The 105,350-nt window shown below is 40.6% G+C and overlaps 5 protein-coding genes across 15 annotated transcripts in view; 4 read left to right on the top strand and 1 right to left on the bottom strand.

Moving 5' to 3' along the window:
* The first annotated feature begins 824 nt into the window (after positions 1-824).
* On the top strand, positions 825-36,496 carry LOC113007664 (LIM and senescent cell antigen-like-containing domain protein 1). Of its 9 annotated transcripts, none has more exons than XM_026144447.1 (12): positions 23,522-23,648; positions 23,819-23,847; positions 24,693-24,852; positions 26,794-26,860; positions 27,021-27,141; positions 29,229-29,378; positions 29,634-29,784; positions 30,986-31,078; positions 32,581-32,629; positions 32,863-32,938; positions 33,292-33,479; positions 34,868-34,930. In XM_026144447.1, exons 3-11 carry the CDS (start codon positions 24,697-24,699, stop codon positions 33,431-33,433), a joined length of 1,005 nt encoding a protein of 334 aa, XP_026000232.1. In that variant the 5' UTR covers positions 23,522-23,648; positions 23,819-23,847; positions 24,693-24,696; the 3' UTR covers positions 33,434-33,479; positions 34,868-34,930. The 9 variants fall into 9 exon arrangements, with proteins under 9 accessions (XP_026000228.1, XP_026000227.1, XP_026000224.1 ...); XM_026144446.1 differs by having other exon boundaries at positions 23,819-23,843; XM_026144443.1 differs by lacking the exons at positions 23,522-23,648; positions 23,819-23,847 and adding an exon at positions 825-1,030.
* Positions 36,497-38,465: 1,969 nt separating this feature from the next.
* ranbp2 (RAN binding protein 2) lies at positions 38,466-62,636 on the top strand. Of its 3 annotated transcripts, none has more exons than XM_026143967.1 (30): positions 38,466-38,687; positions 41,236-41,303; positions 41,392-41,503; positions 42,782-42,934; positions 43,221-43,451; positions 43,610-43,743; positions 44,217-44,412; positions 44,651-44,791; positions 44,902-45,061; positions 45,181-45,362; positions 45,706-45,902; positions 46,411-46,534; positions 47,112-47,273; positions 47,416-47,553; positions 47,854-47,985; positions 48,136-48,363; positions 48,465-48,548; positions 48,692-48,833; positions 48,965-49,059; positions 49,151-53,630; positions 54,042-54,119; positions 56,034-56,210; positions 57,049-57,135; positions 57,328-57,503; positions 57,689-57,929; positions 60,040-60,126; positions 60,237-60,391; positions 60,488-60,761; positions 60,944-61,299; positions 61,550-62,636. In XM_026143967.1, the coding sequence occupies exons 1-30, from the start codon at positions 38,616-38,618 to the stop codon at positions 61,853-61,855; spliced, it is 9,168 nt and encodes a 3,055-aa protein (XP_025999752.1). In that variant the 5' UTR covers positions 38,466-38,615; the 3' UTR covers positions 61,856-62,636. The 3 variants fall into 3 exon arrangements, with proteins under 3 accessions (XP_025999752.1, XP_025999754.1, XP_025999753.1); XM_026143968.1 differs by lacking the exon at positions 38,466-38,687 and adding an exon at positions 38,698-38,754; XM_026143969.1 differs by lacking the exon at positions 54,042-54,119.
* Positions 62,637-63,813: 1,177 nt separating this feature from the next.
* tpt1 (tumor protein, translationally-controlled 1) lies at positions 63,814-69,346 on the top strand. Its single transcript, XM_026144741.1, has 6 exons — positions 63,814-63,932; positions 64,553-64,626; positions 67,352-67,536; positions 67,626-67,731; positions 68,527-68,643; positions 68,853-69,346. Exons 1-6 carry the CDS (start codon positions 63,905-63,907, stop codon positions 68,853-68,855), a joined length of 513 nt encoding a protein of 170 aa, XP_026000526.1. The 5' UTR covers positions 63,814-63,904; the 3' UTR covers positions 68,856-69,346.
* Positions 69,347-71,049: 1,703 nt separating this feature from the next.
* The window catches only part of LOC113007797 (general transcription factor IIF subunit 2-like), a 64,405-nt gene continuing 30,104 nt past the window's right edge, over positions 71,050-105,350 (bottom strand). The window contains exons 5-8 of the mRNA XM_026144740.1: positions 77,170-77,251; positions 75,381-75,480; positions 73,352-73,495; positions 71,050-71,434 (exon numbers count right to left, since the gene is read on the bottom strand). Of these exons, the coding sequence (XP_026000525.1) occupies positions 71,306-71,434; positions 73,352-73,495; positions 75,381-75,480; positions 77,170-77,251 (455 nt within the window). The 3' untranslated portion in view covers positions 71,050-71,305. The remainder of the gene's footprint in view (positions 71,435-73,351; positions 73,496-75,380; positions 75,481-77,169; positions 77,252-105,350) is intronic.
* On the top strand, positions 99,169-101,135 carry kctd4 (potassium channel tetramerization domain containing 4). Its single transcript, XM_026144739.1, has one exon. It carries the CDS (start codon positions 99,509-99,511, stop codon positions 100,283-100,285), a length of 777 nt encoding a protein of 258 aa, XP_026000524.1. The 5' UTR covers positions 99,169-99,508; the 3' UTR covers positions 100,286-101,135.

The following is a 105,350-nucleotide window of genomic DNA, read 5'->3' on the forward strand; positions in this document are numbered from 1 at the left end:
CAATTGAAATTTTTTGCTTTCTAACAGTTCTGAAATCACAAAGTAGCGAAAGAAAGGAAAATGAATTACAGTATCATCCGTTTTTCTTTGTTTTGTTGTTTTTGTGTTTTTTTTTTTTCTTTACGCAAAGAGCAACAAGTATAAAATCTTTTGGAGTGACCAACAAGCTCTTTGCATCATACACTTAAGAAAAAAAAAAAAAAAAAAAAAACACACTGACTCTGAAAAATTATTTTTTTAAAAACCAAAAGGTAACTCAAAATTATTAACTTAGATCTCGTCTTAATAACCCAATTAATCCAAGTCATTTTCTCAGTTTTGAGTTATTATTGTGATTTATTGACTTAGGTCGGGGATGGGGACCAATGTCAATATATATTTGCAAAAAGGCACATGAATAAAATCTTTAAATTCCATAAATTTCTTAAACATTTTAGCACCAATACTAAATAAAAAAATGTTTAAAAATGTTTTCATTCATTCATTCATTGATATTTTTTCCTGTATATTTTATATTAATGTGCATTAAACTTTGTATAGTAAATGCGAGGCAAACAGAATGCAGTACAAACACACACAAACACATACAGGTTAAAGGTATAAAGGAAAATTGTTTCCTACTGTATTTTAAGGCAGTTTTCCTGACTCCTCATTAGCTTAAATGGAAACTAAATTTGTGTTAATAGTCTCGTGCGATATCGTAGGAGACCCACGTAAGATGATGTGTTGCTCGAGTTTGTGCAAAAAGGGAGGAATTTATTCTTTTTAAACCGATTTTTAGGGTCCTGTTTGAATCTTGCAAGCCTGCTGTTTTACACTGAAAGGTCCCACCTGGAAGTGGCTCATTCACTAGAGTGAGATCGGCCGGACTGAGGCGAGGCCCCTTCTCGCCATTCTACTCCGCTGTGCGAAAACCAACGTTACATCCCGGACTGCACAACATCTGGACAGCTGCAACAGTGATCGGGTGACGCACATCTGGTGGGAGAGAAGGCACAGTGATGCTCGGCATTACAGAAATGACAAACGGGTGAGCGATTTGTTAAAAAGTTTTATTTTTTCTAAAAAGAGAGAAATTGGTCTGAAAAGTTGACAGTCCGCTATCCTCTGTTCTTTTGTGGAGTGAAAAACTGCAGTTTAGTCATTTATAAGTCATCCAAGGCGGTTGGACCTTTTTAAATACACAATATACTCCAGAGGCAATTCTCTAAAATAGACGTAATAGTAAAGATAATTAGTAACACAGTCATATTTATTGTATTGCATCTTTAGAACAACTTAAGCTCCTCTTTAGCGCCTCCTACCTAGTTACTTTCACTGTGGAAAAGGGTAACGTAGTTTTTATAACATATGATTAGAAGTAAAACACGTCCAGCTATCACATGGAAAATGATACGTAATCAGAAGTGGGTTTGGTTTAAGAAACCTCTGTTTAAATAGCTGTTTAATCTGTTTGGTCTGTTGCTCTGTGTGGCCAACGACATGGTCTGGAGGTTTGAAAATGATGTTACCTTATGTTTGAATATTTTTAATAATTGCAACAAATTTTCTAAAGAGCACTACTGTTTTTTTAACGACTTTAATTTTTCAATTTTATCCAAGTTTTGCACTGTTAAAGATGTAGTGTTTATATGACGGTGCAGAATTTAGGCCACAAAATCTGGAGTTTTTAGCCTTGCACCAAATGAAAATCTCCAAGCCTGATTTTTAACAAGCTTTTATTTGAAAATTTGGGTTTATATTTAATACATTTTTGTTGACCTGGTACTCATGTGTGCAAGTCATTGATGCATGCCCTTCTCACACAGAAAACAGACCTGTGGGTTTTTCCAAAAGCACAAAACCTTGAGAATATTTTTCTCTAAAGGAAGGCAATATATATTTTTGTGGATGTTTTCTTTCTTTCTTTTTAAAAAAACAACAACAAAAAAACGGAGGAGGATGTTCCTCTTCTCTGTGACCTCCACCCTGCCCTGGAATGTTCATATAAAGAAACTGGACAGTACTGCTTTCTAAATCACTTCCTGGCTAAACAGTCCCTGTGGGACTGCTGTTCAGAGCAGTAGTTTCTCCAAACAGCATGAATGCTTCTGCAGAATTAATTATGGGTTAGGATGAATATGGCTTTTATAAAGCACTAAAAGCTCTAAGATGACTAGCCCTTCTAAAAGCCTGAGGATTGCTGCATTCCCATTGCATTACATTTTTTATCTGATCCCACATTCTGTTGATACAACCAGAGCTTAGACCAGCGTCTCGGTCTCCAGTGTGGACTTGTCCTTGTTTGGAAGCAGTCAAGTTGTGTGATGGTGGATTTAACTGTGTGGGCGATTATTCATACTGTGCTCAATCACTCTGAAATGCAGGAGTTATTTAAACAATTCAGGTTTTAAAAGAAGAAACATAAGTTTGTTTGTTTTTTCCTCCGACACAGTTCCTTCTTATATATTTGATGATTAATTGTTGGAAAAATCTCCATGCACCATTAAGTAATTTATTGAGTCAGCTTTCTCTAATTGTCTACACTGTTGCCTCACAGTGAGAACCTACCTCTTACTGCTCATTAAAAAGTATTTATAGTCATGGGAAAAAACCAAGTACACCCCATGTTTCAGTAGCTTGTAGAGCCACATTTAGCAGCAATAAGTCAAATGAATTGCTCTCTGTATGACTTTATCTGTCTGTCAGATCATTGTGGAGGAATTTGGCGTTGCTTCAGTTCATTGAGGTTCACGGGCATTTGTTTATGCACAGCTCACTTAAGGTCCCACCACAGGATTTCAACGCCTGGACTGTTGCAGCATGAAGATTCATTTCTTTTTTGGCCATTCTGTCATGGATTCGCTGCTGTGCTCAGGATTCCAGTTTTAGCTGTTGGACAGATGGCCTCACATTTGACTCTAGAATACTTTGGTTTACAGAGGAGTTCTTGGTCGACCCAGGTGCCAGATCACACACCCCTCCCTTCACACTATGCACGACAGTTGGTATGAGGTGTTTGGATTTTGCCAAAGGTGGAGCTGTGCATTATTGTCAAACGTCTTAACTTTGGATTCATGTCTTCCAGAAATCTTGTGGTTTGTGCAGATGCAGCGTTGCAAACCTAAGTTCGTGCCGCCACATTTTGTTTTGTTTGTTTTTCAGAGAGAGGAGGCTTTCTCCTGGAAACCCTTCCTAACAACACATACTTATTCATTCTTTAAATGAGGCCTGTAAAGTCTGAAGTGTAGCTCAGGGGGGGGGTTGCAGTTTGTCTGAGCATTGTGCATTCTGGCATTGGGGTGAATTTGCTGGGACGTTCTTTCCTGGTAAGATTGTAGCATTGCCTTAACACACACCCGAATCCTCCAGAACAGCAAACTGACAAAACTTAAATGGAGCTTTTCTACTCAACTTGAGGACTGAAAACATGCCTCATCCATACAACTAATTTTTTTCTACAACTGATTGCTTTCTGTTTAACATTCACACTCCAATGTGAATGTTACTCTATTTAGTTTACTCTATTTAATTTGTAAAATATGTGTACACACACACACACACACACACACACACACACACACACACACACACACACACACACACACACACACACACACACACACACACACACACGTAGAAAAATATTTAGTATACACATCCAGAAATGCATATACTATTATATATTGTACATATATTTATTAGTTTCAGATGTAGCCATTCTTGTATTTTGCTTGTTTACATTATTGTATTTTGCACAACTCTGTTGCTTGTGAAGCTCGCACACAAGAATTTCACTCACATGTGCTGTACCAAAGTACCTGCACATGTGATGTGACAATAAAAGTGATTTGATTTGATTTGATTTCAATGGATGCACCGGAGAGCAGCTTGGGGTTCAGTATGTTGCCTGAGGATGCTTTGGCGCAGACAGGGATCAAACCACCAACCTCCAGATTACTACACCTGCTCTACCTGAGCTATGGCCACCCACTGATGACAAGAAAACAACATAGTGTTAAAAGTGTCTGGACTGCTGTTTTTGATAAATAAAGTCCAAATAAAAAGAAGATGACTTTGTAACTGATGCAGCAGTTAGCCTGAGTCACAGTAATTAATCAAGGTAACATCGCCACAGCAAGAGTTTTTTCTTGGCTAATGACTAATTGCTACTAAAACATTAAAGGCAATGAGGTTGTGTTATTTTATCTAACAGAAGTCTTTGCATTTTCCTGTTGCTTTTTTAAATTATTATAAATGAGCAAAAATGTATATCACCCCCCCCCCCCCCCCCCAAAAAAAAAAAAAAAAAGAAAAAACAATTGTTTTGTTGTTTTTTTTCCTTTTGGGGGCGCCAAAGTTCTTTCCTACAGGTAGAAACCATTCACGCCACAGTGCTGCTCTAAAGCACTATGGTTCCTCTTTGTAAGTACGCTGAAGGATTGTCTGCGGCTTTTATGAAACCCTGTTGATGTTTTTAGCCTCTGGTTTGCAACTAATTAAAGTGTTTGACAGGAAAAAGCACAGACTTCTGCCTTTAACTCTTTCCCTCATGAAGATCTGCAGAGGCAGAGACCACTCTCACTAACATCTGATGTACACTCAGTCATTTTGTTCTATAAGCAGGCCTGAAATTGGACAGAAGCTGCTCAGTTCAGAAGAGTGCTTGAAAGGTTACTCCTAGAAGGCTTTTAAGAGGTAAAGGGTTAATAAATGCTCCGCTCATGCCTGCTGTCATGTGCAGTCACCTCTCAAAGGCTCATTCAGAGCAAGAAAAACTCTTCTGTTAGTCAGCTGGGAGCCTGACCGATGCATGGGGAAGTATGGACCAACAGGATGTGTAATGATCGTACAGTAATTACAGAAGTTCCTCAGTGTTTGTGTGTGGAAAAGATGGCCTTTAAATCGGGTGAGGCAGATGTAGCTATTATTAATCCTGCAGACAGAAGAAGAAGTAGCTACTTTTGGCTGCTTTGTTGTTTATAGCCCACATGTTTGATTTGGCAGGTTTTTTTTCTCATCCTGACACATCCCCAAAGGGATCTGTGTTTCCTCCTGGGATCAAACCGGGAATCTTTTGCTGCAATTGACTGCGAGCTAAAGATTCCCTACACGCCGTGCATGACTTGAGTTCCTCCTCCTTGATTATTTGTATCAAGATTAGCTTGTAATATGCTGTACTGAACATCAGGACTTTTAAAAATTATTATTTTAATGTGATATGCATTTTTGAAGATGTGAGAAAAATTTTTTTTTCTCTCTCTCTGTATCCTGTGATAATGGTAGTGAATCTTTCCAAAGAATTTATGTATCCAGAGAGTTAATCTAAGTTGAATCAGGGAACTGAAAAACTGAACCAATCATATTGTTGGTAGAGATAAATGGGCGCTTGGTTATTTCAGCAGGGAGATATTTAGCAATCTCTTTTGTCTCATCACAGTGAAACAGCCTGTTGTTAGACATATGAAGGCACACCCATCACTATGATGAATCCCTCACACACACACAATATAACATGAGCTCAGCCTGTGGTTTACCCTCTTGATTAAAACTGAGAGAAACACCAAATTTCGCAGCTCTGTGAGAATTACTTTATTATCAACGCTTCTTCATCAACGGCTCCTCGCGCCACTTCGTTCCTCCATTTTCCCCCTTTTCCATGTGACCTTTTATGGCAAACATTCTGCGAGCCAGTGGCCTGAACAACGCCCCCCCCCATCACTCTCAAACACACACACAGTGCTAACATGTAGACACAAGTGACCACAAACACACACAGCTGTGAACAGGAAGTGATGTGGCCGCGTTGACTGAGATAACGGTTGTTAGAGTGTTTGCAGTTATAGCAAAGGGGACTTTGCACCAACGGCCGAAATATTCTAGCTGCAGTCTGACAAAATATTGGTAAGATGTTTGTTTTTTTTACATTTCATTATCACTTTTTGTGATTTTAGCAGCTGCGAGGCTTTACTACGTGCACAAGTGAAAGACATGTCAGGGTGTTCGTCTGTTTTAGTTGTCTGTGCTTCCTCATGCAGGTGTCAATCCTGGCAAGAATCAATTTATTATTTTAATTTAACATTATATAGTGTACCTATTTGACCACCTTCAGAAATGACCTAATATTGACATGATTGCATCACACAGTTGTTGCAGATTTGTCAGCTGCACAATCTCCTGTCTTCCACCACATCTCAAAGGTGCGTTATTGGTTTGAAATTTGGTGACTGTGGAGTACAATGAACATATTGTTAGGTGGCCAAAAAAAACCAGGTTGAGCTGTTTGGGCTTTGTGGCTTGGCTGGAAACAGGAAACAGAAAATGAGTACACTGTGGTCATAAAGGGATGGACATGGTCAGCAACAATACTCAGGTAGGCTGTGGCACTTAAATGTTGCACAGTTGATACTTAAGGGCCTGAAGTCTTTGCCTTCTTCTGCTGCTGCTTTTTTGGGGTCGGCACAGCAGATCATCTGCCTCCATCTCATCCTAACCCTGTCATCCTCTGTCACGTCTATGCGTGCATGTCCTCCTTTACTACAGCCACAAATCTCCTCTTGATCCTCCTGTTGTATTGCAGCTTTATCTTTAACATCTTTTGTCCAGTATAGCCACCATCCTTCCTCTGCACATGTCCAAACCATCTTAGTCTTGCGTCTCCCACTATGTCGCTAAAACCCTCAACCTGAGCTGTCCCTCTGATGTACCTTCTGGTTACACATAATGAAAATCTTTACCTCTGCCTCTGATCTTTTTTTCACTGCCACGCCCTGCAAACCATCATTTCATATTTCATAGAAGGGTTCACTGCCATCTTGTACACCTTCTCTTTCACTCTTGCTCCCATCCTTTTCTCACAAATCAGCCCTGACACTCATCTCCACCCAATCCTCCTTACCTGCACTCTCTCCTCCATCTCTCTTGTGCAGTCCGTTGCTTTGGTTGGATGACCCCAGGTATTAAAATTCATCTACCCTCAACCTGTATCCCTCTCATTCACACACATTTATTCTGTTTCTTCTACTGACTTTCATTCCTCTTTTCTGCAGAGAAAAGCTGTAATTCCACTGTCAGCTTATTGTTGTATAACATATTAATCATCATTGTGATGAAGTTTGTTTTCTGGCATGAACGTAAACCACACATAGGCACGCAGAGCTGGCATGCAACACCTTAAATTAAACGAGAAGCAGCATTGTGCTACTGTTAGCACTGTTTCTTAATCCCACTGTGATGGGTTTCATCTCTTACCTGCAGTGGTGCATGTCACACAAACCGAATATGAAAAGCGTAGAATCGAAGTCAGTAAGAGTAGCTGTAATGTCAGCAACGGCCACACAGTGGCAGTGTGTTCATGGTGGAAGGCTTGTTGGGCTTGTGGGAAACGTCTGCTCAGCTTGTGTGTATGTGTGGTGATGACGATGAGTCAGTCTTAACTCAACATATCCCCTTAAATTCCAAATTGCACAAATGTCATTGCACAACATCACTTTTCCTCTTTTCGAAATACAGCTGGCACGCTTTTATTCGTTCCGAGGAAACTTTTAGAAACTGGCTGAAGCATGTGAAGAGTGGGGAAGAAAGAGAACAGTCTGGGATTCATCATGAGTGTTATGGCATACTGAGACATGTCAGCCGGAGCTGCTGTGACCCTGTTCCAGCTGCTCCAGGATGTGAAGCTGACATTAAATTTCAAAATTCACACTCTGTGCATGAGTGTGTGTGTGAGAGCAAGTGTTTGTTAAGGCTACGTGGAATGCTGAACAGGTCAAGGCAGGCTGTTGAAGGTGAATCTGCGGGGTGGAAATGTTGCGTGTAGTTGTCTGTACATACATGATTTTTGTCAGCCGTCAAACAGCTTTCAAACCTGAGCTGTACCTTTGCATCTCTAATGGTCATTTTATTTAATAAAAAGAACTCCTAAGAAAGCAATCAGAATTAACTCATGAGAAGTAGTAGGTTGTTCTATAACCAGCACCTTTATAGCTGAGCTGTTAACTTTCTACAAAATGTGCTAATAAACAATAATATAATAAATGAAATAATTGTTTCAAAGGTGTTTTGACACCTCTCCTCGACCTGTGGTTGCGTTGTGCAGATGTTAACACCAAACCAGCTGCACCAGGACACTTTTAGAGGAGATGAAGTTAAATGAATGAGTCACATGAACTCCAAAGTGGTTCATTTATGGTGACACCATGATCCAACCCAGCTACCTGTTGTGCTCTGCAAGTTTGAACTAAACACCTTCCTGTTGTAGCCAGGTATGCTTTCTGGCATGCAGCGGAGTACCGCAGATGTTTAGAATACACAAACTCTAGGAACTAGCCATAAAATGAGTAAAACTGCCCAGACAAAGATGAATGCTGGTCGGTTCTCTGTCTTATCTACTAGTTCAGAACACAGCACCTTCTTCAAGCCCAGCAGACTGAGTAGGCATGTGCAAGAGTAGCTGCAGATACATAAATAGATCCTTTTAAAATCCTCCAATGAAATAAGAGAACGTAACCTTATATTTGTTTTGTGGGCAGTAAAATATTTAAATTAGGTTTTTTTTACATGTTAAGTGTGATTAAGAGTAACTGCTAATAGTGTGCCCTGCGACCAGTCATTTAAGTATTTAAATTTAGGCGCAGGGCAGAGGTAAACAGGCCATCTGTGCAGTATAGTCTTCTTTTAGCTAAACACAACCTTCCTGCCTTTTTATACAAGATGTAACGTGAGGGACAAAAGACTCGCCTGTGGCAAAGCGCAGCAGGATCAGGGGGCTTCAAGGCCGACAAAGAAATATGCATCTGATCGCTATACTGCACTTTAGCACATATAAGCACGCAGAGCAAGAAGTCGCGCACCCTTCGACTTTATATCTCAGGAAATGCTCTGTGTGAGGGAGCTTCCTTGACAGAGCGTGCATATAGTCAGTTGATGGCTGTGAATGCTGTTTACCGAACCCCGTCCCTTCTCTGATGACATCACAGCTTCATGTTTTGAGAGGTTTGCGCCTGAATATCTGTTGTGGTTTGTGTTCGCTGTAGATTAGCCCTTCCCACATAAGCGCTCCCACATAGTGCTGTGATGAATTATTCATAGAGTGACATTTTGCTTTTTCTCAATAGTTTGTTGTTTGTTGCTGGGAAATAATTTCAGTTTACAAAAGCTGTGAAAATAGTATCCGTGCCGACCCGTGTACCCGTGATCAGATATCAGCGCTGGTCCTTAGTGCGTTCCAAAGTACAAGAAGTTTGAAGTTTGGCTTTATATTCCTGTCATCGATCATAATAAAGTTTCTTTATGAACAAACAAGACATCTACAAATACTTATTGGCAATATTGACATTTTTTTACTTTAAAGCTCCAACATGAATGCCTTCTTAAGGATTATGCAGAAGGCACTCACACTCTGTATGAGTGTATTCTAAGTGTGAGAAAATAAATCTGCTTCTTTTTATCAGCTCTTCATGCCTTTTCTTCTCCAGCTTTTATTTGCTGTACAGAGAGTGCTGAGGCAGAGAGATGTAGGAGGTGAACAGAGACTGCGTTGACAGTGTTGAAAGGTCGAGGACTCTTCTTCTTCTTCTTTTGTCTCCTCCTTCCTGTGATGCATTCCCCCCCTTCTACCTGCTGCAGGAGGGGGAGGGGGAGCATATCTTTTTTGATAGGTGTGTAACCACATAACCACACCTCTGTGTGCTCAAGGGTTTGAGCCCTGGAAGTGTATGTGAGAGACAAGTACTGGAGTGAGACGAGACTCAACAATTCGTACTGGGGACTGAGCGTTTTCAGCCGACGAGAGGTAGGAAGGAAGGAAGGAAGAGAGGGAGGGAGAGAGAGAAAGCAAGGCAAAGGGGAGATGAACTCTTTGAGGCTGAAAGAGTTGTCAAACTCAGACTTATACAGGCGAAGGAAGGAAAAACCAGACAATGGAAATGTCAGCGAGAGTTTGGCTTGGGACAGCTACAGGTGGGTGCAAACTGTCACATTTACGGTGAGAAATAACGATTTATGCACACAATTTTCTTGTGTCATTGTGTGTGTTGTATTGGCCGACATCTCAATGCGATTGTCAGTCTGTAGCACTCAGTTTTTAGGAAGTGTGGTCTACACAGGGCGTTGAGCCCACTTTGGTTTTCACACATGTAAATGGTTTTTAATGGCTCAACAATGACACTTAGCATTTCAAATAAAAAACCATTAAAAGTGTGCGGGTTCTTCAAAGGTCATGTCAAGTACTGCAGTGTGCTTACAGAAGTGTTCGGCGAGATAACAAACGATTAACTTCTTCAAATCTGTTTTTGAAGTCTTTGTTCGATGTTTCTTTTAGGGTTTAATCTCAGTTCACAAACATTGATTTTTAGTGTGGGGTCCAAGTGTTGTCAAACTTATCAGCTTCCTTATCATCAGCACTGACTTGCAGTCTCACATGAAATAGCAAATGTGGTGTGTGGTATATTACAGATACTTATCTTTACTACAGGCTCTTTGAAGAAAACTACTTACCGATGTGTTGCGTATTAGCGTGGATGGATAAGGTGATATTTTCTGTGGTGTTTGAACAGTAAGTATTGTGGTTGATGGTTGAATTCCTGTGAGTTATGTGAGCAGCAGCAGCAACAGATGTGTACATGTACAGAGTTTTGTAATATTGGTTTTTATAATATGATAACATCAGTTTTGGATGTCTGTTGGTTTCTTTTTGTCAGACGCATCTCTCTCTGTCTCTTGCGCTGTCGCTCTCCTCTGATGTGTGTTTCTGCGAGTGTGTGTGAGATGCTGAGTCGTATGTGGCATGCAAAAATGTCAGGAATGCGGACAGAAAGAGGGCTCTCTTCAGAGGTGTGTTGAGCCAAACCAAAAAAAAAAAAAGCTCCGTTCTCGCCCTGTAACCCTGAAAAAGGGTTTGAGGAGCAGGCGGAGCAATTAACATTTAAACAACTAAATTAAAATCAAACCTTTGGTGAGGCAATAACATCGGACTCAGCAGGGCCGCTGTGTTTAACAGGTATTCAAATGCAGTGTCACAGACAGCTTATATGAATATAGTGCATAAAAATAACAAATTAATTAAATATCCCTGTGACAGTTGTGACTGTGCAGTGTTTGTATTTATCTAGAATTACATTTAGGCAGCATCAATAAATGATAAGACTGCTTTAAACTACAGAAGTCAGAAAACGGAGGTGAGAAAGACAGTGGGCATTTATTTACTCTTGTATTTCTGATCCACTCTGTCATGTGAGACACAACTCAACTGTTCCGATACTCCTGACACAGAAAGGATCACTAAGGGTTTTCACTTAGGCAGCGGTTGTCCTTCTCTCCGGCATCGGCTGGAGCTTTCTTTAGGTGCCTTCCCATCTTTAACAAATATCCAGCAGGGATGACTACATTTACCCAGGGCCCTGTTTATGTGATGTTTTTCTGCTTCCCTGGCCGCTCTGTCTGTGGAGATGGTGTTTGCTCTGTGTTGTAGCGACCTGATGACACCCAGTTTGTGATTCAAACATTAAATACTGGTTCGCATGCATTGGTTTATAGTACACATTAGCTTTTAAATGTCCCCCATTACTGATGGAAATCTCACAGGCTAAGAAGGGTAACCTGCGACTTTTCATATACTCCCTGGCGAATTTGATGTGTTAGTCCACCAAGTTAATGTAATCAGTGAACTGTGGTATGTCCTGAGATTTGATTTTCACCCAGGTGTCCTCCACATATCTGAACCAATGAGTTGGTGGTGTTCCAGGGTAGGATAACAAAGTCCTCTTTTCCACTTCTTCCATGTACAAGTTGGCCACAATGGGTGAACCTGGGGAACCCATGGCACACCAATTTTTCTGCCTTTATTACTGAAACAGGTGGAATGAAGACTGGTTGTCGTTTCAGGGGCTCATTAGCATTTTTGTCACCCTTGACTGCCAGAAGGATGATAATGTTGTTGTCATTACTAAGTGATGTGAGTGCCTCCCTCTCCTCCATGTTGATGTTGGATGCTTGGGGCTTTGCGTTGCTGAGACAGGCCGAAACCTTTGTCCGTAGTTGCTCTTCTTCCACGTCTGCAATGTTGTTGTTTTGAATCGCTGTTTCTGTGGCTGTGATCAGTTCCACTAGCAGGATTTGTCTCGGCGTCACAGCAAAGTTCAACCCTTTAGCAAGGATGTTTTTCTCTGCTTGGATGAGTTGTCTGTCAGACAAATTTTTCACCCATTTGTTCACATCCTCAGCGTGGCATCCTTCTAAGCTTACGCACAGCTCATGCATCAGTCATATTCCTCTAGAAGCAGGCTTGAAATATGACACAAACTGCACAGTTCAAGTAAGAGGAACATGGGCTATTCCTAGCAGGCGTCCAAGGGGGAAAGAGATAATATTTATATTTCAGAGAGAAATATAACCAAAGAAACAGTGCTACAGGATTTAACAGTGGCAGGTTATTAGGCTATTTTTGGTGCCAGACATGTCCGATAAATTTTCAGCAGAACCGAAATGAAGCAGATGCTGTAAGTAAAGCTGATAATAGTGAACCTTAACAAGCAAATCAGAAGAGCAAAATGAATCATTAAAAACACAAAGAAGGAAACACTTATCAAACTGATTAAAGGTTTGGGTGGAAACAGTTTTTATTTGATTGCCTAATCATTTTTTTATATAGGTATAAATCCTATGACAATTCATGTACTGTTGACGATCCGTGTGAGGGAATAATAGTTAATATCACAAAAAAGGTTCTGCTTGAAGAACAGTAAATAGTAGTCTAATTTGAGTTTTATGATTGTGTGCATAACCTCTTACTTCACTATTGGTTGTGTGGTTTGGCTACAGGGGTGGCCACATTTTAATCTCTGTTGTCAGTGGCCATGGCCACCCCTTACCTCCGGCCCTGCAGTTAGATCCGCCTACACACTTCCACTTGTCGTCATCAGAATTAGGTGGAGCAGTTGCAATGTTGACAAAGAAAACAAACACCGCAATTTCAAAGATTAGATTACATTTACATTTTCCAAACCAAAAAAACATCCATAACTATGTAAAAATTATTTATTCGTTACATGTAATGATCAGTTGATTCATATTTATTGGGGATGGGGTGATGTTAAATAATCTTTAAACGAAGATGAAGATTGCAACTTGCTAGTAACTCTGCACTAATAACAAAGAGCATGTGACATGTTGCTGTTATGCTTTGTCTTTTTCCTGTCCTGGGCAGTTAAATGGGATTGAACATTTGATAGTGGAGGTCAAAGTGGCCTTCAGGACAAAACGCCCAAAACAAAGGAAATGTTAGTCATGAATTATGTTTGCACACTCATCGAATCACTCAGTTTTACATGTTTGTGTGCACTTCTATGCTTGTGCTGGTGTGTGTACACTTGACTTGGTGCCAAAGGTTTTGCTCAAAGAGACGTCAGGTCTGTGTTTCCATGGCTGCTGTTGACACTGCGAGTATGTTACAGGTGGTGTGTTAGATTAGTTTCTTTGGTCTGAGACTCCTTGTGTTGCATCAGCTGAGAGGAATCAGAACTGCTGCTGATTTCAGTTTTAAAGCGAGCCTGCAGAAAGAGGCCAATTAAGCCTAGAGTAATATACATTTAAACATAAATGTTCTGTATTATATTGTATGAATAAATGACCTGCTTTGTTATTATATATACATAAAAACAACAAAACTGGTTTGGTTCCATCTTAAGTTTAAAAACCAAATAGAATAGAATTGGATGCCCTGTAGGAAGAAGGCAGTGTGGACAATGTTCTGCTGAGAAAACATGGGTCCTGCCATCTATCTGGATGTTAGTTTGACACGTACCACAAACCTAAGCAATGCTACAAATCCAATAGTGGATCCGACCCGTTGGAGTACTCCCTGATGGCTATAGCCTCTTTCAACAGGGTGACACGCCCTACTACAAAGCAGAAATGTTTCAGGAATGGTTTGAGGAGCACAACAATGAGTTTGAGGTTGTTGACTTAGCCTCCAAAGTCTCCAGATCTCAATCCAATCAAGTATTTGTTGACTGTGTAGGTCAAACAAGTCAGATCTATGAAGGCCCTACGTCACTGATCAGTGCTGTTAAAATCTTGGTGCTAGATACCATGGCACACCTTCAGGGGTCTCGTGAACTCCAGGTCAGAGTTCTTTTGGCAGCAAAAGGGGGACCAACACAATATTAAGCAGATCTTCATAATGTTATGCCTGATCGGTGTATGCTCCCGAACTCTGCTGAAGCTCTGCCGTGTTTATTTGCTCATTTGAAAAATAGAGGACCTGTATTTGTGTTTTTAGGATAAGCTAGTCAAAAAAGTGCACATCTAAACATCAGCTCCTTTGTAATCAATGGATGCTTATCATGAGTGCCAAGGGCTCGGACAGTGATAGAGTCTATAAAGGGATCAAATGTTGGTTCAGCACATCTAATGTTCCTTTTGTAAAAAAAAAAAAAGAAAAAAAGAAAGGAAAAGGTCTCAAATATTGCATACAGAAATCATAAAGAAAAAATCTGTTATCCTTTTTCTGTCTAATGTCTAAACATGCTCCACAGTTGGAGACAAGCCCAGGTCATTTGATTGGAACCTGACCTGTGAACCCTCCAGTGATTCCCCCTCTCCAGACTTTTATTAGCACTGGTCATTTATAGCACTCTTTCAAGCTAATGCTGGACACACTATCCCGAGTGTCCCATGTTCTGATTTTGGTTGAGGATTAAGATAAAGTACATGATTTTTTTGTGGCAAACAATTCAAACCACAAAACAATATATAGATGACATAATTCAGAACACTGCAAAACTACTTTTTCGGTGCTTTCGCCCTGGCATGATGATGTTGACACTGTACCACACTCATTGACCCTTAATTTAAGTGAAAGCTGTTGCTAATGTTAGCTTAAAACTAGATTATATAATTATTCACTTTATGTTATGCAGCCGATGCTGACACGGATATTTGTTCAGTTAAAAATCTAATATGATCAACCAATAACATATCTACGAAAAATTTTTTTCTTTCAGATACAAAAAGCACAAACACATTGCCTTAGCATTTGTTTTATTTAGTTATTTATTTACGTGTTTAAACGTAACAAACACAAAAACAGTTTTTTGTGTTTGTTCCAAACACATGTTGCCAACTGGGAACTTGTCAGGAAAAAAAGTCTCAGATTACTTGTTTACGCAGATAACTCTGACTCTGCTCTATCCACTCTGTTTCCATTAGGGATGTTGTGGAGTGCCCTCTGGTGGGCAAACTATGCAACATCGATACTCATAATGTGGTTAAAGGTTGTTTTTTCCATCTTGTCTTTACTTTTTGAATAGATTTTTAAAATCTTTGTTCAATTCTTAAATTAAAACACAGTGCTCACCATTTTTGTGTTTAATATTAAAGAAACAGCAATTCTCTTTCATAGATGCCTTGATTATTTACCTGATTATAACTGCTGGAAGACCAGCTACACTGATCCCTGTATTAGAGTATCTTTTTTTAATCCTCAGTAGTGCTTGACACTATTACGTCAGATTTAACAAGGAGTGAATGAAGCCTAAAAATCCTGTCCTGCTAAAGGAACACACCAGAGACATTTATCCAACTGCTGACAGTTGCTGTAGCCAGTTTTAAGCTCAGGTTGACGTTCATATCAACACTCACATTATCTCTCTCTTTCTCTTTCACTAGTATTGAGAAGCTCTTTGGCTGAGTGCTGGGATCAGACTATACACTTACTGTCCAATCTGAGTTGTAAAAAGCAACAAAACTCTGTCAGTATTGTGTCTTGGATGAATGATCAACAAAAACGAGAGGCACAGTTTGAGCGGTTTCATCTCCTCACATGTCTAAACAGTCATTTTGAGTAATGACAAACTCTGCTCTGGGGTGAAGTCACTTGTTTGGCCTTTAAATAATATCTAGAGAAGAAAAGTTATAACAATTGAATTTTCCAGTTTCAATATTGGCACATTCAATATTTTCAAATTGACACTATGGTTAGAAAATAACCAACTTGTAAAGACAACTATGGTCAGTGTGGGCACCAGAGAACTTGAATAATTGTTTGTTCAAGTCTTTCATTTTTGAGGGTGGAACACTGTGCTGTGACTGTAATCAGGAGGAAAGCTTCCTGTTCAGCACCCACCCTGCGTCCATTGTGCCCCGGTCACTCAATACTGATTCCAAGTGGCTAAGATTCGCCGCACAGACCACGTGACATTATGACAGACAATGCTCTTTTCTGAAAAAGCTCTCGAGGCTTTAAATAGTGCCCGGTGATATGTCTGGCTGATTATGTCATCTATGTATGAATCCAGACTTTGTCTTTTGATGACAACCAGATTGTTCAGACATACCTACCAAGATGTCATCCAAGGGTTAGTATAGTCCTGTTGTGAAGCCTTGAGCTTTTTCACCATATTGATGTTTGGAAAGCAGGCATGACACATGTGGGGTAAATATGAGTAGGAGCCACTTATCAGTACTTTACCCCTCTTTTCTTTACCTGAATCAAGAAAGTTACAGATTAAACACCACATATTATTCAGCAAGCTTAAAACTAGCAACTGAGACCATGAACTCACAAGAAACTCATTGCCTCAGGTTATAAATCAAAGCCTGTACACTTTGATACAATCAGTTGATTTTTGCAACCAGAGGAGTCTCCCATTCCTAGAAAGAAAGAATGCAGGTTTAAGGCATCTGCGTACTGGCAACCTTTTGATTACCCCCCGAGTCTCTACCTCCTGAGTTTACTTTGCTTACTTTCTCACTCGTTTGCATCTTCCTATCACAGATAGGCATCTTCTCCGGTTGCCAGTGGTTTCGTAACATCTTTCAGTCACTGTAAAACTACTATTGTATTTTAATAAAATATGAACAATGTCTTTACACCAGTTAGTATCTCTGGTGTTGCCTAGCAAGAGCACCAGTCAGCTAGTCGCAAGCTTATGCGTTGGTATCGAGAAGAGGCATGAAAAAAAAATCTACAGCTATGATGCTTTTAAAAACAAGCAAGAAAAAAATGTGGGTAATAGACTTTGAATGTGAAGTTATGTAGCCTTCCTCCACTCCGAAGACAGAGTTGGCCTCTATCATGTATACAAATTCTCTCGCACACATACACAGACACAAAACAGCAGCTGCCAGCACCTAGTTTGGAGTCGAGGCTCCACTGGGTGTCTATTTGTAGAATGGAGTCATGTAGTAAGACTTATACTGAAGGACTCCGACATGTTTCAGCTGGACGCACAATGACACATGGGACTTGAACATCGTGGTGCTGACGCTTTACAGGTTTAAGCAATCATCAGCCATCCCTTACTTTGCTGGATTAACACACTGGCTGCTCTCCAGTGTGGAGAGTCAAACATGTTTGCCTCACTGGAGCGTATTTGCGGATATAGCCTGGTGTTGTTTTGATGGTTTGGGAAGTGGTCATTAATTTGAGATGCCAGCTTAGTGTAGCCACATAAAGAGCTATCAAAGAGAATTGTGGCTTTAAAGGAATGCCCTTGGCTTGGACCAATATAGGGTAGAAAGATGATTAACAAATTTATAATTGTAGCCCTAGACAGCTTCTGATGTTTCAGACTGATATTGGAGAAGATTCTTACTATTTTCTCAGTTGAATTCAAGTTTGAATCCTGTGGAGACTTTTAAAGAACAAAAGCAGTTCATAAACGGTGTTTTTGGAGCTGGTGAATATGAAAGTGTTCAGGGATTCTGACTCAGCGAGGCAGCTTGCATTGATACAGACTTTGACATGATACCAAACTTTTTTTTTCTTGTGTGTGAATTTCCTGCTTTGCACAACAACACAACAGCTGGAAAGGGAAGAAACAGGGATGTTTGTGTGTAAAAATAATAATAATAATAATAACAAAGGAAAATGCGTGCAATTAAAGCCACTTCTGTTTTTTCCTGCATGTGTTAGCTACTTACCTCGTATCAGGAGGCTGATTACGCATTCAAGTCTGGCCCCTGCAGGCTTGCCGAACACACTGCTGCTTGGTTTCTTTCACAACTGTGTTTATCCAATGATGTCTTACATGAGATGGAATAAACAGTAATCTGTTACACTGTTATTCTCTCTGTTCCTGGTTTGTACTGGACTCTTTTAGGCTCTTTGCGTCGCTGTCTGACATTCCCGCTTTGCGCAATCCTCAGTTGGAGCCACATTGTTAGATCTCCCAGAAAGCTGAGAGCTCCAGCTGTTTAACACAAACACACACACAGAGATTGATAGCATGAGGAGATATCAGGCGAAGACAGTTTATATATTGGGGATTTCAAAAATTAAAATAATGCTGTGTGTGTGTGTGTGTGTGTGTGTGTGTGTGTAAGTGCGATCTGACACAGTGACCTCTGCCTGGACAGGCGTCAGGGTGGGCCTTTCAATTTCAGCAACCTGCCCAAGAATAGACAGCGAGTTTGGAAAAGTGTGTGTGTGTGCTGAGAGTTGATGGGGGAGTGAGAGAAAGGGGGGGAGTATGTCCATGAGAGAGGGTGTGTGTGTGTGTGTGAGAGAGAGAGAGAGAGAGAGAGAGAGACTACTCCCAGTGTAGTGTGATTGGTGTTTTGCTCTCCTTCTTGCTATGTGGATTACGGCTCTCCCTGCCTACTGCATTCCTGCTGCTGGAAACGAACACTGAAGCATCCCAAAGCATTTTTACTGGAGTGTAAGGACTTTTAATAGCATTTCTCTTGAGCCAGCGGTAGGCGGACTATTGCTGTTAATTCAGATAAGCATGGATATGAACGGACGTGGAATGCCTCCATCGATACCTGAGGATGAAGCTGTACACCACAGTCCTCACAGCGAGATGAACGGCTACCATCAGAGGCTTCAGGGCGGTGGAGGAGATGGAGCGGAGGATGAGGTCCCCGTGTCCAAATCACAGAGGCGGAAGAGTGATGTGAAAGTCTACAAGGAGTTTTGTGATTTTTATGCTCGCTAGTAAGTAGATCAGAAGTAAGATTTTATTGTGACTTGGAGACCTCTAACCACAGATTTCTGTGAGTGTAGTAAGAAAAGATATACCTCAGTGTAGGATGTTGAATGTGCAAATTGTGCCTTGAGGTGTGTAGTAGTCTTCTGCTTTCCCCTTTCAGCTGCCCAACTGCCAAAATATCGACAGGACTTAAAGAGTTGTCTTCTTTGCCTGGCTGTATGATGACTGGTATCATCTCATTCTCAGCTTAAGAATATGCTTTTTGTAACCAACATGCCAATTGAAGTGGTAGCAGTGCACACAAAAAGGGATTATGACAGAGAAATTGTGGGTTAAGGACTTTACTCTGCTCATTTGCTGACGTAGCGTTAGTGTGTTAACCCCGAGCTTACGGCCGTGTTACAGAATGTGAAGAATTCTGATTTATTTACTGGGCTTTATCAGCTTAAGCTTCCTTAGGTGCCATGTTTGTGCAGGGATAGCTCTGAGCGCTACAGGAGGGAGCACACAGGAAGAGTTATTTTTGTGCCAAGGGGGGGAGTTGTTATGCAAAGCAGAATATGCTGGCTGGCATTTGAAGTATGTGTGCCTGAAACACAGGAAGGCTAAATATACATACTTTATTTCTGACTGATCAGGGTACATCATCACATGTGGGAAAGCATGAATGTAGGGTCACCCACAGGTTTCTCTAAAGGACGCTTAGAGGCCTGTCATCGGAAGCAGTCAATAGAGACAGAAGAGACAGAAAATTTTGTTTTGAGGAAAGCAAGAGCCGTGTCAGTCGTGTAAAACATTGAAATGGAACTTTTCAATATAATATTTCTTTTCGTGTGCTAAGACAGTCATTTCATCCACTGATTTTAGCTCTATCTTTGAGCCTGCCCCTCCCTGTAATCCAACTTTTCGCTGACTGGCTGCACCTAGCAAACAAAAGGTTTGAACAGCAGATGGGTGGGGTTTCTGTGCTCGCAGCCTAAAATGGTCATGTTAGGAATATCCGTTCTCAATGACATCATACAGGGGCCGAGTCAGGAAACCGAGCTGTTGGTTCACGGGGATTACTGGCACATGTGCTGACATCATTTTTTAAAAATTTGGCTATTTTTACTGTGAGCCCTCACCAGTGTAATAAGGCAATTCTTATTTGTAAATCTGTGTTGAAATCATTCTAAGAAAAGCTGAAATTTACCATTGCATGGTCAGAACAGTCAGGTTTTTTATATTAAAGATATAAGAAGAATGAGAAAACACTGAAAAATCAAATCAGAAGACCTGAAGATAAATGGAGACCAGAGAAGGCAGAGTAGAGAGAACAGATGGTGCTCATAAAAAACGATTTTCTTTATCCACTCTTATCCACTTTATATTCACTGTGGAGTTTTAAGAAATCTGGACCCATTTTAATTGTATTAGAAATCATTTTGCCTTCTCTTGACTTGTCCATATGAGCAGTTTATGCAGAAGCTGGTGAGACTTTTTTTTCAGCCTACACGGCCTTAAAAAGAGCCGGATTGTCATTGATTGCACCAGGCTTAAAGAAACAACGTATTTTCTCTGAAATCTGCATCTCTGGCTTGTCTTTGGCTCACACAGAGTGCTAGAAGCTGATAGCAGAGTGGAAATGCCTAAAGGATGTATCACTTCCTCCCACCAAGCCTGTGGACAGGGCAGGGCTCTCAGTGTGTTTGATATCAGCCCAGACAGGGCATATAAAACAATATGCGTCTGATAAGCATGTGAGGAGTGGAAACATCTTGTTTCAATGTGTTCATGTTAAAAGAACCTCCACTCACTCTACCCGTTTGATGTAGCGCGCATTCTTAAAGCCATTTGGCAGACATTTGGAATGATGACCAGTTTAGAGTAAAGCCCTAAACAGTGAGTTAAAATGTCTTGAAGTTTATGGAATTCTTGATGATTCCCAAGTTGGTGTGAGTTTAAATGAACAGATGGCATCACTCCATAAACATCCTTCAACGGCCTTGTGTGCGTACTTCTGTTGCTTAGATACACTGTGGTATTGTGACCTTTAAAACAAAGCAGCGAAGCCGGGACAGTCCCGCTATTCCCTTGTCGTTGTTCCTTTATCTCTGCAAATGTCTGCACATTCCCATTCACCTCCAGTTTGTCTTAAGTGTTAGGAGGTGTTGTTATTCTGAGCAGGGGGCATATGCTTTTATTAATTAACAGTGAATGTTGCAGTTTTGGCATTTGATTGCTTTCTGTGCTTGAGGTCGAGATGAAAGTAGTCCAAAGTTCAGCCTGAGTATAATTTGTAACAGAAGTGGGTTTGGAGAGTTATGACAATATAAAGGATCAGATTGGGGAGAATTGTGTAGAGATTGCCATACCGGATTCATTTGGTCAGATCTCTGTGCTCGGTCTAACAAATCCTACCTTTAGGAGTAAATACAGACTGGTCAGATGCACACAGGACCAATCAGCCAAATATTAGATGATAGTATAGCCAAAACTTGTCAACATCTATAAAAACTAGATGCTGTAAATTTGAGCTGACTGTTTGACAGATGTGTTGCACATTTTTCATAATAGATTCATTCAGTTTGAGAGAGAGCGTAGTTTGCCCGTTGCCAGATCAGATTGGCTTGTGTTCCATTTTGTAAATCAAAATCAAAACATCCAGCTGTGTGCCAGCTGTTCATGTGTCAGATTTTCTTTTTATTTAAATGAACTAAACGTTTGGGGGTTTTAACTGTGTGTTGTGACAAATTTTGCAGATGTGATGGTTGACAGAAGAAAAGATTGCAAATAATTCTTTTTGTTTTTTGAGGATGGTTTCATGAATCTCTGTTGCAGGTTTTTGGGTGTGCCTCATAATGTGCTGCTTGTTCTGGCACCGGTTTTTGCAACATAAGGAAATATTAGCCTGGGGCCCACCCCCAGTGATGCATTACAGTTGTGTTTTTAGCAGTACAGCAGTAAAAAAATGTAAGGACTGGTTGTGTGGCTGGCAGAGTTGCACTCAGAATACAGCACATGGAAACAAGAGGATTAAACTAAGCTAAAAATGCTTTTATTAAACTAAAATGAAGTATAAAATAACACAAGCTAAGGAAGGTATAAAAAAAACCCTTTAATAAAGATAATGCAAGGGAGAATACAACCATGAGAGAAGATGTGACAAAAACAAGGGAAGACTGAGGCAATAGATACAAACAAAGGATAACGAGAGAATGGGAAACAGATGAGAACACAGCTGGAGATAACTAGCATAATGCCTAAGGAGGAAGTAAAACTAGACACAAGATACAGGGAGGAACAGACACCAAAATAAAACAGGAAAAGACTGACACACCCAGACTAAGACAACCAGGCTTAACACAGACAGAAGACAAAACATGGAGACCAAAGACAAGGAACAGAGTGGGAATACACAAAGGGGATACACAACCTTCAATTAACTAAATGCACAGATAATTGAACAGTAACCTTAAGATCATAAGAGAAAGCCCGAATGTCAACAAACAGAATACAGAACCATGACACCAAGAGTAATCAAAAATACGAAACCAGAGAAACCCAAAGTTTCTCAAAACAAACAATTCTGATTGTCGAGCAAAACAGCAATAGCTGTTCTGTGTCCTGTGTACTGTTTGTTTGTATATGTGTCTTTTTGGCTGCTGTTACAACCAAATTTCCCCTTGTGGGACAATTAAAGGATTATTCTATTCTATTCTATTCTATTCTAATAGCTGCTGCCTGTCTCAGGTTTTCAAGCTTTTTAAAAAAAAAAATCATTAGACCACATCTGTTCTGTTTTGTTTGGGGTTTTTTGTTCTGTTTTGTCTTCTGTATGAATCCATGTTAGTGCATGCACTCACATTTCTTGGATGGACGAGCATTAACTTTAGTGTGTGTGTGTGTGTGTGTGTGTGTGTGTGTGTGTGTGTGTGTGTGTGTGTGTGTGTGTGTGTGACTGGTCTTTCCCACATTACTTTCTCTTTTGACTCAGTATATCTTTCAGCTGTTATGATGTTGGTGGACGATACTACATCAGGTGTGTCCTGGCATGACCCTTGTTATTATTATTCTTTAGGGAAATATGTTACAGAAAGAAATTCCTTACAGATGTAAAATCAATGGTAGGAAACAATAAAATATTTTTTATAATTAAGTTAGAGAAATAAGGTTGGACTTATTAAATAGGGGGGAAAACCCTGGGTACCCTAAAGAGGAGCCGTCTAGAGGACTACTCATACATTAATAGCAGTTCTTTTGTAAGCCATAGGAGTTGATGCAGATAAGAAAGTAGTTTACTCAGTATGGCAAAAACAATTTGCAGGGAAGTGGCAACCAGAGACCATGGAAATGAATATTTGGTAACCACAGGTGTGTCACTGTTCTGGGTCAGTTTGACCCAGTATTTTGAGTTGTCATGTTTTTGCAGGTTTAGTTTAGTTCCATGTGTCATTTTCTGTCTGTCTCTCTATGTCGAGTCTGCGTCTTAGTGTGATGGTTTCTTGTTCCTGTTTTATTGTGAAGGTCTGCGTCTCATGTGAGTGTGTTCAGTTTTACCTCTGTCTTGTCTTGTTGATTATTCCCAGCTGTGTCCACCATCTGTGTGTAATTCCCCTGTGTTTCTCTGTGTATTTAAGTCGTGTCCTCTGTCATTGTAGTTGCTGGTCCGTCCGTGTATCCACCATGTTTCTTCCGTGTGTTCCCCGCTGTCACCATCTTATGCCGTCGTCCACCTTGCTTCATGTTTGAGTTTCGGTTCGTATTCAGTAGTTTAGTTGTCTCCAGTCTAGTTTATTTCGTGCTCCATTTGCTGTTTGTCTATATTTATTTCGTGTTCAATAAACCACCTTCACTTCTCCACTACTGCCTGCGATTGGATCCTCATTTGTTATTTTCACACGGCTCTTCTCACCCGCCGTGACAAGGTGAAGTAACGGTTGGCAACACAAAGTAGGTAGGAGCTGAGATAAACTTTGTGACTGACTGAAGCAACCATGAGTGAGAGTAAAGAAGAAAAAAAAGAGAGTAAAGAATACTGTTGACTGAGATATGACCTGGTACTTAATACAATAGAGGGCTTACCTTGGATACTAGAGCCTGGGATGGTGGCAAGCAACCAGCAGTCACCTTCAAAGCAATGCACGGAGTGACTTGGTTCCCAGCTTTAGGATTAAGGAAGGCCAATAAACCGGATTATAGAATACACAGTTATGTTTTCTTAGCATTATGAACCACCTTTAAACCACACAATGATGCCTGCAACAGACAAAAGGCAATGCCCTGACTCAGAGTAAAGTATGGTGTCATCTGCATAAAGCTGCATTTTAGCAGTAAATCAATTCTTTTAAATTGTGTTTTTAAAAATAGAAAAAAACGGGTCTAAAATTTAACCGTGGGGGACTGTCCAGGAAACTTGACTTGTATCCATCTGTATAAACACAGTGAGATATATCCGCAAGCTAGCTCCTGAACACAGTCACCCAAACCAACATCACTGAGTCTGCCTAAGAGCAGGGTTTGCTCAAGAGAATCAGATGCCTTGGATAGATCAACAAACATGGTAGCACAATGTGTCTTTCTGTCCAAGTGAATAATAATGTCATTTGTTACTAACATACCTGCTGCTATGGCACTATTTCTTTATTTGAAGCCAATAATATCTTGAGCGACGCGAGTTTTGCTTCAGTTGCAAAAGCTTTTTGTAATGATTATATTTTATTTAAGGTTTATATCAACTAATCTTTTGAGTACAGAAATATACTTTGTCCTTGATTTTAAGTTTGTTTTTCTTCTCCTCAGCAACATGGCCAATGCACTGGCCAATGCCATGTGTGAGCGCTGCAAGAGTGGCTTTGACCCAGTAGAGAAGATAGTGAACAGCAATGGGGAACTTTACCATGAACAGTGCTTCGTGTGTGCCCAGTGTTTCCAGCAGTTCCCAGAGGGGCTCTTCTATGAGGTAACATCTTTTTCTTTACTAATCCCATAAAATATGCATGATGGTACCATGATGGTTTGTGCATTATAATAAACACCTGCTAATTGTGTCAACTTTTTATAGCAGATATGCTTCATTGCCTAACAAAGCTTACAATGCAGCTTAACAATAAATTGGCCTTCTTTATATAGTTAGATCAATGTTTAGTGTGAGGGAACTGTCCAGTTAAAGTAAATAAAGAAGGGTGAGCACAACCTTAAAGGATTATTGGATTATTAGAAGCTCTCTTCCAGTAAACCGTTTGCATACTTGACACAGGGCCAGATGTTTTACCGGCTCCAGAGAACCTGTTAGCTCTGATCAGTAAATAAACATCAAAGCCAAGGATGTTAGATGTCATTCCTCATGCTACATGCTCCTATAAATACTCAGATAAAGATTAGCTGCCACATTGTGTGACAGTAAATACTGGAATGGCTGGTAATGAGTTTTTTGTTTTGCTTTTGAAGTATCAGTATCAGCCTCACAACTTGTGCATCCTTGATGATTGTGCTGTACTTCTTGTCATTTTGTCAGCTTTTGCTCATCACTGCTGTGTCAGTTGATACATATTACCTGTAAAATGTAGATTTAAAAGAAAACCCTCTTGATAAGAATGATAATAAAACTCTTGTTTTAAAGGGAAGACTTAATATATAAAGTTTAAATACAGTTAAATGTATACAAAGAAATATGTACAAAAGCCTGTTTATTCTTTTTATATTCTAAAACTGGGTTACAACAGTGTGGGTTTAATTCCCCCTGCCGAACTGATTGAAACACCCCTTCTGTTATTTGACCCCCACCCCCAAACCCACTTTCTTTTCCTGCATATCCTTTAATCGTTCAAAGGAATTATCATTTTTCGTCATTAGACGGTCCATTTTTCCGACACCCCTGTTACTGGATTGTAGCCTGTAAGTGTCACATTCATGATATAATAAAATATAAACTGTGGCAGTCACTCATCCAGATTAACTTTTAGAAAGCTCTGTCATGACACTGCTGTTACACCCAGACAGTGGGACGAGAGATTACCCAGTGGTGCGTGAAGTCAATTTATGCATTTCAGTTTTCTCCAACTGAGAAACAATGACACTGTGCACTCATAAGGTAGCAACTTGTCAATCAAAATATGTACTTTTTTGTTAAATTTCACTCTAACTGGCACCTTAAATAACCAAATAAACATCACGCTGTGCTGAACACTTGAAACTAGTGATGCATGTGGTTGCAAGTGGATGCTTGAGGTTTATGGCTTTTGCTGGGTAAATAATGTCTAAAACTTACAGACCGGTTAGTGAACCCCTGGAAGCCACATGGAAGTCACTAAGGCAAAATGGCAAAAACCTCCAAACTGATTTTTTTGAGGTATAGCATGTTGCTCCAGTTGTATTTTGAATAGAAGTGATGGACTTGTCTACAAACATTTAACAGCTACTCTCCAGTAGTAAAACTGTGGAAAGGGCAACACAAACCAGAAATGCAAACAGTTTGCCCTCAAAATCATCGATTCGTTGTACTGCTGCTTGGCTGGAAGTTAGCAGGTATAGTTTGTCCAGATAACAATAAAGTACTAACAGTGGCCGTGGCAATCACTAGGAGGTTTTTAGTGCAACACTTTAGTTTAGTTGAAGACCCAGCAACCAGCAACGGCAGACGTCTCTCAAGCAATCTGCAGATGATGTCATGTAAGAAACCCCAATACAGTCCGATCTCTTTTTTTTAAACCAGAATCGCTCCCTGCTGGCCACTACAAAGAACTTCAAGGCTACATCCACCTTTTATTTACAGTCAGTGGTTCACACAGTATAATAATTAGAAGTTTGTGTATATTTTAGCTATTTGAGCTTTTTTTTTTTTTAATGATATTGTTTGTCAGTGTTATGACTGTTCTAATCTATTTATGTGATCTGTTGACAGTTTGAAGGCAGGAAGTACTGTGAGCATGACTTCCAGATGCTGTTTGCACCTTGCTGCCACCAGTGTGGTGAGTACAGGGAATTAATTAAATCCATCCATCTTTTTTACCTGCTACATTTGTTTCAAAGGGAGGATGTGGACTTTGTTTCTCTTGAATTAATTAATGTTTGCGTAACGTTTGCATTATCATGAACACACCTATTTAAACGTATTTTTTTTTCTCCCAGGTGAGTTCATTATTGGCCGTGTGATCAAGGCAATGAACAACAGTTGGCATCCAGACTGTTTCTGCTGTGATATCTGCCAGGCTGTGCTCGCAGATGTTGGATTTGTTAAGAATGCTGGAAGGTCAGTCATCTACATCAACTCACCACAGTTTCGGTTGGGATTCTTTTTAAATGATGTCTTTTAACAGCTATAGAAAGCTACAGTTTTTTTTTTCTGTAATGCTTTTTATCAGGTACTTTATATTAGAGATGGACCGATCCGATATTACGTATCGGTCCGATACTGACCTAAATTACTGGATCGGATATCGGAGAAAAATAAAAAATGTAATCCAATCCATTAAATATCATGAAAGCACCTCACAAAACTTGCAACACCCGTAACTCACCTCAGAACGTTAGCACGTTGGAGCAGTATGCATCATGTGATAGAGCAGCTGTGGCATGCAGGACCTGTTGGTGGTCTGGATAGCATTTGGAGCTTCGCTAGCAACCCGGCATTTAATCTCCGACAAAGTTATCCCCGAGAGAAGTAAAGCAAGTGTGTAAGTCCATCTCTGAATGTTTGTAAAGCATTCCTGCGTTAAGCTTAACAAGCGACTGCCTCTTCTTGATGCTACTTCAATCATGAAACTGCTTAATGATCAGCTGATCGGCTTTTCTGTCACGAGTCCGTCTCTCTTGTTTGTTTTTGGCCCACTTTGCACCAGAAAGAGGAAAAGAGTGGATAAACAACAGCAGCACGTTTAAGCTTGATCAGCTGTTGTTAGAATTTATTTAATATTACTTTCTACTCGAGGATCTTTTTCTACGTAGCTGACGGCTGGTAACTGTGCAGGGGCGGATCTAGCAAAGTTTAGCCAGGGGGGCCGATAGGGCATTAACAGGGAAAAGGGGGCACAAAGACATACTTTTCTTTCTTATTCTCATTTAAAATGTCTAGCTTTTAATAAATAATTATCTGACACCCAAAGTTTTAATTTGATGTAAAATGAATAGAAGTCAATTACTGTATATAGTGACTATTAAGTCTAATATATATACCCTAGTAAGCTATAGTACTTTTTCCTTTGGGAAGGTACCATCTGTGCAGTCTGCAATTTTGTTGAAGAAAGATGTTGAATCTATTTAATATTTCTTGAAAAATAATTGATTTCTGTGCATTTTTTTTTCACACTGCATCAAATTAAGGTTGATTACGTCGATTAAGCATCATGAGGTGGAGCGTGAGGGGTGGTTCCTTATTTTTTATTTATTTATGTTTGTTGTTGCTGGGAGTTGGAACCCTATTAGTTAGGTTGCTTAATATTTACGCTAAGTACTCTTTAAAATACCAGAATAGGGAGGATGGTGTAGGTTTAAGTTTATTAGATTGATCAGTATTGCTGAACTATGAAATATTTTTTTTTGCATACAGGTATAACAGAATAGCTTTAGTGTAGTTGTTGTTTTAAACTTGAGTATGAACTTATACAAAATGCAGCAAGATATTTAAAAAAAAAAAAACAGTTTTGTTGATTAAAAAACACTATATCGGATTCAAATCGGTTTCGGCAGATATCCAAATTTATGATATCGGTATCGGTATCGGACATAAAAAAGTGGTATCGTGCCATCTCTACTTTATATAGAGCCTGTCTTACTCTCCCCTGACTTTTATATTGTCTTGGCTCAGCTCTGAAATCTTACACCAAAGCTCATAGATGTAAAACAGCCCTGAATTTTTCCCAACACCTTCCGACAGCGCTGAATGTGAAAACCAAAATATCTGGCACAGCTGGAACATATTAAACAGTTTTAACTTTGCTAGCCTCGTAATAAATAGTCAATCTATTGTCCAACCAAAATAAATGTGTGGTGGTTTTCACACCAATGAGCAAGCATCATTTGTTCTGCGTCTTGCAAGCTCTGCACAGGCAGCACCTTTGTTTAAGCCAAAATATTTCAAGTAGTTAAAAGTTCTACATATGAGGAAGTCCCAACCTAATTTTCACTGTTAGCCTCAGTTAATGTATAAAAACATGTCATGGACACATCTAACTCCTGTGAGAAGGATTTATGGAGGATACTTGTATCTGTTTGATTCACTTGAATCACAGAAGACAAAACCAGATGTGGAAAGATCTACAAAACTCATAATTAGGTGATAAAGCATCTAAACAAGTATTCTGTCTTTCTATATTTCTCTCCCCCTTGCTGTCCCACCAGGCATCTGTGCCGCCCATGTCACAACAGAGAGAAAGCTCGGGGCCTCGGCAAGTACATCTGCCAGAAGTGCCACGCCATTATTGAGGAGCAGCCTCTGCTTTTCAAGAACGACCCCTACCACCCTGATCACTTCAACTGCAACAACTGCGGGTAAACAGAGACTTTCTATTAAAAAGAAAATCACCGTCAAACATGTTTGAAACAATTGTTAAACAAGGAGCATTTTCAGAAAGGCGTATTATTGCTCTCTGCTGGACAGGTTGTGTTATTGCAGCTGTGTGAAGCTATCTGATCATATTCACATATGCACTATTGTGTTGTGTACGTAAATGACAGCTAAATAAATCTCTTCAATTACAGTAAAATGTACTGGGATTGTTTATTGTGGGTTTTTTACCTTTTCAGTAAGGAGCTGACAGCTGATGCAAGGGAGCTGAAGGGGGAGCTCTACTGTCTACCCTGCCACGACAAGATGGGTGTCCCGATCTGTGGAGCCTGTAGGAGACCCATTGAAGGCCGTGTGGTTAATGCAATGGGCAAGCAGTGGCATGTGGAGGTGTGATAATAAAACAACCGAAAAGCATATGAAAACAGCTTTAGTTACATTAACTTGGCTCAATTTATTCACTGAAAATAGAGTCACCTTGAAGGAGGTAATATTTCAGTGTGTTCATTTATTTAGTATGATTCGTCAGATTGTATGTGGATCTATTTTAAATCTAAATGATGTATTCTTTGGTTATTTTCCTTTTCTGTATTTAGAACAAACACAGTAATTCTCAGCTGGATTTCATAGAGAAAAGAAAATGATTGCTTTCTATTATCTATATTTTATCCTAGTGAAAAATGTGCCATACTTTTTATCCATATTTTTTACCTCCACAGTTACGTTTATTGGCTTTATTTTTCCTATTTACATCTCTATTCTTACATATTTCCTTGCATATTTTCCTGTCTTCCCTCCTCCACATGTAGCATCATGTGTGCACTGTGTGCGAGCGCCCGTTTCAGGGTCACCCGTTTTATGAGCGAGGCGGTCGTGCCTATTGTGAGAGACACTTTGATATGGTGAGGGGATTAAGCACCGGCCTTACGTTGGTTACCGCCCCGCCTCCCTGCCTGGCTACAGTCACCCGGCCTCCATACAAGGGGTTACACAAGTATAAAAGTTTTCTAATCAGTCTTTCAACTAAAAAGTGGATATCTTGGTAAACTTTTTTTCTTGGGGCCTAATCATACTTCCACCTTAATTTCAAACGAGGTGCTTTTCCTGACTTAACATTTAAGGGTATCTAGAGAGCTTTATTGTCCTGTGACATCTAGAGCTCTGTCCGAGAGTTTATATGTGCTACCAGAAAAAGATAGTGGCTGTATATATAGTATTTATCTTGTAAATGAATGTTAGCATTTAAAAAGTGGATCGTAAAACTATTCACCAAAATCAGCTATTTAAAAAATCCATGCCCTCACATTAATCAAAAATCAAAAATGTTATATCTCGTAGCTGAGATATGATTTTTATTCATTACCATCATAAAAATGTTATATTTTCCCAATATCCTCTAGAGGTCAGTATTCTGACTTCTCAACTCTCTGTATGGATGCAGTAACAAAACCTTTGAAACAACTGATCTATTTATGTTCTGATAATATCTAAGCCGGACTGTGCTGCTACCTTTAACACAGTCTGAGTGTGGGGTACTGTACTGACTGATGGCTGTGCTAACCATGTGTGCCTGGCTTGGGTTTGCTTGCAGCATTTTGTGTGTGCTAAGTGTGAGAAACCTTTCCTGGGACACCGTCACTACGAACGCAAGGGCCTGGCCTACTGCGAAACGCACTACAACCAGGTAACACACACTGGTACTCGAAATATTAATGTGGAACACCAAAATAGAAATTGAAACATGCTGTTATGTTTAGCCTGTTGTGAAACTCGCATTTCTCTGTCTTAGTTTATGGTATGCATGACTCCGTCAGTATCAGTAACAGAGTTTACATTAGCAGTGAACTGGAACTGTGTGTTCGTCCACAGCTGCTGAAGTATAAAATAAAGATGAAAACGTGAAAATTTGCAGTCGAACATCGAAATGGACAATTTTTTTCTTTCATATGCTTACTGGACACTTTATTGGGTACACCTGATCAACAAATTGGTGTAGCTGACATGAAAGCATCGCCCCATCTTGCCCTGTACTAACAGCTCAGGCTCCTGGTGTCATTTGAGAATCATTAAAACACCTACTTCAGTATTGTTCCTGACCATGCCCATCACTTTATGACCACAGTGTACCCATCTACTGATGGCAGCTTCCAGTAGGATAACAGACCATGTCGCAAAGTTCAGATCATCTCAAACAGGTTTCTTCAACATGACGAGTTCACTGTGCTCAAATAGCCTTCAGTCACCAGAGCTAAATCCAATAGAGCACCTTTGGGACATGGTGGAAGATCATGGATGTGCAGCTGACAAATCTGCAGCATTTGTGTAATACTATCATGTCGATATGCACCAAAATCTTTGAGGAATTATTACAGCACTTTGTTGAATTTTTGCCATGAAGAATTAAGGCAGTTAAGTTTCCAAAAGGAGGTTCAACCAGGTACTAACAAAGGTGTACCTAATAAAGTGACCATAAGTGTATGTAAGCATTATGGATCTGTTCCAGATATACACGTATTAGTTTTTGTCCAGTGAGTCTAAACCACTTGCACAGGTAGATATGTGTAACATTGAAAGAGATATTTCTCTTGTCCCAATGCAATTAGCATGATCATGATCATAGATCTATAATATTATATCAAAATGCTTACATTTTTTGGTGGACTTTATCTCTTTATCATCTAAATCATTATTGACTAAAATCTCAATGAGATAAACGCATGTAGAAGCGAGCCGAGCAAAAAGCTCAGGTTTCTCAGTTTCTGATGTTTTTTTTTCTACTAATGAGCTCGGCACAGACTTCCATGATCGTAAGGAGTTTGCTATTATAGGCACTGATTTGGTGGGGAGCAATCAGGAAAGCAGGCTTTCCGAAAATTAATCAGGAGATTTTTTTTTTCCTTCGTAAAGGAGCCTTAAAGCTAGTCTTTCTCATACATCTATATGAGACACGTTACATCAGTGTTCACTTCAGTGGATCTCAAAGATGATTGTCAATGTAACAACTCCACCTAGTGTTCGAAAGCTTTAATGGATCTTTTTTCTTTTTCACTCCAAATGCCTTGTAGCCTGCGCTTGTTTCTGTGCCTTCTGAGCACAGTACTGTGTGTCATGTGAGCCTCAATAAAAACTGATAAGATGTACCAGTGCATTGTTAACCTTTTGTTTCTCTCTCCTCATCACATGCAGCTGTTTGGAGATGTTTGCTACCACTGCAATCGTGTCATTGAAGGCGATGGTGAGGAAGTTAATTTTAATAAATATAATGTATAATGGCTGTTTACATCAGCATTGTTTTTTTTGTTTTTTTTACTTTTACTGCTTCTTTATTATATTGAATTTAACTTGATTTCTTCTCATGGTTTGCCTTGAGAATTATTTGTAGCCTGAACTTCACACCAACATTAGTTTAATTTAAACTATAAGTCTACAATCTGCCTCATGTGGCTGCTCCTTCTGCTTTTTTCCCAGTGGTGTCTGCTCTTAACAAGGCGTGGTGTGTCAACTGTTTTGCCTGCTCTACTTGCAACACCAAGCTCACCCTGAAGTAAGTTTTGAAGACAATTCAAGCTGAATTATGAATCTCTGAAGGCTCTCTGTAGACTTTCACATGTGATATGTTTGACGGTTTCTCTGTGTAGTCTGTCACGTTTCTTTTCACTATCCTCCATATGAGACTGTTTGCTGCTGCTACCAAACTGTTTTTTCTTACCTTTCTCTTATGCTGTGTCTCTGATGGCTTATTTCTTCACCTCACCTTCCTTTCATCGTCCTCCTGTCTTGTCCCACTTTCCCCCTTCCCTCACCTTCATTCCTTTCCCTTCATCTTCTCTCTCTGCCCCTCCTCATGTCTTCCTCCTCTTTCACATTTCCATCTCTGCTTCCTCCCTGCTCTATCAGGGATAAGTTTGTGGAGGTGGATCTGAAGCCGGTGTGCAAACACTGCTATGAGCGCCTCCCTGATGACATGAAACGTCGGCTGGCCAAGCGAGAACGTGACTCAAAAGAGAAGAAGAAGAAATTGATACCCATGTGTCTGTGATCCCTCTCTTTCTGCTCTCTCCTTACTTCAGCTGATTTTTCCTTTGGTCAGTTTTTGTCTTCCTTGCTATCTGTTTCAGTTTTTTCCTACTTTCCATGCCACTTTTAACCCTTAGATCACTGATACACTGAGTTCAGTTGGCTTCCAAGGCATGAAACAAAAATACGAGCAGAGAATTGTAGATGACTGAGTATATCTGAGTGACGTAAGACCGGGAACATTTCAGCAAAATGTTCTTTTCCTAGTCGGAAATGCTAGTAAGGATTTAAGCCGGTACTCTTGTAAACTCTGCTGTGCAAACAGGAAAATCAGATCAATCACAGGTTGAAGGGAAAGCTTTGTTTCATGGGTCTCCCAGTCTGTCTGATGTAAGGCGCAAAGCCGTAATCATTTCCGGCAGCTTTCTGGCATCAGCTGTTGAAATTCCGAGGTCCTAACAGTTATGACACGTGCGCCACTCCATACAGCGATTATCTACTTTGGGAGGGAAGGCTGTTCAGGGGCAGCTGGCAGAAATTGGTTAGGGAGCTGGCCAAGTTAGTAGAAGTGAACACAATCAGAAGGCACCCAAAGACCTTCGACATCTCTGTAAATATTTTCTTGTAACTCTGTGTCAGCACACACATTGATTTCTGTCAAGGAAAACACAGCCAAGATTCTGTTCATTCAGGAATTGTTATTCATCAAAAGGCATTAAGAATGCCCATGAATCCCAGCATTAAACAGACATAAATTAGGACTGCTTGAAAAACAATGATCAGAATGACTTCATTTAAAGTTGAGACTGCAATTATTAAAAGAGGGATGCGTGTTTCTGTCATCTTGATCATGTCCCAGCCTTGTAGGGTGTCAGTTTTTGTTATGAAGGGTGGGAAAAGATGAGGTCAAGTTGAAAGAAAGGCAAATGTGAAATGTAAATATTAGGTCAGAAGTCAAATGTGACATGATACTTTGAATGCAGAGTATAATGTGATTTTTAGAATCCCCGTATACCAGTATCAGTATCCAAATTTAAGTCTTAAGTTAAGACAGTTGTCTTCTTCTTGTGTATTGTCTTAAAGATAAAAATATGATTAATTGCAGCACCCTACCAGAAACACACATGGGGAGGTGTGCATCTTTGTCCAGGATTTGGGGTTTTGAAATAAAGGTCTGAAAAATAACATTCAAAATTCAGACGTTGCTACGTCCAATTTTTGCAGGAGTCAGAGTTTTAATGATGGAATTAAAATGTATTCAAAAAATTGGATTTTAAAAGTAATCTCTGAGACTTGTCAGAAACGGGCTTCTGAAGGAATGAGATCATTACAGTGATGCTACACAAATCATATGTTACAAAATAGCAAATAGGTCCTCTCACCTGGAGACAATATCCTCTACTGATCACTGACCAGTCTTCTGAAATACAGCTGTTTCTCTCTCTCTCTCCCACAGGAACAAGTTTGTGGAGTTTGACATGAAGCCGGTGTGTAAGAAGTGCTATGAGAAATTCCCCCTGGAGCTGAAGAAGAGACTGAAAAAGCTGTCTGAAACTGTTGCAAGGAAGTAAAAACACAGTGGAGCAGCTGGAGAGGGAAAGATAGACGAGACCGTGATGTGGCCGTGTACAAGCCCAGAATTAAAATAAAGAATTTGTGTGTTTTGCAACTGCTATGTTGCATTTAGGTTGGTTATAGCTAGAAAGCATTGCGCTTTTCACTCCAATTTCATGTGCCTGCAGCCGGCAGCTCCGCAGTCACATTGTCGGTCTGACAGCTTTAACATTGTGCCTTGTACCATTTTTGCAGAATTGCTCCACTGTGTGTTTTACACATGCCTGCTAATTTCCTATATTTAAAAAAGTGACATGAGTTTTAAGAGTACATGGAAAGCTGGAGGTAATATGATGACTTAAAAGCTTTGCCACCACCTTTATTGAAAAATATTACTGCTTCATTATTATAACAATCAAGTAAGCCCAAAGAAAGAAAATGTCCTAAATGTGTAAATAACCTCAAATATTTCCAACTTGTATCATTTTATGTAATAGTAGTGTTTATTTCCATTAATATTATGCATAATAAGTATTTTGTCTGCCTTTTTTTTTTTTTTTTTTTTTTTTTGGACCTACATTTTAATATACAGCATGCTACAGAGGTGGACTCGACCATCACCTGCAGTATGTTGGATTGCCTTGTTACTGTATGTGCTATGTATCTTTGTGTGGCATGATCTCTGTGCAAATTGGTATTTATTCAGCATTTTTTTTTAAGTTTGCGTTTACAATCTGAATTAATTCAATACAGCCAAAGTGCCGAGGGTGAAATTTTGATTTATTAAATACATGTGAGTGAATAACTGTTACCTGTCAGTGTTCTATAAAACAATCCCTCCCCCGCCTCGATGTGCTGTCAACAAATATTGATCATAACAAGCGTCTGAGCCACAGGATTTATTGAATGGTTACTGCAAACTCACTGTGTGTTACAACATGACGGCTTGTAGCATGTACAGAGACCGGATGTGGGATTGATGTTGAACGTTTCCTCTGTTGTTTGTAATCCAGGGAAAGTGATCCTCTTAGGGAGGTGTACCGACTTCCTCGGGGCTCAGACCCACTTAGGAAAGAAAGCCAAACTGGTCTCATTCTTGCAGAATGCTTCACATGAGCTGCATTTTATCACAAAGCTTTGCTTAAAATACAAGCTCTATAGATAAACACATTCCACTATTTTATCATTATAAAGTGTATGTTACTGCTGTGCATTTCAGTGCAGATGGCACAACTTTCTCTATGTCCTATAGAAGTAAAACTATCCGCTGGGCTGATTGTTGTGAGGCAGAATTTCGGCACCTCGAGCCACAAATAGTTCAGTGCATGGTTTTATTTGATACTTTACTACTCTGATGGACTGAGATGACTCTGTGCAAACAGATACTGCTCTGATACTGGATATCATCATTGCAATGTTTGCGAGCAGATTTATTCATGTTAACACACCAAAGTGCATGTTCTCAACTTGAAATTTGGAAAGTTGTTTATTATATTTAATGGCGTTCTGACACTTCATCAAAATAAACACATATGCCAATGCTACCGGTGTGTGTGTGTGTGTGTAGTGATTTATTTGGTTTACAGCTTCTTACCATTCTTGAAGTGTAATGTGAAACCAGCAGCAGGCTCAGGATTCACAAGTGTTGCGTAATGTTTAATGACACCCCAATTTTCACATACGGTATGTTGCATTCGGGTCCACGTTAAATGGGAACATGCTTGATTTTTATGTTTATCAAGTATATTAGCAGCATCTCCACATTCTCATATACACACACATATGAAATGACTCAGAGGACTACTAATGGACATTATGCACATGTGTGCAACACTAAACAGCCATTAGCATCTGCAGGATAGTCAATATGACAATCATAATCTGAAACAGCATCCATCTAACTTCAGAAGTTATTAAGAGCACAAATCAATAGAGTTCAAGACAAAATTGTTGGCCATATCCAGATGTTAGCTAACTCTCAGTCACATTCAGCTAACAGAAAATAATTAGAAATACAACTGCAACATGTTTGACTATTAAAATACCAGTTCAAAACATAAACTGATAGAATAAATATTTATTACTAGAATTATGCTGTAAGTTTATACAATGACAATCATGCAGAGTATAAAACTTTTGGGAATAAAGTTAAAGATAAAAAAAATACAGGAAGATTAATCAGTGTACAATATCAACTAAAGAAAGGCAACATCCAAGATGATACATACTTACAGACAAAAGAACATCAGTTTTATTAATACATATCTTCAGAGTACACCAGCTGGAGTATTTTCATTTATATTCTACCTCCTTTTGCCTTCAGCACTGCCCTAATTTTCTGTGGCATGAATTCAATAAAGTTCTGGAAACATTTCTGTGAGATTTTGGTTCATGTTGAAATGATGGTTTACATTTTCAATAAATAAGAGATTACTGGTTTGATCGCAGGAGAAAACAAAAAATCTACCAAATCAAATATGTAGAATTACCTGCTGTGGTGGCCTTTTTACAAGCTGCTGAGTAGTACTGGCATGATAGCATCACACAGATCCTGCAGATTTGTTCTCCTGTTCCAACACATCCCAAATGCGCTCTATTAGATTGAGATCTGGTGACTGTGGACGCCATTTGAGTGCAGTGAATTCACTGTCATGTTTGAGAAGGAGACAAGGAGAGTCATGCTACTGAAAGCAACCATCAGAAGAGAGGTGCATGGACATGATTAGCAACAATACTTAAGACTGCTGCATTTCAGCAATACTGAGTTGGTACAAAAGGGCCCCAAGTGTGCCTATAATTACCATTACAGCATCACAAGAATCGGAATCTTTTTTATAGTTGTTGTGCAATGGAACATTGAAGACTTTTCTTTTTCTGACTATTGTTAGTCAATCTTAGATGTGGTTATGTGTAAAAATCCTAGTAGATAATCAGTTTCTGAAATCATACTCAGTTGACTCCATCTGGCACCAACAACCAGTCACCCAAATCACTTCTCCATTCTGATGCTCAGTTCATAATGGGTGATGAATGTGTGTGTAGCTGATAAAGTTCAAATGGGCATTGCATATCACAGCTTTTCCTCGACAACTGCTACTTATTCACATGTGCAGAGGTTTTGATGAGAACACTTTGGAATAAAACAGGTGACTAAAAAGTGTTCTTAAATACAAAATACTTGACTGAAGCTTAACAACAGAAACAGACAGGAAAAATCTGCAAAGGTATCAGCCTATACAAATGGACATGATATAGCATGATTTGTTTAAGTTAATAGTATTGGTTACACATATACATGGTTTAAATATCTGTTTGTTTAATTTAATTTATGTAACAAAAGTTAGCCAAAATATTTAGCAAATTAAGGATTAAGGCTTAATTGTTGGAGAAATGAGGATTTTCAGGTATTTGTAACAGAACCCTTCAAACTGAAATGCGTCAGTCTGCGTCAAACTGAATTCTTGTTCTCATTGGTTAAGAAGTCACGTGACAGCTGCCGTTTGACGGCATTGAGACTGCGCAATACCATCATGGGGAGTTTACGTCAGGCGAGCTGATGTTCGCGTCAGTTTTGTTTTAAATATTTAGTGAATTTCTGGTTTTCTATGTATCACATTCAGCCGCTGTAGAAGCCCCTGACCTTGGAAGCTATGCGGCGAAGTAAGGCTGAAGTGGACCGTTACGTTTCCTCTGTGCAGAGTTCCTCTCCCTCACTCAAAGAGGTAAGTTAAGCCCGCCGAGGCTAACGTTAGCATGCTGCTGCCATCATGTCAGATCAGCCGGTATGAGGTACGACCTGTTCACATGTTCAATGAGCACTCGTTGCTTTTTTGATTATGATGACGGTATTTCGGTTGACTCATATATCGTTCTCTGTATAACCCCCGTCCCCCGGATAGTCTTAAAGACTATAGCTAACCGGCCGGCGTGATGACGCCCCGTCGTGTCCTCCCCTTTATACTCGGGAAAATGCGCGGCATGGGATCCCTTGAACAGCGCCAGCTAATCAGCTATGCTAGTTAGCCACGACAGCAAGACAAAGCTAGTTGGATAGGGTGTGCAAGTTTCATTTCTCTGGAAAAGCGAGGTTTCGGTTCAGACAACAATTAAAAATGCTCGTTGCTTCATTGTATCAGGAGCAGCAAGCCTAACTTTGTTCAAAAACTGGTGGTTTTAGCATAATTGCAAACAGACTTGTCTGTTAATCAGGCACAGTTCCAACGTTTCTTGATTTGTTTTCGTTCTTTTTAAGTATTGTTTATTCGTTTATTTATTTGGATCGGATGTGACGGGGGAAACTGCTGCACCCACAGAAAATCAGAATATTTAATGAGAAATAAATGCAGTGTAAGAAAACATTGAATGCATCAGAATTCGGGCTTATCAACAGTCTGAAAGTGGCTTAACTAATAGTGATTAGTTCGAAAGTGTACTGAAATGACAAAGAATACAGAAATATATGCTAGTGTTATTATGAGATCTTGATCATTTGTTTTGTAGATATCTTTTTAATGTTGCAGCTGAAAATGTTGGTTTAATTGCTTATACATATCTACACCTACACCATGGCAGCATAATATGCTAGTCGATCAGTCAATTACTTGAGTAAATGTGGTGCTATGTGGTCAGTGGTCCTAACCATGCTCTCAAGTTGCTTTACCTAGTCAGGGTTTTGTTTTTGCGTAATTCCAACGATATTTTGGTCTTACATCAAAGTAAAGTCATCAGGATTGTGTTTTTTTTTTTTTTTTTTTTTTTATTGATGTAGTGTGTGTGGTTTAATGTACTCAAGCTTAGAATACACTTTGTGTGCTTAAGATCAAAAGTAATTTAAAAAAATGCACGGACCTCTAGAATAGAATAAACCTTTATTATCCCACGAATGACAAATTTGGGTGTTACAGCTCCTAGAGCAAGGGGAATATAAAGTATAAAAGGAAGACAGTGGTCCTATATACATAAGCAACTGAAGTTCGTGTATATACAGGTAACAATGTATAGAAAAAGTAAAAAGTTAGGCCACCCGTTGTGCTTACATGCATAGTCACCCTCCCAGAGGCTTGTTTTCAGTCAGGAGAAACCTTGGTATTGTAAGATTAACAGTCTAGCCCAATGGTATTTGTAGAGTTGCACCAGTAAAGCCAAAAATGTAGTTTTGTTTGACAATAGATTCGCACTACTACACATACTTGTGCATTTTGTTGTGTACAGTAGTGTGTGTAGTCTGGAGACATTTGCCTGAAGAATTAAATCACAAGATTGGGTGTCATGCTGTTCAGAGCTTAAACCTGTATTCTTATCAGCAAAATGCATTCCTAAACAAACATACAGAAATTAAATGTTTTTGTGATTTGTAAGTAAAATGTAATTATGAAGGACTTTTTAAGACGGGAATCTATTTTTAAAAAGTGCGTTACAGGGAATTTAAAAATACATCAGACAAAAACAACGTATTGCACAAGAGCATTACCCAATTGCCTGTCTAAATAGATGAATTTTCAGCTTTTTATTTTTTATTATAAAGAAGCATCATAGTGCGTAGAGGGAGAGGTAAACTGTTCCACAGTTTTGACGCTAAGGTTTGGATTGCGTGATCCCTCTTTGTTTTGAAATGGGTCTGTGGAATAGCCAGAAGAGCACTATCTACTATCAACTTATTCTACGTTGTTCACCTGACACTGAAAAAGTCAGTGATAATAGTTGTAGTGTGGTGGGTAGGAGAAGCTAGCAGTAAATCTGACAATGGGTAATGCTGTAATCACGATGGCTAAGATGTTACTAACTTTAGCCCCTGGGAGGAATAATTTCCCAAAACTACATTTTAGTTAATTCCTCAGGATAAAAGATGTTTTGGTTTGTTGTTTTTTTTGTTTTTTTTTTCCTTTTTGTGGGGGTGGGGTGTGTAAATACCACAAAGCTGATCACTTGATCAAAACTAGATAATGAACAAAAATATCTTTCACTATTCTGATGTATTCCCACTTCACAAACTACTTGAACCATCTATAAAAAATTATGGATGGGCATGATTTAACTAGGCATTGGCAGCTCCATCTGCAGGATTTTTTTTTTTTTTTTTTTTTGTATGGCTAAAAATGGGCCTTTGAGTTTGGGTATAGTTACTAAGCAGGTACTGAGTACTGGTGAGTATTTAAATCCCAGTAAGCCAGATAACTCTTCAGGACATGTGTAATTGCATCTTCTCACTATCATAACAAGATGAATCCATTTCCTCATCCTGGTCCACATATTTTTTTTTTCTCTCCACAGAAGCCAGTCAAAGGGTTTTTATTTGCTAAATTGTACTTTGAAGCAAAGGAATATGATCTTGCAAAAAGGTAAGCATGTGAGCCTCTCCATTGTTTTGACCCAATGCTTGTGTGTCGCTATATTGTTTGTAATTCCTGTCTTTCATGCTTTTCCTAGGCATGTGTCAGACTATCTCAAGGTCCAGGAGAGGGATCCTAAAGCACACAAGTTCCTTGGACAGCTCTACGAGAGAGAGGGAGACATCAACAAAGCAGTTGGATGTTACAAGGTAAAAAGAACATCTTAGTGGAAGCATTTCTCCCTTTAAAAGTGTGTCAGAATGTGGTTTAAGAAATCATAAGATTCAGGTATGAAATGAGGAAATATTGTTTAAATGACAAAATGATGAACAGCTTCCACAAACCCCGTATTTGCTGTCAGTTGCAAGCTTTGATTTTCAGATTCAGCTTCCTTTTGTTTGAGAAATCAGAAAGATGATTGACCTAAAATTCCTCCAATTGTCTATGTACATAAATGAATATGTGTGTGGGTTTAAAAACTGCTCTGTAAGTGCTGTCGGTGCAACTGCTGATTCATGCTCACACCAATTTAAATGGACCAACCAAACTCGTATATTTACCTGGACACGAAAGGGAAATTACCCACATGCACTTTGAATAAATTTGGTTAGTTGTGATGAATGCATATAAAAAAAAAAAAGTTAAAAATAAGTATCCTCTTTGTTACTATGGGTAATTTCCCACAGCAAACAACAAGGCTTTAGATGTGATTTCTGTCTGCCTTTTGGTGTGTGATTCTTTTCCTTTTTTTTTTTTTTTTTTTTTTTTTTAATATAAAATGCACTGGGTAGTCTATCAAACTGAATGCTAAATGCTCTTTGTTGTTTTACTTTTTAAAAGATGAATCACCAAGCTCTCTCTGACATTCAGGAATCAATAATCAGCTTCCCAAAGGCACTGTTAGGGTTTTATTGCTATAGCATCAAATCTAGAAGATGAATGATGACAGAAAATTGAGAAAAATAAACTGTGATTTATTTGCTCTCCCTTCTTGTAGCAGTAACTTTTAAGAACATTAAACTCACCTTGAGGGAGTTTTTTACTGATTCATTTGCACCTGAACACTAAAACTGATGTGTACTGTAATGAAGCTGGTTCTCAGTTAATGAGCTGAAACAAAGTGATTCAGAGTCGGTGCTGAGACTCATCAAAACACTATCAGCTATATAATTGCTGTACATTTCCAATCTTTTTAAATGCACTCAAGCTGTGCTCTGTCCACCTGTGGGAAGTGAAAATGGCCCACTTAAAACAGTTTTTATTTTATTTTTTATGCACAGTTGGCTGACTGTAGTGCAACCTGTTTCTTGGACGTAAACGGCTCCAGTTGCTGCTGTAATAAAGAAATTAATAATCAGCACAGTGTGAGAAAGAAGAGGAGGTGATGAGTTTTTAATTCGTAAAGCAGGGAGAGAGAAAAAACTGGCAGAGCTTTTGATGCATATGTTCAGCTTCAGACTAAATGTTTTTCTTCGCTTCTATTGCAGCGGTCGGTGGATTTGAATCCAGCCCAGAAAGACCTGGTGCTGAAGGTTGCAGAGCTGCTTGTCAGTAAGCAGGAGTGTGACAGCAGGGCAGAGTTTTGGGTGGAGAAAGCTGCAAAGCTGCTACCAGGAAACCCGGCAGTTTTCAACCTTAAGGTGAAGCTCCTCCTTTCTTCTTTAGCTCCAGTAACATTCACTAAACATTGCCTTTGTCAGCTGTGAAGTCCTTTGATCCCACTATTTTAGGTTGTTTAACAAACTGTTGTCTAGTTCCCAGCCTGATCCGTCCATCACTTTGCTTAATATTCTTAAATTAAAATGAGTGGGAGTTTTAATGTCATTTAGGTTTACAAAAACAGTCGAAGAAGAGGGTACAACTTAATTAAAAGTAGAAAGAATGCCACACTGAATGTCTTCTGTTCATTGCCACTGCTGCTTTTAGGAGCGCCTGTTGAGTCGTCAGGGTCAGCAGGGTTGGAACCAGTTGTTCGACCTCCTTCAGACCGAGCTGGCAGCGCGGCCGGCTGACGCCCACGTGAACGTGAAGTTGGTTCAGCTGTTCCGTCAGGATGGCCGGCTGGAAGAGGCTGTTAAACACTGCCTGGCTGCTGAGAAAAGAGCCATGCTGTGCAACAGTCTGGACTGGTACACTGAGGTGGTGTGCACACTGCAGGTTAGTATGGACTTTGCACTAGTGTCCTGCTAAATTAAAGTGTACCTGAATAGGCGGGACCAGTATGCTTTAAGTACTTCTATTTTGGGCCTTATACTCATCCTCCCACCTTTATAAGTGCATAAACTTTTCTAAAGAATGGATGACCTGTGTTTCAGGAGTACCTGGCTCAGCTCAGCAATGAGAAGATGAGTCGATGTATTCGGAGAGAGCTGTTGTTGGCCCGCTGCAGCCTGCTGAGAATCACACTATCTGAAAGCAGCGTGCAGCCAAGTGTAGATGCACTTAAAGAGTAAGTTGGGTCCTGGATTGTTCAAGAGAACTGGACTAAAATCTGGGGCCTTTTTTTTGTTTTGTTTTTTAAATTAAGGAGTAATTTACAACCTAATCTCTCCCGTGTATTCTGGTGACCACGTGTCCTTGTAGTAAAGTTTTAAAAAAACAAAGTTATATGGTTAAAAGTTAACATTCAGAATCTTTTCCTCAAACATTACTGATGTCAGAAAACCTTGCCAACCTCATAAAATGTAATTGAATCACATTAAGTTCTGGTCTTTAGTAAAAGTTCAGTCTGTTTAGGTGTAACAGGTTGTTTGCACCTGATCTACAGGTAAGAGAAGCAAATAAGTCTCAAGCTTTGACTATTTACAAGTCAAAAAGGCTAATTGTTGCAGCTGTTTCAACAAAGGCTAACATTGTTGTTGTTAGTTGTGTTTTTAGCATTCCAACTTTTTTGTAAACTGTTCATCTGCATTGTGCTTGTAGGTTTGACCAAGCTATGCAGGAAGTGAGCAGCGTTGCAGGCCGCAGTGCAGACGAGCTCCTTGAGGTGTTTGTGGAGATGAGAGGGCACCTCTACCTGCATGCAGGCACGCTGCTGCTTAAGCTGGCTCAGGATCGCCAACAAACCTGGAGGGCTGTTCGTGACCTGGCTGCACTGTGCTACTTACTGGCATATCAGGTAGTGAGACACCAAATGAGCAGATTCATTTACTTATGTTGTTGTTACTTTAAATATATTCCAGTAGTTGTACCATCGTGCAACTGTGCTGTCCCTTTTACCTTTTTTTTGCCTGACTTGCAAAGGGTAAAGGACTTAACAGTTCTATAAACTTGTTCAGGACCTAGTCGTGGTCTTTCAGTGAACGCTTTGCAGTTTTGTTTTTGTTTGTTTTAATTAAAGTTTGTTTTTCCTCCAGGTCCCCAGACCAAAGACAAAAGTGACCAAAAGAGATCAGACCGCCCCACAGTTTCTGGAGCTGCTGGCGAATGACCGACAGAGCCAGGCCGGCCACATGTTGTTCAATCTGAGTACAGATTCATCTGCCTTGATCAGTGAGGTCTGACCTTGGTTATATGTGATTTCACATGATTCTCACTGAAGTGTTCTTATGTCAACATGAACATCAATCATTCGTGCGTCAGTGTTTAATTATTTTTCTCTTGGTAGGTGGTGGAAGCTTTCGGGAACCGGATTGGTCAGGACTCCCTGTTTGACCTCCTGCGGGGTCCGCAGGCCTCTGCTGGATTATCTTTTATCGCCAATGATGACATTCATTCCCTTACTGCCATGGCTCCAGAGCTCTCTCAAATGGCCAAATGGGACACTGGTACGAACCAGTTAGCTACCTGAATACTAAAAAAAACTGTTTTGTTTGTTTGTTTTCCCCTGAAATTAAAGAAGCATTTAGTAGTGAGTAGTATAATAACTTTGCTGCTTTCTCTTTAGGCTCCATCTTGCTCCACAGTGGTCAGTTGCAACATCTGAGCTGGTTGGGACTCCAGTGGAACCTTCTGGACCAAAGACCACCGCTGCGGGAATGGCTACAGCAGCTCTTTCCTCGGCTTACGCTGGAAACCTCTAAACTAGATACCAATGCGCCAGAGTCAATCTGCCTGCTGGACCTAGAGGTAAGGTGGTGCTGCTCCTGCTCTGTGTGTACTGGTCTAACATACTCTGTAAACCTCCTCCTGGCCAAAGCACAGAAAAATGTATGAATAGATAAAAGGTTTTACTTGAGAGAAAATCTGGATCTTGGACTTCTGGAGTTTTTCTGTTGCATTTTGGTTCATTTTCATGAACTTATGTTGGCACTTTATTACAGCAGGCTGTGCAAAAGTCTTAGGAGACAAAATTAAGTAAAATGAAACTTCAACAAGCCAACAGCACTGCTTTTAATTTATAAACACAGTTTTGTTCTGGTATTTCTTTCAGTATTAAAGGTTTTTTTTCTCTTGTGTTTGCTCCATCAAGGTGTTTCTATATGGTGTGGTGTTCTGTAGCCACTGTCAGCTTCAGAGGACGGCAAAGATCAATGCTGGAGTCAATCAGTCACAACAACAGCTCTTTGAGCCTCGTTGCCTCCCTCTTCCTCTCCTCCGCCTCTTGACCACTGACAGACAGAGGGAGTGGTGGGATGCCATCTACAGCCTCATTCACAAGCGAGCAGCGTGAGTTCTAGTGCTGTCGAGAGCCAAATGGAAAAACATCCAGAACTATTGCATAAGCAAAAGGGATATGATTGGTTATGTTGTGTTTACTTAAACTGATTTAAACACTATTTTGAGGATCTCTCCCGATTTGAATCTAGTTTGTTTCAAATTAGTGTTGTCTTGTTCCTGTATGTTTAGCTCTGTGATTTATATAATTGCATAACAACTCTCTATTCTGGTTTTCAAATTGTTTTTTGATGGATTTAGCCATTTATTTTCCTCAGTATTTTCCCAAAATGGTTCAAATCAGTGGTCACTATCTGTAGTCTGTTTTAAATCTTAGAAAACTGTACTTAACAGGGCTAAACTCATTAAAAATACATTTCTAAAACCTCATTTCATTTCAATAAGCGATATGAACCTATCAAAACAGTACATTAACATTTAACTGCAATTAATTTATAGTCCCATTATTGGCTATGTTCATATATTCAGTGTTTTTGATGTGTGGCCTTTTGCTTTGCAGACCTGGTGTGTCAGGAAAGCTACGAATGATTGTGCAGCATGGGCTGAGCACATTGAGAGCTGGAGAAAAACATGGGCTTCAACCAGCACTGGTCATCCACTGGGCTCAGTGTCTTAGCCAGACGGTACAGAAACACACACAGATGCATACACTGTTTGCTTAAACTCAGTGAGTTGCAGGATGGTAAAGTGATTAAAATTCTAATGTATCTCTTTTTGAATGCTTTTTTATAAAATAAGGCATTTAGAAAGTCCCTTGTACCTTTGTACCCCTTGTATTGTAGCTTCTAATGGGAAAACCAGCATATTCTGACTGTGCTGCATTAATGTCATCAACTTCCTTTATTTAATACTTACTTTATTAGTAAGTAAGTCCATATGCTTTAAAAAGACAGCAGTCATCTACCGTCACAAGCTGCACTGACAGTTAAAAGCATGTAGGTAACTCAGAGCTCTCTCGGCTTTCACACCTGCTCCTTTCTGTCACTCAGTCTGCAGCTGCTAAACAGAATTAAGTGCAAGATGTCCAAACAGCCACATGTGCCACTTCTTTGGCTGCGTGTCTGCTGGATTTAAAACCACTAAGAAATGAGTTGTGACAAAAGGCTTCTGTGTACCATTCTGCTCCTGTGCCAGACTCAATTTCTGTGTGTTTTTTTTTTGTTTGTTTGTTTGTTTGTTTGTTTGTTTTTTAATAACCAGGGGGATGGAGTGAACTCCTACTATGACCAGAAGGAGTACATTGGCCGCAGTGTCCACTACTGGAAAGTTGCCCTTCCACTGCTGGAGAAGATCAAAAACAGACGCAGTATACCAGAACCTCTTGACCCTCTCTTTATACACTTTCCCTCCAAAGATATTCAGGTTAATAATGTTCTCATTTCTTTTTGCATCCAAGTAGTTGTCATGTTTAGCCTCAGGTTTAGTCCCTAAAGACCTTGACACTTTCAGCTATACCTGAAAATCAGTCTGAGTTTGCCTCTCTGTTTAATGATCTTCCTTTCAGATTTCTTCTGTGAAAAGTTATGAAGAGGAAGCAAGGATAGCATATGCAGTTCTTCTTGACATTGAAGGGAAAACCGAGGAGGCCATTTCTACCTTGGAAAGTATCAATAACATGTCCTCCATATGGCATTTAGCTCAGGTAAGCATAAAAAATATATACCTGGATTTATTGTTCACACCACAAGAAGCACTTGGGTACTATGGTTTTTGTTTGGTTTTGGGGTTTTTTGTTGTTTTTTTGTTGTTTTTTTTTTTAAAGACACATTTGTGTCCAAGTCTCTCTTAAAAACAAAAAATTAAAAAAACAGATTTTCATATAGTCCACTGTTATGTGGTTTCAGATGTTTCAAGTTAGTGGTTCTAACACTTGTAGAGGTGTTATATTCTAGAGTGTATAGTGATTTATTTTTTATTTATTTATTTATTTATTTTTTGGCAGATATATCAGCGGCTGTCAGAAGAGGCCAGCAATGGTGTTGAGGAGACTCAAGACAGGTGCATCATGTTCTTGAGAAAGTTCAGGGCATACCTGTCAAAGATCTACAGCGCCAATGCAGATGACATTGAAAAGGTAAGTCCCAATTTGGAAGAATCAAAAAACAAAAACTATAAATTTGTACGACTGATGTTTAACTTGTGACACTTTATTTTGTTTTGTTTGTTTGTTTTTTGCTAAAGTAGAAGCAGTGTGAAATTAAAGTCAAAACTTTTTCTTTCCCAGCTGCCTGTCTCTATGGAGGAAGTTGTGGACCTCCTAAATGATGTGAACCAGCAGCTGGGGGAGAACGGGGAGGTCATGGATGAAGAGGATGAGAAGGAAGAGGGGAGCCTAAGAGGACCAGCCCACTCCAGCCCTGCTCATCTTGGCGAAACTAGTGCAACCATATCCCACATTAAGTTCTCCACTCCCTCTCCAAACAAAAGCATTGTTTCTCCTTCAAAAAGACTGGTAGGTCCATGTTGTTATTTATTTAAATGACTCAGTTTTTGTGTTTTTAGTCAAACACAAAAATCAATTACCTTTATAATTCATTCACATCCTTTCTTTAGATTTCTCCCAAAACACAACCTCATTGGGTGGAGGACCAGAAGAGTCTCCTTCAGATGTTGTGTCAGCAAGTAGAAGCCCTTAAGGTCAGAATTCATTTTTAAGATAATATTTTGTAACATTGTCCCTTGTTTTTAAACTGTGATCACTGTTACTTGTTGTGTTACTTTCAGTTTGGATTAAATCAATACATTTCAGATTGAGTTCACATGATGCTCCTGTTTTACAGAATGAGGTTCATGATCTGAGACACAACTCATCAGGCACTACAGTTTCTCCTCATCATAAAATGTATGGCGAGACTTACGGGGCTGAGGGCCTGCAGGAACCATTTACCCCGGTTCAGTCCTATCATGGAGCCCCCCTAACAGGTCAGTATGATACGCGGATCTGAAACATGATTAATTTTATATTTAAACACAAGATTTAATTTACCAAAGCAGTTTAGTGACATAAAACATTTTTGCATGTCTTTTTTCTTTTCTTTCTTTCTTTTTTTAAGTTGCCACCACAGGCCCCTCTGTGTACTACAATCAGTCACAAGCATACAACTCTCAGTATCTCTTGCGCACAGCAGCAAATGTAACCCCCACCAAGGTAATCATCATTTTAATGCTGAACAAGCTTTAATGCTTTACAAAAAAAAAAAAAGGAGTTTGTTAAGTTTATTTTTACTCTCTTTACACAGACCCCAATGTATGGCGTAAACCGCATGCCACCTCAGCACAATATGTATGCCTACCAGCAGCCCACGCATACACCTCCACTGCAGACAGCCCCAGCCTGCATCTACCCTCCTCAAGAACAAGTCTTTGGTGCACCTCTACGGTTTGAATCACCAGCCACAAGTCTTCTTTCACCCTATGGTGAAGATTTTTATGGCCAGAGTGTTACCCAACAAACCAGTAACCCTACCTTACCTGAACCTGGCTATTTCACCAAGCCACCTGTAGTCCCAGTTCAACAACCAAAGAACATTGAGGGAAAGCCCATGGACTTTGGAAAGCTCTCCTTCAGCCAGCAGGCACCCACTGAAGTGCCCAGAGTGCCTAGTTTTGGTACAGGTGTAACTGCCCAGTCAACACCCTCGCCTGCTTTTAAATTCAACTCCAATTTTAAATCCAATGATGGTGATTTTACATTCTCAGCTTCTCAAAATAAGCACAGTGAAAGTTTGCTTGGCCTTCTCACATCAGACATTCCCAGTAAAACAGACACCGTTCCAGAGAAACCACAAACTCAGGAGCAGCCCACCACCCAAACGGGCATCTTCACCTTTGGAAACAAAAATGTTACCAGCTTTTCATTTGTTGATTCTGCACAGAGCACAGCTGCTGGAGGCCTGTTTGGGAAGGTGGATCAACCATTTCAATTTGGGGACATGTCCAAGCCAGCGTTTGGAATGTCAAAGCCTACAGCAGAGCAGGAACGGGCAGGGGAGAGTGACAATGATAGTACTCATGCTGAGGAGGATGAAGATGGGCCTCACTTTGAACCTATTGTCCCTCTTCCCGATAAGGTAGATGTGAAAACGGGTGAGGAAGAAGAGGAAGAGATTTTCTGCACCAGGGCAAAATTGTATCGATTTGACACGGAGACAAAAGAGTGGAAGGAACGGGGCATCGGCAATGTTAAAATCTTAAAACACAGCACTAAAGGCAAGGTCCGCCTCTTAATGAGAAGGGAACAGGTCCTTAAGATCTGTGCAAATCACTACATAACACCAGATATGTTGCTGAAACCAAATGCCGGCTCTGATAAATCTTGGGTATGGAATGCTATTGATTATGCAGATGAGGAGCCTAAACCTGAACAGCTGGCCATCCGTTTCAAAACTGTAGATGAGGCAGCACTTTTCAAAGCCAAGTTTGAGGAAGCCCAGAAGATTGTACTCAAATCACTTGACAAGACAAATCAACAGGAGAGGAAAGAAAAAACCGTGAAAGATTCTGAATCGATTGCAGCCCAGTTTGCACTGAAAGAAGGAGAATGGGAATGCTCTGTGTGCTGTGTAAGAAATAAACCCACAGATGTACGGTGTGTATCCTGTCAAAGCCCTAATCCCAACGCCTCTTCAAAGCCAGACATTCAGGCTGCTGGGGAAGTTAAACCTAGTTCTTTTACATTCAAATTTGGCACTGATTCAGCAAAACCAAGTAGTTCTGGCTCCACATTTACTGGATTTGGTGGTTTTGGATCTTCTGAAGCCTCTTCATTCACATTCGGTCTCAGCTCCTCAAAATCTGCAGACACTGGTTCCAGTACATTTGGTGGCTTTGGAGCCCTACTTACCAGCAAACCAGGGCAGTGGGACTGTGAATCATGTTCTATAAAAAATGAGGCCAATGTAGACAGTTGTGTTTCTTGCAAAGCTCTTAAACCCTCGGCTAAAACAGCTGCCGCAGCACAAGCTGCACCAGCTGCTGGTGCACCTGCAGCACAACCCGTTCTGTCCAGTGTTGACTCTGCTGGGGTTGCTGCCAAGTTTAGTAAGAAGCCTGGACAGTGGGATTGTGATGTGTGTGAAGTAAGAAATGAAGCCTCTGCTGGTAAATGTGTATCCTGTGGAAGTCCAAACCCTGCTGCTAAGCCAACAGAGGGGGCTTCATTAGGGTCAAATCTTCCAACAGTGTCGGGACCACAAGCAAAGAAAGATGGACAATGGGATTGCAATGCCTGTCTGGTCAGAAATGATGCATCAGCTGCTGAATGTGTTTCCTGCAAAGCTCCAAATGAGAATGCATCTTTAGCAGCTAGATTTGGTAAGAAGGATGGAGAATGGGACTGCGACACTTGTCTCGTGAGAAACGAAGCCTCTGCTGATAAATGTGTGTCCTGTCAGACCCTAAATCCTAACGCTAAAAGCACAAGCAGCACTAGTTCCTCATCGTCGTCCTCAAAATTTACCTTTGGAACAAAGAGTCCGTCAAGTCAGCCTGTTGGAACTGGATTTACAATACCTTTTGTAAGTGGGAGCACCTTTCAGTTTGGTCAGAGCAAAGATAAAAGCTCACCTGCTTCTTTCAAATTTGAAGCTCCCCAGACTGGATCTAGCACAATCAGTTCGTCAAGCTTCTCTTTTTCAATGCCCATTGGGCCTGGTGGCTTCAAGTTTGGTGTTCAAGACCCTCCAAAAGAATCCCCTTCAAATGATAATCAGACTCAAACTGGGTCAGCCTCCAGTATGCTCAAAAGTATAGCTGACAAGCACAAGGAGAAAGAAACTGTTTCTACACCCTCAGTAGAGCAAACGGAGGAAGAACAAAATCCATTAATATCTGGAAAAGCAAATGCGTTCAGTTTTGCAGACTTGGCTAAATCTGCTGGAGGAAACTTTCAGTTTGGCACGAAAGATCCAGAATTCAAAGGTTTCTCTGGAGCTGGTGAGCAGTTGTTCACATCATTCCAAGCAACCCCCACCAAGACAGAAGCCTCAAATGAACTGGAGGATGATGATATGTATAAAACAGAGGAAAATGATGACATCCAGTTTGAACCAGTGATCCAGATGCCTGAGAAGGTGGACCTGGTAACTGGGGAGGAGGATGAACAGGTTCTTTACTCTCAGCGTGTCAAACTGTTTAGATTTGATGTGGGTACCAGTCAATGGAAAGAGCGTGGTGTGGGAGTTCTCAAATTCCTGAAAAACACTACAAATGGTCGGCTAAGGGTGCTGATGAGAAGAGAACAAGTTCTCAAGGTTTGTGCCAACCACTGGATCACCACCACCATGAACCTTAAACCCCTGGCAGGCTCAGACAAAGCCTGGATTTGGTTGGCCAATGACTTCTCTGATGGAGATGCTAAACTCGAACAGTTAGCTGCCAAGTTTAAAAGCCCTGAGCTTGCTCAGGAGTTTAAGGAAAAGTTTGAAGAGTGTCAGAGACTTCTCTTGGACATCCCTTTACAAACCCCCCACAAGCTGGTTGACACAGGTAGAACAGCACACCTCATTCAGAAGGCAGAGGAAATGAAGTCTGGTTTGAAAGACCTGAAATCATTTTTGACTGACGAGAAAACAAAGATAAAAGACAATGACACACAGGGAGATATTGCAACAGCTGGTGACATTTCAAGCCTTGTAATCAAGCCCCAAGGTGACACCACCGGCCCTACCTTGGAGTGGGACAACTACGACCTCAGAGAAGATGCTTTAGATGACACGGCTGACTCGTCGGTCTATGCCTCCCCTCTTGCCAGCAGCCCCCTGAGAAAGAACCTATTCCGCTTCGGGGAATCCACTGGTGGGTTCAGCTTTAGCTTTCAACCTGGCATCAGCCCCTCAAAGTCTCCTGCTAAGCTCAACCAGAGCAGAGCTTCAGTGGGTACTGATGACGAGCAGGATGTCACCCAGGATGAAGAGCGGGACGGCCAGTACTTTGAACCTGTGGTCCCCTTGCCAGATTTGGTGGAGACTTCTACAGGAGAGGAAAATGAGCAGGTGGTCTTCAGTCACAGAGCCAAACTATATCGCTATGATAAAGAGTCAAAACAGTGGAAGGAGAGAGGAATTGGAGACCTGAAGATCTTGCAGAATTATAACGATAAACGAGCGAGGTTGGTAATGAGAAGGGATCAGGTGCTGAAGATCTGTGCCAACCACTGGATTAGTCCAATCATGAAGCTGGAACCTATGAAGGGCGCAGAGAAGGCCTGGGTCTGGAGTGCTTTGGACTTTGCTGAGGAAGGAGAGGGCAAGCTTGAGCAGCTGGCTGTGAGATTCAAGCTGCAAGAAACCGCAAATACATTCAAACAAGTCTTTGAGGAAGCCAATGTTGCTCAGGGAAAAAAAGAACTCATGACTCCAGCGACATCTAGAGTGGTTCCACCACAAGACAGTGGAACACCAGGATCTGCAAAGACCACTCCAGCTGTATGTGGCAAAGCAGCCATTGCCGTTCTTGAAGAGACGACTAAGGAACGTACTGAGCTTCCTGCAGACACTGGATCAAGTGCATCTGCATCACACAGTCCTGTCAATCCCGGAAAGACTGTGGTGTCTCCCCCAAAGTTTGTTTTTGGCACTGATACCCTTCAGAAGATTTTTGGCACTCCTAAATCTCATTCTGAACCCGAGCAATCTACAGCATCTGGTTTGAAAGCCAACGGCTCTGGTTATACTGCCAAGACTTCACTTCAAGTTCCTGCATTCAAAATCCCAGAGAAAGGTAAGAATAAAAAAGGGGCGTCTGAATTATATTTGCATTACTTTTGAATGATTGTCTCAACGGTTTCAGTTCATTTCATTTTTACCCGATCGTCCTATTTCATCTGCATCTCACTGCTTCATCATTGCCCACACCTTTCATTTTTAACTGGAACACAACGTGTATTTCCTCCGTCGACATGCTCCCCTTTTATATTTGTTTTGCAACATGCACATTTAGTGGAAATTTTAGAGACAAAACATGACTATACTGCACATATTTTACATATCCATAGGGTTAATAACACTGTTATCAAATCAGTCATTGCACAGCTACAGTATTTCACATTTTTCAGTCAATTTTGGCATTTTCTGATTATGACACCAGCCTCACAATTAGTCTCTCTTCACTCAACAACCCACCATCCTTTAGGGCTGGATTTTAGGCTTTTCAAAGATAACCCAATGGCTTTTTGGACCAGCTCATCAACCACCCAATTTGAAACCCCAGGTACTCTAATCACTGCAGTGTGTGTTAACACTTCTCAGCTGTCACGTGAATGGCCCTTACTACTACAAAGAAATAACCTGGATGCACGGAGTGGAGGAAAAAAAAAAAAAGCAAAACAGTCAAGCTAATGTGTTGCATGCCAAGTGTGTGAAGGTTTCAGTTTTTATCATTCAGTAATTTTAATTGTAGTTCTTTAAGTAGCACTTGTGTCACAAGATTAAATAGTTTTGCACTGAAGTAATGCAAAAAAGCAGAAAATATTTAATCTGATTTCATCTGAATCATCATGGAAATGGTGTTTAAAGCACTGAAATATTTAAGGAAAAAAATTAAACTTGGAATTAAATGTAACAATCTTTTCATATGAGTGTCATTTTCATAGTGTGGCTTGCAGTTTTGTTTATATTAGCTGAAAGTAGATGAAAGATAGAGGTAGCCCCTGTGTCTAAAGGGTGAAGCTGAAATGTAACTGCCTTAAATGTGGTCAATCATTGACCAGGAGGGGGCAACTATTCTGGTTGCGGAAAGAATTTGGATTGCGTAGACCTGAATGGGGAAAATTACAACTACTCCCTTGATCTATGACATCAGTAAGTAATTTCTTGAAGATCTGTCGCTAGTTTTTAGCCTCATTGAACATCATGTTTCATATATTCAATCTAGAAATTGGTCTATGTTACCGGGTGTCAAAACAGGAACAGACCAGCAGCTTTCAGTGACCAAGTGTCAGTGAAGTATAGGCACTTGTACAAATTGTGTGAGTTGGTATAAAAGATGGACGGTTTCTTAAAAGCAACTTCAACACAGAACATTACAGATTTCTATTTAGTGGCCACCAGGGGGCGCCCAGTAGTTTCAAAATGATTTGGGGTTGAATAGAAAATCACTTTCCTGATGCCTTTATGGGCTCAGTTGCTAGTATCAGATTGTACTAATTACAACATTAAGTCAATTTTGGAGCAGGGTTAACCACAATTAAAGAGCTGTCAACCACAAATTGTTGACCAGTGAGCATTCAGGTTTGCAGCGAGATCAAATCCTTGTTTTGTCACATTCAGCTTTAAAACACCTAGATGATGAAAGTCCTCAGCTCGAGGCTTTAACAAATAAGTGGCATCATGGCTAGATCCACACTTCTCAACTTGGAGAGAAGTGTGGACCTCAACTCGAAGCTTTACAAACTGGTCAGTGACTTCATGGTGGCTACATCCATCTCTTATAGACAATCTGTACAAAAGTGAAACACGTAGGTTCTTTGATTTGACTTGGCAAAAAACAAATGTTCACTTATATTTATATTATTGTTTCATATGAGTCTTCAGTCTGGATTGAAGGTCTTACACTGCGCTTTATTTCATGTCCTGTATATACCAGAGAGGCTGAATTAAAGAGTACAGCGATGCCACAATTGTAGTGTGGGGCAGTTAGACTAGCACCAGAAAGGTCTTCTGAAAGGTGAGCTGAGAGCAAAGGGCGTTGCTTTAGAGAGGAATGTACTGTGCAAACGTCCCATGTGCCATTTTTAGTGCTGGGTCTGTAGCAACAGCATGGAATGTAATTCCTCATCTGGTTTGATTTCTCGCAGTGAAACTCTAATCAGCAAAGGCTAATTAGAGTTAAAGCTCAGGTATTTATCCTGTTTAATGTTACGATACCATGTGTCCAAGAGTAAGTGGTGTAAACGAGACCATGCAGAAATCCTCTGCTTATAAAACATGTCTCACTGTTGTAAATCAAATGCATGATGTTCTGTTTTGCTGTGCATGATTTTGTGTGTGTGTGTGTGTGTGTGTGTGTGTGTGTGTAATTAACACCTGTGGTTGCAAAGGCTTTTAATTTTTACATTTTGGCCTGTCTTCCAACAGTTCTTTCCCAGCCTGACTTGTTTACTCCTATCATATCCATCTATCATAGGATCCCCTCAGGCAGAGGGAAGCAGTGCTAGGTCTGATGAGGATTCGGAGGTGGAGATTGTGTACGTCAGGGAACCCACAGCTGAGCAGGCAGCTTTAGCTAGGAAGCTCCAGCTGCCCATCACCTTCTTCTGCTACAAGAATGAACCAGGCTACATCAGTGATGACGAAACTGACGGTGAGACCCAAGATATGGAACGAGGGTTTGTTAAAGTGAACATCAGTGGTTGTACATATGACATATGACTCGCTGAAATAAATCTGCTTATTTGTGAATCGTTAACATTCCCAGGAGACGATGTAAGAAAGTGAGAATGCTAAAGTTTTGGACAGAAATGGATACCAGTGTTTAAAATAACAATATAGCACATAGATGCTATATAGACATTTTTTGTTAGCTTTTCAGTTTTTATTCCTTTCTTTTGAACCCCAAAAAATGTATCCAGTGCAAAAATGAATGTGACGCCAAAGGGCTGCTGGCACTGGTAAATGTCACCTTATTTGACAGTTTTGAGAAATAAGGGTGGTATAAGAGATGTACATGACTCTTTTTAATAATTGGTAATTTATTTTGAATATTTGAACTGCTCCCACATATGATGTAATGAGTTATTAGAGCCAGAAGGTAGCAGTAGTGCACGGTATTTCTCTATAAGGATATACATCTGTCCTGACATAAATATCAAAGTGGAACCTTAACCTTAATTAAAACATGTTATTTGGAGTGAATTTTTATTTAAATTTTATTATTTGAAACTGTAATTTCTGCTTTTATAAGACAAACTAGTAACTGTCCCATTCAGAAAGCTAAGAAAGGACTTATTGGACTTTTTGTTTGTTTGTTTGGGAGGGGGGGGTTCTCCTTTGACATCAAAGTTCAGTAATGCCTCTTTGGTTTTAAATCTGAGAATACAAAATTGCCTTTAATCTTTAATTCATTATGGGTTGAAGTCTGAACAAACACTATAATTTTCTTTGCAAACATAATTAAAGGAAACATTTGTTTTAAACTTCAGATGAAGACTACGAATCAGCAGTGAAGGCCTTGAATGGAAAGCTCTACCCTGATACTCCTGAGAAGAACACTGCAGCTTGTGGTGATGGTATGTAGTCTAAACCCTGTTACATGTTATTATAACCAACTCATTTTTCAAAAGACAATTGGTTTGGTTTAATTCTGCTACTATGTTAAAGGGTTTTATATCGATCTGTTATAGCCATACAGCCCAAAATTTGTGTACCTTAATAAATGTTATGTTGATTTTGAGCCTAAACTTGCTGTTTGCTGCATTCAGAGTCAGACTGTCAGGTGGTGTGGGAAAAGAAGCCAACACCAGAGGAGGAGAAAAAAGCCAAAAGCCTCCAGCTTCCACCCACCTTCTTCTGTGGCCTGAGCACCACAGACAGCGACCCGGACCAGGATAAGCCTGAGGACTTTGAGACAGAAGTCCGCAAAGTACATGAAGTCCTGGTAATGGCTCCGAATTTACATAGATAATTCTGATTATACAAGCAGAAAACTCAACTTTTGTTTTTTAAAAAACAAACAAATGTTAACTTTTTAAATTAATTATTTTACTCTGTCAGTAATACTCAGAGGCATCTTAAGATGGGTATTAATTTGGAACATGTTATTAATTTGGAAATGTGTATCAGGTTGCTCAGTTAGACAAATCTAACGAAGCCTCCAGCAGTCCTGCTGTGACCCCTGAAATGCCAGCATCAGGGCCATCATCCAGCAGAGCAGAGGCTGCCGACAGCACATCTACAGCAGACAAACAGACCACAGCAACTCCAAGCAGCAGCTCTCCCATTGACCTCTCAACTAAGAAGAGTGTCGAGCTGGAGTCCAACACTGAGAGTAAACCTGCATCTTTGACTGCTACAACAAGTCGAGGTAAAAAAGTGTGAAAAACGGCATAAGTATTTTCAAATGAAACATAACTCTCCATCTTCAGCCACATACTTTATGGGTTTTCGCTCCAACTTTTGACTTTAATTTGAAATGTTATGAAATTTTTTTTATAAAATGTTAAAATGAGGAGCTAGTTTGGATGATAAATATTGAATACATTTTTGCACAGACAGAATTTCAGCTGAGGGTTTCTTTTATACTCAGAATGTTTCTGGGAAGTTATTAAGATAAGATAAGACTTTATTGATCCCACAACGGGGAAATTTTTGCGTCACCTCAGCTCAGGTACAGATATATGAAGGAAATACAAAAATACAATTAAGTACAATCAATGAAAAAAAGTAAGATAATACACTATATACAATGGTAGCATACACACTATGTGATTATGGATATAGTTGGAAATACGGAGGACATAAACTATATTAGAGATGGACCGATCCGATATTACGTATCGGTATCTGTCCGATACTGACCTAAATTACTGGATCGGATATCGGAGAAAAATAAAAAATGTAATCCGATCCATTAAATATCACGAAAGCACCTCACAAAACTTGCAACACGCCGTAACTCACCTCAGAACGTTAGCACGTCGGAGCAGTATGCATCACGTGATAGAGCGGCTGTGGCATGCGGGACCTGTCGGTGGTCTGGATAGCATGTGGAGCTTCGCTAGCAACCCGGCATTTCATCTCCGACAAAGTTATCCCCGAGAGAAGTAAAGCAAGTGTGTAAGTCCATCTCTGAATGTTTGTAAAGCATTCCTGCGTTAAGCTTAACAAGCGACTGCCTCTTCTTGATGCTACTTCAATCATGAAACTGCTTAACGATCAGCTGATCGGCTTTTCTGTCGCGAGTCCGTGTCTCTAGTTTGCTTTTGGCCCACTTTGCACCAGAAAGAGGAAACCAGCGGCTGAACAACAGCAGCACGTTTAAGCTTGATCAGCTGTTGTTAGAATTTATTTAATATTACTTTCTACTCGAGGATCTTTTTCTACGTAGCTGACGGCTGGTAACTGTGCAGGGGCGGATCTAGCAAAGTTTAGCCAGGGGGGCCGATAGGGCATTAACAGGGAAAAGGGGGCACAAAGACATACTTTTCTTTCTTATTCTAATTTAAAATGTCTAGCTTTTAATAAATAATTATCTGACAGCCAAAGTTTTAATTTGATGCAAAATGAATAGAAGTCAATTACTGTATATAGTGACTATTAAGTCTAATATATATACCCTAGTAAGCTATAGTACTTTTTCCTTTGGGAAGGTACCATCTGTGCAGTCTGCAATTTTGTTGAAGAAAGATGTTGAATCTATTTAATATTTCTTGAAAAATAATTGATTTCTGTGCTTTTTTTTTTTTCACAGCCTCAGTGTTGATTACGGTCGTTGCTCATGAGGTGGGCGTGAGGGTGGTTCCTATTTTTTATTTTTTATTTTTGTTGCTGCTGGGCAGTTGGAACTATTGTAGGTTGCTTAAATTATATGCTAAGTGATTCTTTAAATACGATGGGAGGTGGATGTGGTTTAAGTTTATTAGATTGATCAGTATTGCTGACTATGAATATTTTTTTTTGCTCCAGTTACAGATAGCTTTGTGTAGTTGTTGTTTTAAACTTGGTATGAATTATACCAAATGCAGGCAGATATTTAAAAAACGTTTTTTGTTGATTAACAACACTATATCGGATTCATATCGGTATCGGCAGATATCCAAATTTATGATATCGGTATCGGACATAAAAAAGTGGTATCGTGCCATCTCTAAACTATATAGCTTGGAAGGTCATGGAAGGTCCATTATACATGAAGTGGTGACCGTGGATATTCAGTGTCCAGTGACTTATGACATCGTGATTGAGGAGTTATAGAGTCTAACTGCTGTTGGGATGAATGATCTGGGAAAGCGCTCCTTCCTGCAGCGAGGGTGTTTCAGTCTCTGACTAAAGGAGCTGCTCAGCCCACTCACATACTCATGCAGTGGGTGATGTGGGTTGTTCATGATGGATGTCAGCTTTACTAACATCAACCACCTCCACAGACTTATTATGAAGTACGGAAGTATTTAATGTCTTTGTTGTTCTGGCTGCAGACCTCTCCACCTTTGGCTTCAATGCATCTGGCTTCTCTTTTGCTGAGTTGGCCAAAAATACAGATGGATTTGCATTCGGATCAAAAGGTTGGCTTTAACATTAAACATTTTCTTCAGTTGTTTATCTGGACTGTTGTTTTGTTTCACTGCTAATTATTTTAATTTTCCCTCTTAAAAAAAAAAAAAAAAAATTGTAGATGCTAATTTCTCATGGGCAAATGCTGGAGCAACAGTGTTTGGATCTGCAGTGACCTCTCAGCCTAAAACCAATGCTGATGAGGGGGGAAGTGATGAAGAAGAAGCTCCTAAAAATGTGGACATTCACTTTGAGCCCATAGTATCTCTGCCCGAGGTACATAAATGTGCTAAGCCCTAACATTTTAGTACAATTAGTAAACTTGTATTTATTTTCCATAAAATTGTATTTATCACTGTATTTATCACTCAGGTGGAGACAAAGTCTGGAGAGGAGGACGAGGAGATCCTGTTCAAGGAGCGCGCCAAACTGTATCGATGGGACCGGGATATCGGCCAGTGGAAGGAGCGCGGCATCGGTGACATCAAGATCCTCTTCCACCCAACCAAACATTTCTACCGAATCCTGATGAGAAGAGAACAGGTGCTGCGGGTTTGCGCCAACCACAACATCTCAGAGGCGATGGAGCTCAAACCCATGAACGCCTCAGCGAACGCACTGATCTGGACTGCCACTGATTACTCAGGTATACCTACAGCATCGATGTGATGTTGTATTGTGCTGCGTTGTGTGATTTGTCTGTAAATACTCACTAATAATCATTCATCTTGGATTTTTAAACCACTTGCATGTGTTTATTTCTTAAGGCAACATGGGGATTATTTTTCACCTGCTCTCTTTCTCCTCGCCCCCTTTTTGATTATCTAGATGGCGAAGGTGTGATTGAGCAGCTGGCGGCCAAGTTCAAAACCCCTGAAATAGCCGAATCCTTCAAAAAGACCTTCTGCGAGTGTCAGAACCGGATGGGCCAAATTGATGGTGATGCTTCGTCTCTGTGCTCGCCACAGATGTCCAGAATTCAGGAGCACTCCAGAGACACTAACCCACAGGTGTTCCTCAAGCTGGCAGCTGATGGCCAACCTCTGGGCACAATCACTATAGAGCTGTTCTCCCATATTGTACCCAAAACTGCAGAGAACTTCAGAGCTCTCTGCACTGGTGAGAAAGGCTTCGGGCTGCGGGACTCCATCTTCCACAGGATCATACCAGATTTCATGTGTCAGGTGAGGAAAGATCAGGGTTTGGACTTTCAAGATCAGATGAATGTAAAACTTGTTTGATTACAACAAAGTGGAATTTACTCTGGGTTGACAGAAATACACCCTGGTTGCTGTTTGTAATCATAGCACAGCTCTGTAGTTTGATGTATGAAGTATTTTATTGATGCCATGACAAATCAGTCCTGTTGTTTAAAAGAAAACTCTCAGGAGAAAATCTCTAGCATCACTAACAAGTGCTCCATTGGTCTTTCAGGGTGGTGACATCACCAAGAATAACGGCACAGGAGGCAAGTCCATTTACGGCGACAAGTTTGAGGATGAGAACTTTGATGTCCGGCACACAGGCCCGGGCATCCTGTCGATGGCAAATCGCGGACGCGACACCAACAACTCGCAGTTCTTCATAACCCTGAAGAAAGCCGAACACCTGGACTTCAAACATGTGGCTTTTGGCTGGGTTCGGGATGGCATGGATGTGGTGCAGCAGATGGGAGAGCTGGGCTCAAAGGCAGGCCCTCCAACAAAGAAGATCATCATCACAGACTGCGGACAGCTGTAGCGTTTTAATGTTAAGATGAAGCTTTACGGCTTGGTTTAGGTTATTAAGTTAAGATCAGCTGAGACTCTGGATGAGAGCAGTGTGTGCAGTACTAACATTCCTGCTAAAACGGAATCTTTAGTCACGAGGCACCGATCACAGGGCTGCTGGTTAAGTTGTTCGTCACAGAAACTTGTCCACAGTAGCCTTGAATTAGATATTCTTTCACTGTCCTGACATATTCACGAAAACAGAAGCGAGTTGGTAAAGGAGTGGAGGCTTTTGGAACAAATGTTGTAAACTTTTGCACTTGCGTCTTTATCATCTGTCAATAAATTCTCATTTGTATTTTGTGTGTATAAATGTACATGGACTATTTTTTTTCTTTCTTTTTCTAAATGTTTGTTCCTCCTTTTTGTCTTGCATGTGCTCTGTTTCAATGCAGTTGTTCCCTCCATGAGCTCCACTCTGGTATTTTTTTTTTCTCCCCTTTTTGAACAAGTCTTAAGCCACTGCTCCCCTGCCTTTTCCTCCAAATGCTGCCTCCATGTACTTTTAACTGTTGGGCGCCCACAGGATTTTTTTCTGTTTCAATGGATTCCACAATGCAGGTAATTGGACTTCATATGTGCCCATGCAACCTGAAGTAATCTCACTTTGTTGTGGCTCAATGATAATCTGGTTTGAATTTTACGAAGGGGATCCATTTCATGTATAGTTTGAGAGAAATAAAGGCTGAAATGGTGCCACTTGTACCAAAATATGCTTATTATTAAACAATAAAGTTGCTTTACGAATAATCGATGGTTTTATGGCTTGTCCTTGTTGACTTAATTTTGCTCTGATACAGTTTGCAGGTTCACTCTGGGTATTTTTAGACTTCTATCGACTTTATTTCACCACTTAAAAGATTTTGCATTCAGGTATTTAATGTGACAACGTGGATGAGCATCAAACTATTTGGAAACTGGAAACTTGCACTCTTTCTTTCCATTACCAATGGTATTTTTAATTCAGAGCTTAAAGTAAGATAACCTTAAAGCGAGTAGTTGCATTAAGTTGTCTACAGCAGGGGTGGGCAACTCCAGGCCTCGAGGGTCTGTGTCCCTTCAGGTTTTAGATGTCATTGAACCAACGCAGCTGATTTAAATGGCTAAATTAGCTCCTCACCATGTCCTGAAGTTCTCCAGAGGCCTGGTAACGAACTAATGTGATTCAGGTGTGTTGACCCAAGGTGAGATCTAAAACCTGCAGGACTCGGGGCCTGGAATTGTCTACAGCCTGTATATAAAAGATCCACTCTAGACTCAATGGTTGAGTGTTGAGTTAAGCCATAAAGCTATTCAGATAATTGCAGCATTAAAAAGAAGTTTGGGCATTTTTGTAATCTGTCATGCACAAAACATAAAGCCCCAGTGACACAGGCCTAGAGACAAGCAACCCCCCTGAAAACTATGGTTGTAGTTTGCTGCCAATTGCTAGTTAAAACTGGCTGCAACAAATATGGTACTACACCAAAAACCTCCTTGTAATTCCTCAGGTTGGTGTCTTTCATGCAAGCTACACCAGGAACTGCTAACAACCAAAGAAATCTAAAGGCTTTTGCTGCAGCACCCCTTAATTTTCCCCAGGAACAACTTGTAAACTGGTCAGGGAACACACATCTTTCCCCAGCAACTAATGACTCCTGGGGGCGATTGCCGACTGATATCTTATTCAATGATTGTGTAAAGATGATTCTTGAAATGAGAATTTGTGCACCATGGAGGTTGTGACATGGGGAACAATCTCAAAGAAAGGGCCTCAGAAGATCATACAACAGATTCTACAAGCTGCTCCTTTTGTGCTGTGATGATCCAGAATTTCCTAGTTCAGAATAGCTGTAGTACCACGTCTGACCACTGCACCCACAAGTGGCAGCAGAACCCGGAGCAGGAGCCGACCCACAGTGACGTCAGCAGGATGTAAATGTAGCGCCTCGCGGCCTGATCGGTCTTTTTCCTCTCCCGTGCTGTTTGGGCGGTTGGCCTGCTCTCTGTCTCTGGGACGAATTAACACCGAAGCAGCAAAATGATCATCTACAGGGACCTTATCAGCGGTGAGTGACCTTTTTACATGTCTTCTTTCACGCTGACCGGGTAGCGTGACGGTCGCGTGTGTTATTTCACGTTTGTTGTGATGTTATAGGTGAGAGTTGGTCACACTAACGAGCTAACTCGTGTTGTCATGGTTCGGAAGTTAGCGCTAGCTAGCCAGATGCTAACTCAATCAGAAGAGTATGTGGAGTTAGCCACCCTGTTAGGCTAGCCGGTGATTGTGGCCGGTTAGCTTTTAGCTTTTCCCACACTTCGGCTCAATTAAAGTTTTATAAAAGTCTAAAAGAGCACCGGCTCAGTCACCGGTGAGGTAGCTTGGTAGTTGCCGGGGGTTGGGGCTATTACTGTTGGGGTTCGTCATGGTAAAGTAACGTGGTGAATGTGGCCTTTCAGCATCCCCCCCCTCTGCTGCAGTTTTATTTTTGTCCGGCAGATTTTTCTAGACTTGCCATTGTTGGTGTTTCCCCGCCACTACGCCTTACATTTTATTTTAATCGCATAAGATTCAGCCTTGAATTGTGGATAACTTTTTAGCCTCTGCTGCTGCTGTTTCTGTTCTTTTAAATGATGATGTTAGCTTGGAGTGTTGTAATATGTTCCTTCCTCCCTTTTCCTTCTACAGGTGATGAGATGTTCTCAGATGCCTTTAAAGTCAAAGAAAGTGAAAACGGGATCTTCTTTGAGGTTGAAGGAAAGGTGAGTTCGAAACCACATGTTCAACGGAGGATTTAGCCAGTTTCACCCTTTTCCAACAGCTTGTTCATTGCTGCTTTGCAGCGAAATTTAAAGTGTAGTTGGGATACACCCAAAACTAAGTTGTTTTAATAAAACCTCAGAGAATAAGTAGCTGCTTTAAGCTGCTCCCTTATTAGGGATTTATGCTTTGGTGGGAAATTACACCGTTATCTGACGCAGACCTCACTAGAAATGTAACAACACATTAGATCAATACAGCCCAAGACTGCTGTGTTGGCCTTTTCAGTATTGTCCATTCCTTCTGTGAGTGGCTTCTGGCTACTTCTTAACCAGTTTTTGAGTTCATTACTGAGAGAGTAGCCATCATTATCTCAATCTAAGGAATAATAATCATCGTATTAATGTAACATAGAAACAGCTAATTACTGGAAGGAGACTGCTGAAACTATTGGAATGGATATATGTACAAAGCAATTGGAATTTGAGGGACAAATACCAACACACACACCCAAAAAGAGAAAATGGGGGTGGGGAAAGCTGACCACAAAGGGGGGTGGGGAAAAAATAAAGGTACTAGCATTTTATTTGTTTCTATCTTGGCTGAGCTTGCATCTAAAACACCGGGACACGATCATATGGTAATTAACAAATAATGCGTATGCTCTTTTTAAATTTATTCCCCAGTTTTGTAATTTTTCTCACAGCTTTGGTATTATTATTCGGGATGGGCCACTACCTATGTTTAAAGTAGATTGGTAGATGTTTTTTGGAGTGAGTCATGTGATTTCTGGCTGTACTTCCATGACGTCATATTGACTATGACTGAAGATGACTCATAGTTGCAGGTCTCCAATAGCGTAACTACAAGGTCCTTAACCTGCCTCAGAATCGGACAAAAAAAATTTTAAATGCTAGAACAGTTTGAAGTATCATGTTAGCTTGGTGTTTGTCTTTAAGCATACTTTAAAATTAGTCAAAGAAACTTGGTGATGTAGTTACCAGGCAAATACTTAAAGCTTTGTTTTTAAGTTAATAAAAAGTAACATTTTTAGGTTTAAACAAAAAGACGTGATTCGAAGAGGTTGGGAAACTGTTGTGGGCTACAACATTTAAGTCAGCCGGCTGTTCTTGTTAGTTACCGTATTTTCACGACCATAAGACGCACTGTACTAAAAGGCGCAGTCTCAGTTATGTGTGCCATTACTGTATTTAACACACACATAAGGCGCACTGGATCATAGGGCGCATACAAGTACCGTATGCGTATTTAAAAATAAAGCGGGAGCAAACCTGAGTTCGGTACCTTACTCACATTTCTGTTACCGGTAATCGTCATCATCAACAACACACAAGCATACAAGTGTGCGTATTTAAAAATAAAGCAGGAGCAAAACTGAGTTTGGTACTCACATTTTTATCATCAATCAAACCCATCGAAGTCCTCATCCTCTGTGTCTGAATTGAACAGCTGCACTAAATCTCCATCAAACATGCCAAGTTCACTTTCTTCACTGTCAGAGTCACTTTCCGTGCCGTGCGGCTCCTCGGAAATGATGCCGGCTTTTGCGAAAGCTCGAACAACAGTGCCAGCAGACATGTTAGCCCAAGCATCTACAATCCATTGGCAAATTGTGGCGTAACTCGCCCGGCGCTGCCTTCCACTCTTGGTGAAACTGTGGTCTCCATCGGTCATCCATCGCTCCCAGGCCGCTCGCAGCCTTACTTTGAATGGGCGGTTCACACCGATGCCCAGCGGTTGGAGCTCCTTTGTCAGGCCTCCCGGAATGACAGCAAGCTCACAGTGCATTTGTTTCACTAGTTTTTTCACATCGGCTGTGAGATGGGCACGCATAGAGTCACAGATTAAGAGCGATGGTGATGCGTGGAAAAAAACCACCTGGTCTCCTTACATACACCTCCCTCAGCCACTCTTTCATCATTTCCTCATCCATCCAGCCCTTTTCATTTGCCTTAATGATGATTCCTGCTGGAAACTTCTCTTTAGGCAAAGTCTTTCGCTTAAAAATCACCATAGGCGGCAGTTTCTGTCCATTAGCATGGCAGCCAAGCACAACAGTGAAAGAAGACTTTTCATACCCCGTTGTGCGTATCGCTACCGTGCTGGTCCCCTTCTTCTCCACAGTGTGACTCACCGGGATGTCAAAAGTGAGCGGGACCTCGTCCATGTTAGTGATGTGGCTGGGCTGGATGTGTTTGTCGCCGATGTGTTTGCTGCAGTAGGAGCGGAAGATGGCCAGCTTTTCCTTATAATCCGCTGGAAGTTGCTGCGCTACCGTAGTCCTGGTCCGGATGGAAAAATGGCACAGTTTCATAAAAAGTGAAAGTGAAACTGCTTTTAGCCGAATGGTGACCGTCGAAACGCTTCTCCCGCTCGTTCTTTGCTCGATGATCCACCGCTCGAGTCTTTCCTCCAACTCGGCCACACTTCACCCTTTAGCGTCCTCATTGTGTTATCTACTACGTCCTCATTACAACACACAGGGCGCACTGCGCTATAGGGCGCGCCGTACTTTTTGAAGAAAATCTAAGACTTTTAAGTGCGCCTTATGGCCGTGAAAATACGGTATACATTTTTAAATGGCTCAAAAATACTGAATTGGAGGCCAACTGATCTATTGGTATTTCCCAATCATTTACTATTGCCCTTGCTATGATGCACCAGTAATAATTGTTTTTTCTTTTTTCTTCCTCTCCTCAACTACAGACCGTCACCAGGACAGAAGGGTTTGATGATTCTCTAATTGCAGCCAACGCTTCTGCCGAGGAAGCAACCGAGGGCAACGAGTCTTCCACAATCTCCGGTGTCGACATCGTCCTGAACCACAAACTGCAGGAGACGGGCTTTGACAAGAAGCAGTACATGACTTACATTAAGGATTATGTGAAGGCGTGAGTAGCTTGATGTGCCAGTGAGAAGGAGTTCTGGTTTTGAATGATCTTCGGCTCTGTTAAATGAACGTGTCTGTTTGCATGTCTAGTGTTAAAGCCAAGCTGCAAGAGACCAAACCAGATAGAGTGGAGAGCTTTATGGCTGACATCCAACCAGAAGTCAAGAAAATCTTGGGGAACATCAAGAACTACCAGGTAGCTATACAGAGATGAAATGGCATTTTAAACCGTGTTCACACTAAATATAAAGTTTTGCCTTGCGAATACAGTAACTACAGTAATTTTTGGAAACCCTTAAAAGCCAACGGGAAGGGTGAGGAGTGTAGACAATGGGTGGAGTTTGAGTGACATTTTCAAGTCTTGTAGGAAGGCCTGCATGTCACTTTCTGAGTGTGTGTCTATACAACACTTGAGTTAAATCATGCAGCTGAAGCTCTGAAAACTGTGGCAATAACCATGTTGGCACCAGGAGAATTCGGTGTATGGGAGAATCTCAGCTGACAGGTTTTTCTTTTGGGAGTCATCATCAATTGCTAATGGATTGCTAATCCATCCTGGAGGTGGATTTGCCTCTATCATTTGTCAGTTTGTAGCTTTATAGACTGTGTGATAACGTAGTGTGAATACTTGACATCTAGACTGGGTGCTACTGTTAAGTAGTGTCAAAAAGACAAGTTTAACCAGCTTGCTTGTTTGAAATAAACATGTCAGTTCTTTGGCATGTTGATCTTTGGCTGACAGCCAGCATCCCGAAGCTTGTTAATGAAACGAGGGTGATGGGGAGACTTTCCCCTGCCATCAAATTCAAGCAAAGCTGCCAAATTTGAAATTAGATTTTATTAGTTTTAAAAAATGTGGCATTTTCTGTGTTCTACTGTGAATAAATTATGGGTTTAAGAGTTGCAAATCTTTGTAATCTGAACTTTTTTTTTTTAATTAAAGATTTTCTGTACGACTGAGGAAGGTCTAATGGTTGCTGTTTGCTTGCAGTTTTTCACAGGAGAGTCCATGAACCCAGAGGGCATGGTTGGTCTGCTGGACTACCGTGAGGATGGCATCACACCATTCATGCTTTTCTTCAAAGATGGCCTGGAGATCGAAAAATGCGTAAGTGCTATGAAGTGGGAAAGACTTGATACATTTCTCAAGCTACAAAGTGTTTCTGCTGGAGAACATCCGTATGCCACAGTACACACACTAATTCAGTCTGGATTTCTAAATGAATGTTCCGTGTTTGTAAAATCATGCCTGCTGTCCACTTGGGTGTAGATTGTTAAATTTAATAACCACACACTGTTCCTCTCTCTTTCAAACAGTAACTACCTGGAATTACATCTGCTGTTCACCTGACTGCTGCTTCCAAAATGGCCTACAAAGCAGACTGGAGGAGCACTACCTTGCATCATGCCTGAACAGAAACATTGTCCAATTTCTTAAATATTCACATTACGGCCCACAGAACCGCTCCCAAACCTGGGGGGTGAATCAAACATGATTAGTCACCAAATACAGTTTTTAACCTTTACTTTTTTGGCTTTTGCAGTGTTTGATTTTTGTCCCAGGATTGGCCCAGTTTTTGTGATTGAAACAAAAAGGCCTGGACAGCGAGCAAAGCTCTGACTGGCTGAAAGAAGACGTTTGTTTTCCTTCTGTCTGCATACTGTTTTAGCAACAATCCATACAGGTTGGCATCACCAGACCCCTTTGAGTTTGGGTTTGTGGTTGCATTAAATAAGATTCCATCTACAAAAAAAGACTTATGGTTTAATTTGAAAATGAATAAAAACGAGTACCACAACTTTCCATTTCATTTCTGTGTCAACCTTCACTTCTGGTGCTGCAAACAGGCAGTTTGTAGGTTGGATTTCAGAATATCCTTTTTGAATTGCTTGAAAAGATGCTTTTGTAGCGTTGACAAACTGATCTCATGTGCAGTCGTCCTTGGGTTTTCTCTTTCACCTTTTTAATTCTCAGATATTTGTGAAGTGCAGAACAGTCACAGCCAGTAGCTGCTGGCAATGTAATGTGTAAGCTTCATGTATAAAAGCGAAATTCAAGAAAAAATGTTGCCATACAAAGTAATGAATAAACACAGAAATTAGGATGACTAGAGCTGGTAGTACGGAGGTTGTTCAGGAGTGAACTAAAGTGCTTGCGGCTGTTGACCCAAGGTCAGGTGTATGATGAATGCAATTTACTGATGAGATTGGTGTTAAATGTGTGAAGGTGATATGGAGGGCATCAAGTGCCAAAATTAGTTAGTGACATTAAATGTTAGTAATAAAATATCAATACATAATTTCCAATTTTATTAATGACTTAATTCATTTTGATCGTCCATAGTTTTACAGTAGTGATTCAGAGCAGCCTAGTGATCTGCAGTTTAATCCACTGCTCAAGGACTGCAGTACAAAGAAACGTGTGTAGCCAACTGTCGAACTGGTCGTTAGGACAGCACAGACATCAAATGTATTTGTTAGTTTATCTAAGGTGGTCTTTAGTCTCAACAACTAGATAACCTTAAAATAAACCGACACTTGTTGCAAGGTTTGACAAGAAAAGGTTGTTTTCCTGTAGACTTCTATAGGATTTGTAATGTCTGCAATCACAGCTATCACCATCTAGTGGCCTTCATACAGAATGCATATTTAAGACTAATACATAGGCTTCATTTCTAAAACAAACTGCACCCATGTTTTTGTTTTTGATGATGCAGTAAGTGTGAAAGCAGAGCTGTTAATTGACTTGTACATCTTCATTCCTATCCTCACCCACAAGCTGTGGGCAGTGAATTAAAGGAGACTGAGGGTATAAGCAGGGGAAGTCTGTTCTCTCTGACGGGTGTCTGGGCTCAGGACTGTAACTTAGCTCTTCTCTACTCTTCTACACCAACACACTAGCAGCTCTTAATGTAGAGTTGGCACTGTCATGGTACCACAAAACTGCCAGGCTGAGAGCTAAGAGAGAGGTTATCAGAAGAAATCCACAAAGGATTCGTAAACACGTTTTTTTTTTTCTTCTTCCCCATGGATGTTACCCCAACTGCTGTTATGTGGCATTTTCAAAGGGTCTCAAACCTTTTGAAATGTGGGCTACTTCTCAAAAGCAACCAAAGCAGAACTGCTTTGCACTGTGCTGGTGGGGGAAAATAAAAGAGGTAAAAGACAATTCTATTAAAGACTGTGTTTGTCTATACTTGTGACTTGTGTGAAGATGAGATCACATTTTGAAAAAAATAAGCTGGTTACAGAAGAGTTAATACTTTTGTTAATTACAAAAACCGAAATGCATGGCTTTAAAAAAAAAAAAAAAAGGAAAAAAGGAAAAAAGAAAGTTGCGCTCACTACTGATCTCACTCGAAACTAATGGGAATGAGACCCGCTGACACACATTTAATAGCTGGGGTGCAGTCAGACCAGCAGCAGCAGCTGGTGTGATTCATTGTAACCATAGTTTAAGGCTGTTCATAGTTGCCATAGTAACACTCCTAGAAAGAGGCAGCATTACTAGAAGTTTCGAGCCAGTTTGCCCCTTAATCTTTGTTTTCCTCAACAGAGGACGTTTATTTCTTTCTTTGAATACACACACAAATTTATCCTACCACAAAAATAATGATTTTACACCATCGTGCCATATTAGTTATGTTTGAGTGCACCCAAAGCTTTTTCTCCCCATAATTCTGTCAACATAAAACAAAATTACTGGAAAAAAAAACAAATTTGTTGCAAATTTGAGGCCCAGAAGATACTTAATAGGACTCTGGCTCGGCCTAGGTGGTCTGCATCTCCTCCTCGTCAGATTGGTAGTGTCGGTACTCCGGCTTCAGTTCCCAGGTGCTTTTGTGAACGCCTTTGCTGTTGTATGTGCCGATTTCCCTCATGATTTCTTTCAGGTAGGTCTGTGCCAGACACAAGACGCAGCTTGAAACATGGTGCATTTAAACAGATGTGTTGCATGATTTTGTGGACAATTTGTAACTAACTGAGCACAAAGAGCAAACATTTGCACCTTGTTACTTTAACCCACACAAAGACAAAAGTATGCCTTCATTTTTCAGTTCACACCCACTTTCTCCTGTGCTTGTTCTAAACCAGTTGCTAAACCGGTACTGGCCTCATATTTATCTTTAAGTACCAGTTATTAGTATATGACACTACTGGGAGCTGGTGATTGACTCCCTGCCTTTGTCTGCTGCCTGATCCACAATACTCCAAATCCACGTGCCTCTTCCTGCATGTTGTGGTTCCACAGGAGGGCCGTCCCACATACAGGGGTGTGGAGCTCACAAATGGCTCAGAGAAGAGCCACAACTCCTTCGCACCCAAAGAAGTCAGCTCAGGCGATTTAGACACGTGTCTATGGCCCCTCCCAGGTGAGCTGTTGAACTGTGAGGAAACCCAGCGCATATGAGAGAGAGCGTGTCTCTCGATCTCCTCATGATGGACTCGAGCCACTATGGTGGTGACCACTGTTTAGAAAATTTCCCCTGAGATCCACAGGGGAAATATTGTGGGGTCTAATAAATCACTGATCTGTTTCCACAATCACTCTATGCTATAAGAATATGAGATTTCTGGCTTCTGGTGTCCTTTTTTCCCCCTCAGTTATGGATCAAGTATATTCCCAGAGTACTAAAAAGAGCTCCACTAGTAGAAGTAGTTAGTCTAAGGTTAGGTATAATCCATTTTTTGGTTCAGGGGCGTTCACGCAGGAAGCAAACAGCAGAAACTAGAAACCACAAAAAGTCAATGGCATCAGCAACTTCAACTGACAACAGAACAGAAATAGCTGCAGTTTGTGGGTCCCGAGTTAAACTTTTCTGAACTTCGAGGTAAGCGACTGAAGTGTCTTCAGGAAAACTGCCACTGATTGACATGTGACAGGGTGGCAAATACGGTAGTAGGTTACCTAGGCAACTGGATAACCCTAATAATCATCCACCAGCTACAAAGACAAGTGCAGTGAGCAAATATTCCCCTTTAGGCACAACAACAACCCTGGTTTAGCTGTCAAAGGGTTAGAGTGGACCTGATATGCTTTTCCTTATTTCTTTTTTCAAAAGCACCTGTAGCATACTGTTGCAATTGTAACAAACTTATTTAAGGATCATATCAAAAAAGTACATACACGGACTCATTATTTGAAACAAGTGGCCAAAAAGCTGTTTCTTCTTACTTTAAATCATGCGCTAACATTGACTTTTGGTTTAATCAGCAGGCATGAACTTGCAAGCAGGGGCTACTCTTTGGTAGATCAGACAATCCTCTGCAATGACCAGCAGGTGTCTCTGTTGAGCTTGTAAAGATGCGCCCGCCAACTGATGAATAACCGTAATGTGCTTCAAGACTTTTCATAATGGGCATTTCGGTTACTTTAGTTCAGTTAATTTGAGTGCTAGCCAAGTGCTTTAGGAGAGAAATGATGGTGTGGAGTGTATTGGGGCGTTTGACTCCTACTCAGCCACTGGTTATGCAATCAGATGCAATCAGAGGGAGAGGAGGACCTAAAGGTCTCATCAGCACCTACACATTTCTGTTCACTGCGAGCTGGAATGAATCCACTGCACTGTATCGATTCATGCCATGTGTGCGTGTGCACACGTTGGCCCAAATTTCAGCCACAACAGATAGTGTGAACAGGCATGAACGTCACACCGTGGGCGATTTGTTCAAATTTAACAAAGCAAGGTGGATAGTGGGCAGGTGTATTGGTTTTTTTTATGCTTTTTACAGTGATGCTGTTGCATGTGTGCATGTTTGAGTGTGTGTACATGTTGCCTGTTTCACATGGGTTTGTGTGCGTGCACGCTGCTCACCACAGGTTGTTTGGTGATGTCCACCAGCGCCTTAATGTTGTAATACTGGTGCTTCTCGAAGGCTGAGAAGAGCATGTCCAACACGAGCTGACGTTCAGCTCTCACCATCTTCCCTTCAGTCTTCTTTTTCTTCTCATACTCCATCTTAGACCCAAACTCAGTATTAAAACTGATGACAGTAACATTAATGACAGTTAAAATGCTATATAATATAGCCAGACTAAAGACAACTAAACTCATTTCAGTTGGATTTAAACACCAAAAATTGTGCACTGACTGTTTTCTCCTGATTTGAATCAGCAACTGATGGCACACTTGTTGCATTCCCCCCTTGGCTTGTTCAGTTTTCACATAGAATTCAAACTGAACCAAAATGCATTACTGAACGCCAAAGTCTAGGACCTAAACCTGGAAGCGCTTTGTTGTTATCTTGGAACAGGTTCTGAGGTCATATCCCCACAAATTAACCCCACCAAAGGGGAAAATGAGCCAGAGGCAATTAACCTGGAAGACCACAGAAAATACAGATCACAGATGGGTCTAGCGGCTGTATCTGAAAAATGCAAAAGTGGACCTTAAACTTGCATTCTTTCAAACTGCGACTTTTTTAGCTGCAAAAATAAGTATGAGGAAATGACCTGACTGGTCACTTGACCTGAAGAAATAATCTTAAAACCTTAAACAAGGTTTTATTAAGTCTTTGTTGCTCATTAAATTTTCCTTAATATAGAATGATTTTCTTCCAGTAAAATCTTCTAATTTAACCAATAAAGCGGAGTATGCTTTGTTGAAATGCTGTGATCCAAGTTTCACCCATCAAGGTTAAATGGTTATGATCAAAACACTCAAATGGACATCACAAGCCAATGGATGTCCATCTTTTATGTACAGTCTATGAAATTGCTGTAGACCAAAGACGCCAAGTCAATATATAAACCTGTTAGTTTAAAATATTAATAAAATTGTGACCTACAGAAGGTAAAATACCTTTCATACCATAATTATTCCCTTCAAGAGGTTACATTACAAAAACTACATATATATATGTGGGTTTTGATTCGCAAAGTGTGGGCTGCAACCTCCTGGTGGGCCATAAAGGTACTGCAGGTGGGAAACGAGAAGTCTCGTTTATTTAAAAAAAAATTTAACTGAACTATTTAACCTTTTTTAGCACATTGTAGCGGTTAAGACAGTCACCTAACACGTGAAAGAGCCACAACTGGATACAAACAGCTCCTGTAAAATTTCCAAAACTTATAATAGATAAAAATATAATTTAAAAGAATTCCCCTTAATCCTGTAAAAGAATGCGATAAGATGCACTTTTATAAAATGCATTTTTAGCTGTTTTTTTTTTTAGTAATTTAGTTAAAAATTTCCATGAAATATTTATATTTTAAGATGGAACTGAACAAATGCAACAAAGCTGAGGAATTAAAAAACAAACAAAAAAAAGTTCCCTCCATTTCTAATCTATTTTTAATCCTGAACTCATCTTATATCTCATCTTTAGCTGGGAAAGAACTTAATACTGAAAAGTAAAGGTGCTGATGGAGAATCAAGTTCAGCAAGCGAACCATTAGAAGATCAAAATGCATTAAAGAAAACACAAAGTATTATCTGCTTGTGTGATGAAGAGATTGATGAAGTGATGAAGGCTGGGTCAGTAATACATTTCAAACTGTGCTGTCTGAAGTTTGATGCGATTCATTCTGGTTGAGAGAGACTTTTAAGTTACTTTATGAAAGACGACCTTGCAGGTGGCAACATTACGTCAGCACAACAGCTTTTTTTTTTTTACCCTACAATGCCAAGTGTATCCTATTAGATCCATGAGTTTTTAAGACTTCTACATCAACAGTGGTATTTTTTCCTTGCCCAGCTACTGTGAGCAGCAAACAGTAATACAAATTAAAACTCACATATAAATGTTGATATTCAATTTCTTCTTTTTTGTCAAACAGGTGATACAATGAGTCAAACTAGTTACAGACACATGCATACAAGGACTGCTGATATTACTTCTCACATTGAAATCATGGTTGGCCACAGGCTTGAAAATGGTGGTGACGGCTCTCTCCAGCTGCTGTGACAAACGCTGAGGCTTGATGGACTCTTTAATCTGCAATCTGACACACACACACACACACACACACACACATACACACACACACACACTGAGAGAGAGAGAAAGTTTCCTCTATCATCTGTGCTCTAACGTCTAATGTGATCTCAGCTGACAGATTGGCCTGTTGGCACAAAACACAACTGTCATAACCTTGGGCTTGAGCTAAGCAAACAAGTAATGGCAGCTGCTTTGCTTGAAGATATCCTGCTTTCTATTTATTTATTTTTTTGACTTTCATTAATCTTGACTCACATTTTTTTTTATTAAAGTTCGACCATCAAATCAAACAGCAAAGCACTCTGCCTCCCTGATGTCCTGCCATAATCACTGTGATAACTGATATTGGCCACAAGCACTCCTGCTTCAGTGCTGCCATTAGTGAAGCCGATTGTCCTCCCCATTTATAAATAAACCCAATAATGATCAAATTGGATCTAATGCATACATTTATTCGATTGAATATGTTCACTAATGTACCGGAAAAGGTGGCAAAGAGCTTCATATAATCATTTGAAAATGTAGCGAAACTATTCTTGAATTGTGTCCACACACACAGACGCCACCATGACAACATAATGTCCTTCATTATCCTGTAGCCTGAAATGATGGAGGGCCATTTGTCAGCTGCTGTCCAACTGGGAGATTAAAAAACTGGATCCAAAAGTGAAGAATTTTCTTCTCAAGTTTGTGTCGAAGTACAAATCAGACAGATCCAAGTTCGCTCCGTGCTCTGTGTTAGATAAATACTGCCGTCCTGTAATGTTTAAGGAGGATCTCAGCTTTGTTACGAACACACACCGGCCATGTTAGGGACAGAGGACGTAAGACTGCTTTTTTGCACTTCAGCTTTCAAGGTGCTTTTTGTTAGTTCTAATGTGCCTCGCTGATTTGATGGTCGACAGAGGAAGCGTCTCACACACTGCTGTGTTTTGTGTTTGCCTTCGGTTGGATTGTAGCAGTGCATCTGCCACAGTGATGCTGTTGCTATAGCAATGCCATCCTCCAACTCTGGCTGGAATAGCATAATCCAATGAAGAGGAGACAGAAACCAGTTTGGAAATAAAAAAATTTAAACCCCCCCCCCCCAAAAAAAAAACAGCCTGAGTGGACTCAAGTGTTTAGTGTACACAAATTAACAGTTGCAGTCGTGATCCTGTCAGCACGCTGCCAACTTGTCTACTCACGCTGGAATTAATTCACAACACTTGAATAGATTTCGTGCTTTTCAGGGGTGAAAGAAGCAAATTCAACAGCACGCTTCCAAAACAACAAATAAAACCCTTACTGCTTTGTGTGTTTGATGTACATTTGTGTTTGATGCTCTCCAAATGTCATACTTTGTTACCAGTGCACCTCTAAAATATCTTTTTCTTCCCAGAACTTCATTTTTAGATGTTTTCTGGCAAAGTCTAATTTGGACTTCTTGAGTGTAACCAGCTTGTTGTGCCTTGCTGCAAACTCTCTGTATTTCCATGCATGAAGGCATCTCTTGGTTGTAGAATGTGACAATGATACATCTACCTCCTCGATAGAGTTCCTAACTCTCTTTTCCGTCTGTATATTATTCTAATCAACTGCAATAAGAACCACTGTAACGTTTAAGTTTTGGGGATTACATCATCTCAAGCAAGATGAATTTAACAGCTTTCAAACTGCAGCATTTGGAAGAGAAATTTCAGCGTTCACTCACTTCTTCAGCTTCATGTAGCTGTCAGTGACGACTGGTCTGCATTCGGCTCGGTGCACCACCATCCCCTCCAGACTGATTTCATCTACAACAAAGACAGTGACTCAACTGCTTAATCATGATTCAGACACACAGATTCTGTAAGTGGAGGGAAGTCTTTGTTATCCACATTTTATTGATGTGTAACTCAAACAACACACACACACACACACACACACACACACACACACACACTTTTATTGAACTGCAGGTATCTTTAGTGCACATTTGGAAGAATCAGTTTACAAGTAACTACCAGAAACTGTTTTTAACCTCTTGAGAACTTGGGTGAATGCACACATTCCTACCGTCAGCCTATTTGAAGTGGACTTGCAATGCATTTCCTTATTTTCTATCTTATATATCTAAACTGTTGCATTTTAGATACTTTAAAAAATGGGCAAGTTTCACTTAATGAGGTATTCATGAATAATCTCTGTTAGAAGTTCAGACTTCAGACTGCTGTAGATGCTTGCTTTCTAACTTAATTTTTATTTGCTTTTTATACTGAGGTTTTCTGACATCATGAGTACATTGCTCGTGAGATGTCCACCATATGGGACAGGATACAGCCACCAGTTGCTAGGGAAACATGTATTCCCCGACTGGTCGGTAGTGGTTCCTTAATGTTGGTTGATATCAGCTGATATCAGATGTTGCTGCAGAAGAAACTTCCTGGTGATTGCTTTGGTTGCTAGCAGATTGTGTGTTTGCAGACTGCTAACAAACTACTAGCTGAGGAGTAGCAAACCTTGAAAAAGCACGATGGAAAGCAGAAATGGAGACGGCTCACCTTTGAAGTAAATGTTGTGTCTCGGAGTTGAAAACAACATGTTCAAAAACTTTGAACGCAAACAGTCTAGCCACAGGCGGTTGCTAGGCCTCATTCCATGCGACCATGTACGTTCAAAATAGCTGACAAGTTAACATCATGTCACGGTCTCCTGTCTGCAAAACCTCAAATCTTGGGCTTGTTTGATGTTACCTGGCAGGGTTTTCCTCACTCGGTCACAGAACAAGACCACAGCCCACGTTCTTCATCTGATTCAAAAATCTTTTCCCATTAATGTTGCACTGAGTGTTTATGCATGTGTTTGTCCACTCTGCATTTAATCATTAGTTATTATTAACCTCACTCCTAAATAGTCACATCATGTAGCCTTGTAGATGATTGTTAAAGCTGGAGCTTGTACAGAGTAAAGCTAAGGGACGAGACTGTGCCATATGTAAAAGGCTACATTGAACTCTCTCAACGTGACTGACAGCAGACAGCAGAAGATGAAGTCTTGAGTGGGGGATAAATGGAAAGGGCAGATGAAGATGATGATGATGAGGGAGACTGCGACAGTGAAATTGAACGCGATAATTAAAGGCCGTTACACGGATGTGACAGTCTATGATGACAGCAGATCACACCTTTTTGCTCCACACCACGTCCTTTTCTACTCTGAAGATTCACAATTATTCACACTGAGTGTTTACCTGCATTTTCAAGCAACAAAAACAACCAGCCTGCACGCCCACTCTCACTACCCCCGTGCATAAAAGCTTTTTGAGGATTCCTCATTGAAGGTCATTTAATGTGGGGGCTGTGGTGCCCCCTGGTTTTCAGAAACTAAAGCTCACTGTGTTTCTAAAAACGTCAGTGTGCATTCGTCGGTGGTACCATTGAGACTCGAGTAGGGCCCAACCTGGACCGATTAGGAGCTTTTCCAACATAAGAGCCAAACCCATGGCTTTAACAAGGAGACACAAAACACAATTTTTAAAAAAAGATACTTGTTGTGGTCATTTTGCATCTCTTTATACTCGTTTCAGCACCTCTCACAGGGAGAGTACAGGAAACAGTTGAAGAGGGCAGTTAAAACATTTAGATATACTTGCTGTAATCTGTTCAAAATTCAATCATCAGCATTAAAGTTAGTCAGACTCTTTTTTTTGGGAGCGCATTACATTAATTTCTCCCAAAATACACTTTCTGAGATTTGTGATACACCTCTGAATGTCTTCTATCGCCACAAAGCACCTGAACCCAGCTGCACATCAGTTTAGACACAGACCGCAATTTACCAACACTTTCCAATCCAATCTGTCACAGCAGGAGACAATACGCAACGAGCACAAGTGCTTCAAAAGCCAGGTGTGCGCTGCTGCTGCTAGAAGGAGCCTCAAACATGCTCGTAGCCGTAATTGCTGTCAGTGGAGCGCTACAAATAGCTGAGTGCACTGAATAAACTACGTAGCTCGTTTATCAAGTGTAGCTGTCTCTTTTAAACAAGTGCACCAAACTGCATAATTACTGGATTCGCTCATAAGACTGGAAACGGACAAGCTGCTGTATCTTTATGCGTACGTTTAGATGCAAGGGACTTTTATTTGATCACATCCAGAGAGTTTCACTTTCACACATTTCAACTAGCATAAAGCATCAAGTGAACATACTTATAGTCCAGCCAGAACTCGCAGCTTGACATTTCCTGCCGTTTGTCATTCACCCTGCACAAAGGTTTTTCTTTTGTTAGATTTATTTTCAAGCTGTTCTTTCATTAGGTGCTTTAGCCAATTATCCAACTGCCCAACCCACAACCTTGTTGCTGAACCGTTTGATGCCTCTTCTGCTCCTCTCCAATCATTATCGGGAGCAGTTTTCTGTTTTCTTTTTTTCTGAACGTTCAGGAAATGCCGGAGTCCAGTTGGTGAGCGTTGGCGTCAGATTGGCAGCGGCTCGCGCTATTGTGCATTGTTGGCATCGTTTGTAGCCGGACGCGCAAAAAGGTCCAAAAAGCCACTACATTTTACACTCATCATTTAACAAAACCAGCAGAAAGACGAAGATGCTCTAAGGGTAAACAGAAAGAGCGAGTCTACAGGGAGCTGCAGAGGCCAGCAAATAGTTGGCGAGGCATTCATAATGAATAGCCTGATAGGCCTGAGTGACCTGTGCAGTGGAGAGACAAGCTGTCAAACTTATTTTAACAGGCTCTTCTTATTTTTGAGGTGGTAAATCCTGTAAATCCTTGATGGCTACACACCAACCCTCTCATATCCATCTGCACCCTGTACATTTTTCCTTTTTGTTTCAGTCCCTCCTACTTGAAACGGGGGCATAATGCAAAGAAACGGTCCCCGGCATAGACGTCTTTCCCTCTTGGACGTCATCCAAAGAAACGTCAGTTTCTGATGACGGAGGTGCAGCAGGATCTCCTGTCAGTCGGCTTCTTTTGTTCCCTCATCTGCGTTAGCCCAGATGCAGCATCCTGTCCAGATTATTACAAGGGTGCATATCATAGCTTGCGAGGCAGTTATTGTTTTACCGATCTTCTCCCAAATGACTAAATAACGTAAAAAATATGTCTCTGCATGTTGGCCCATAAAAGCACATGCATATGCTCTACTAACCCACAATGAAAGCACAATTACATTTTAATCTAGGCTGCCTGAAAATTTTAGGATTTTATATACTGAATAAAAAAAACCCCCCACATACACTAACAAATATATACACTGTACTGTCCATATCCATTAGTTTTAACAGGATATTAAATAAGAAACTCTAGAAGTTCATTTATTGCTGATATAAACTGTAGCGCTGTGGCAAAGTAACAGCTATTGAATCATTTAATATGAAGCTCAACCCTTCTGAGGGAAACCTCAGTGCTAAGTTTTAATTATGAAAGTGCAAGAAACAATGAAACAAGGCAAATATAATTGTGGTTCAGATAGGATTGTACAAAAAAAGTGAAAACTATCTATTGGAGCCACTATCTCTGCTGTTTTTGATGATCCCTGATGTCGTCGCTGCCCTTCCTGTTCTGGCTCACTTTTCAATCAGCGTTTGATCTACACACAATGTCATCCATGTTGATACTGATCTGTTGGGTCTTTGGAGGCCTGCACGCAAGCGCACCTACTTAGGTTTCATACCCTTCTGTGTGGGCTCTGTGTAGGCAAATAGACATGAGTGCAGAACCGTATAACAGGCGTGAGACTGCATGCCTCCACCTCTCACTGTGCATGAACGCAACTGAAGATAGTGAGCTTCATTCATAGTTTGTATACATGTGCGCATTTGTGCATAAACAATGCTTATGATCATTCCAACAGCATATCTGGAATGACATTAATACCATTTAATATCAAAATTAATTTATTTATTATCTTGTAGCAGCCTTGAGGGGTCCTTGAGGGGTGAGGGGTGACTAGTGCAAAGACTCATGGGACTGTTCATGTTGATGTTAATCTGTTAATTTAAGATGCTATGACAGTTGAAGTCCATGACAATGTTGGACAGGCGTCTCTCAAAGAACAACGTAATCGCTTCCTTTGTGATCCAGGAAACCTGCTTCCTTCTAAAGAGAAATGGACACGTGGCAGAAAGCAAAACATGGACTGAAACCTGATGTCCCAGAGGTGTTCTTTTGGATTTAGGTCAGGTGAGCATGGGGGCCAGTCAGAGGTATCAATTCCTTCTCTATGAACTGCCTGGATACTCTCGCCATATAAGGCCGGACGTCGTTGTGCACCGGGAGAAAACCCAGGGTATGACAGTGCATCCAAGGATTTCGACCAATAGCAGTCAGGGTGCCACTGCCTAGCCTGTAAAGGTCTGTGCATCCCTCCATGGACATCCCTCCCCAAATCACTCTTGACCTGCTACCAAACCGGTCATGCTGAATGATGTTACAGGCAAGGTAATGTTCTCCTGAGAGCTCCTACTCGCTCTTGAGACTGTGCTGGGAGAGGTATTGTCTCATGCTACCAGTACTGACACTGACCCAAGCCAAATGCAAAACCAGAGTGGAAAAACTAATCAGTCTGTGGCCTCAACCTTTAGAAGTGTTTTGGGGGTTGTCTCATTGTTGCCAATTTAATTACCAGCAAATCAGCTGAAACTGATTAACAACCTCCTCTGTTACGTAACTGACCAGATCAATATTCAAGAAGTTTAAATTACTTGATGCTACACTCTGATTAAAAAGCAGTCCTTTAATTATTTACATTTTGTTTAGTCGTGTCGTTTCCATTTTAGAAAACAGGGAAAACAGGTGGAAACAGTGAATTTGTTGGGGACTATTATAAGCAGTGGATAAATTTGCACTTTGTAGATCACAGAGGCTGAACATGTCACTCAGTGCTGCGGCTCGCTTGTGTTTAAAAAGAAAGAAAAAAAACAAAAACCTTTTTTATATTCAACAATGGAGCCCTTGTCTGCAAGATAAGTGACTGCATGTATGCATGCATGCATGTATGTATATATGTTTACGTATTCAGTGATGACCAAAGCTGAACAAAAAGCAGATGCAACGCCACAGTCACCATAGTAACCATCACACCACCACCTGACATTATGTGTCACACAACATTTCATCAACTGCCCGCCAAGAGTCCGTTTTTTAAATCTTGAGGGGACAAACACTAAGGTGTCAGAGATTTCTCACTAATGTTCATCTTTTTTTCCCCCACTAATGGATGCAATTATGTGCAATTATTGGCCAGTGAGTGCCAGAGCAACACGCCTAAAAACACACCCACACATGAGAAACGTGTGCACACAAGCACCGCGCCGCTGAGCATCCTTCGCCTTCATCCCCGTTATGAAGTAGTTGCGGTCAAACAGATTCAAGGACAAGCGGATTGTTTTCCTCCTGCCATTCAAGTCTTCCAGTTTCCTCTTTCCGAGGCCTGAAAGGACACTGATTGTAGCAGAGAAGCGCCTTTGTAAACATGAACAGCATGAACAGCAGAGAGAGAGCGAGAGGACCAGCATGGGATGATGACTGACCACATCAAATGTAGCTTCAGGCGTCTGTGTGGGAGGAACACTTGAGACGAGCTGCAGACTCCTGCACAACGGCTTTACTATAAAACTCAAGCGCTACATGAATATTGTGGTCCACACCTTCAACAGACGATCGATATTTTAATTCTCCCACGCACATATCATTCACAGGGCCTCATTACTCTTCAGTGATACAGAAATGTCATGGCTGTTACTCAACCATATCAATGAAATCATGAATATAACATAACACAACCACACCGACGTGAACAGATTCTCTCTTTGTCATGCTTTTTATTTTCCTTTTCCATATTAGGATTCCTGAGGAATAAAACACATGTGAATGAAGCAAATCTCCAGGTGAGGATGCTTCAATAAAGCAGCTGAAATTGTGATCGTTATTGTCGGATGACTTGTTTTGTTTTTTTAAATCAACATTGTCTAACACAGAAGATGGCTAAAGAATCTCCAAGGGTAAAATCGTGTGATGTTTTCAGAATCAGGCTGTGCATGCCTCTGTATGCTAGCAAAAACTAATCAACCAGCCCTCTCCTCTCTGATTCATCCTGAGCGTGTGCTGACTGGCTGTGGCAGTCCTGTTATCAGGTTTGGATTTATAATTTAAGCTTACCAACACTGGTTTAGAACAGAAGCCTGAATCGGACAGCCCAATGTGAGGTGGGTTTTTAGTCTTCTTCCGCTTTAGTTTGATTTTGCACATGACTCCCATCTCCCTTATTTGTATTTGATCTTTGTGAGCAATTGGACATCAGCAGCATTGCATGATCCTCCATCCATCCATCTTCTTCCGCTTATCCGGGCCCAGGTCGTGGGGGTAGCAGAGAAGCCCAGACCTCCCTCTCCTCAGCCACTTCACCCAGCTTGTCCGGGAAAACACCAAGGCGTTCCCAGGCCAGCTGAGAGATTTAATCTCTTCAGCATGCCCCGGGCCCTCCTCCCGGTGGGACATGCCAGGAACACCTCGCCCAGGAGGCATCCTTGTCAGATGCCCGAACCACCTCAACTGGCTCCTTTTGATATGGAGCAGCAGTGGCTCTACTCTGAGTCCCTCCCAGATGTCTGAACTTGTCACCCTATCTCTTAAGGGGTCTCCAGCCACCCTTCGGAGGAAGCTCATTTCCATGGCTTGTATCCACTATCCTGTTCTTTCGGTCACTACTAGTGACCATAGGTGAGGGCAGGGATGTAGATCGACCGGTAAATCGAGAGCTTCGCTTTTACGCTCATCTCTCTCTTCATCACAATGGACCGGTGCAGCGTCCGCATCACTGCAGCCACAGCACCAATTCGTCTGTCGATCTCCGGCTCCCTTCTCCAGTCACTCGTGAACAAGACCCCAAGATACTTAAACTCCTCCACTTGGGGCAGGAACTCGTCCCCGACCCAGAGTGGATCACCCTTTTCTGGCTGAGAACCATGGCTGCGAACCGTTCCAGTGCGAGCTGGAGGCCACTACCCGATGACGCCAACAGAACCACATCATCCGTGAAAAGCAGAGATGAGATTCTGAGACCACCTGCGTGATCCTGTACATTAGATTCATTTAACCCACAGACACAACCATGACATAGACTTATTGTAGCTCAGGTGGCAGAACGGAAAGGTACATGCATGACTCTATGAGATTAGATGGTACTGCACAGGAGAAAACTGCAACACCAAAGACAACTACAGCTATCAACTGCTCTGAGAGCTAAAACTAACGTAAACCCAGAAAGATTACAGTTGGCAACAGGGGTATAATGGCTGCGAGGAGGAAATACGAGTCCATACGACAGGAAGGACAAAAGTTACTGATGTGGTTACACAGTGGTAAAAATTAAAAAGCTCCACCCAACATGCAAAAACCCAGTGAAAAAGATATTTTTCAGTTTTATTAATGACATTACTGTTCAGCTTCTGTAATGTTACTTTAGTTACTGTTAAACTAAAGTGTTCAGCAGTTATTTTATAATTTTACACCAGATAAAACCAGAGTGCTTACATTCGACAAACGCTGTGTCACTGCTACTGCACTATAATGCTTGGTCTTGGGAGCTTGTGGCAGTAGATTCACACTTTGAGGCAGTGTGTCATCACTGACAACAGCTGATTGGAAAAGAAGGGTGGAAAATGGCCTTTATTTAATTTTGCTGCTGCCTGCGAACTGCAGTCACAGATAAAATGATTTTCAGTATAATTTATATATCGCAAATGTAATAATCATAAAATAATTTTGAGGCTTTATCGCCCACCCTACTATAGATGGTGATTCCACCAGTGACTTTTTCCACATCATCACTAGAGGGTGGTTCATTTTAAAGCATTACACTGTTGGTTAAAATAAGAATTTGGTGGTGTTTTTTGGGGGATAAGGACAATCTCGGACTGATCCCAAGAAGTTGATTCTGTTCGTCTGGGCGTAGCGTTTTCAGTGGGAGAAACATCTCAGCTTTTATGGATTTCCTTAGCTGGATATTTAAGATTACATCAAGACACTTTCTCAGACTGAGTTGAGTAAACTGTACTTTTGTAACTTTCTGCTGTGTTTTACAGTGTTCAAAGAGTTGAAAGTGAGACTTTAAATCAACTGGCTTCAGATAAAGTCCAGGAAACTAAAAAAACTTTTCTTTTTAAGTGCCTCCTGCCTCTTTATGTAATCCCAGACTGACTCACTGATGTTGCCATCGGGGCTCTGTGGGGGGTCATACCACATGCTGCTGGACTCCTCCTTACTCTTTCTATATATTCAAGGTCGCAGTCTCACTCTGCAAAGTGCACTCAAGACCAGTAAAGCGCTTTTCCGGTTCAGCGTCTCTTACATGTGAAGAAAACAGTGGCAGAGACAGAAATGTCCAGATGCATTTCACTCTTTTTCAGGTTTTAGCTGGAATCACTCGTCTCCCACATTGTTGCGTAACACTCGCACTTCCTCTCTGCCTGCCCATCATGTCATACTATAAATTACAGAGGCCTGAATTTAACAAAGATAACCTAACGCCGACTTACAACACCATCCTGAATACAGACGGCACAGTCCGATCCCCAAAAGGAAAAGGTATGCGCGCAGCCGCTGACAGTGATGTCATCCAAAGACATATTGTGTTGGGTGCCGAGTTCCTGCAGCTTAAAAAGGCCAAATACATCGTAAGTTGCATAATTATTACAATAAAAATAGAAAGCGCTTCAGGTGTTTCCACATCAGAGCTGACGTCCGCTGAGCACATCTGCATCACAGCCCGGTCATGTCTTCAATCAGGCTGGCTTTTAAAAGCAGCACTTTTTCTGTTAATGATTTTTTTTTCCTTTTATAACAGCTTTACCAAATTCAAGGACCCTTTCTTCCATTTTTATTTTGCATTTTTATCTCTTTGTTTGAAGACAAACACTCGAACTGGAAATTTATTTCAGACAATGTGTTCCCCCCCCCAAAGAAAATCCCTCCCTCTGCTTTTAGCCCACTGCTTCACGCACCCTTGTTCTTTTATTTCATACAGATCTATTCAAAATACATTTTCTCTTCTCACAGATGAAGCTCTGCCAGATAACAAATTGGGAACAAAGACCATCAGCGCACACGCTGACTCTAATTGCAGCACATTTCAATATATTCAGCGGTCTTCAGGGTTTGCTTTTTCCAAGGCGCCCAATCGTTATTAATCAAACAGACTTCTTCAATATGTCCTCACGTTTGAAAGTGCAACCAAGACAAAAGAAAGCTGACAAAAGAAGCTCCAGCAAGGCAATTGTTCAAGGGTAATATTTTTATGACCACCAATCATTTTATCACAGAACAGCAGAGCTAACAATTACTGTACACAGTGGTGGTGCCCACAGTGATTTAGGCGAGCAGACAAAAATGCAAAGTACCAAGAACATTGGCATATTTTCCCTCTTAATAAAAAGCCCACCCATTTACTGCAGTTCAATCTATTCATAATATTAGCACCACTTAATACAAAAGAAGCCAGGAGATTAAGTAAATTAGCTGATTAAAGAGCGGCATGATAATTTAAAATTTATTGAGATCTGAGCAAAGCTTTTAAGAATACGAGGCCATGTCTGATTCAACAACTAAAGCATTAAACAGCTGAATAATTACTAATAAATGACGGAAAAAAGAAAATAAATAGGCCACGGAGAAGTCAAGACCTGTATCAGCTATAATCCAGATGTGTAAATACATTTAATGCCATTACATTTAGCTAATTCTGTAAGAGCAGAGAAGCGAAAAGTGTCCGAGTGAAGACGGCAGAGGAAGAGAGACACAAGCGCGAGGAGGTCACTCGTCCACCCCCTCATGCTCATCTCTTACCTCCATCTGCTCCGAGGCCCTTTCCTCAAAGCTGTGACCTTCCTAATGTTAAAACAACAAACAGCTTTCCGCCCACTAGACCTTCATCCACCAACACCGTCTCTCCATCTGTTCTCATCTGTTTCACTAACATGCAGAAAGCCTGCATATAGAATCAGAGCAATAAATACGTCAAAGAAATTCATCAGGCACGGATGCTTTCTCTTCTCGCCTAACAGCGCATCCATTTAATTTTTTTTTTTTTTCAACGTTTATTGACCTCAAGCTTCATTCGGCAGCTACAAAAAGATTTTGCTCTTACAAACACAAGATCTAACCCATTGCATAAGCAGCTTTTGTTACTGTGCTCCAGGCTCTTCAGGTGACCCCGGTTCTGTTTTATTATTATAATTTCATTTCTGCTCAAAAACAGCATTCTTTCCTCCGACCTCAGCTGGGATGGGATTGAAGCCCGGTGACCTCCTGGATATATTGCCAACTGTGATCTTCATGGGTTTACACTAGTTTTTGCTCTCAGGAACCGTTTGTAGGCACACGAGTATTCAGAAAAAAAGCACAATTTGAATAATTTCACACACAAACTGATGTTCATAAAGACAGATGGCGCAGTGAGAACGCACACACGCGCATACACATGGTTTTCTAGAGCCAGCTGTAGGTGATAAGATGAAGTGGAGATGGAAGTATAAGGTGTGAATCTACAATCGATGTATGGTCATGTGAAAATCAGCTGATTTCTTCTAGACTTGTGCACTGCTTACTTTTATACCTTCGTGTGCTGGATTTCCTTATAACACGTAACTAACGTTTTACCCACTTCATTTACAATCATGAACTAAGAAGACGTAAACACAGGGGTGATGTAGTGCAGCAGCAGATCAGATCTCAACTGGAAATGGTTCAATTAAAGCCGCAGTAGGCAGAAATGTACAAAAATGGCCCTTTCTTGGCTTCTCTGTCAACACATTTCAGCAGTTTGTCCAAATTTTGTTCATTCTGCGCTCCAGATGGGTTGAGACTGTTAAAAATCTTAATTGTGATGACCGCGTTTAAGCTGCATTAATGCTGATAGCGTTTTTTTATTTATTTATTTATTTTTAATTAGTTCGTCCCCGTTTGTACTTCTTCTGTGTTGTAAACGCGCAAATCAGTCCATGCATGATTACATTGCCCCGCCCATCAAAAAGTCTGCACATGCGCGAATATATCACACATTGTTCGACTGACGATTCCCGGTTGGAAAATTTTTACATATCGCCCAACCCTATTGTGCGTATTATATTCCTTGTTTCAGTTATCACGCTTTCTCCATGTTCCTTTTATCTTGTTGTCGAGTCTCAGTCTGTTTGGTGTTTAGCGCAGACACCGTACCAGTCCTTCTATATAACTTCCAAACATACCAGTCACATTTGTTGAGGTCTATGTCTTTGTGACTTGTACTTTTGTTTTTGGGAAGGTGCACAAAGAGCTATGCTGTAAAGCAAGCATTAGGCAATCCTCAGTTTTGGCTTTGCACAAGACTCCAACCCTGTTATCCCAGGTTCAAGTCCTCTGCAAAGTCTTACCTTCTGTGTAGACCGTTCCTTTTCATACAGATAACCTAAAAGGGTTTTGATTAGCCGAAGTCTCTTGTCACAGACTAGATTAGCTAAAGCCAGTATAGCTGTCTAATTCCCTCTCATGCCATCTGAATAAAAAATTTGTTGAAAGGTTATTATGAGCGTTTTGTTTTTTTCTTTTTCTTTTTCAGTGTCAGTGAAAACGTGTGGCCTAACCCAGCTCTGCACTCTGCACTATTACAGCCTCCATGATTTTCCAAGTAGCAGTAGTGACAGATCTATTGCTTTGGGTTGCTTTTAAATTGTATTGTATGTATAGCAAAGTGACTGTGTTCAGTTTTTTGGACAGTTAAGCATGATTGATATCATAATAACAAAAAATACCATCTAAAAGTGCCGCAGTCAGAGCCACAATATAGTGCAGTGGAAAGCAGTGCAGACATGGGAGTTGTAAAAAAATAAAAATAAAAATAAAAATAAAAAACATGTAGCAGCACAGTTTCTTTTATATAGTTGAGATGCAGGAAAATATGTTTGTTCTAAACGTCAAGGTTTTGTATCAAGTTTTTCAGATCTTGGATCTTAAAGAATTGCAATGGAGCTTTTATATGTATTTAATGAGTCCGTTTCTGCAGTAGGTGAAATCTTTGCTCAGCATTTGAGCAAAGCTTTCAGATCATCCTCTCCGGGGCATCAACACGCTGACATCACTGGTCTTTGGAGAGATTTAGACTTTGATTTCTCCTTATCAGTTTTTTTCAGCAGGTCTCGCTTTGCTTCAGGATCATTTCGATGCTGAAACATCCACTTCCTTACTTATTTTACTCAGTTAATTGTGGCTTACTTCTTCATTTTTTGCATCCAAATAGATTTTGTATACTTCTTGACTCCATCATCAATAAATGCATGCACCTGAAAGTATTTGTAAATTATTGTACTCTGGTTACTTTCAGGGCCGTAGTTACTGATGTAGGGATATTTTTTTCCAGGTGCTTTGTTGTGAAGCCTTTTTGGTGTTTGAGAAATGTTCATTATTATATGATTAACCTCATGACTTCACACTTGATGATGGTTTATATGTGATGAGTTAATAATATGGGGCTATAAAAAGTCACAGCTCTGCACATAATGACTGCTGCTTTGGCCTTTGTTGGAGAACCTTGACAGCGCCACCGAAGTGGTGAAACCCTATTAACTCTGACCAAAGTATTGTTATTTAAACAGTAAATGCTTCTCCAGGCCTCTCTATGTGTTCAAAAGGCAAAAGATAAGAAATATATATATTAGCATTTGTTTCCAGACTATTTTTTGTAAGAGAGAATATTGAGGAAAAAGCTGCTGATTTGCTGTTTGATCTGCATTCCCAGCCTTACCCTGACCACGAGCTGTGGGCAGTGACCAAAAGAATGACATCATGAGTACAAACAACTGATGAAAAGAAGCCAGTTGAGGTGGTTTGGGGATCTGACGAGGATGCCTTCAGGAATCCTTTTAGGTGAGGCGTTTCATATCAAACTGGGAAGAGATCCCCGGATACACTCAGAACATGCTGCAGAGATTACATTTGTCAGCTGGCTCAGGAACACTTCAGTGTCTCTGTTTAGACCGCTACAACCAAAATATGCACCCAGATCAGTGACAAAAATGGATGGATGGTACTACTTCTTGGTTGATCCATGTGATATGTCAGAACTACACTAATGAATATGTGAAATCCATGGAGTCAGATAAAACACACCAATTATTTAAACTACAGGAATGCCTTAAAGACCTGGATGACTTTTATTTTCTGTTTCTAAATTGAGATGAAACTGAGGTTATTGTACTCGGCTTTAAAAATCTTATAAATATGTTGTGTAACTAGATGCTTACTCTGGTACTCTGTTAGCTTGGCCTGCAGTAACACTGTGAACACTGTGAGGAATCTTGGGAGTCTGTTGTTGACCAGGATGTGCTTTTCAATGCGCATACTAAACAAATATGTCAGACTGGTTTTTTCCATTTGCGCAACATCTCCAAAATTAGAAACCTCAGAGTGATGCTAAAACACTAGTTCGTGCCTTTATTACTGCTATGTTAGACAACTGTGAGTCTGTGGAACCAGTTCCCAGGCTGGACAGAAGCTGTCTCTACTTTTAAGAACAAGCTTAAGACTTTCCTCTTTGACAAAGCATATAGTTGACACTGAACTGGAAACCTTTGCTATATTATAACTTATTTTGACCTACCCCACATGGTAATTTGACCCTTAAAAGTATACAATGAATACTCTCTTTAAAGTTCTTCAAGTGAGTTATGAGAAAAATGGATCAAACATCCAGGGCACCAATACTTATTTCTCTTACTTTAACGTTACAACGTTACAATGTTAATCTTACATTACATTTGTGAAGCTTCTTCCTACTGAAGCTATGATATATCATGATAATAATGTAGCTTGTTATGGAAGAGTTATAGAAAAAAAACCCCGCAGTGAATTGTGAATAAAATAGATCTTGAAATATGAAAATATCATGTAGGCAGCTCCCGTACTTAAAGCATTCTGACGACTCATAAATGCTCAAACAATAACATGAATTTTGATTCACCCCTTTGTACTCTGAAGGTTTTAACACCGAAAATATTAATATTATTAAGGCTATATTTTGTACAGCTTCTTAAAACACACCTAAGCTATTGTATATATTTAAAAATTTGGTTGACTTTATGTGGAATAATTGAGTTTGATTAATATTAAAAATTCATACAACAAAAATGCGTGGGATTAAAGTTTAATCATTTTGATGTTTTTGTTTAGGTCTGGAAACTTGAATGAAGTTTATGCATCTAGCTTTTAGACATCATCAAATTTTTATACTTGGGAGTTTACTTTATCAGCTACTAAATACAACAGACAAAGGGAAATAGACATGAACACACTGTGTGCACACATACATATACAACAGCTGTGGCAGGCTAGTCTAAACATAATGACAAGCAAGCAATGAGTTTGCTAGGGTGGGGGGTGGGTAAGGACATGACGGGGGCAAAGTCACTGATTGGATCTCCAAATATAATTTCCCATTAAAGCTCATATCTGCCAAGCCCAGAGGCTGCTTCATTAAAGAAATTTAATGATTCCATTCGTTAACTTTGAAGTGATTTTCTGACGTTTGCACTTCTACTCAACCCACTCGTTTTGATTTTAAAGTTGATTAGCAGCATCCATATGCAACAAGTAGGCTTTGAAGTGCCGTAAATACACAGAGGAGTGCTGGGCCATTTAATTACGAGTGGACCGGTCTGGCATAAATGAGTCTGTTTCTCACCTTAAAACCTCTTGGGCAAAACGGAGCATTGAGGGTTTTTAAAAAAGGTTTAAAAATAGGGTGGATTTTAATGTCAGAGTGGCTTTTATTATAAATCTCACCTTTGTGCCTTTACAGGTATCATACAATCATGCATTTTGGGAGGGGGTCATGCTCTCCTAGAACAGTAGAAAATGAAATATGCCCACCTTATAAACCCCTTAAAGAAGCTTTCATTGATTATTTGCCAACCTCTCAGGACAGTCTTTGTACAAACACACCTGAACTTTAATTGATGCATACAAGCCATGAAAGTATAGTTATGAGCTGAGCAGTTTCCATGAAGATTATAGGCTTTATCTAAAAGATGGATCTGTCTAAATACTGAATCCATTGGATAAATGCCTTTAAGCTGGATTCTTTTAATCTCCCGCAGAGAGGGACTCCTCACGGCTCCTTGGACCTGTGACCTCAGTAAATGCTTTTCTGACCAATTTATGGGCTCTGTTGATGCTTTGAAGTCACACTAAATACAAGATGATGTTTATTTTGTAAATTATGGTCATTATTATCTACTAAGATGGATAAACAAAGGTATAATCATCAGTTATTGACATATGATTAACAAAGCATTAGCCTTGGTTCCACAGTTTCAGTCAGATCTGCCCTGTGTTCGAGGCATCTGGTTTTAAAGAGCTAAAAACAGAGAGTGATGTTATGGTGGCTACAGTCATCATTTATATACAGTCTACGGTTTCTGGGCACTGCATTTTCAAACTTCTACATTAGCATTTTGGCTGCTGAGATACATTTTTAAAGCCAGAATTCGCCATATTTAGACGAGAGGGTCAAGCGTTAGGTCATCAATTGGAGGTGCAACACATAAAAGCACAAATCTCCTAATTACTTCTAAGTAACCGACTAATTAAGTACTAATATTTCAATCACCAAAACTGGAGCACTGACTTCTTCGGCTTGCTGTGCTACACAGGAAGCCATGTCATAAAATTGCATTAAAATGCTCCAAAAAGGAACCAAAAGCGCAAACACAGTACAAAGGTCCCATTCAGTGGCTGCTGTTACTCGAGGTGAGGCCCGTGGCAGGGACACGTGTCAATTAAAACAACCTCGTCAGTTTCCAAATGAGAAATTGCTTTTTTACTATCCTGTAAATGTGCTCTTAACCTGGCTCAATTTCAGGTTGCTGCTTGATTCATAAAGAAAATTGAAGACAGTTACGTCCTTTAATCTTGAAATGATGTTAATTGAGGGATCACTGAAACTCAGCTGGGATTTTGTAGGAGCATTGAACTCAGTGACTTCCTGTCGGTTGCCCACAGCTGGCCACGTGTAAAAATTTCCCGAAGATCACCCAGCAGCAGAAACAATAAGACCTTTAAATTGAGAGTGATGTGCTCATTTACGCATGTGGCACAGCAGCGTTAACTTAATTAAAGGAGTCAGTCAGGATGCAACAGAAAATAATGTTGTTCTGCAAATCCGATCTATACAGTGGACCTGCTGGTAATAAAGCCTCTGAATGAATCTTGACCTCTGAACATTTTTAATAATGTATAAATCATAACGCATAAAATTCATTTATACTGCTTTAATTGTGATGTAGAACACAGGATTGTGGAAGTAAACTTTTTAGCAGCTTGGATAAATCTGAGCCTCTTCCTGACCAGGTCTATGTTCATTTTCTTGGCAGGTACTCACTGAGCACGTTGCAATTAGGTTTTAAACCAAATATCCAATCAGCAATTACACGGCAGGAAGTCTGTGTATTTAGGCGTGTAGACACGGTGACCTGCTGAAATTCAAACTGAGCATCAGAAAGGAGAAGAAAAGTGATTTAAGTGACTTTGAATATGGCACGCTCGTTGGTGCCAAATGGTCTGGTATGAATATTCACAAACTGCTGATCTGCTTGGATTTTCCCAAAGAACCGTCTCAGGGGTTTACGCAAAACAGTCCAAAAAAGAGAAAATGTCTACTGAGTGGCTTCAAGCTGAGGCTGAGAAGAAGCTGAGGCTGAGAGGGTCAGAATTTGGCATAAACAACATGAAAGCATGAATGCATGCTGCCTCGTATCAATTGATGGGGGATTCATGCTAAGTACCATAAGGGCAGTACCGTCAATTCCTCCTATACATTTGTCCACTTGTTTTTTTAAAAAGTTCAGAGAATAATTATCATCTCAATATAAGGACTAATTATCCATCCATCCATCCCCTTCTGCTCATCCTTATCAGTGTTGTGGGAGGGCATATAAAACTCTGGGACATTACCACATGGTAGTTAACACATAATGCACCAGCACCAGCATAAATGCCAGCAATGACGTTGGCTGCTTATGTACGTTAAGTCGTAGGCTCTGCAAAGATTCCCTTTAGAAGTCTAAATATGGCGTCAGGCTGGTGGTGTTGTGGGGGATATTTTTTTAGCACATGTTGGGCTCCTTAGCACCAACTGAGCATTTAAATATCAAGGCCTACCTGAGTACTGTTGCTGACCATGCCCACTGTACTAAGCCTCAACAGTCAGCAGATCTCAATCCAAAAGAGCACCTATGGGATGCGACAGAAAGGGGAGGTTGGTTCGTGGATGTGCAGCCGACAACTCTGCAGCCACTGTGTGATGCTGTCACATCAACACAGCTAAAATCTCTGAGGAATGTTTTGAGCACATTGCTGTTATCTGTGCCATGAAGAATTAGGACAGTTTTCTCAGAGCCTGGTTCTGCCCGAGGCTTCTTCCTGTCAAATGGAAGTTTTTCTTTCCCACTGTCACCAATTGCTTGCTCATAGCCCATTTGATTGTTTGGGCTTTCTCTGTATTATTGTAGGATATTTACCATAATAATATAAAGCGCCTTGAGGTGACTACTGTAGTGATTTGGCACTATATAAATCGAAAGGCAAAAAGCGATCCAACCCGGTACCAGCAAAATGTACCTAATAAAGTGGCTGGTGAATGTATACCTGAGCAGTTTCTTTCTATTCAGGAAGTTCTGACTTGTTACACAAAACTGCTCTACACCCATGCCAGCAGCTCTGTGAGGCAAATACTACATATACTACATACAAATACTAATAAACCAATATTTAAGAGGTGTAATATTAAGCATCAGGATAGTTTTTCATCACAAATCAGGCAGCCTTTTGTTGATTTTTTTATTTATTTGTTTTTTTATAGAGATGGGAGCTCCGTGTGCATTTAAACATTGTTTATGATATATTTCCCCTTTTCCTCCATGGGTCATATTTGCTTGTTTGTATTACTGAAAAAATAATATTGGTAATAGGGTGCTGATATTCATAAAAAGAAAAAGTAGCTGTGATCAAATCAAAATTCACACAGTCATCATTTTAAAAATACGCTGCTCCCATCTGATCAGCTCGATCCACTGGGACTAACACATGCAGACCCTTTACAGCAGACAGACTTCCATAATGAATAAAGCGAGAGATTGACAGCTCCGAGCTCGCGCAAGACCCCATTTTAAGTGGTTGCCATGCCAGCTTCACAGCAGTCAGTGACTCCATGTTACACCACAAGCTCTTAGAGCGGCTCTATGAATAATTCACCACCTTTAAGAGCGAAGGAGAGTCCTTGCTAGCAGCATTTTGGGGAATTTATTTCAAACATTCAAAAAGCTGTCACTTTGACAACAGCCGCGACTAACAGATTCCCACCGACGTTTGAAGACGACGGCGGTCCCCGGCGAGGCTGTTTAAATAAAGAGAGCAGAAAGCAGGTCAAACCTCCCACAATCCTCTCCGCTGCATCTTGTCCTCGTTTGTGATTCCAATTGAGTGTCGTTAACGATGATACAACTAATCACTTATGAACAGAAAGATCACAGAGGCGACGTGCAGGAGCCGTCGTTTTGGGGATCAACTACCCCACGTAGGCAAGGAAAAGAAGCATTTCAGTCACACATCAATCAGAGAGCGCTCGCATGTTTGAATAAAGTGTTTCAGTTCAAGTGAATCTTCAATCAGTGCACTTGCCTACATGATTCATTTACATCTACAGCAGCAGCAGCAGCAGCAGCAGCTCTGAGGAGTAAGTGGGTGATAACCTGTTGCATCAGTGGAACATACTTGTTGCTTTTTCGGTGGAAAAGCAATCAGTGTAGCCTATTTTATTCATTTCTGTCTGTTATTAAGGGTAAAAGAGCAGGGATAAATGGAGGATCTACAAATAAGCAGACACACATGAAAAAGACTTTTTAATGTAATATACTCTGATTTATAACCTTTCTGCTTCATTATTGATTCTTAAAAGGTGCAGCAATGCAGCTATTTTTCATGCTCACAGGGATTATTCAGTTTAATGTATTGCATTCTAATATATTTAGATTTAACAGCTATTCACTGACATATTTTAAAGCAATCAAGCCAAAATTTTCAGTAGTTACAGAAACAAGTGTGAATATTTGCTGGTTTTCTTTAAACTGAATAGCTTTAGGTTTTTCACACTGGGGTGTAACCAATAATCATTTTGTTGAAGCTCTTAAATTAATTATAATGCATTTTTTCTTTTCTGCCTTTTAATTTTTTTCCCCCCTCATTCTCATTAGATCCATTGTGGGGTAAAAGAGAAGCCATGCATAAGGCAGGACTTCATTTTACGCATCAGAAAGGAAACAAAGAAAAGAAATAAATAGATAACCAACAGATCCAAAAGCACCCAAATGCAGATACAAGTCATTCACAAAACTCTGCAATATTCACAACATACTCAGCACCAAGACATCTGCCCGTTACTGCTGGATTCTGACCTGATCTGAATAATCTAAGCTGCATGGGTAATCTCCCAATTGAAGACCTTGCCTAAATGTTCTATAATTTATGCAGAGGCTGTCATTCATCACATTGGTACCTCACCATAAATAAGAAAATGAGGTGTAATCAGAAACTTGTTTTAATGTCACTACCCACTCTGATTTAAAAGCATCCTTATTGTATTGATTCCTTAATGAACTAAACATAAGAGGATAACTTGATCCTGCTGGTATCCAATAATCCACACCACAAACCATGTCTGGACATTTTTATTCACCTTAAGTAGTTTCTTCAGAAATTTACCATGAAAAACTTCGATAAACGAGATATCTTCACACCTCTGACTCATATACTGGTAAGCAACTGCAGCAGGGCTTCAACAGATAATCCCGAGTCTCTAGCTTTAGTTATCCCACTGTAAAAGGCATTTTTTTAGCCTGCTTTACTCATTTTCGACAAGCTTGCTACCGCTAAATGTTACATCGAGATAACCTAATCTTCCACTACTCGTATAACTGTATTTTCTCACAAGGCAAGTAAATTTAAATGCCTTAACAATATTTTGCTAGTGAGTAATCAAACATAAACACCACTGCAAAAGAAGGCGCCCCGTCTCCGTTGCCCTCCGGTGACAAACCGCCACAATCCAGGTATTTTGTCACTGCCAGACTTCTGTGCAAGTGATGATAAATTATGCAAATTAACTGGCATTGCCTCCCTGGTGTAAAAACACATCTAAAGTAGGTTACAAACCGTCTGCACTGAAATATTTCTGCAGCAGTAGCTGCGCGGGTCAGAATCAAGAGTAAACATGGATTTAGTGTGCAGGCTATCGGGCCTGAGTGTTTGTGTAAGTGCTTGCGTGATAAATAAGAAATGCAGGGAGTTCAACATGGGAGCAATCTGACTGCTGACATTTTCCACTTCTAATATAGAAACACCAACAAGTAATAAAGAGGACACGAGGAAAACCTGTTCTTAAAAGGCGACTGCATAATAAGACTGATGCAAAGATGTTTCTTTTATGGATTATATGTTTACCAAAATCATTAAATCACCACATGGAAGCTGAAGTACACATTGATCTTGCACACTCACACTTTAGAGCAGCTTCTGCTATAAAATGAACATCTACCACAAAACTGATACGTATCATTTACCGTTATTTATTTAGTAGCTTCCTAGAATGGTAATTTTTCTTCCATTTTCAGCCCAACTACAGTTATTTAACATAGTGTTTAGTGTGTTAGAGTGTAAGCATGAAGCACCAGACCAAATCATCTGCGTGGTATGCGCAGACTTTTATGTTTTTATCACACGCTGTTACCAGTCAGCACTGCTGGAGCCGCTCTGCGTGTTTCCTCGTGTTTGATATGAACTGTGATTTCTTTCACATTTGTAGTCGCGCTGGAGGAGATACAAAAAAAAAAAGAAAAAAAAAAAGAGTGAAACGCAGAACAAAAATAAGCACACACGGACACACGTAAACAGCGACGGCGTGAGTCGTTAGTACCGAGCGACCAGTGGACCATTTTTCCCCTGACAGGAGGCTACAGGCCAAAAGCATTAACCAATTCAAAAGCTGTCCTTCATGACCGGACCACCGTGGACTGTAATTGGTCCATTTCCTTCACAAGGCCCTCAAAGCGAGCGCACACACACACACACACACACACACACACACACACACACACCGCACACATGGGCACGATCAATAAACAATTTGCTAAGACAGAGGGCCCGCCTGTTACCTCGCAAGAAGGAAAGCAGGAGAGTCACATAAATTTACATGAAACGAGGCCAGCCGCCTCCTCCCCGTCATGACCGGAGATTTCAGACAGATTCCAGTTCACATGAAGCGCTGTGTGGTAAAACAGATGGATCTGGCTGCAAAAAGGAGTTTCATATTCAGACTCACACACGCTGAGACAATTTCACACCACAAAAATTATGGAAGCAACCCTCCCCCCTCCATCTGGTGAAAGCATGGCTTGCGTGCATGTGTGTGTATGTGTGTGTTAACTAACAGCTAGAGCTGAGCTTTGCACCTTTTTTATCCAAGATAATTAAAGACAGAGTGAAAGAAAGAAAAAGAGCGAGCTTCTGGAGTCTGTACTCCTCTGATGTTTGCTCACATACTCCCTCTCTCTCCTCCCTGTATGTGACGCTGCCTGCCCACCCACTCTTAAAGAGAGAGAGAGAGACAGAAAGAGTAGAAGAGACAGAGAGAGAGAGAGAGAGACAGCGAGAGGAGGGACACGGAGCAGAACAGAGAGCGAGTCTGTTTTCAGCTCCCAGTTCACTGTCGCTCCTCTGCCAGGCAGCACTCACCCATCCACCATCACACACTCTCAGACACATTTGCTCTCACTATACAGACAGCTGACAACACCTTCTCATTTCCTCTGCTGCCGCACCGACCCACAAAGTCAGATCCAAAGGAGAGGGGGGAAGAGAAAGAAAAAAAAACTGACTCGATTGGTACCGAGCACACACAGACACACACGCGCACAGCTGAGCAGACACACCAGCTCCGAGGCTGGGTCGAGGCTGGAGAGGGCGTCTGGAGAATGGAATGGGACCTCAGCAGGATGGAAAGTGAACTGAGGCACATCAACCCGGACCTGCTGCAGCCCAGCAAGAGCTTCAAGAAGCCCTCCTCGGGCACCATCACCCTCAACGTAGGGGGGTTCCTGTACACGGCCCACCGGACCACCCTTGCCAAACAACAGGGCTCGTTTCTCGAGGAGGTGGCCAACGGTAAGAAGGCGGTCCAGCACACCGATTCCATGGGCAACCCCTTCATCGACAGAGATGGTCCGGTTTTTCGCCATGTGCTCAACTACCTCCGAACAGGAGAGCTCCAGCTGCCCGATGACTTCCGGGAGGCGGGGCTCCTGCGACGAGAGGCCGATTTTTACCGCCTGACTGAACTGGTGGAGGCTGTGGTCGAGTGGGAAACTCAGAGGGCGGCACTGCGGGAACCCGCCTTCCTGGAGGTGACGGATAGCCACGAGAGGTCGCAGGGCCTCAAGGTGTACTGCAGTGACCCCGCCTTCATCGATAAGGTCAAAGGGCGGCTGGTGCAGATCTCCAAGAGCCGCTTGGATGGCTTTCCGGAAGAATTTGTGGTGTCATCCAACGTGATACAGTTCCGACACTTCATCAAGTCGGAGCCTGGCTCGCGGCTCGTTCTGAAGGAGGACAGCACATTCCTGTGCACACTTGACTGTCTGAAACTAGAGACAGTGATGCTAGCACTGAGATCGGGCTTCAAGCTTGTCACCTGCCTTGATAGCAGCAAAGGCTCCGTGGTGGTGGCCGAGGCCCTGCATTTTGTCAAGTAGGATGAAGATGATGAAGGGGGCGGGGAGGGGGAAGATAGAGGGAGAAAGGAAAGAGCCTGTTTCTATATCCACCCTGTGAGGTATTGGTTTGAAAGTGTTGTAAGATGTGCCGAGCTGTAATGTGTCATTGATAGAAGAACTGGTGGGTAGGTCTGTCGTACAGGGCAGGTTTTAAATGTTTACTGCACAATAGTGGCTTACACACACACGGGATACGTTTTTGGGTGATTGTTCTGAGCAGAATGGTATTTTAGCATCACCGTTTGCACTGCTTTGTATTTATAGAACTCAAAATGACCCACATCATCTTGACATTTATAGCATCTTTAACTGCATCTGGTTAGGTATCATGCAAAAGTTTAAGTGACGCGAAAGTCGACGGCGAGTCCTTTCACACAGAAGACGAGCGCGTCGAATTAAGGTTTTAAAAACTGCTTGTGTTGCGTGATGTGCCATTCAGCTTTTACTACAGCCTGTGTGTGCACACGTGTGTGTATGTGTGCTGGCGTGCGTGTGTGTCCACTGCTAAACCCACCCCTGTGTGCTGTGTTTAGTTGGTTTAATAGCTTGTGCTCAGTTTATTAGCCTCTCCGGAGCCTGAAGGGACAGCCACAGCTCATTCGGATCGATTTGGATGGACAAAGCGAACTTCACAACCAAATGTTTGAGTTTTGAGTGCAAAGAACTGTGATTATTGTAAGGGCTTTGAATCTAGCATGATGCATGTGCACTAAATAAACTGTGTGTTTGTTAGTGCTGTGAGCCTCTGTGAAGCCAGTGACACAAAAAATAAAATGCCTATTACTTTTCAATGTGAGTATTTTACAAATAAAAGTGAGACTAAAACTCTTGGGTCAGAGTGTTTTGACGTTTAATGTCGCTGCTTTTGTGTGACAAACCTCACAAAAACTGCTTCCGTTAATGAGGAAACTTATTTTATACTATCAGGCAGCAAGTCTTAGTATTAGATTATTTTTCTTTCATACAATAGCTTAAAAGCTACACTTATAACCATTTAGTCCTGACCCTGCTGAACTTACAGTCTGTACAGAGTGAGACTGTTACCCACTGAGTCAGACAGGAGCATTATTAATGTTACGTATCCAAATGGGAGTTATACACAGACTTGGCTCTTGCTTACAGCCAGTACTTTTCCATGCTATAAATGATGCACTTCTGCAGTTCTCCAAACATGTGAAACACTGTTTTCCACATCTGGAAAATTAAAAGGAGAAGGGAGTCTTTTCCACGGTTTTACATGCCGGCCAGTGGAAACCTGTAGAAATTACCAGGTTTGTGATATTATTTCCTCTGATGCTGTTCCACGATGTATTGTTCAGATCACGCAGCGCTGCAAAGTAGCTAAACATCATTAACTGCAAAAAAACCCCAAGACATGGAAGCAAAAATGTTAGATAGAGGCACAGCAGTCAAAGATCTCAGAAATATAATGTACAGGAAATTCCTAAAGGAGCTTCCAGGGGGTGAAAAGGGTTTCAAAACGTATTTTATGGCAAAGTGTGGAAACTGTTAAAGCAGTTATTAATGCAGTTTCACATCACTGAAATTATAATTAACAAAACGATAATAAATTGTCAGAAAAGTAAAGGTGCAAGACTTGCTTCTAGAAGGACTTTGATTCAATCTGAAACAAAGCTCTATAGTTTCATTTGCCTTCTTGCAATATGCCACATAAAACTCTCAGAGGGGCTACAGATACAGTTAGCGGTTAGTACAGAATTTGAATGCTCTGTATTTTTGGCCGCAAAACCACGCTTTCTTAAATATTTTTAAAAAAAAATATCTAAATGAACAAACCTCTCTCGCTTATACAGATACATTAAAAAAATAAATAGAAAATAACAGCAATAGGCAACAGGTCCACTCTAAGGAGAGCACCTGACATCAATATAAAAGTCACTACTTCTCATAACGCTGCAGAGTATGCAGATGTGCTGCTGCGTAATCAGAAAGATTTCTACAAGTTAAATAAAGAGAAAGATTGCCGTGGAGCTCTGGTACAAATCTCTGACTGCACGTCAACAGTGATACAGTGAGGCTCACTGTGTGTCCTCGCCAGCGTGTCTGCAAAAAGGGTCCTAATTCAGCCCACCGACATCTGCAAAGTGTAAAAAATTGCAGTGAAGTCTTTAACTAGTGTAATATTTCCGTAAAGTAACCTGCCAGCTGTACGACAGTTGATTGAATCATAAAGTTGCAAAATATTAAAATAGCTGGAAAAAACTACGTGTGATAGTTTTGTGCCTTTCCACTAATCTACATGTAAATACAGACTGTATGAATGTGGAGAAACTGGGATACAGTGTTGAAAAAGCCAAAAAAAAAACCCCAAACAAACACTTTCCTATGGCTCAGGTGAAAATTTTTAAAGCGCGTTTAAAAAAAATCAGTGCTTTTACAAGCAAAAATCAAACTATAGGCTCAACAAATGTTGCCAATAAACTAAAAGACGCTGTTTTAAATTGATGTTCTGCTTTAACTAATGTGGCTCATATTCTCAAATAAAGTATTTTAATCATTCCTATCATATTTTCTACAGCATTTCTTTTTTATTTTCACAGGAATCCTGCAAGATTACCTCTCTAATATGAGTTCAGTGTAAGTAGCTCCAACTTGGTTACAACGCTCATTATGTTTAAAGCAAAGTCTCCCATTATTATGCAACAGCGTCTGTCACACAGTCTAATCAAAACATGCCCTGCTCTCACCCTCACACCGCCTGCTACAGTAACTGACAGCCCAAGTCGTGCTGCCTCCACAGTGCACCAGCTTCCCCTGCCGCAGCCTCGAGGGAGCCCCTTCAAACCCGTCCAGCTCTAGTGGAGATATTTGGCATTTTAAAACTGGGTCATACTCTGGGATGAATCCTGCCCTCCTCCCCCAAGGAGAATCTCTTTTTATCCCTTTTATCACTGTACCCTGATTTGTGTCATGCATCTAAGCAGCTAGTAACAGGTAACAAGTAATCATTACCTGCAAAGTCCAACTTTGCAATATTGTACTGGTCAAAAGTGCTAACCGTAGGTGTGCTTATTTTAATAGCAGGTGGATTAGTAAAATGATCTAATCAGCCTCCTGGGAGATGATGCAGAAATTTCATAAGTTCGTGACTGCAGGAATGGAAAACACATTTCACTCTGTGAGACCACTGTAATGCAAATCAATGACTAAACATGGAAGACGCTGCTTTGATTTCATCAGGTGAAACATTCCTGGCTCAAACATAATATACATCAGGAAAATCAATGGCACTGATATTACACAGGTACAGAGCTAAGTGATGGAAAACTTCTTTAATTTGAATGCACTGAGAAGTAGAATTATATGCCCCTGAGGCAAATAACTAGACAGTAAATCATCAAATATCTACTCCTACACTTTCACAAAGGATGGAAAAGAACTAAATCAATACAACAAACGAAGAGATATGCAAATGAGTTTCTCCTATGAGTCTATTTCCTTTCTAAACCGCTTAAATCAAGTTCCTCGTGATGAATACAAACTTAGCTTCAGATCTAAAAGTAGAGGCTGTGTTTACACGGAGCCTAATATTCTGATCATAAACTGTTTAAAATCTAAAACTGGATTCAAATATTTAAACACATAAATCAGGTTAACCAAGCTTGGTTCAATGGTGGTGATCTTCATGTTCACTCCCTCTGTTCTGATGTAAAATGCATGACGATATTTGCCCCGTGTGTCCATCTCTTTCCAAACAAATGGCAGCTTCCAACAGATAGTTACAGTCAAGTTTAACATCCATCTAAATGTTGCAGCAGAAATCGCCGCTGATAAGACCAGGCAATGTTTTTCTGATCTTCTGTTGTCCATCTTTGGTAACGAGAGTTTCCTGTTCTTGGGCGACAGGAGTGGCATCGGATGTTCCGCTGCTGTAATCCATCTGCTTCAAGGTTCAACATGTTCAGAGATGATCTTCTTCATACTATTGTTGTAACAAGTGGTTGTTTGAGTTGCTGCTGCTTTCTGATCAGCTTCAAGCACTCTGGTCATTCTTTTCTTACCTCTGGCATCAACAAGGCATTTTCACCCAGAGAATTGGCGCACACTTATGTTTTCTCTTTTTTGGACCAATCTCTGTAAACCCTGGAGATGACTGTGTGGGAAAATCCCAGCAGATCTGCAGTTTCTGAAACACTCACAACAGCCCAACTGGCACCAACAATGATGCCAAAGTCACTTAACTCCTCTTTATCCCCATTCTGATGTTCAATTCGAGGAGGTCGTCCTGACCGCGCCTACATACCTAAATGCAATGAGTTGCTGCCATGTGATTGGCTGTTAAAATATTTGTGTTAAAAAGCAGTTAATCAGATGAACCTAATAAAGCGACTTGGACGTTTGTCATTTGTAGTTAAGTGTTTGTCTTTGCTTTAAACTTCAACTAACACTCAAACTAATAAAAAAAGAAAACCCTGAAAAGCTAAACTGATATAAGCAACTGAAGTCCAGAAACTAAATGAAAGTAAGTTGAAATAAAAAGACAACATCAAAAGGAAATAAAAAACTAATGAAAAACCCGACGACACTAACTGAACAAATCCTCTGTGCATAGTTTGCTCTTAATGCCAACTTTTAGATGAATTAGAGAAACAATAACGAGAAACAGTTGAGACAAGATTGAGTAACACTGATGAGGAGAAATATATAACATGTATTTAAAACATTCACTGTAGTGCAGTCATTTCAATCATAATGAAAAAAAAATGCATGGTAGCAACTATAGCTACAGTACTTTCTCTTTAAAATTGAAATTTAAACACATACCCCGAAAGCAGGGGTCTCAAACTCGTGGCCTGGGGGCCACTTGCAGCCCGCGTCACCCCTACCTGTGTATTGACAGGAAGAAATGTAATGAAATTTGGCCCTTGAAGTTACCGTTTTTGTTAGGGAGGATTTGCTTGTTGTAGAGTGCAATGTTAAAATAAGTTCTTTAAAAAGCAAAACATTATTTAATATGAAGGCGATATGAGCAGAGAGTACAAACATGTTGAAGGATTGGCTATGTTAGTTCAGTGAGAGAAAA

This window comes from Astatotilapia calliptera, chromosome 16, assembly GCF_900246225.1.
Source record: "Astatotilapia calliptera chromosome 16, fAstCal1.2, whole genome shotgun sequence".
NCBI classification, from domain to species: Eukaryota; Metazoa; Chordata; class Actinopteri; order Cichliformes; family Cichlidae; genus Astatotilapia; species Astatotilapia calliptera.

Bases quoted from the DNA above. Each gene is read 5' to 3' on its own strand.
- LOC113007664 (XM_026144439.1), top strand. From the start codon at position 18,708: ATGGATATGAACGGACGTGGAATGCCTCCATCGATACCTGAGGATGAA. The intron at 24,853-26,793 runs GTAACATCTTTT...ATCTGTTGACAG, and splicing joins CAGAGGGGCTCTTCTATGAG to TTTGAAGGCAGGAAGTACTG. The intron at 32,939-33,291 runs GTAAGTTTTGAA...CTGCTCTATCAG, and splicing joins AACACCAAGCTCACCCTGAA to GGATAAGTTTGTGGAGGTGG.
- tpt1 (XM_026144741.1), top strand. From the start codon at position 63,905: ATGATCATCTACAGGGACCTTATCAGCG. The intron at 63,933-64,552 runs GTGAGTGACCTT...TTCCTTCTACAG, and splicing joins CTACAGGGACCTTATCAGCG to GTGATGAGATGTTCTCAGAT. The intron at 64,627-67,351 runs GTGAGTTCGAAA...CCTCAACTACAG, and splicing joins TCTTTGAGGTTGAAGGAAAG to ACCGTCACCAGGACAGAAGG.
- ranbp2 (XM_026143967.1), top strand. From the start codon at position 38,616: ATGCGGCGAAGTAAGGCTGAAGTGGACCGTTACGTTTCCTCTGTGCAG. The intron at 43,452-43,609 runs GTTAGTATGGAC...CCTGTGTTTCAG, and splicing joins AGGTGGTGTGCACACTGCAG to GAGTACCTGGCTCAGCTCAG. The intron at 60,127-60,236 runs GTTGGCTTTAAC...AAAAAATTGTAG, and splicing joins ATTTGCATTCGGATCAAAAG to ATGCTAATTTCTCATGGGCA.
- kctd4 (XM_026144739.1), top strand. From the start codon at position 99,509: ATGGAATGGGACCTCAGCAGGATGGAAAGTGAACTGAGGCACATCAAC.